The sequence below is a fragment of the Grampus griseus genome (genome assembly GCF_964374135.1).
Source record: "Grampus griseus genome assembly, chromosome: 15".
NCBI lineage: Eukaryota > Metazoa > Chordata > Mammalia > Artiodactyla > Delphinidae > Grampus > Grampus griseus.
Genome location: NC_139009.1, coordinates 84254803 through 84389573, shown reverse-complemented (window position 1 = coordinate 84389573; position 134771 = coordinate 84254803). Strand labels below are relative to the sequence as shown.

General features: G+C 42.9%; 2 protein-coding genes across 2 annotated transcripts; one reads left to right on the top strand and one right to left on the bottom strand.

The window, feature by feature from the left end:
• The first annotated feature begins 8275 nt into the window (after nt 1-8275).
• MFSD9 (major facilitator superfamily domain containing 9) lies at nt 8276-14134 on the top strand. The gene is made up of 4 exons (XM_082672795.1): nt 8276-8430; nt 12616-12703; nt 13313-13356; nt 13976-14134. Exons 1-4 carry the CDS (start codon nt 8290-8292, stop codon nt 14099-14101), a joined length of 399 nt encoding a protein of 132 aa, XP_082528921.1. The 5' UTR covers nt 8276-8289; the 3' UTR covers nt 14102-14134.
• Nucleotides 14135-16692: 2558 nt separating this feature from the next.
• Nucleotides 16693-103844, bottom strand: SLC9A2 (solute carrier family 9 member A2; the record flags this gene model as incomplete). Its single annotated transcript, XM_082672672.1, has 12 exons — nt 16693-19182; nt 20208-20298; nt 21763-21894; nt 24128-24224; nt 28236-28397; nt 35522-35592; nt 36304-36393; nt 44600-44802; nt 45246-45463; nt 62264-62514; nt 69746-70209; nt 103526-103844. The coding sequence occupies 12 exons, from the start codon at nt 103842-103844 to the stop codon at nt 18812-18814; spliced, it is 2469 nt and encodes an 822-aa protein (XP_082528798.1). The 3' UTR covers nt 16693-18811.
• Nucleotides 103845-134771: the final 30927 nt, after the last annotated feature.

Genomic DNA, 134771 nt, shown 5'->3' with positions numbered 1-134771 from the left:
TATATTCCATATACCAGAAGCCTGTGAATGAAAAGGTTCCCCTCTCTGGTCTCCTGGCTGTCAAAGTGCTTTGCATGAATCTTGCACACATGACTTGAGTCTTAATCTAGAGAAAGACACTTTTATTTATCCTTGGCTCTGGGGATGTTGCCTTCCCCTTAAATACCTTTGCCACTGGGTCTTTCTTTATTTGTAAAGATGAAGATGGACTTTTACATTTCCATTCCTAAGACTTTTCCAAGAAGGGATTTGTGAAAAGCTCAAATGAGCCCCAGGTCTGTGAGCCAGCACAGGTCGACCCCAAAGGAAAGACAATCCAATTCATGAGAGAGTGTGGGAGGCAGGGAGAGACACACCCGGGTGACCTTAGTGCCCCCTGAGGGTCTCGTCGGGGGAAAGTAGCTGGTGTTGCATTGGTGTGAAATTACAGTCAGAATGCAGGCAGAGGGTCTGATGGCTGCAGGTGCTACAGACTTCCCTTCATGTCCCGCTCAGCCAAGTCCCTTAAGTTCTATTTAATTTAATTACACGTGTGGTAAGGGGTGAAGGGAGGACTTATCAGCATACTCAAATAGCACAAAAGCTAAGTAATAAAAAAGACAACAGCGACAAAATAATAACACCCAGCACTCACTTTGTCCTGAGCATTAGTCTAAGAGCTTTGGGCTTATTAAGCCATTTACCCTCCACAATAACCCACTGTGATAAGTGCTGTGGTTTCCCCCATTTCATCATCGAGAAAATCAAGGCAACTCTGAATCTCTCTATGGCAGAGTTCGTTATTGCGGACTGATTTGTTACTCTTCCCCAAATTCATCTGTTGAATCCCTGGCCACCACTGTGACTACATATGAATCAGGACCCATGAGGAGGTAATTCCGGTTAAATGAGGTTGTAAGGGTGAGGCCTTAACGTGTCACCCCAGAACACGGAGATAAAGTCAAGAGTTAGATGCTCTAGGCAGATCTCAGTTCAGCATCAGTTGTCAAAGAAATACTACAATGTGGAAAAAGCAATAAGGCTTCCATTTCCATCTTGGAGTTTATAGAGAACTGGGAAGAGCATTCTGCCACCTTCTCCGCAAGTAAAAGGTGAGACTAACTTCAAATGCATGACTTTTCTTGAACCCATGGGAGAATCAAGGTCTCAGGTAAACAGTCAACCAACTTGTGTTTCTGAGGAAAACTTGTCTTTCTTCTGTGGGAAGAAAAGGGACCCAAGCTTTGGGGAAATGCAGAATGGCAAGCATGTAAGTTCCTAAGAATATTCAGCTAAAAAGTTCTAATGATTTGCATTTCTCTAATAATTAGTGATGTTGAGCATCTTCTCATGTGCCTTTTGGCCATCTGTCTGTCTTCCTTGGTGAAATGTCTATTTAGGTCTTCCGCCCATTTTTTAACTGGATTGCTTGTTTTTTTGATATTGAGCTCCATGAGCTGTTTGTATATTTTGGAGATTAATCCTTTGTCTGTTGTTTCATTTGCAAATATTTTCTCCCATTCTGAGGGTTGTCTTTTTGTCTTGTTTATGGTTTCCTTTGCTGTGCAAAGGCTTTTAAGAGTAATTAAGTCCCATTTTGGAATATTACTCAGCCATAAAAAGAAACAAAATTGAGTTATTTGTAGTGAGGTGGAGGGACCTAGAGTCTGTCATACAGAGTGAAGTAAGTCAGAAAGAGAAAAACAAATACCGTACGCTAACGCATATAAATGGAATCTAAAAAAAAAAAAATGGTACTGATGTACCTAGTCGCAGGGCAGGAATAAAGAGCCAGACACAGAGAATGGACTTGAGGACATGGGGTGGGAAGGTGAAGCTGGGGCAAAGTGACAGTAGCATCGACATATATACACTACCGAATGTACAATAGTTGGCTGGTGGGAAGCAGCTGCATAGCACAGGGAGATCGGCTCGGTGCTTTGTGACCACCTAGAGGGGTGGGATAGGGAGGGTGGGAGGGAGGCTCAAGAGGGAGAGGATATGTGTATGCATATAGCTGATTCACTTTGTTGTACAACAGAAACTAACACGGTATTGTGAAGCAGTTGTTCTCCAATAAAGATCTATTTTTTAAAAAAAAAGGTCTAATGAATCAACACAGGCCAAGTGTGGTCAGCATGAAGACCCTGCAGGTCCCAATAAAGGAGGATCTGATGAGCTTACTTTTTCTCAACAATCCTTGAGATCCTTTCCCATCTCGGTATTGGCTGGGAGAGCAGAAAAGCAAGCACTGCCAAACCACTGACCTCCCTCCCCTATGGAACAAAAGCCTTAATCTGCATGGGGAAGAGCAACAAAACTGTCACATTAGGGCACTGGTGGAAACCCTCTGTAGCTGAGTGAGACAAGAGGTTAATAAAACAAGAAAGAAAGGGATAGAGAGAGAAAGAAAGGAAGGAAAGAAGGGAGGAAGGAGAAACTTTCTCCCCCTGTAGCTGAGTAAGACAAGAGGTTAATAAAACAAGAAAGGGATAGAGAGAGAAAGAAAGGAAGGAAAGAAGGGAGGAAGGAGGAACTTTCTCCCCCTGAGAGAGAAGCAGGACTATGCACAGAGCATGCAGAATTGTACAGAAACTACTCTGTATGAATCCATAATGGTGGATACAGATCCTGATACATTTGTCCAAACCCATAGAACATGTAACACCGCGAACAGCGCGAGTGAACCCTTAAGTAAACGATGGACTCTGGGGGATATAACTACCAGTCAGTGTAGGTTCACTGACTATAAGAAAAATACCACTGTGGTGCAGGACGCTGACAATCAGGGAGGCTGGGTTTGTGTGTGTGGATACAGAGGATATATGGGAACTCTCTGTATTTTATGCTCCATTTTTCTGTGAACCTAAAACTGTTCTAAATAATAAAGTCTACTAAAAAGAAAACAACCAAAAAAAAACCTCTGTCCCTAAGAGAGGAGCTGGAATATGTGATGCCAGGCCCAGCACTACAGCTGAAAGAGGGATGGGAGCATTTGTGAAGGCTGCACCCCCAAGACTCAGGTTCGCAGGGCCCGTCTAAGACAGAGCCTGGCTGAGACACAGTTATCGGAGAATGCTCCCCTCCCCTGCCGGCCACCAACATGCCAACATGGGTCAAGTACAAAAAACACTGGAATATACCTAGAACTGTAACAGAAATTTGGCACTGCAGGCATTAGGTACTGGATAATTCTGTTGTGGAGGGTGGGGTGCTGCCCTATGAGTTGTAGGCTATTCATCAGTATCTCTAGTCTCTATTCACTAGACGCCAGTAGCACACCCCAAATTCAAAGATGTCCCAGGCAGCGCCAAATGTCCCCAGGAGGCAAAATCACCGTAGTTGAGAAACACTGCACTAGAGAAAGGTCAAGAGTATGGTGTCTGGAGGGCAACCACAGCAACAACAAACTACAGTCTCAGACCACTCTCGACCAGATTAACACACACCCTCACACTGAAGGACTGGCAGGAGGAAAAGTGTGTGTATATATATGTACTAGTATAATTTCACTATTACTGTCCTATACAACATGCCAAGCTTTCAACAAAATATTACAGGAACGTGAAAAGCAAGAAAAACCAGTCTGAGTTCTACTTCCAGAATGACAGTCAGGGCAGTTCCACGGATCCATTCCCCAGTGAAACTAGTATAACTCGTGAAATCTATTTAAAACATCTGACCATTTAAAGTCTAAGAAAATTGTCCTAAAAGCAAAGAGCAAATGAAGAAACATTTATTCAAAAAAATCTACTTAAATTTTGACAAGAACAGCAAGAGTCCTTGACATTTTAGCCATGGCCCACTCGCTCCTTATCTCGCAAAATTTACAAAAAATAGTAATTCACAATAGACTACAGGCCTAAATGTAAGAGCTAAAACCATATAACTCTTAGTAGAAAACACGGGTATAAATATTCATGACCATTAATTAGGCAATGATTTCTTATATGTCACAGCAAAAGCACAAGCAATACAAAAATTAGATAAACTGGACATTATCAAAATAAACTTTTGTTCATTAATGGACACTATCAAGTAGGTGAAAAAATAACCCTCAGACTGGGAGAAATATTTGCAAAGTATATATATCTGATAAAGGACTCATATCTAGAATATATAAAGAACTCTTACAACTCGATAATAAAAAGACAAACAACCAGTTTAGAGATGGGCAAAGTGTCTAAACAGACATTTCTTCAAAGAAGATATGCAAATGACCCATAAGCACATGAAAAGATGCTCAATATTATCGCCCATCAGGGAAATGTAAATCCACAATCATTAGATAACAAGTGTTGATGAGGATGTAGAGAAATTAGAACACTCATATATTGCCGGTAGAAAACAGTTTGACAGTTCCTCCACGTTTAAACGTAAAGTTACCAAATGACCTAGAAGCTCCACTGTGAGAGAAATGAAAACACGTATCTCCACAAAAACTTGTACACAAATGTTCACAGCAGCATTATTCATAATATCCAAAAATTGGAACCAACAACCCAAACGTCCATCAACTAATGAAGGAATAAATAATATGTGGTATAACCATACAATGAATGTTATTTAGCATCCATACTACCATATGGATGAACTAGGAAATCATTATACTAAGAGGAAAAAAAGTCACAAAGGAACACATATTATATAATTCCATGCATTCTGAAATATCCAGAATAAGCAAATATAGAGTCAGAAAGTACATTAGTGGTTACCTAAGCTTTGGAGGGCTGGGGGTTTGGAGGGTTATGCTTAAGATGTGCAGGTTTTCTTTTTGGAGCAATTAAGATATTTGAAAATTGATTTTTATGATGGTCGCACAATTCTGTAAATATTTTAAAAGTTACTGAATTACACATGTTAAATAGGTTGATTGTGTAGTATGTGAATTATATCTCAGTAATGTTGTTTCAAAAAAAAGAAAGAAAAAACACAGTCTGAAGAGACAAAGCAATCGTCATAACCAAACCCAGATATGACACAGATGTTGAAATTATCACACAATGAAATTAAAATAATTATGATAAATATGTTAAAGATTATGTTAGGAAAGGTAGACAATATTTAAGACCAGATAGGCATCTTCAGCAGAGATGTAAACTGTAAGAAAAAATCAAATGCAAATTCTAGATATCAAAACACAATAACAGAGATGGTGATTGTCTTTGACAATTTCATCAGCAGACTAAACACAGACAAGGGAAGAATCAGTGAACTTGAAGACAGATCAATAGAAATTATCCCAGCTGAAATATGAAAAGAAAAAAAGAGTGAAAGAAAAAACTAAACAGAACACATCATTCAAGGTCTAATGGGTAATAGCATTAGGTCATGCTACTGCATCACTGGAGTCCCGGAAGTACAAGGCAGAAAATGGGGCAGAGAAATATCTGAAGAAATATGGCTGAAAATGTTCCTAAATGAGAAACACAGCAAATAACAGATCAAAGAAACTCAGACAGTATAAAGCAGGATTAATACCAAAATAGAAAAAGCACACAAGTAGGCCTATCATATTCAAACTGCTGAATATCAAAGAAAAAGATAAAATCTTAGAGGCACCAAGAGGGAAAAAGCAAATTACCTACAGAAGAACACAGCAGACGTATCATCAGATAATATACAAGGATGAAAACAATAGAGTGAAATCTTTTAAGGACTGAATGAAGAAAAAACCCACATCTCACTCTAGAATTCTATACCCTTTAAAAGTAAAGGAAAAAACAAGCCTAGTCATACAATAAAAACAGGGGGAATTCATTGCCAGCACATAAGATAAGAAATGTTAAAAGAAGTTCTTCAGGAAGAAGGAATGTGATATAGATCAGAAAGTTGGTTCTAAACAAAGAAAGTAAAATTGCTCTCCTTCTAGTTTCCTACAGTGGAATCCTGGATTATTGATTTTAGATCTTTTTTCTAACATATGCATTCAACGCTATAAATTTCCAAGGGCCACATTTGTTGCATCTGCCAAGTTTGATAAGTTGTATTTTCACTTTCATTTGGTTGAAAATATTTTTTTAAATTTATCTTGAGAGTGTATCTTTGACTATGCGTTATTTAGAACTGTGCTGTTAATCTCCAGATATTTCTGAGTGTTTCAGCTACTTTTCTGTTATCTTGTTTAACTCCATTGGGATCTAGTTCTAGTACATTTTTTCGTAGATTCCTTAGTGTTTTCTACATAGATGACCATGTGGTTTATGAATAGGGACAATTTTATATCTTTCTGTCAAATACAGATGTCTTTTATATCTTGTGCTTGCCTACTGCATTCAGCTGGGAAACTGATGAAACTCACTGGGAAGCCACCAGAGGGGTGCCTATGGAAATGGCCAGAAGTTACTTGCTAGGGCACCTGGGAGGTTCCCCTGGAAAGCAGCTGGGATGCCCACTGAACTTGCCGCCTGTATGGGTGCCACTGAACCTTGCTGGGGGCTAAGGAACACTAAGTGTCTCACATTCTCCTGGCTACCACACACAGCACACTAGTCTGGAAGAGAAGCTCCTTCCCCATGCAGTGTCCCTCAGCACGGTCTATTGCCAGAGTTTAACATCATGCCACCTAGCAAAGGAGATATGTTTACAAGGTCCAGCTCCAGGGTCACACAGCAGGGCAATAAGGCGTGTATTTGGAGCTAAGAGGAATAAACTGAAAACTGGCAGGGTCCATTCTTCGGTACTCAGCTTCCAAATGCACCCTTCTGTTCACATTTCAATTTTCATAAAACAACTCTATTTTTCCACCTAACACAAGAAAAAAAGTCTCAACGGTCGTTGCACCCATTCTGGCTCTATACATTACTCAATTACTCCTCAAATTCAGTCAGTCTTACTACATTTTCTGTTACCTAAAGACTAAATTGTAAAGTTAGGCTCCAACTGCTTGTATGTAAAATTACACTTGGAAGAAGACAGAAGAAGATTAGCATACGCGAACAACCACATGTATAACAGAGAGAAAATATGCAAAGCTTCTACAAGTCCTCACTTCTGTACTGGGCCCGGGCCCAAGGTCCTAGCTGATATCTATGGCTTCCTTCTTTTGCTACCTATTTCTTTTTTTTTGCCAAGGTTCTTTATCTAAAGGAGAAAACTTTTCTAGAGATTTCAGAAACAGTAGTAATGTTAATGACCTAATTCAAATTGACAACAGCATGACAATTAACATATAAAATTTCATATCTATAAATGAAGCTTGAAACTAAGTGTCCCTTAATCAACTTATTCCTGGAAACAGCTATTATAGGAATAACAAGAGACACTGATTCCAAAACTGAAATTTTTTTTCTTTGATTTTTCTTTTTTTTTTCCTACTTATTTCTTCCTTCACTTGCCCTCAGCCTAAACATAAGCTGGTCAGGGGTCTTTACTCCATGTAAGGATGAAACTCTTCCTTCGCGAGTTCAGGAACTGATTTTCCAGAGTTCTATCTGCTTTTGTTTCTATGTTTCTGGAATTTTCCACATAAAGTCCTTCCTCACTCCACTGTACATCACCCAATTTCTCCTCGCTAACCAGGCTCCATCACTCCAGCTAGGAGAGGTACCCCTTTTGCTTCCTAACGGGTTGGTAGCATCTGGAGGCCCAAACGTCCATATGACGGCCTCCTCTCCTCTCAGGAGCACCTTTGTTACGCCCCTGGTGGAAGCCCTGCCCTCTTGCGATGGAAAACCTCAACTTGCCTAAAGGACAGAGGCTCCAACTTGCCTAAAGGACAGCGAATGTTCCAGATGTGAGTTCCCGTCGCGGGCCCCAGAGAAAGCGCTCGCGGCTTTTGTAGAATCCTCACAACTCCAGGAGGCTGGTCCACACTATGTCCTCCTGTGTTTCAAGGGGGCAAACCGAAACCGGGAGGGGCCAAAGGAACTTTCTCCAGGTCAGTCACAGCCAACTAGAGCCCTAGGTCTGCGCATCTTCCCACCGAAGCCGGCGCTACCACCTCGGCCCACCCCTACCACTCCTCAGGTGAAGCTCATTATCTCAATTACCTCCAGCCCTCCAATAGCATGGGCGGCGGGCTCTCTATCCCCAGGATACGCAGAGCTTCATCATCACCGTCATAAAACCAGCGCGTCGTGCACACACGTCCACTCCCCGGGCGGGACGCGAACCAGCGGGAACCCGTGCAGACTTCCCCCGCCGCGCCGGCTTAGGAAGCACAGCCCAAGAAGGCCCGCCCGCGGCGTTCAGCTCTGCGCAGGCGCAGCCGCTCGCTTCCGCCTAGGGGCGGGGCCAGCGCCGCGGGCCTGTCAGGTGAGCTCAGCCCCCAGCGCTTGTGAGCCTACGGAACGCTGGGGCTGAGGCGGCATGGCTCCGGACCGGGGCCTGGCCTCGGCGACACCGTGGCCGCGGGAGAAGCCCAGGACAGGGACCCAGGCGGGGGCTCCCGGCCCCGGTACCGTCGGAGCCCGCCGCTTCCTGCTTTGTCTCTACCTGGTGGGATTCCTGGTGAGTGCGTGCGGGGCTGGGCGCGAAGTGCCGGCTGCGTCCGCGACCTGGAACCCGATCAAGGGTGCTTTTCCTTGCAGCGGTCTGCCTGGTGATGCCTCCCTACCTCTCAGTCCCGCTCTTGCCGCGTAACCCCCTTACCTCTGCACCTGACCACAAATGAGGCCTGCCCTTCGCGCCTGCACTGGGTCCAGTTCGCGCCCCCCAACCGCAGCCCCGCCGTTTAAGACGCTCCAGCACCAGCTTCAGGTGTGACTCGGTGACCGAGTCGCGCTCGAGGGTGACCCTGGGTGTTAGATCCTGTGGCAGGTGCATCACCTGCAGCCTGGACAGCAGGGGCGCTCGGGGCAAGCTTGGGGAAGCCCAGCCGTGCAGTAGCTAAGGGAGCGGTAGGAACACGCAGGTCCTTCTTACCAGGCCAGCTGGGGAAGTTCTGTTGGTCACCCCGCTTGGGCAGAATTAGGTACATTTTCCTTAGGGTTCCTGGTAGACTGGAATGCTTAAAAATGCAAATCACAGTGAATTATACACATCTGCCTTTCGACAAACTTTATATATTGCACAAGGCAGGTTCGGTTTTGTTACGACTTGTGTGCGCGTCCTGGTTTAATAAGGACAATTATTAACTTCCCATGTAGAATGGGAAGATTAGAAAACTGAGTGTATGGTAGGGTAAGCCATCCAGCCAGCTGGCCCTCCATTTATTCATGGAATTTATGAAAACCTGTTACGGGGTAGGGGTTATGGAGCTCCAGGCACTGTAATATACATTCCCAACCGGGAAGACCCTGCAGTATTACTAACTGAGCTTGTGTTGGTAATTCCTGTGCCATTATATGCGGGAACCCTACATCTGCCTCTTCACCCCTCTTTCCCCAAGTCTAGGCCTGGTTCAGTTGCCCTGGTTGTGAGCTAATCCGGGTTAGGGCAGCCTTGGGACAAGGACCCAGGAGGATTTCCTCTTTGCTGGGCCTGGGACTTCATCTTGAAGACAAAAGGAGCTGGTCAGTTTTAAGTGTCAATGGGAGGAGGCTGCCTTCTGAGGCCTTGAAGATGGTCCCCAAGGGCACTGGGTCCTGGCAAAGAGGAATTACTGTTTGCTGCCCAGATGCAGGTGAAGATCACGACTCCCCAGTCTGATGCCTGACTCGAGTTAGGATGCTGAGCTGTGCTTAGCTAGGAGAGGAGTGGGGAGACAGCCTCCTTCCCCATCCTCAGTGCAAGGTGTTCAACAGTCTGTAAAGTTTAATGTTGAGCTAGTAGTTGTTAAGACAACGATGAAAGCATGTTCATCAAATCCCTTAGACACAGAACCATGAGACACCCAGGGAGGGCAGCGTTTGCACCAGGCTCTCTGTCTCCAGTTACCGTGGCAGACCCCACCCCAGGCTCAGTGCTTGGGTTCAGAGCCTGGCTCTCCTTCTGATCCCATTTCTTTAATCTTAGTTCAGTCTCAGGATGTGGTGCCTCTTCAGCCTTCCAATCCAGTCACCCAGAATTCAGAACCGTCCCCTGTGGGTGGTTCTTCAAATTTGGAAAGGGAGTTCTGTGTCATCCATGCTCTGGTAGGGGATGGGGACCACCCTAACTCAGATGGTACTGGAATCTGGCTCTGCCGGATGAAAAGGACCCTTACCTGGAAAGTCCAGACCAGGGTTCAGAGAGTTTTGGAGACCAACATGACGAGAAGGCAAAATAGTTTGAGATTTTTAAAATAAATTTGCAGATCATTCACTATGACCTTCCGATACAGATTTAAATATTCCAAGCTTCTCGTATGTTGGCTACATGCTGTGCACATGGCACAGCCTAATCTAGCAAGCCTGATGGAAAGTTTTAATAATTTTAATAATTAGAAAGAAGCATTAGGTCTCTAATATCTTAAGGAGAAAATGTAAGATTTCCCAGAGTTAAAAGAGAATAGGGAATTTTTTAATGGAAAACGTTGTAAACAATTAAAATACATGCCACTTTGGGTATCCTTGAAGAATCTAAAGGCTCTTTGTTAGCTAACATCTAAGGAATGTTATACATAATTTAGTTGTTATTTTTAATATACCTAGGGATGTAAAGACCCCTAAGACTTTTAGGAAGATGGTTTCCAATTGGAAGAGGAAAGGAATAAGATGAAAGCATTTGCCAAAATGTTTTGTTTTTAGCTCTTATCTGTGTTTCCAGGTTTTAATTTGTTCAGGAAGGAAGACTAAGATGACCCTCTAGGTACTTTTTGATTAGCATCCTAAGATGATGCTAAGATCTATGATTGCGGTCCTTTCTTTCCTCCAGATACCCGGAGAGATTTAGATTCCATTTAATCAGCTTTAGTCAGGTGATAATTCTTTTTTTAAAAAAAAGATAATCCACTAATCAAGAAATATTTGGGTTCCTACCCTGAAAAGGGTCCTAAAACTTTAGAATGTGTTCATCAGATATCACTGAGAGAGGTAGATGTTCCCCGAGAAGGGTTTAAGTGGTCCCCTCTCACCTGATTTCTTATAAATGGTTATAAGCACATGACCAGTTGCCAGATTTGAAGTGCACTCAAAAGAGGGTGGTTTTGAAGAAGCTATGGCTTCAGAAGAAGGGAGAAGCTGCCTTTTATAGTCATGGAGAAGTCAATTTTAAAACAGAACTTCCTGAGAGGAAAGAGCTAGCAGCCGGCTAGAGAAAGATAATATTTTTCAGGCTAAGTGTTAAAGTAAGTCTGTTATGAGTTGCCGTTTTCATATTTACCTCCTATAGATTTCAGCCTGACTGCTTACAGCTTCCCCTCCCCTTCTTATTTAGAATAATCGTTTGAAATAAATGACAAGTGGTACTGGGAATTTTTTTGGGAAAAAGAATCTTGTTGGACAATTGAGTTTCCTTTTCTGAAAAAGCCAGAAAATTCAACAGCTAGCTGATGTATTTTGAGTCTTATAAATCATCAGCAGGCTGATGGGGCAAAGCTGATAGTAAAGCCCAGAAGAAATTGGCTCAGAAACAGAGGAAATTTTAAGTAGTCTTAAAATTGAAATAATGAGCCATGGTTCTGGTATTATAAACGTGTCAGCTATTTAAGGTCACTGGATATTAAGTATATGGCCATCTAAAGCTGTAACCATGGAAAAGGGCCCCTAAGAAGCGTATTTGGAAGTTCGTGTTTCTATGTTAGGTTAATGTACAGCCACCAAGAGAAGGAAGCAAAGGATTAATTGTGGAAGAAAAAAGATATTTCTATTTAACCAGGATTCCAGGAAAAGGAATTTGGGTTGAATATAAAGAAAACTCTCTGTGTGTGTGCAAGATGTGTTTTTCCTCTCCTGAACCAGTTGTAGCAGGTAACCAAGTGACAGAGGAAGGAAAACAAAACTTAAAGGAAAAAATGTCTTTCTACTAACTCAAGAGTATTAGCCCAAACGATCAGTACTTACCCCAGAATTGAAGGAAAGAGGACACGTTTCCACTTCTGCTGTGTCAGACCTTCCTCAGCCATCATGTCTCTTAATGTTCATCCCGTTTCTACCACGCAGGTACTGTTATCCCCATTTTTTACAGATGGCAGCACCGACACTGGTAACATGAAATAACTTTCCAAGGGCACATGCTTAGTAAGTGATGGAGCTGGAATTGAAAACCTCTGACCCCAGGGCCCATGCACCTTCTGTGCCTTAGTGAAGAACGGCAGGCCACCCCCTAGTACACCAGCCTTCTCTCTCCTTTCTGCTGTACTGAGACTTTCCCTTCAGGTCTTACCTCGTCAGGCTATAGACGGCACATGGGTCTCCTTCCTTGACTCCGGGAGGAATGTCACATTATTTAACAGGTGCTGCTTTGCTCAGAAATACGCATTACCCCTCCCTCTTGGCTCATTTCATTACCTCCATTTTTTAAATTGGAGGAATGCATGTAGTACACGCTCCTTGAATATTAAGGATCAGTGACAAAGAAGCTAAAGTTAAAATGGATTCTCAGGGCGATCCAGGCATTTACAGGTGGCAGCTCTTGTTACACATTGTATTTGGATTCCTTGATTCCTTGAATTTGATGAGTATAGCTTACTGTAGAATACAATTTTGAGTTCTTGTTTGCTCAAAATTTTAGATGCTGTGGGGTTTTTTAAATCAGTTTATAATTAGGATCACCACTTTAAAGACACCCAGGCCTCAGTTTCCAATTTGCGTTAATGAGCGTTTTGTTGCTTAGGAGTTGTTTGGTGTTAGCACGGTCGTCCCTTTACTGAGCCTTCGTGTCAAGTCTTTTGGAGCGAGTCCAGCAGTTGCTGGAATAGTAGGTGAGCAATCCTGCCCATTTTCAGGGCACTGATTTTCAACCCCCCTGAACTGAGTACCTGAAAACACATCAGTCTTTTAGCTAAGTAATATCCAACTGTGAACTGAAAAGGGGATAAAATGAATTTCAGACTATTTCAGAGTACAACCCTGGAGCAAATGTAGTTCATCTTTTCCTAGACTACGTATGTTCAGAGAGGTTTCCAGGTATAGCATCACCCCCATGCCCCACACCGCCTGTGACGTCACAGGTACTTACTGAGCCTCTCCGGGGAGCTGGTTAGGCATGGACTCCTGCCTGCGGGAACCTGTAGCCTAATGTTATAGTCATGGAGAAGTCATGACTCCTCGCCTCATGCAGGGTGAGAAGGACTCTCTCAAGGTCCCTAAGGGTGACCTTTGCCTCTAGTCTCTCTCCTGCTTTCCCTCCATTTTATTCTGAAGGCCTTTTACTAAAAATTATATTAATTTACTCTTCCATCTGAAAAATTATTATGGGGTAATTTACTTTTTAAAAATGGTCTTTTTTTCCCTAATGTTTTTCTGTTAATTTCATCCATTTTTGTGATGGGTCTAGCTGATTTTATAGATATCACTTATGTTTTTTACAGGCTCCTCCTGCGGCGTTTTGCAGTTCTTTTCCAGCACATTGGTGGTAAGTCCTCTTCCACCTGGCAACACATGTTGAAAGTATAACCCTACGCCTCTGAGGCCACCCATCATGGCTGTAGTAAAATAGGGGGTTGAGGTTTACCAAAAAGGAAGTGTGCAGATGGTGAGGACTGGCAGTGCCCTTATTTCAAGAAGGATCCCTCGGTCATCTCTCTCCCTCAGTTGACCTCTGAGAAGACATAGGCCTGAAGAGATTGCGTGGCTGGATCTGAAAGGACTCGCTGAGTCAGAATGAGAGCCTGCTTTTTAAATTGTAACATGTTTTTCCCATGATTCCCTACCAAATTTGTACTAGGAGAAAAGAATGTCAACAGAAGTTATTACCAGTTTTGTTTGTTTCAATTAATTGACAGTCATCAAATCCATTCAGATCTTAGGATTCTATTTGAAGTTGGGCCTTTTTGAACTACATGGCTTATCAATTATAAAACTTAAGTGTATAGACGGAGGAGCCACTAGGAGTGGTGGGTTGTACACCGACCGCAGGGGGTAGAAAGATCCAGAGCTGACCTCGCCACTGCCACTTCTCACCACGCAGTAGTTTGCAGTTCAGAACCTGTCACTGATGCGCCCCTTCTTTCCTGCTCCTGTGTGCCCTCCAGTGCACCATGCTGGTCCTGAGGCCTCGGCGTCCAGTCATTCGTGCAGTACAAACAGAATGGTCAGTTTTGTCCCAGGGATTGATCAGCTGTGACCTTGGTCTAAATAGCTGGTCTCACAGTGAGTGAACACCATGTACATACAACACTATGTTCCCGAAGAGTGGCTCATGTGTAAAATATATTTTATTATTTGTTTTTGTTAATGAATTTATTTGTTTATTTTTGGCTGTGTTGGGTGTTCGTTGCTGCGCACGGGCTCTCTCTGGTTGCGGCGAGCGGGGGCTACTCTTCGTTGCAGTGCGCGGGCTTCTCATTGCAGTGGCTTCTCTTGTTGTGGAGCACGGGCTGTAGGTGCGTGGGCATCCGTAGTTGCGGCACATAGGCTCAGTAGTAGTGGCTCATGGGCTCTAGAGCGCAGGCTCAGTAGTTGTGGCGCACGGGCTTAGTTTCTCCACCGCATGTGGGATCTTCCCAGACCAGGGCTCGAACCCGTGTCCCCTGCCTTGGCAGGCAGATTCTCAACCACTGCGCCAGCAGGGAAGGCCCTGAAACTACTTTAATACTCTTAAAAATTCTTCTTTCACAAATTCCAGCTCTCATGACCCCATTTAGTACAAATGAGAATGGTTTTGATGTATAAATATAAAAGTTGGAATTTCTGGGGCTTTCCTAGTTTCATGTGATGTATGATTTTCTCCATAGTGACTAATTAAACATTTCCATGTAACTTAATATTTTAAACTTCTGTACGACATTTCACAGAAACCAGGAGAAGCACTCCTTTGTCAGCGTACACACATACAATTTGTTTGGCAGATACTGTAACTGGAGGCCTCATTTAAATTAGAAATTTAAATAGAAAAAAAGCCTCGTTTAAATTAGAAATTCAGTTACCACTAGTACTTATGACTCAGCAGGACCCAATGAAATAAAAAAGGGGAAAAACATTTGAATATTTAATTCAAAGTATTCCGTTACAGAAGTGAAAATCAGAAAAGTCACCACCAGTATGTCCAGCATTAAAGTCAGCTGGGCATCTCACGGAGGGACTTTCTCCACCCTACAATACGAGGACGACGGGTCCCCATAAAACCTCTGTGACAGACTGAGAGGTCCCGAGCCCTCCAAAAGAATCAATAGGCCATGCGGGTTGAAACGTGACCGTCCATTTACAGCAGCTAGGTTAACTCTGCACACAGAAAAACCCATTCCCTGACCAGACCGGTATGAGAACTACCCACAGTTTACTGACTGTTCTTAGAGGTAGTCAAGTAGAATTTTATTTGAAAAAGAATTGTAGAAAACTAGAAATATAAACGGGATTGGAAAATGACGTGCCAGCAGAACACTGAAAACACTCGACAACTAACTAACCATTTGGGTATTTGGCCACCATCTGCTGACCGACCGTCTGAGGGTGTCAGCCACGTGGGGAGTGAATGACATTGGGAAAAATTCCAGAGGGAGCTGTCATTTCTTGTCATTTATCGTGGACGAGAGCTATGGTCCCTGCCAGGCAGCAGTTACCAGCTGGGGCTCTCACTTGCCTTGCAGGTAGGTTGAAGAAAGGACCTGGTTAAAATGTGGGATATAAAGTACCAGCAAGCTGGGACTTCCCTGGCGGTCCTGTGGTTAAGACTTTGCCTTCCAACGCAGAGGGTGCGGGTTCAATCCCTGGTCAGGGAGCTAAGATCCCACATGCCTTGCCACCAAAAAACCAAAATATAAAACAGAAGCAATATTGTAAGAAATTCAATAAAGACTGAAAAAAATTGGTTCACATAAAAAAAAAAACAGAAAAACCCCAGCAAACTACCCATTTTGCTCTAAGAGTGGAGAAAAAAAAACGAACCAGAAAATCCCAGATCACCAGACAGTTCTGATTCATGAGCCTGGCTTATTCAAGCTGACGGAGGGAATCAATATTCAGTGTTCAGGCCTCAACAGATAATGTCACAGCTACATCAACTGCACAAAGAAACCCTTCAATCACCCTTGAAAGAGTAAAGTATGCACTTGGAACTAATAAAATATTAGTTCTCATACTTGTTTGTGAAATGCCAGTTTTAACATAAACATGATTTGGGCAATGCAACAGATGCAAAATGTGCTGAGACATGTAATAAGTAACTGCTTCTCGCTTCTTATATAAAGAAACATGCCGCCCCCCGCCACCAGGTAAAACGGTACACCCCGACTCCAAAACTTAGCAAAAGCCGAAGGGAGTTTCACCCTGAATATTTGGGGGCATATACAGCAAACACATGTTTCTAAAAAGTGTCAGACTTTGGGGCCAACTTCTAATCGTCTGCTAACTGACAGAACTGCTCCCAATAACCAGCCTTAGCATCACATATAAAGAAATAAGCCCTGACTTTGTAAATAGTTCAAATCAATTTTTTTGACAACAAATATGAAAGACCCATCAAAATTCCACAATCACAGTGGAACTCTGGCCGGATCAAGTGTTGTTTGAAACAAGGGAATTATTTACAAGGGCAGGGAGGTTTCTGTACTGCAGAAATTTAGATTGTTGTGACATTTAGCTAAAGGGTTTCAACTCCATACCCTCTCCTCCTGTAGTGTCTAGAAATTAATAATTTCATAAAAAGAAGTTACAGAGAAAATACTAAAGTCAAATTTCTTTTTCATCGATTTTATCATTCCACAGATAAGGAAAAATTTAAACTGATAATAAAGATAAAATGACATAAGTGTTCCTTTTTAGAAATTTACACAATGTCATCCAAGTGTTTTACCTGACTTTTAATTGGTGAAAGCTGAATTTGGTCTACGTGCTTAACAAGAAGTATCATCATAAACATTTCCATGTTTTTCTCCTTCCGTTCCAGAACGTTAGACTCCTTCTAATATTTATTAATCTAGGACACCAAGAAAAATCAGGAAATTCATTTTTAAGATAATTTTACATCTCAGCTTCCTTTTCAGATTTCATAAACTGTAACTTAGTCTTCAAACTCTCAAAAATATACATCACATCTCTTGGTGAAGCATAGTCCTATAATGAAAATTCTAAATTAAAAGTCAGTTTTAATTTATTTCCAGCAGATGAAATACATATATATTTTTTATATATAAATATTTCCATTTAAAATTAAGAATTTTGGCACAGGGTCCTAAACTTGCAGTTTTCAAATTACGTCTACACTGCTTTCCACTGATCAACCTGGGAGAGTTTGGGAAACAAATCGTGCACTTTTTGAACTTGTACCTTGTGTGTTTACCCTTCCCTCTGTCTCATGCCCAACAATCTAGCAGTATACCAAGATTTTAGAACATGAGAAAAAAAGGTAGAAGATTTACTTCACATTGGTGGAGGAAGAAGGAAGGGATAAGATTTACGGCTGAGGATTTCTAAGTACCGGATCTTTTTGTTTAATTTATTCATCTTTTTCCAGCAATTGTAGGTGGTCGCTTGTCTCCTTTGCTGTATCTCCAATGTGAACCCAAGGGACTACATGAGTGGCTTCATCTCATATCTAAACCCAGAAATTTTGAGTCTTGTTCTAGTCAAGTTTTAAAGAGGGGGTTTTTCTGGGAAGAGTGACAGGCCATTAAAATCTATCGTCTGAGAGATTCCAATATTAATCTTTAATGATTATGTTCCACTTCTTGTCTTTCTGCTGTACTTTTAAAAAGTACTCAGATGAGTAGAATTCGTTTTTAGATGAAGAATTGGAGCTACTACTTTCTTGAGGGGGGAGAGGTAAGAAATTACAGACTAGTGCAAAAAAAAGAGAACTCCCACATTCTCCAAAGTGCTTCCTGCATAAAATTCAAAACCTGAATTCTCACCAATTGGTTAAACATTGGAATATTGTTTATCCCTACTTTTATCTTTGTCTGCTTGGAGCCTCTGTCCTGGATTCAAAGTTCTAGAATGTGCTACAGAAAAGGTCTAAAGCAGGTGGCTGCAGGTGGGCGTGACAGGGGGTCTCCTGCATCCTCCTCCCAGTATTGCACAAGAGAAAACCCGGCAACCAGCTGTGCAGGCGCTGCCCTGTCATCTCCACAGCCACCACGTGAGGCCAGACTTTGTCACAAGCTGGCTCTGAGTCTGGCATAAGCTGGTGTCACCCACGCAGCCCTTCTCTTTGTACCATTTAAACACGACGGGGAGATGGAATCTAGATGTCACCCAAAACACGCGGTAGAACGAGGAACAAATTGAAAACCAGCTGACTCTCATCATTTCATAGGCGCTACAGTCTGGGAGCCAGGCCACGAGGTTCTGCCTAGATGCTCTGGCTGTTGCCATCCTCAGGGGTCTCTGCTCCGTGCCGTGCTCTTCCTTAACCAACTGGCGTCAGCTCAGGATCAGGAAACACCTCCACCCTGAGCTGATGCCCCCCATCCTCTAGGAGCTGCCCTGGATGCCATGGAAAGGTGTTCTGAGTATTTTCAGTGCCGTTCACTGAAAAACTAATTGCAGATATACATATTTTTTCATAAATAAAATCTGAGGCATATATGTATATATTAAAACTTTCACCAACAAGGGTGTGTTAAAAATTTCAAGTTCTGTCCTTCAAGTTCAATAAAGGCACACGTGGCTTTTTTTTCTTCAGGCTTGCACAGAATACAACTGCTAGCAACAGGTCCTATGAGACATGTTATGGGGCTTTTGTTTCTTTGATTTTCTGCTGCTTGGGATAAGCATTTGCCCCATGGATCAAAGGCATGGCTCTACCGCCCAAGGACAGTATTTAGGTGCATAGAGGGTTGGAAGTGGATTCCCTTGCTGTGTCAGGCTGCTGGGTAACCAGCCACAGCTGGGCAGGGCCGGTCCCCCCAGGTCTGATTTGGCCATTTCCATTAAGGCTTCTCAATCCCGAATCGACCTTTCCGGTTTCCAGGTTCTGATGCCCTTCGGACCAGCCTAGGTGGCGCCTTGGGTTGGATGCCTTCGTTCATGTGGTCGCCCCGCATGGAGCTAAAGTGGCCTTTGGAGAGGAGGGGCTGGCAGAGCACGCCTGGGGCCTGGGGGCCCCCCTCTTTGCTGTGGGCAGCTGGGGAGCTGCAGGGCTGCGCTTGCCTGGAATCAGCATCTGCCTCGTTCTTCCATTCCATTTTATAGGCCTGGGGGGCTTTCTTTGAGAACTGTTCTGGCAAGAAGCGCCTGGCTCGGGGCTGCAGGTTGAGGACGGTGGTCCCGACGTCTGGGTCTGAGTCACTGCTGTTGCCACCTGCCAGAGAGCAAAAGAAGGACAGCGTGGGCGGGCCTTTTAGGGAGAAGGTGTTACAGGCGACTGGCCAATACATTTGTGGGTCTGGCACCTGCTGTGCCCTCCCTGGGGCTCTGGGGGTCGGGCAGGGAGGCCAGAGGGCTCACCCCGACTCCAGCTGAGTCCTGGGCGCGTGCATAAGTCCCATGAGCACGCATGTCCACAAGTGTGTACTCTTGCTAATTCTGAAGAGCTTCCCATGTGCCAGCCACTGTCCTAAGCGCTTTTAAATGCATTAACCTACTGAATCCTCATAACCACCCACTTTACATATGAAGTAACCGAGGTTCAAAAGATATTAGTAAGTGGTGGAGCTGGATGTCAAACTGAGACCACCTGGCGGCAGCTGTGCGCTCACCTGCCCCGTCAGAACGGCCCCAGGGGGCTCAGTTCAGTGTCTGGCTCACGGTAAACAGATCAGTAATTAGCTGCTATTATGAAGACTCTTGTCTTGATCTAGGATGTACAATCTCATGCACAGCTTTATTTCCTTTATATTTTCATAAAATGGTCAGAACACCAATATGGCTTGCAATCTACATAAAGATTACCATCGAATGAAGAGATGTTAGCCGTCATGTCAAAGCTTTAATAATTACAGCCAGAAGTCAATTATATAGTTGCCTTTATGAAAATATATTAAAATTATTATGAACATTTAAAGTTAGAAATGTTGTAAGAGTAACAGAATTAAATTTAAACCTTTGAAGACTGACAGCTTTCTATTTACCTGTTCATCAGCCACACACAGTGACATCTGCTTTTGCTACATCGAATAGAATCAAATAACTGATTGAATTACGTATAACGTGCACAGAACGCCATTCCAAAAGAATGCAACACTAATAAAAGGTCACCAAATTATTATTATAGATTTGCAAACGACTGAACTCATTCATTGTCCTTAAAAGAGAAGGAAAAATGTTCTATTTTATAAACACTAATAAATAAGTTTAAAGTCTTTTTGCTCCAGCTGTATTCAATACCTGCATTAGAAATATTCTTTTTCTTTTGTAGCTTTTCTGGAAGCTTTGTATTTTTTGGTAAGGATAAATATCGGGAGGTTGAGGTGGAAACCTGTAAAAAAAAATAGAAAACCTTGTTTAGATGACACACATGTCATTTATTGTATGTTACGGGCTTAGAATTCTATGTCAAACCTAACCTTGGTGTTAAAAATTAAAATGTTAGCTCTAGATTCCGAAACTACTGGGTGAGGAGCTGTAGGGATGGGGAATAAATTTCCAAGTAATAGTCATTTTATTTAAAATAGGTAAAACCTCTCCTAAAATATCATGGAAATCAGTACTACTAAGGAAAACAGAAATGAAGTGGGACCCTTAGGAACAAGGTATGAAAACCACCGGCTTTTCTTAAAGAAAAGCTACAGAAACACCCACTTATAAAAGCATTGCTAAAAAAGACTTAGAACCTACATGGATAGGGAGGAAGATACATGAAAAATGTAGCATGTTTAAGTTGTATTTACTTTCACAAATCTTGAAAATGACAGAACAGAAAGTATTACTATAGCCAACGTGCTGGCACTTGTGGCATCCAAAGCCACAGTCTCTAGTTTCTTTAACTTTTAATCGATGCTGCCACATTTCACATGTAAAAAAAAATAATATTGTGCACACATAACCGTTTTGGTCTCTGACAGCTCAGTATAGAACATTATTGAGAATGAGATGCACTGCCTGCTATGTCCGATCAATCAATCAGAATATCCTTTTAAAGTGGCTTCCTTATCTATGGCAATGCCCTGGGCCAAGTCGAATGCTGAGCACACAGCATCTGAAACTCCCCTGACATGCGCACGTGCACACACACACACACGGCCTCCTAGAAGTTTCCACACATGCACGCACGGCAGCCCCCCTTCAGGCTGCACCCTCTCCCTGGAAAGGTCAAGACTCCAAATGAAGCCTGGCCCTTCCATTCAGTTTAAAACTGTACCCTGACAGGGATATCAGCTCCGTGCTTTGTGACCACCTGGAGGGGTGGGATAGGGAGGGTGGGAGGGGAGGGTGGGAGGGTGGGAGGGAGGGAGACGCAAGAGGGAAGAGATATGGGAACATATATATATGTATAACTGATTCACTTTGTTATAGAGCAGAAACTAACACACCATTGTAAAGCAATTATACCCCAATAAAGATGTTAAAAAAAAGAAAAAACTGTACCCTGTATGACCCTTCTCCATCCTCCCAATCTCCTTCCTCAGCCCTTTTAGGTTTATTTTGTCCACAGCACTTACTGCGTCTAACATAACAGATACTTTTCTTATTCTGTCCATTCCCGGTGGCCTTCTCCCCCACTAGAATGTGAATTCCACCAGGGAAAAGAGCTCTGTCATTTTGTTCACCAACGTATTCCAAGTGCCTAGACAGTGTCTGGAAGGTGATAGGTGTCCGAGCAACGTCTGGAAAGACGTGATGATGAGCTCCATCCCAGGATTCCTGTGAATCAGCCCCCCAGGGCCATCCTGGCTTTGCTGTTGGGAGCCTTCTGCGTCCCAGAGCCACAAAGCCCCCTTACCCTGTGCTCCCGATTCAAGCTGCTGTCCTTCCGAACGCTCTCCCGAAGGCTGTGCCTTCGACGGATCAGGATCTCCTTGGCTTGCCTCTCACTCGTGTCTGCAGTCAGATTGTGTCGATTGTAGGACAAAGTCTGAAATGAAAACACAAGCAACGTATTACAAAAATGATGATCACTGCCCGGAAATTCCAAAACTTTACTCCATTTCTTTGGCTTCGTACCTCTGATAGGTACTTAACAATGAATGTGCAGAGGGGAAAAACAAGAAGTATAGAAGTTAACATTCTTTCAAATTTTGAACGAATTCATGTTCTACCAAATCTCAATTTAAGGGTAACAGTGGTAGTAATTTCAAGTTGTTTGTAGAGATATATGATATGTCGGTGTCACAGAAACCCTTAGAACTGTGCTGGGCACAGAGAAGTGCTCAATTGATATTACCTACTGTTATTGGCTATGATGAAGATGGTGATGGTGGTGGTCTTGTCTAAATGTGTCAGAGCAGGAGCTGTACTTTATTCGTTTGTATCCTCTGCAGGGAATACAGTGCTTTGTTCTACTCATAGATATAGTCAATACATATATCCACACATGTATTCAATAACTATGTATTTGATTCAACCAAATAAAATCCTCTACTTAAGAAAAAAGAATTCATGTTCTAATAAGAGTCGGTGAATACTTTTTTTTCATTGAAAAGTGTGATCTTTATAAATGAGAAAATGATCGCATTCATCAAGCACCTTCGACTACCTTGAAGTACCCTGTCTATATTTACCCATCAGTAGTGGCTGGGGAAAAACACAAGTCAACTCATACCTTCCCTATTGAATAGTAATTGCTAGTACAGAAACCAACCACTTTGGGCCACTTGGTGGCGCCATGACCCTCTATTAAGTCAAGAACATTTCTTCTTTTCAAGTTGAGAAAAGCTGCTGGCTCCCTCAGTAATGATCATGTCCTGGTATTTGAAGCCATACAATTTATAAACGAGGGCTGTCCAGGGCATAATATTTTTAGTTTTACAAGCTCTAGAGAAATCCACTTCCTAAAATAAGTTGTATTTAGTAATTAAATTCATTTTCTGATAGAAATAATGTGTACTTCTTGGGAATACCCTTATCCCCAGAACTATATCAGACCTAGCAGAGATAAACAGAAGTAATGCAGAACAGCACTCAATTCCTGCCTTGAGGAACTGGCTATCTTAGTTGGGCATTGAAAGCTAACAAAATAATAACTAAATCACAAAAGGAGGTACTAGAACTGCGTGGCATGTAGGAGCTTTAAGTGCTATTATCCCATTCAAAGACAGGTCTGGGAACAACATAGAGGGCGTTGGGGAAACCTTAAAAATTGGAGAATATGGATGGACTGACAGGAAGAAGTGGGACATTCCAAGTGGAGACACAGGGGAGAGCAACACAGTCAAAGGAATGAATTCAGACCTGTCCTCCGTGGGTGTCTGGGTGGCTGAGGGAGAGGTAGAAAGGGGAACTTAAAAATAGATCCCAAAGGCTGAAAGAATAGTTAGTTTAGCCTGAAAGCCACGACTGCTTTGTCTCATTTTAAATAGGGGGATGCTGCGTTAAGAGGGGCTTGAGGAAAAGAATGGAGCAGCCGTAATGTCGGATGGAACGGGCTGGTCTGTGGGGAGGCCAGCTAAGAAGCCACGGAAATGACCCTGATGTGAGTGACTGGGACCCCTGACAACTGCTGTGTCCCTGTGCCACTTCACCTCACTGTGCCTCAGTTTCTTTATCTGTAAAATGGAGACAATAATAACACCACTTGTTAGAGGATTAAAAGAGGTAATACACGCGATGCAGAGAAATTGGGCTCAGCAAACTGTATGCACTGTTAACTGTATTATTAGCAAACTATGGGAACGAGGTGTTAAAAATGGAAATGGTTTGAAGGAAGTGACTCAGAAGATACAAGAAAGGAAGAAACGATCGCACTTTATGAACAACAAAGAAGGTTAAATACATTTTTAAAAGGCTTCTTCTAAGCAATAAAGCTATTTCATTAAAAAAAATTTTAAAGAACAATCAATTGCTTTCCTCACCATTAGATAACACACTTTTTTTTTTTTTTTTTTTTTTTAATCTCCAATCCTTTGGTAGCAGAACTCCCAGCTCCCTGGGTCTCCAGCCTAGAGCCTTGACCAAGATGTCTGGGAGGAGGGCAGTACCCTAAAAGGACAGACCCTGGGGTGGGTCTGAGGGAAGGAAGTGTCTGGTGTGGGACCTGCTGAGGGTGCATGACGGTGGGACAACAGCCACTGTAACTGGACAGCATCTAATCTGAAGGCATATTTTTAGCCAAAGGCAAATACATATTTTGCTAAGTAAATTATTCTTACTCGCTGACGGATCTGATAGAGATTTCTTGATAATATTTCTCGAATTTCATCCATTTCACCAGGTGTGAGCTTCCTTATTTTTTCTTCACGACAGTCACTGTGAAAGTTTAGAAAAAAATATTTTACTATGCAATATGTATCAAATTCATCAATTTTCTTTCTTAGAGATATAATATCATCATTTAAGAAGAAGAATCTTGGGACTTCCCTGGTGGCACAGTGGTTCAGAATCTGCCTGCCAATGCAGGGGACACAGGTTCGAGCCCTGGTCCAGGAAGATCCCATGTGCCGCAGAGAAACTAAGCCCATTGGCCACAACTACTGAGCCTGAGTTCTAGAGCTCACAAGCCATAACTGCTGAGCCCATGTGCCTAGAGCCCGTGCTGTGCAACAAGAGAAGCCACCGCAATGAGAAGCCCGTACACCACAACGAAGAGTAGCCCCTGCTCGCTGCAACTAGAGAAAGCCCACGCGCAGCAACGAAGACCCAACGCAGCCAAAAATAAAATATTAATTAATTAATTTTTTTAAAAAAGACGAAGGATCTTAAAGAATAACACTTAGGAATTATTCAATATTTTTAAATAATTCAAAAATCTAAAATATTGATTTCAGTGTCAAAATCATTCATACAAGTTTAATCATGCACAAGTTTTTTCAGGGTCTATTCATGCAATTATTTAAGGAGGAAAGACCAGAGTAGCTTGCAATACTATCACTTTATTATTTCTAATACTCCATTAATTAATATAGGATTTTTTTCCCCAACAAAAACTTTAGCTGCATTTTGCTATTATGGTCTATTCTTTTAAATACCTCCTTAGAAACATTTACAAAGACACCATTTATAATATGTATGTACATACAATTGATCCTCATTATTCAGGGATTCCGTATCTGCAAGCTCAACTACTTGCTAAAATTTATAAACACATTATCAGTACTCATCGCACTGTCCTAGTCATTCACAGACATGTGCAAAGTGGAGAAAAACTTGAGTCGCTGGGCATGCACGTTCCCAAATGAGGTGAAACTCATCTGCCCCCTTGTCTCAGCTCTCATGCTGTAAAAAAAAATGTCCTTTTCACAGCCTATTTAGTGCCATGTTTTTCACATTTTTGTGCTTTTTATGGGTGATCTTGCTGTTCTAAATGGTCCCCAAGCATAGCTCTGAAGTGCTGTCTAGTGTTCCTAAGCGCAGGAAGTTCCCAAGTTTTAACTCTACTTTTTCTGAAGGATATTTTAGCAGGATATGGAGCTCTAAGTTCAGTTACACTTTTTCAGAATTTTTGAAGCTACCAATGGTGTCCACTGGTTTTGCTGAAAAATCGGTTGCCAGGTTTTCTTTCTCTTTTGAAGAAAATAAGTCTCTTTTTCCCTCTGAGTATGTTTAAGAGGTTCTCTTTGTATTTTTTTACTTTTAGTGGTTTTACTAGCAGGTATCTCATTTGGTTCTCTCCCTATCTAATCTGCTTGGGGTTGTCACAGTTCATATCCTTTATCTATTTGGGGAAGTTCTCAGTCATTATCTCTTAAAATATTGCTTCTACCAATTTCTCTCTCATCTCTTTCTGGAACTTTTCACTATATATATATATGAAATTATCCCATATATTTCTTTTTCATCTTTTCTTCATGCTGGTTATTTCCTTCTGTCCTATCTTCCAATTAATCACTTCTCTCTTCAGCTGTGTCTAATCTGTTTTTCTACCTACCAAATGAGATCCTAAATTTAGTTACTTTATTTTTAGCTCAGATATTCCACTTAGATATTTTTTGTTTATATAGTCTCCATGAGGATGCCAAAAGTGTCAATGCCATTTTCTTTCCTTAAACATGTTATTGTTTCTATTTTAAAGTCACTGTCTGATAAATCAATTATCTGAATCCCCTTTGTGCCTATTATTACTCTATGTTTTGTTGATCTTTTCCTCAATATTTTCAGTCACATTTCCTTGTCTACTCATATGCTTGGTTATTTTGGATTGAGTGCTAGACATTATATATAAAAAAAATCATGAAGATAGTTTAACGCTCTTTACAATAGTATTTCCTCCAGAGAAGATTTAAATGTACTTCCCTTGAGCAGCTGAGATAGAGGCAATCTCAGTCTCTGATGATTTAAACAATCACGAATTGAGATAATTCTAGGCTGGACTTCTTTCCTTTGAGGGTTAAGGTGTAGGATTTTGAAGGAAAACCTAGAGCTGAGTACATACAAATTCTCCTCCTTCTTCGTAGGTTCTGAATTCCCATTTTATTCTCTAAGACCAATTAGTCTGTCAAAACCTCTGTTTTAGCTTTTTAGAGTCTCAGATACATTCTCTGTATTCCAGAGAGAAAATGGCAACAAATACCAGTTCTATCCTCTTGAACTTCCCACTTTTTTGACTCTTGACCAAGAAATTCCTCACTGTAAGGGTACTCTCCAGCTTTCAAGCAGATATTTAAAATATACTTTGGACGAAACATACTTTGTCCTTTTACCTCTAGTTTTCTCAGAAGGTAGTTGGTCTGGCCCTCGGTTCATTATTGCCAGAAATATGACTCCCTATTGCCTTCCTTTTTTGCTTCTATCTTCCTCTAAAGAAAACATTTCAGGAGAGGTGGAATGGTCAATATGGCAATCATTTACCCAGCTATGTAGCTATCCATTAATTTTGTTACCTACTTTCCCTAACCCTAAACGTTTGCCTTTACTGGCTTCTACCACTGGCTTCAAAATGAACTGTGAACAGAGGTAAAAGTGAGATTTCCTTCTTCTATGACCACAAAGGCAATGGCTCCCTTTTGAGAAGCTGGATAGTTGAATTATTGCTTGCTGCAAGCACAAAAGGAACAGTGCATAAGAAAGATCGTAAATTGTAAAGCTAGAGTAAACTGTAGGATCAAGTCTAGCCCCATTTTCTACTTGAAGAAACTCAGCATCAGGGAAACAGATGGACCAGCTTAAGGTCACACAGTGAGTAACTTGCAGAGCTGGGACTATAAAGCAGTCATTCTGCTCAAGCACCACCATTTCCAATTCAGAATAACGCCTTTATGTCTGAGCCATCCTGACCACTACCTTCTTTTTATTCTGGGTTGTGTAAACTACCACAGTTTTTATAGGGGACTATAGTCCTAGTAAAAATCACAGTTTATAAGGTCGGGTGTGATTTGGAGCTTCCTCTCTCATTTCAACCGTCCCATAGATAGCATTTTGATTTAGGTGACATTTAGCTTAAAGGAGCTTCATTCAGGCTCATCGGTGAAAGAAGAAATCAGCGGAACCCGTAATCTGTCATTTTTGTGTAGAGGAGGAATGATGCTTACATGATAAACTCGTTTGCTAATCTGCTAACAGTATTTACTGTCCTGCTATGGATTTGCTGTAAGAGTCTGCTGTAAGACTTTTAAGTCTCTACATTCTGGGTCTTCATTTCCTCATTTTTAAAATTAGGGAGACAGACTAGGTCAATGCATCTCAATCCTGGATGCATATTAGAAACTTCCATACGCTTATTATATACTTATAAATAAACCTATACCTGGGCCTCAACCCCAGAGATCCTGATTGTATCGGTCTGGGCGGGGGTGGGGGCAGGCATACGTATTGTTTAAATGCTCCTACAGTTTTTCTAATGTACAGCCTGGGTTGAGAACCACTGCACGAGATGATCACTGATGATCTTTCCAAGACTTAAACTATGACTCTGCAAATAATCCATGAGGAAATAGCTTTGTAATTACATGCATATTTATAATTGCAAATTATAACACACCTTAAAATATTCCATTTCAAAATGCTTGCTAAAGAGGCTTTACTTTCAGAACACACTGAATTGCCCAAAGCAAATATCATAAAGGCATAATCATCCTAAACATGACAAAGTACTTTCTGACTGGTCCACTCTGCAATAACACAACATGGTGTGATGTGACATGACAGAACATAACATAATGGACACACTTCCAGGCTTTCACGTTTTAACCAGGATCTTGTGCTGCTGTGAGGTCTTAAGGAATCATGTTAGGAAATAAGTCAAATTTGCTGTTATTACCGGTTTCACAAAACTATAAAGACATACTTAGTAATACTAACTTTCATTTGCAAAACAGGACTTACTTCAGAGATGCAAAAGAAGGGACAGTACTTATCATTCCCGTCTCTGCCATCTCAATGGCATGTTTTATTTCAAGCTTTTTATATAAAGACACAATGCTTGACTTGGGTTGGTTCTCCCGAATCAAAAGCCTTCGCAGGTACTTGTCATCAAACTTCTTAAACCTAGAAATAAAGAAAAGCAAAGCTTTGATTAATTAACGTGCCACAGATTAAGAAGAAAAACCTGGTTTTACCAATAAAATCATTTCCACTACTCCCAGGGGAGAAATTTAATAGCAGTGTTTAGTTAGTCTGATCATTATATTTATTTTTATATGTGCATACCTGAATATATATGGATATGTAGAGCACATATTAGTATATTTCTGTATATAGCCACAACATACATGTATCTAATATTCACTAATTATAGATTAAAATGCAGATATTTCTACATTTCCTATGTCTCTGCTTCCCCCTTCAGCAAAATTATTCAAAAATGTTGTTAATACTCCCTTTCTCCAATTGCTCTCCTCTGATTCTCTCTTGAACATTCACAGATCAGGCTTTTGCCTCTAACTGTCCATTGAAGCTACTCATACTGAGGTCATCAGTGACCCCCACGAAATAAACCCAATGGTCAACTGCTAGTCCTTCCTGACCTGTCCTGCTTAAAACAGTATCTTCCAGGACACCACACTCCCCTGGGTTCCCTCCTACTGCTTTCACAGCCTCTTGTGTTGGTTCTTTTCCTTTCTCTCCTCTTATGTCGGAGTGGGTGCAGTCCTGGTCCCCTTCTCCACCTCCACTCACTCTCCTGTCTTGTCCAGCCTCGTGGATTTTTTTTTTTTTTTTTTTTTTTTTGCGGTACGTGGGCCTCTCACTGTCATGGCCTCTCCCATTGCGGAGCACAGGCTCCGGACGCGCAGGCTCAGCGGCCATGGCTCACGGGCCCAGCCGCTCCGCGGCATGTGGGATCTTCCCGGACTGGGGCACGAACCCGCGTCCCCTGCATCGGCAGGCGGACTGTCAACCACTGCGCCACCAGGGAAGCCCCCTCGTGGATTTTAATAGCATCTCTATACCCAAAATTCCCAAATTTGTGTCTGCAACTCCAGCCTCTCTCCCAAACCCCAGAAATGAGTGTCCAGCTCCCTGCTCAGCGTCTCCACTTGGACATCTCATAGGCGTCTCAAACCTGGCGTGCTCAGAAGGATCTTCTCCCAAGTCCTCCCCATCTCAGCTAGTGACAACTCCACCAGGTAAAAAACCCTGATGTCACCTTTGATTCTCCTGCTTCTCCCCTATTCCATGTTATGGCCTGAACTGTGTCCCCTTAAAAATTCATATGTTACAGTCCTAGTTCCCAGGACCTCAGAATGTGACTGTATTTCGATTAAGTTAAAATGAGGTCATTAGTGGGCCCGAATCTAATGTGACTGGTGTGTGTATTATAAGAGGAAATTCGAACACAGACACGTACAGGGGTAAGACCATGTGAAGAAGCAGTAAAAAGAAAGACACTACAAGTCCAGGAAGGAGACCTGGAGCAGAGCCTTCCCTCACAGCCTTAGAAGGAACCAAATCTACTGACACTTTGCTCTTGGACGTCTAGCCCACAGAACTATGAGAAAATAAATTTCTACTTAAACCACCACCGTGTGGTACTTTGTCATAAGCAGCTCTAGCAAAGTAATACCCCACATCCATTCTATCAACAATTTCTGTTGGTTCCACCATTAAAATACACACAACAATCGAACCATTTCTCACCATTTCTCCTGCCATCACCCTGGTCCCAGCATTATCATCTCTCAATGGGTTCCTGCAACAGGGACCCAGTTGGTCTCCGTGCTTCCACCACCGTGCTCCTATGGTCTATTCTCAACACAAGCCAGAGTGATCCTGTTAAAATGTAAGTCAAACCACGCAACTCCTGACTTGAGTAAAAGTACAATGACCTGGAGGCCCTGCACCATTTGGACCTGCCCCTCTCAGCGCTGTGCTGCTCTAACTCAGGTCCAGCCTCTCTGAGGTCATTCCTGTCCTGGAAATGTGCCAGCTCTGCTACTGCCTCCAGGCCCCTATACTTACTATTCCTTCTACTAAGAACACTCTTCCCCGCACACTTGCAGGGCTCGTTCACAGACCTTCTTTAAGTCTTTCCTTGAAAGTCGTTTTCTCAAAAGAGCCTTTCCTATCCATCCCATTAGAATTGCATTCCCAGAACTCCCTATTCTACTTCCCAGACATATTTTTCTCCATAGCACTCATCACTTTCTAACAGGCTATATAATGTACTCATTTATTTTATTTTCTGTCTCCTAGCACTAGAGTGATCCATATGGGCAGTTTTTTGTTTTGTTTGTTTGTTTTCCTGTCTCACCAGTGCCTAGAACAGTGCCAGGTGCACCGTAAGCACGTGCCTACGTGGATCATCTGGTCCCAATTCCTCCCTGGATCCACACCCTGTAACATATCAAGTTACTTGGCAATGTCCTTCCACCGTGGCCGAGGTGCCCTGCTCTGTCCAGCTTCCTGCCACTGAGCTGAATAACGTCACCTGCTTTGGTCAATGGGCTATTAGCAGACACAATGATGAGACCAGAGGCTATTAATGGGCTTGTTCATTGAAGCTCACTTCTTGTGCTGCCACATCGCCATGAGAAGGATGTGTACGTAGAGTGACTCCTTAGCCGCAGGACAAAGGTGGATGTCGCACGAAGCAGAATTAAGTCACCCCACCTACACCAGAAAAGGCCAGCCGGGATCAGCTGATGACTGGCCAACCCTCTGAAGCAGGAGCAAGACCAGGCCAGATCAGCCAAGCCCAGCCCAGATCAACTGACTCTCAGCCTCCTGACTCAAGTACTTTAATAACAAGTGACTGTTCCTTTGAGCAGCTGAGTATTGGGTTGGTTTGTTACATAACTGTTATGCCAATATTCAAGTGAATCAGCATGCAGTTAAGTATCTGTTGAGAAAAAAATTAATGTATCAGAGTGATCCCCATAAGCCCAAAGAGGTTTACAGGCACACCTGTGCTATGAAAGGAAGCAATGTTAACCCACATCCTTGGTGCTAGCCCTTTGTTCCAAATACCGGAGGGCTAAGAATAATTACAGATTCATCCTGAAAGGGCTTTGCTACTGACTGGCCACTGCATGAAACACTGGGTCTACTTTTTTCTAAGTTTATTTTGAATCTCATGTGAAGCTCATTGAACCAGGACACCTGGCAACAACACAACATCTTTTTAAACTTTTATTATTATTATTATCATTAGTATTATTGTTTTAGCTTTTCACTAGAGATCCACAAAAGGAAGAATAAACATTAAAGACAATGACATCTGATCTATGTAGTGTAGGAATTGTGCACTTTTTTTTTTAATTTACTTATTTAATTTATTTATCCTTGGCTGCCTTGGGTCTTCGTTGCTGTGCACGGGCTTTTCTCTAGTTGCGGCGAGCGGGGTCTACTCTTCACTGTGGTGCGCGGGCTTCTCATTGTGGTGGCTTCTCTTGTTGCGGAGTCTGGGCTCTAAGCGCACAGGCTTCAGTAGTTGTGGCTCGCGGGCTCTAGAGCGCGGGCTCGGTAGTCGTGGCGCGTGGGCTTCGTTGCTCCGCGGCATGTGGGATCTTCCCAGACCAGAGCTCGAACCCGTGTCCTCTGCATTGGCAGGCGGATTCTTAACCAGTGCGCCACCAGGGAAGCCCCTACACTTTCTTCCTTTGCTTCATTTCCATACCTTTCATGTGTGCCAAGCTACACACAGGTGACTTATTTCATTATCATTAGACAACTTTTGCCAAATGTGAGAAACTTCCCTACTGCATGACCCTTTCATTTCGTTCTCAAAGGATCAAATGACTCAAGAATTCTCTGGCAGGACCATTAAAAATCCACAATAGGGCTTCCCTGATGGAGCAGTGGTTGAGAGTCCGCCTGCCAATGCAGGGGACACGGGTTCGAGCCCTGGTCTCGGAAGATCCCACATGCCGCGGAGCAACTGGGCCCATGAGCCACAACTACTGAGCCTGCGCATCTGGAGCCTGTGCTCCGCAACAGGAGAGGCCGCGACAGTGAGAGGCCTGCGCACCGTGATGAAGAGTGGCCCCTGCTCGCCGCAACCAGAGAAAGCCCTCGCACAGAAACCAGGACCCAATGCAGCCAAATAAATAAATAAAATGAATTTATTTTTTTTAAAAAATCCACAATAAAAGGATTTCAGAGGAAAGGGAAAGATACCCAACACACCTAAATCAATCACTTGTTTTTTATGCCATTTTTAGTAACATCAACAGTTACGTACAGACCAGAAATGAGATCTGAGAACTGATTTTAAAAATGGCCTGTACCAGCACCAAATCCCTCCATAGTAACTTCTCTTCTCTACTTGCCACATACAGTGTGATTGACAATCCAGGAAATTATTTGAAATTTACCTCGAAAACTTCATGCATGGAAATATGGAAGGGTCTATAAAATTATTGAATAAAGTACATACACTGCAGAGAAAAATGTTAGGCATGTAACAATATTACCTTTCAGACATTTAGTATTGGGTTGGCCAAAAGGTTCGTTTGGGTATTTCCATATGGAAAAACACAAACTTTTTGGCCAACCCAGTATTCATAGTCCAATTAGCCTGGTGCCTATAGGTGTCTGCCTGGAACAGACTTACATACAAAGTGTCTCTGCCGGGAACACAGGATGGAGCCGGACTTTCTCTGACATTCAGTCCTTCACCTGAGTCCCAGACCAAACCACACGATCACAGCATTCACCTCTTCCATCACCTACCACTGCCCCAGGGCCTGGGGACCTGATTCTTACACCACGTCTCGGTTTCCCCCTGTAGAGGTAGAAGGAGTGGGATAAATCCTTAGTCCAATCTTCCCTCAGGAAAAGAACAAACTGTTCTGGGTTACCATGCTCACTTACCACTTCAGGAAAGGACTGACAGGATGCGAGAGAAAGAAAAGCAGTTGGGTTGAAAGGGAGACGGAAGATGGATAAAGGCTTGTCTGTGAAAACAACGGAGAACAAGAGGCAGAAAAGCCTGTATCACAGGCTTGGCGGAGACAAGGAAGGTCCCAGGGACGTAAAACAGGGTAACATTGAAAGTTATGAGGCAGAGAGCTAGGGTTCTCTGCTCTACCTCCTGCCTCCCAGAAAGTGAATACTGCCCAAGATAAACGGCCTTTTGTTTCATACTTTTACAATGGAGAATTTAGTTTGCTTTATTTTATTACCATGTGCCCCCATCTGGCTAACTGGGTACTCTGTCCATACATACAAAATATTTTTCCTTCAGTTATGAAGTCAGGCTAGATCCAAGGGGCCTTTCTACATTAGTAAACAATGTGGTCAGGCTTGTAAAGGTTGTGCCATCACTTATAGTCTCTGCAACTCATTACTTACCAATGTCTCACACACACACACACACACACACACACACACACACACACACACACACACACCTGTTTCCTGTGTGACTGTTTTGTTGCCTTTATTATATTGCAAAATTTTAAAGGCTCAAGTCTATGGCTTGCACTTTTCATGTGCTCCAGTATCATGTCAGAACATGTGAGCAAACAGTAAGCCCTCAAAAATGCACTTATGTTTAATTACATGAATTGGTAGGTTGGTCAACTTCAGCAGTGGGGAAGATCTGTTAGCAAGTTAGAAAAGAAAAAACAAGAGGGTGATAAGGACCACCAGGTACCCTTTGGAGCCTGTCCATCTCTCTTCAGGCACCAGCTGAAATGCACGCCTTCAGAAGGCTTTCCCAGCCAGTGATGTGCCGGTGAATGTTAACAAATTACTTTCTGAGAAAAAAAAAGAGGCCCTGATCTGTAGCATTTGTCAGTCACCTGGCACACTCTCACCATGGCTGATTCAAGCCACCAAGGCAGATGGCACTGAACTTAGATCAGGGAGGAGATACATACAGTCAGCTCCCACCAGCCCATGCGAGCTGGCTCCTCCGGCATCCCACTGGCCCTAACCCTGCTGTCTGAATCCATCCTTACTTCTTGATCCCATAAGTCTGTATTTCAGAATATATTAAAGTGTGCACCTAATTCTGCCTAGCCTGTCTACCTCTTGTATTTCAACTATGAGATCCTTGAAGAGAGGCACTGAATCTTAATTATCATACATATATACACATATGTAAATAGAGAGAGAGAGAGAAACACATCTATGTAACTGTACATAATCTTCCAGAGAAGTGCAGCTTTAAAAATATTTGTCATTTTGGCAAGTCTATGTATCTCCTCAGGTGCTCTGGAGTTCTGCATTTGACAAAGCCCTTCAACATATATGGGAGAGCAAATAGTAATGAAGCCCCCAGTTTTTAACCAAACAGACTGCATTCCTCAGCCGCCCATATAATTAGTCCGGGTCATACAAGGCCAGGCCATGCGATTCAACTGGAAGAATTGTGTGGAATTTCTTCTGATAACTTTGGTTAGGAGGAAGCTAGTACATATTCTTTGTCTCTTCATTGACTTTATTCCTGGAAAGTGTACACAATGGCTAATGCTGCAGCAGCCGTTTTGGTTTAAGAGGCAACCTTGAAAATGGAGGTTCTTGGTGGAATCAACTAGATGGAAGGGTTCTGGAACCCTGAGTAATCTGTGGAGTGTAGCTCATCTATTAAAGGTACACTGCTGGGCTTCCCTGGTGGCGCAGTGGTGGAGAGTCCGCCTGCCGATGCAGGGGACGCGGGTTCGTGCCCCGGTCCGGGAAGATCCCGTATGCCGCGGAGCGGCTGGGCCCGTGAGCCATGGCCGCTGAGCCTGCGCGTCCGGAGCCTGTGCTCCGCAACGGGAGAGGCCACGACAGTGAGAGGCCCGCGTACCGCAAAAAAAAAAAAGGTACATTGCCTATCTGATATTTACATAAGAGAGAAATAAGCTTCTATCTTGTTAAAGCTACTATTGTTCCAGGTCTCTATTACAGCTAAACTTTACCTTAAAGGACATACTATGGCACAACAGGAAAGATTTGAAACTCTGAAAAATAACACAAGTCAATATGCCCTGCTTCCTGTGGAGCCTTACTTGCTCCCTGTACTGTCCCAGGCACTTACAAATTGGTTGAACCATGTTTTTAGTTTTTCCACCACCTCAAGGCCATACCATTTTTCTTTTTAATATACAGACCATGGCTTGCACTGAGTAAGTGTTTAATAAATATTTGTTGAATTGATTTTCCTGTTCAAAAAAAAAAAAAATGTCCTGCTTCCAGACTGATTCAGAGCCACGTAATAAAATAATGGCAAAAGGCCTTCTTACTTGTCTCTCCAAAAGTTGTGACCCCAGTGTCCACAAACATCTTCAATCCCGGTCTTCACGTGATCAAAAAACTAAAACAGAAAAAGCAGGCTGATTAATTTTACCTCAAATCAGTCATTTCCATTTCTATTCATAAAAATTAGGAATTTCTATTTACAGAAATTCTAATTCTTATTTCTACTTATAGTTGTAAATATTTTATCTATAGAAAGTCTAATTATAGAAATTTCTCTTAATATCAAGCTTAAACTTCAAGGACCCTGACAGTTTTTGCTTTTTGTTTATTTGAATAAACAATAAAACAACAATTCATCTTCGAACAAGTTGATGAGATGTTTGTCATATCAATCTTAGGCAATTCATAGATTATTTTTCTTATCATGTATATGTATGGCTGAGTCGCTTTGCTGTGCACCTGAAACTATCACAACGTTAATCGCACATACTACAATATAAAATAAAAAGTTAAAAACAAATAAAACAGCCTGTTCATAATTTTGGAAAATATGAAATATGGTAATAATTTTCCAGTAGAAACATTTCAGGTTGAAGGAAGTGATACTCCTGTATTCCTGAAGGAGTATAGCCTCCTTGGGGCTGTGTTCATTCTACCCCCAATTCACGCCCTTCTCCATCCACCCTCTACCCTACCCCACCCCCCTCACCCTCTGCCAGTTACCTCTTCAGGAAATGAGCAACATGGTGTCAAGCAGTCTGACTTAATCCAATAATTTTCCCTTTGACCATTTAAATTGTTACACTATGGTTACATTAACACCTACCCGACAATGGATTTCCTCACTGACAGCTTGCTGTTTCTTATTGGACCTCTTAACATCAAGGAACTCCACCAGCGGTCGGATAGTTATTCCCTGCACAGAAAAACAAGGAGGAGAAGGGAAACTTCTTGTCAAATTCAAGAATAACTTCTATTCTCCTAAACTTTGATAACTGACAAAAGATACCCTGCCCCCAAGACTTAACACAGCATATGTAACATTTTGTTACTTTTCTTCTTCCTCTCTAACAGCTGGCATATTTTCAGAGGGCCATGTCCCCAAACCTGCTACTAGAAGCAAAACAGTGGACAGAATGCAAGGAATTGAAAACGTAATTGTATGTAATTCTAAGAAATAGAAAAAGAGAGTAATTCTAAAAAATAATAAAGTATTATCCAGTTCAGAGGAATCACCTACTTGTATTATTCATAGAAAACATCTCAATGATTCATTCACTAATCTATTAAACAATTTTAATTGAGCGTTCAGGGCGTACATGTCGGCGGCTCGGGCATTTGGGACACAGGGATGGACAGTTAAGGACCTCAGCTTAAGGACTTCATAGTCTTATGAGGAGAAGGATATGCACAAAACCAGTTACAAAGTAGGCACAGGAGGAATGAGAGAGATACACAGGGAATGGGTCAAGGAAGGCTCTGCAGAAAGGGAACCCTGGATCAGAGTCTTACAAGTTGTTGGAAGCAGAACCTAGCAGAGACCTAACAGGAGCATAGGACCAGCCGTGAGAAAGGACCAGTGTGGGTTTGGGCATGTTCACAGGGCACTTGGGAAATGGAGAGAAACATAAGCTATTTAGTAAGCCAGGAAGAGAAAAAAATCCTTAATATAATAAAAAATATCTGCCAGAAATCTCTAGTGAACATCTGACTTAATAATGAAACATTAAAAGCATTTCCGTTAGAAGTAGGAAAAACACAAGGATACTCCCGACCTGCTGTTCCACAATGCTTGTCCTGGTCAATGAAATAGGAAGAGACAGAGGGGAAAGCATAGATACTGAAAATAGAGTGACAAGGGTTTTGTTGCTCAAGAATGACCTAGTTTTTGTCCTAAAAAATCGACAACAATCTTTTTTCATTTAAAAGTAACAAGAAAGTTTAGTAAAGTGACTAAACATAAAAAGAACATACACAAATCCATCCCATATACTAATTTAAAAAAAAAAACAGAATAAACACCTACAAAATAGCAAGGAAACACACATGTATAGTGAGAGATAGAACGGGAGAGAATATATTTAATACTAGTTTATACTACTATATTATATATTATACTATATGGATACTATATATATATATACACACACACATACTTTCATACTCTCTACAGAAGTACATAATACAGTATATAATCCTATCATGAAATGCACAGAAAGCCTTTACAAAGAGAACTGTAAAATGTAATTAAAGGATATTAAAAAGATTTCAGTTTGAAAAACCACACAAAGTTCCTTGCTGGGATTAGTTAACAGTATTATGATGGTAATTTTACCTCAATCTATGTGCAATACAATTTCGATAACATATTCCAAAGGATTTTTAAGAAACGTGAATATTTAGAAGTTGAGAAAATGTTCAAAATTAATCTGGAAGAGTAAATGGAACCAGAAAAATTTAGAGAAAGGAGAACGATGGGGAACTAACAGATCCCAAAACAAACTATCGCTATTATGTTTAAAATTATGTGATACGGGCACTAAAACAGGCCAAGGGAGGAGGGGGTGACAATGCGGGGTCCAGGAAGATCCCCGAGTCTCTTGCCTGGCTGGCCGATGGCTGCCACCGCTCGGCAGCAAGAATTCATGACCAGGAGGGATTACTGGACTTACGGGGAGGGGTGGATATGTTGAGAGATGCTCCCTGACACGACTGGTTCCTCGCTCACCTCTCTGCATGTCTTTAAGTCTTTAAGAATGTTTCTGGTAACGTAAACTGTGACACACACACATTTTGTAAAGGAGGTCATTAATTTTGTTCCATCAGTCCAGCTTTGGGCGTTTTTCAGCTTCACTTTCACTTTCTAAAACATGAATGATTTTGAGCAAGTTTGGCGTGACGCACCTTGTGTTCTACTTGTAGTTCAGTCTGCCACTTTGAAATAACATAGGAGGTAATAACCATTTTCCAATCAACACATATTCTGTCATTTTTAACTTATGTAAATGAAAATAGGTGTCAACATGTGGTTTACAGGGATGGGTGATTTCACTTTCAGATTCCATGAAGCCTCTAGGTTAATAATAGCTCCAGGAAAAAAAAACCCAACAAAGTCAGTGCTATTTATAAAATGACACAATGTGTTCTGAGGATACTAAGTGTTGTTTCACATGCTTTTCTCTACCAGATATTCATTCAGTTAATAATAAGCGAGTGCCTTATATTTGTAAATATAGGACATAAAGGTAAAGATTGGACACGGGGCCTGCCCCAGTCACTAAGCTGATTTCTTCCACTAGACGGATAACCTAGAATAAATAAAACAAAACTGATCTACTACAGGAAGCAAGTGTGGCTCAGCGCCCAGGTCAAGTCAAGTTTCTAAAACTACAACATAATTAAGTTTATAATTAATAAAAGTATGGATGAGATGCAATGACACTTCTCATTTAAAAATACATATTTGTACAGATGAACCTATTTGCTGGGCAGGAACAGAGACACAGACATAGAGAATGGACGTGTAGACACGGTGGGGCGGGAGGGAAGGAGGGGCGGGATGAATTGGGAGATTAGGATTGACAATATATACACTATCATGTGTACAATAACTAGCTAGTGGGAACCTGCTGTACGGCACAGGGAGCTCAGCTCGGTGCTCTGTGATGACCTAGGTGGGTGGGATGGGGGGAGGGAGGTCCAAGAGGGAGGGGTATATGTATACATATAGCTGATTCACTTCATCGTACAGCAGAAACTAACACAACACTGTAAAGCCACCATACTCTGATAAAAAATTAATTAAATTAAACCCCAAAAAGAAGTATTTGTTTAAACAGTGTCTTTTTAATAGTCCCCATTCTCTCTTAGAATTATTTGCAGTTGTCATGCTGTGCTCAAATGGAATTATTTGATAGGTTCTGCCTTACTTTCTCTCCCTCTCTTTGTTCGTTCCTTCCTCAATCCATCTATTTTGGAGGGAGGGGACATGGCATCTGAATGTCATATTAAGTTCCCCAAGCTGGATGTTATATTCTAAGAGCCTGGGTCTCTGGTTGGGGGACACAGTAAAAAAAAAAAAAAAAAAAGGAATACCTTTGAAAATGCACCTTATTTTACCACGTTGCAGAATTCCTCATTTTGGTCACCTGGGGAGCAGCCTGACAAGGCTTAGAAAAACAGCTTGTTACCATCCATGTGGGTGAAAAAATAAAGAAACCCCTTCGTTTTCCATCAAACCAATGAAAAACGTATTTGCAAAGCACAGGTTAAATTTTCACCCATTCATGTGGCTTTAGCGCAATAAACACAACACCCCAGAGTCAGGCCTGGCAGAGGGGAACTGCTACACAGCAGCCCGGGGAGAATGGCAGCGAGGTAAGCTTTATTTTTTCCCTCCGCCATCCATCTCTGCTTTCTGCCCACCCTCACCCTTCTGCTCCCAGTAAAGTGAGAAAGTAAAAGGCACTGCTGCCTGATTGAAGAGGGAGCATCTCTGGGTCTGTTCTTTTGGAAGAAAACGATTTCTTTCGTTTTTGTTTTTTCGCAATTAAATTTTGCAAAAAACAAAGCGGGGGTGAGGGCAGGGGGTGGGGAACGCCTTTATATTTCTTTGCTGATTTAACAGGCAGGCAATTTCCAGAAAGACTTGAAGAAACTGTTTTCATTCATTAAAAAATATTACTGTCATGGCTATGCTATCCCATATAAGGCTTTTTCACATTCCAAACTTGACCACAGAGATCGTAAATCTGGTTGTACACACAGTGTTTATTTTAGAATGGGGTAAATGGGATGAGAACCATAAAAGTATTCAAGGAGGAGCTTGCTAACTTGCAAGTGGGGTGAAATGCAGACTCGTCAGCTTCGGACAATGACTTAACAGCAGATTACAACACTAATCCAATGATGGAGGCAAAAAGAGACTCCGCCCTTGGAATTCCAGTCAACCGTGCTCCTTGATGGACTTCTCCTTAACTGCTCAATGAATTTCCAGAACTGTGACGATCTGCCCTATAATTACAGGGACTAACTGAATAATAATTATTGGGCTCTGAAATACATTGAAAGGAATTAAGTTTTTCTTTCTCCTATTATCATTTTACTTCATGTTATAATGCAAACAGAGCAAATCATCAGGTTAAAACCTTGCATCAGGTATCGTGTTTACATACATATTTCCTCTCTACTGCCTGGGAGGGAGGTACCACGATTCAGACCTTAGAGCAAAGCAAACTGAGGCTCACAGATCCTATGAAGAGCTGGGCCAGAACACTAGCCCAGAACGGCCTACTCCAATGTCTGTGCTTTCTACTGCTGGATTCTACCCTGCCTCAATCTTGAATATCATTTTAAAACAAGAGAGACAGCTTATATTTTCTATATCATTACCAATCTTATTTATATGAAAACGAACGTACACGTCCAAGGAATCAGAATCGTTTACTCATTCACTATTCTCCAAGCAAGACTGTTTTCCGGGAAGATTTTAATGGCTTCATCAAGAGGCTACTTTCTCTAATTATCAACGTGATTCAAGGAACGTTAAAATTCTTATTATAAATCTTAGTATCAAACAATAAGCCACGCGTCACAGGAAATTCTGCTTTAGAAGATGGTGCTAACTCTAGAGTATCAGGCTGGAAGTATTAAAATACTTCCTACAAGAAATACTAAAATAAGAGGGAAAGGCATTTTAATGTTTAATGATAGGTCCATCAACATAAAAGTTGTCATTTGGAGAAGAATGCATCGGTATTCATCAGAAGGCAAAATTGTATGCATGGATGATAATTAGTTGTTTCTACTATGTTTGGAACCCACTAAGTCTCTCCTCCCAGGCTCCTTTCCCTGAGTCCCCTAAAAATGGATGTATTCTGGAAAAAAGAACCTTTCTGAAGGCAGCGTGTGTGTATTTGTGTGTTTGTGCACGTGTGTGTTCATCGTCTCCTAAAGACCAGTGGGGGATAGGAAATGGGAGGGAAAGGGGTCAGGTCAAGGACCCAAGTGATAGCCGTTAGTCTCCAGTCTTTGCACAGAGAGAGGGGATGGGGCAGACCACAGCGAAGGGAAGGGAACAGGAGGTGTGGGACCACACAATTCCTCTTCCTATGGGCGTCACAGTGCGTGTCGCAGGGTCATCCTTAAACCTAATCAGAGCAGAAGACTGTCCACGGGGCATGCTTGCAGATGCCGAATATGGACCCCCCCCCCAAAATCTCCATCACTGAAGGGTTTACTTGCTACGTTTACAATACCAAACAGAGCCAACACAACTATCTTGTTTGTTGCCACTACTGTTGTTAATCTGTCACATTAAAAACTTTCTTAATCAATGTTAACTGTTGATATACACAGCGCTCATCCAAAGTGGGTGTGTAGTCCTTTAATGTGGGGACTCAAAACTTCACTTAGACCTTATGCCTGAGGTACGATTCCAAAAAGCCAAAATACGAAGAGTGTAAAAATGACACCTTATATTGACCACCTGTACGCATACGTTCAATGAACAACAGTATACATTTATTGTACTATTTTTCTTTTTCCTATGTGATGTTTGTTCTGAATGCGGAAGTGCAATGTTATGTCTGTCGAATCTAATAACTAAACCACCTGAGCTTGCCTTTTGCGTGTCCTCTCTGGAATCACATCTCTTTATTCAGTCTTTTTTTATCTCACATTACGAGGCAGAGACCCATGGGGTTGGGGGTACGGGGCTGGTTTTACACTACGGATATTTGTGTAGACATAACGGCCGACAGATTCATCTCCAAACGACCTGGTTCTTAGGTGCTCTAGACTGCCATGGTCCTCTTTTTGTATTTGATGCTCAGACGTGACACCTTGATTTCTGAGAGCCTGGAGAAGAGTCCAGAGCATTGACTCAGGCTGGGCAGGGCTTTCTGTGGGGGTTAGGGCAGGGCAGCTAGCTTGGGAAGAGCCCGAGAGTGACTCCCAGGCCTGACTTGTCCCCCTCAAGCACTCTGCCCCAGGCTGCTCCTGAGACATTAAACGGCTCAAGGCAAAATAGATTCACTTTCTTTTTCGAATTCTTTCCCAGTTGGGTTTTTACATAATATTGAGCAGAGTTTGGAAAACAACTTGTGTCGTTAACGCGGGGCATTTGTTATACTAACCTCTTTACACTTAATGTATGTTTGAAAAGTTTCCTTAATAAAGTTTCTAAAATGTCAAAAAAATAAAAAAAGAAGAAGAAAAACAGGCAAATGAGCAAAAGCACATTAGTGGTTGGCAGGGGCTGGGCGAAGGGAAGGGAGGAGCGTGACTGCCTAACGGGTATGGGATTTCCATTTGGGGTTATGAAAAAGTTCTGGAGTTAGACAGTCATGAGGGTTGCTCAACACTGTAAATGTATTTAATGTCAATGAACTGTACCCTTTAAAACTGTTACAGTGGTAAGTTTTATGTTATGTGTATTTTACCACAATTAAAAAAAAACTGGGTTAAAAAAATAAAGAATATTTGTATGTGTAGCACTGAATCACTTTGCTGCACACCCGAAACTAACACAACGTTGTTCATCAACTCTACTCCAATATAAAATGAAAAGTTAAAAATATGGATTCCCTTCACAACGCTGCCTCAGACGTGTGAGACTAGCTAATTGGACGCTTGTTCCAAGGTTCCTGCAAACACACAGTGAAAAGATGAAAGCAGGGAGTCTGCTTCTCCTCTCCACCCCTGGGGCGCCGTCTCCCTGCGTTGAGAAAAATCAAACCAACCTGGGATGTCTGAACCAAACTAGTATGTGTTCCTCTAACTGGAACTATCCCTAACCTTAACCGGGTAATACTGTCTTCTCTCTCGGCGGGGCGGGGGGGCGGTCAGCAGAGCTCCCCGCAGTTCTGAGCTTGCCTCTGGAGTCGGGGTCCCGGGCTCACCCCCAGCCTCCATCATTCACCAGCCTCTGCCCCTTCTTACCATCTTGCCTGATCACTGCTCTGGGTTCCACACTGCCTTTCCCACTCATATCCTTTCCTCTTAACAGCCTCTTCTCACAGCGGCCAGGGGCTCCTTTTACCACGTAAAACACGTCACGCTTCTTCCCCAAACTTGGATGCTTCCGTTTCACCTGAACAGGAGCCAACGTGCTGACACTGGCCCGACTGCCCCCGCTGCCCCACATGACCTAGGACTCCGGACTCTCCCTCACCTCCTCTCTCCTAAACCACACTGCCCTCCAGCGGCCACGTGGGCTACGTGCACACCACCTCCAGACCTTTGTCTTTAGTCCCATTTGCCTGGAATGTTCTTCAGCCCAGCTAATCCTTTTCCCCCCTGCAAACCTTTACTCAAGTATGTTTTTCACCATTGCCTTCCACGACTAATCCATTCCATTCACCCTCACCAGGCCTGAGCCCTACAGCTTCCTGCTGTCCGGGTCTCTCACCCTCTAACAGACTCTAACTCCCTCACTTACTCTGTTTACTTTCACTGGAATGGAAGCTTTGCGGGGTCGGGGATATTTCTGGGTTTTGCTCACTCTTGGACCCTAAGCACCGAGAGCACTGTCTGGCTCGCAGAGGAGCCCCAGACGTAATTTCTAGATGACTGTCCGCAGAACAGAATCTCCTAAGGGCCGGATAATTAACTTAAAGGAGCTGATGAACTTGCAAAGTCAGGATCTTGACCCAGACCCACACCCTCCTACCACAGCTGTCCACCTCCCCATATTAAACGTGTAGTCACCCCTCCCATCGTTTCCAGGGACGCACAGCTCAGCAGTGAACCCATGTCAAAGAGCTGCTGGGAGGTCATCGCACAACCAGCATTTAATGAGCACACTTACTAGGTCAGAGAGGAAGACAAATGCCGAGGATTAGCAAGTGCAGCTCATAAATTTCCAGGAGGGAGCTCAGCTCACACAGCTGAGTTTCCTTAAATAGCAATTCTTCTGTGTCAGCCAAGTGACCAAATTGGACTCCCTCAGGCCCCTGCACACCCCAGTGACGTGAGGAAACACCATTTTCCCTCATGTCCTAACTACCTAAGCCTCAAGGCACCTTGGCATCATGTAAAAGGAGTTCACGATGGTCACCTGAGTGACCTTGTTTCCTCCTGATAAAGCGAGAGACTTTGCCGGGAGACCGAGCTCCACTCACCAGGATGAAGACAGTGAAGAATATGACCACTATTGCCGCCGTGATGAACAGCTTTTTCCGGGGAAACACGGCAGCAGGAAGGAGAAACACCAGTGCGAAACAGATGGCCCCGCGGAGCCCACCGTAGGCAATGATGAACTGGTCCTTGAAGGTCAGAGGAATCGTCCGGAACCAGTTAATGGCCTGGGTCAGGACAAAGACACCTGAGAAGAAAAACAAAACCAAAGGAAACAGACTGTGTGAGGCCAGGACACAGGAACGTGAAGGCACATTTTCTAGGCTTCTGTTTCAGGGTAAAGTATTTCCAAACAGGTCCCTTTCCTACCATCCTGCCCGCATTCCTCCTCCTGCCTCGCATCACTGGGCTCTTGGAATCAGAGACGCCAAGAGAGGTTAATTCCACTTAAAGGAAACGCATGAAAATACTCTGGGGAGGAAAGAGTATGTCAGGATGAGGGGAGAGGAGAAACAGGAGAAGGGAGAGGCCGTGGAGAGCGAGGGGGTAGAGGAAGGAGATAAGAAAGACAAGAGCTCAAGACGAAGAAAAGAAGTAGCAGCAGCGGCCACAAAGGGGAGGGGCAGGAGGAAGGGCCCATCTCTCCACGCGCGACCCCCAGCGCTCACGCAGGGGACACGTGCTCATTACCCAGCGCCCTCCAGATCAGGCAGAAGGCCAGGGTGAAGCAGACGAAGGCCCAGTTCCACTCATGGTTCCTCCCCACGGTGGACACGCCCATGAAGATGAAGATCAGGGTCTCGCTGACGCTGCTCAGCATCTTCATGAAATACTTGATGGTCGTGTAGGATTTCTGAGACACGTTTTCTTCCACGTACTTATTCATGGTCATTGCGCAAGCTATGATTCTACAAGAAGAGAGGCAGCCTCAATTTAAACAGGGCAAGGGTCCTACTAATCAGAACATGAGTCAGCACTTAGCGAACTGGTGACTCCACCCTTCCACCCGTGACTACAGCACCATTGACTGAGTTTGGTAAGTGAATGTGATTTGCATCCTTGGAAACCCTACTGTCTCTAGAGGTCTTCATCGATACCCATGGCTCCAAGTGCCCGGCTCTACACAGCTTTCTAGCCTGGGGATGTGGACTTTGGCATCGTCAGCTATACTGCCAGTATCACAAATATAGATAAACGAGTCCATAATAAATTCAAAACCCATTATCTTCCTATAAAGCCAGTTCCATCTCCTCTATTCCTCTAGGGCCCCAAATGCTAAGCTATTGCTTAAAATTCTAAGCTTGAAATTATGGTCACATTGGAATTCTCTCTGCATCTCCTTGCTGCCCCCCTCACCATCTTACTGGTCACCAATTGTTTTCTAACCCTCATCCTGGATCTCTTGGACCCACCCACTCTTTTTTACCCCGATGCCTTAGTTCCGGGTCTCATTTCTACTTATCTACGATATCCACTTCTGGGAAATTCAAAACGTATTCACAGGCTCTGAAAATTCCTAGTGGAAAGAAACGGTTTTGCTTGTTTTCCCAGCACTTCCAAAACTCTGGGACCACAGAGGTCTTCATGTCCCTTTCCCTTGACATCTATCTTTTTTTAACTTTTATTTTATATTGGAACATAGTTGATTAACAATGTTGTGTTAGTTTCAGGTGTACAGAAAAGTGATTCAGTTATACATATATATGTATCTATTCTTTTTCAAATTCTCTTCCCATTTAGGTTGTTACAGAATATTGAGCAGAGTTCCCTGTGCTATACAGTAGGTCCTTGTTGGTTATCTATTTTAAATATAGTAGTGTGTGAGCTTCCCTGGTGGTGCAGTGGTTAAGAATCCGCCTGCCAATGCAGGGGACACGGGTTCGAGCCCTGGTCCAGGAAGATCCCACATGCCGCGGAGCAGCTAAGCCCATGCACCACAACTACTGAGCCTGCGCTTTAAAGCCTGCAAGCCGCAACTACTGAGCCCATGTGCCACAACTACTGAAGCCCGTGCGCCTAGAGCCCATGCTCCACAACAGGAGAAGCCACCACAATGAGAAGCCCACATACCACAACGAAGAGTAGAGCCCACTCGCTGCAACTAGAGAAAAGCCCGCAAGCAGCAACGAAGACCCAACGCAGCCAAGAATAAATAAATAAATCTATAAAAAAATAAATAAATATAGTAGTATGTACATGTCAATCCCAAACTCCCTAACTATCCCTTCCCCCACCTTTCCCCGCTGCTAGCCATAAGTTCCTTCTCTGAGTCTGTTTCTGTTTTGTAAATAAATTCATTTGTATCATTTTTTTTCAGATTCTGCATATAAGCGATATCGTACGATAGTTGTCCTTTTCTGTCTGACTTCACTCAGTATGATAATCTCTAGGTCCATTCATGTTGCTGCAGATGGCATTATTTCATTCTTTTTGATGGCTGGGTAATATTCCATTGTCTATATGTACCACATCTATTATAATACCACACCTCTGCACAGTCTGGGGAAGGAAGGGCTCAGGATGCAGCCCAGACTCCTAGGCTGGGTGCCCGAAGCCCTTCACACTCTCCCCTCAGTGACAATTCCAGGTGCCCCGACCCCCGGCCCTCTCTCCATTGAGCACCCAGCACATGCTCAATGGTCTGTCATTTCCCAAAGGGGCCCTGCTCTGTGCTGTCTTCTTGGCTGGAATGTACCCCTGGCCAACTCAAAGGCCACCTACAGGGGGAAATTTAGTATGAGCTGGGTGATAGCTCATACCAGCCTCCATCTAAGGAGACACAGTTACTAGAAATTACCAAAAAGGCATCATTATCCAAGGGTGCTGGAGAATAAAACAGGACAGAATCTGAGTGAGCTGCCCGCCTTCCACTGAGCGATAACTGCGCCACGAGCTAATCGCTGGTCATGACCTTCTCAGAGCTCTAGAGCCGCAATGACCCTACGAGCTTTCCCCCAACCCCCTTCAACCACTGCACTTAGTCTCCCTTACCCTGAGATGTCTGATGTTTTACCAAAATCTTCCTACTCTAAGCATAAGGATAAGTACAAGAATGAAAATCTAAGGGCCTTCTGAGTTGAGACCTGGACAGGTGACCACGAATATATCTCATTGCAAGGAACCGACCTGTTCCTTCCATAGAAAACACGTATATCTATTCTGTGCCGCCTATGAAAACAAAACAAAGACCCCCCCCCCACAACCCAAGGACCATGCATTTGGCCTCAATGTCCCTGCCCACAGAATGAGCAGGCGTTTCTTTCAGATGGATATGAGTGAGGAATGCGTAATTCCTGTGGCTCCCCAAACAAAGAGAACCTTATTAAATGGGCCAGTAAAATGCAGCAGCACCAACACACAGCAAAGCCTGCGAAGAGCTGAGGGCTTATCCAATGAGTCCACGTCTACAGAGCCTCCGCTCTGCCAGGGGCGGTGCAAACGCTCTGCATGAGTTATGTCAGCAAACCTCCTTACAGGCCTCTGAGGCAAGTTCTGTCATGGCTCCCATTTTACGGATGAGAGAACAAAGGCAGACAGAGGTCCAGCGACTCAAGGTCACACAACTAATTGATGGTGGTGCCAGGATTTTAACCCAGGCAGTCTGACTCAAAGCCAGAGCTGTTAGGGACCTAACTCTCGCTCTTTTTTTTTTTTTTTTTTGCAGTAGGCGGGCCTCTCACTGTTGTGGCCTCTCCCGTTGCGGAGCACAGGCTCCGGATGCGCAGGCTTAGCGGCCATGGCTCACGGGCCCAGCCGCTCCGCGGCATGTGGGATCCTCCCGGACCGGGGCTCGATTATCCCCGATGAAAGTGAGGTCCTCCTCCCCTGCCACGGCCGTGTGCATCCGTTCCCAATCACAAGCTCTTTCACTGGTTTCCTATGGCTGTGGTATTAGCAAATACTTAGTGGCTTAACAATAACACAGGTTTATCACCTTACACTTCCAGAGGTCATAAGTCCAAAACCATTTCATTCTCTTCTTGATCTGGGGCTAATGTCAAGGTGCCGACAGGACTGTGTTACTTCAGGAGGCTCTAGGGGAGAATCAGTTCCTTGCCTTTTCTACTTTCTGGAGGCTGCTCACATCCCGTGGCTCGTGGCCCTGTCATGCTGACCTCTGCCTGCCTGGTCCCATCTCCTCTGACTCTGACCCTCCTGCCTTCCTCTCATAAGGACCCTTGTGATTTCATCCAGCCCACCCGATAATCCACTGTTCTCTCCCCATCTCAAGACCCTAACTTGATCACATTGGCGAAGTCCCCTCTGCCGTGCAGGGTAACATATCCCCAGGTTCTGGGGACTCAGACCTTTGGGGGCCATCCCTCAGCCAGCCACAGTGTTGTTGGCACTCACCTCCCTTGTGTGGTGGCCACGACCAAGGGCACATCCCCCGTGGGCCTGGTGACCGAAGCTAGCGGGAGCTCTGTCACACTGGCCTGACATGAAAGCCTGGACCCTCCCCCAGTACAGCGGGCAGTAGACACTGTGGACCAGAGTGGCAGGTGGCATCACTGCCAGCCACCACCTGAATACAAACCACTCGTTAACGGCATTTCTGAACATTTTCATCTTGCATATTTTGGCTCAATTCTTTTTTAATCAGACTTTAAAAAGTAAAAGTTGCCCAATACTAAGTAATGAGGGCAAAAGCCAGAAGAATCTGAATCATACTATGTTTTACGAAGAAAAGACACATACACAGCAGCACACACTAATGAACCTTTCTTAAATGTTGCCAAGTTGAAAGTCTGTAACAGAACCAATGAGGGCCATCATTCTTTCTTGAATTCTCTTATCCCATGCAAAAGATGTTCTAAAATGATTTGACTATTAGGCATTTAAACTTAAGGACAAATATGGAGAATGACAAACACCAAAGTACGTACCACCCAGCTTTTTCCAATCACGTTTACTTTTAACAATAAAGCATCAGCTATAGAGTTGAAACCCCTACATTTCTCATACCACCTCTATTTCCCTCTGTCCCTCTTGGATTTGGATTTTTTGTTTATCGTTCAAAAAGTGATCGTTAAAGGGCTAAAGAAACTTGCTTTTGCGTATGTGCTAATTATTTCCCCCTGAGATCACGTTCACATCATTCACTGGGAAAGATATAAACCATACAGGCAAAACGTAATCTTCAGCCCATTAAATGAGAGATTAAACAAAAACTTCTATTCAGAAATTATTGAAAACTATAGCTTTGATGTAGGAATAAAAAAATACATGAATTATACATGACTGTTCACGGGATCATTTTCCATTGCTTTGTATCCTTAACATGACACCAGAGTGATACTCCTGTCTGCCAGACACCTCCCTGTAACTCAACACCACCTCTGAACAGCACAGGTGCGATCCTCCGGGGGAAAAACACCCTCAGCAGGTACCAGAGGCCCCAGAGCCCGGCAATGCCCTGTTCAGGAAATGCGGGTGTCTATGACGTGGATGCACAGAACAGGCTGGGGACGAATGTTTCAAAGGTCGCGTTCTGGTCCGTCATGTACAGCTCAGTGCACACAGCCCCTCAAGCAGAGGCCAGGAGGTGTTTCATTGCAAAGAGGGGTCTTTTCTGCTGTAGGATGCTCTAACCTCCATCAAAGCACCTCACCTTCAGTAACATCCTATGTACACAAAACTACAAATGAGTTAGTCTCCCTTCAATTAGGGAGGCACACACAATACTACAGTCTCCCTGGAAGACAGACTGCCCCTTTCCTGGATCATCACCTATAGCTGATAGTATTAACCATCACCATAAGTTTGACTCTCCTTCATTTTTCTAAAAGAATTATGAGACGCTTCTAGAGCTGGGGAATGGTGCAGACTGGAGCCTTACTGGGTCTGGAGCTCGTGGCCAGGAGTGCCTTGGGTAGGAGGTCACGTCATAGCAAATCCCAGTAGCACTGAAGCACGTACAGAGAGGGAAGATTTCTTTCTCCACCAAAGAGAACTCATGAAACTTTCACACCTGAAGCCCACAGCCTCTCTCCCTCATTCTGAACATCAGCGTGATACTATCCACACCAAAATAATAACCAAAATAACTCGTGACATTTTAGAAAACTCTAGATGAATTTCTTAATCCTAGAGCTCCTTCAAACATAAAACGACTGGCCTTCAGTATTCCCAGTCTGACCTTACTTTTAACAGCTCACGTCATTGAATCATCTTTCTCCCCGCTTTCCATGTAGGTCTCTCTGTCCTAATCTTCCAATTTAGTTCATATGATCAGGAATAACAACTGGACATCAACCAATATCTTCTTAGCATCTACTCTGGGTCAAGTTCTGGGCTGGGATCTAGGAAGACGGAAGCAAATAAGAGGCAACTTCTACTCCCAAGAGTTCGTGGTCTAAGAGGAGAAAGAGTCATGGAAAGGTAATTGTAACACAGCATGGCAAGCGCCAGAAACGGAGAAGGGGAAGGATGCTTTGGGAGCACAGGAAAGGAAGTCATTGCTCCTGCCACAAAAGAGGGGACATTTGAGCAGAATCTTCATGGGTGAGAGCTCCCCGAGCAGGAAGAAGAGGTAAATGATCCAGAAAAAGAAGAGGGCACATTCAGAGCCATGAACAGGTTGGTATATCCAGGGACCTGAAGAACTGACTCTGCTGCAGGGGGGAGAGAGGAGGAGAAGGTTAACAGGTGAGGACACGGAAGTTAGGGGCCAGGTAATGACATGTGACATAACTCTTACGTGTTATGCTTAGGAGTCGATTGTATAGGCTGGTGGGGAAAATGAGAGATTATATCTTCCACCAAGTAATTAATGTTTATCTCCCCAAACCAACTGGAAGCTTCATGGGGGGAAAAGTGTCATCAGTGCTTATGACAGTGCCTGGCACCTCATTAATGTGTTTTGAATCGATGATGACATGGATCTAGGGATGGATTACTCATCGGAACGGTGGTGTGTCGTGGACAGGTTTGCATTCTAGAAAGAGAACTCTGAAGGACATGTGGAGGACAGATCTGGAGGGGAAAGACCTAGAGCTTGGAGTCAATTTGTTTCCCGCAGTGGTTTTTCGTTTGGTTTTCAAAATCCATCGCAGCACCTGGCCCGTATAACCTCCCAGAAAAGGTCTATGTTTGGACAGGTGTTAGGTTCCATTCCGTGGGCCCACGTGGAGGTAAGGTTCATATAGAATGCACTGGGGCCCTCTGCTTTGTTATTATCTTGCCTCACATGGTGGTTTAACATAAATGTAGGGTGATTATCACCAATTTAGAGACAGAGAAGCTAAAGCACTATAATTAGCGGTTTTTACATTCACCGGCAATTGAGGTTTTCTTCATCACTGTATCACTCTCAATGCAGCATACAAAAAATTCAGGCCAGCTAATACTGTCTCAACGGTCTTCCGGGGGGAAACAGACTTTCTATGCAGATAATATGTCACTGGACTATCTTCTGAACAGAAAATTCCAACTAACACTTTTTTCTATAGTACTCCACGACTCCACCCCGGCAGCCAATGAATCGATGTTCACGTCTATGATGTTCACTTCCTCTCCACCAGAACCCACACTCTGAGAGAGCAGGGGCTACCCTTCTTCCACAGGTAGCATGGCTCCCTGCATGCAGCGGTACCAAGCGTATGTTCGCCTGATGCTGGCTGAGTCTAGCTTAACGGAGATCCACAGCCCTTCACTAGGCAGTCGGCATCTGTAGGACCAAAGGGAACGGCACCCATAAAGATGGCGGGCAGTGAAGGCAGAGTTCTGGTTGTGAAGATAAAACATACACATACCTTGTCTGTGTTCCCTTACCTATGGTGTAGCCATGACTCGGTTCATTCCGTTGATAAATACTAGTACTTTAGTTTTTTTGAAGAGTGGTCAATTCTCTAATTTTGATTCCCACGTTAGACCTGTTCTGTAATCTGAACTGTGAAGAATTAGAACTGAGCCGACAGAAAGAATGTTGCAAAATTCTTTCATGCCTACTCCATGCCTGTGCGTGATCTTAAAAAGTATGGATTCAGTTGCAGGAAAATACAGCCCAAATAACAGTTGCACATTCCCCATAAAGACTTTGCCAAACATAAAAGCATACTCTACCAATCAGTGCCAAGCATTAGCAAAGATGAAGAACAATTAAAAAGCTTTCTCTGTATTGATTAAAGCCAGGTCTGTGGTGACTCAGGGTACACTGTATGTTCTCAGAATAAAGTACTCACTCATGTGAGGTAAATTAATTATTCCAGGGCACGAATTTACTATACAATGGGTTGCCTCTTCCAGGAAACCTGACAACCAAGAGAAAGTGAGTTTGACATATGAGAAAATTTTTTATAAATTCTTTTTCAAAGAAATATCCAACCACCAAAACTGAACAACCTCTCTTAAAATACCAAAATGAAATAAATTCAAATAAGTACAGATGCTTGATTATTCATGCAGTCTTGCCCATTTCATGGATTTTCCACATCTCGTGTTTTTTTCTACTTTAGATACTTTCAATTCAACTACTGTTTGTAGCTCGTTTCCTGCCTCCTAAAGCAAGCATGGTTTTGTGGAAAGAACACATAAGAGATCACAGCTCAGGGTCAAAAGTGTGATGAAACACAAGGCATCAAGGGACCCGCGGCATCCACTGACTCTAGTTGGGGACTGTTGACAAAGGCATGAGAGGCAGGAAGACTGGACCAAGACCTTGTTGATGGAATTAAAGTTTTCCAGCTGGGGCTTCCCTGGTGGCGCAGTGGTTGAGAGTCCGCCTGCCAGTGCAGGGGACGTGGGTTCGTGCCCCGGTCCGGGAGCATCCCACGTGCCGCGGAGCGGCTGGACGGTGGGGCCCGTGAGCCATGGCCGCTGAGCCTGCGCGTCCAGAGCCTGTGCTCCGCAATGGGAGAGGCCACAGTGAGAGGCCCACGTACCGCAAAAAAAAAAAAAAAAAAAAAAAAAAACCAGAAAAGGGAATTATTCTTGGAAATTATACCGTATTTACATTTCTGTTTATAATCCTATTTTTCACCTTGGCCTACATATAACTAGAAAACAACTTTAGCCTTATTATTGCTTAGCCTTCAGAGTCTGAAAGACGAACATACCACTTTAAATTGTAAGCTCTAGACCAAGAGCAATGTAGTGATGACTTGATCATCAAATCACTTTCTACAGTATGCTTGAAACACAGGCCAGCAGTAATATAATCATTTTCAGATAAAGACAAAGACCAGTCAAGAAACAGTCAGAAAAGCAAAGTGATGGCAGAATCAAACAGCAAAAACAAATGGTGAGCTCTACGGAGCAAAGCTAACAGAGGCACGATACAAGCCATATATGTAATCTTCAAGTTCCTAATAGTCATGGTTAAAAAATGTAAAAAGATGCTGGTGAAGGCAACTTTCATAATATGTTTACTTAATGCAACAGATCGAATACACTGTCATCTCAACATGCAAGCCATACAAAAAACATTAATGAGATATTCTACAATCTCTTCCTACTAAATCTTAAAAATCTGATGTCTATTTTACACTTAGAACACACCTCAAGTTAGACTGGCCACACTTTAAGCGCTCAAAAGCCACATGTAGCACATGACCACAAGAGTGGGCTACACTCAGGAAAACAAAAAAAGTGGCCGTCCACCGGTTTTGTTCCTCCTTCAAAAAACCAAGCAAATACTGGAGTTTACCAGCTGAATCTATTTCATTAAAAGTTTAAACCATCAAAATAAATGAAAATAAGTTCCCGAATCATTTACACTAATCTGGGTAAATACTGTGTGATCTCACGTATCTGGTATCTAAAAAACGCAAAGTCACAGAAACAGAGAGTCAACTGGTGGTTGCCAGGGGCTTGCAGGGGTTGTACGGGAACAGGTAACAGTGGTCACAGGCTACAGACTTCCAATTATAAGATGAATAAGTTCTGGGATCTAAGGGGCAGCATGGTGACTGGAAAATCCTGGATGTGATGGTACATTCGATAGTACAGGCAGTTAACAATACTGTATTGTGTACGTGAAAGTTCTCACCACACACACACAAAGAAGGGTAGCTACGTGAGGTGATGAACGTGTCAGCTAACTTTATGGCGGTGATCCTTTTGCAATATACATATATTATCTAATCATCACGTTTTTACACCTTAAACTTACACAATGAGGTGTGTCAATCACATCTCAATAAAGCTAGGGGAAAAAAAAGGGTTATAATTGCAAATTCCTTCCTGACTTTTCTAGTTTTGCCCTGCAGGTGAGGCAAAATTATACAAAAGAAAACAAAAGATAGGTGAGTCACCATTAAAAATATAATACAGTTTTGTTTGTTTCTTTTTCACGTTTTTCCTGAATGTGTCCAGAAAATTAAGGGAGATACGATTTGTCTTTTTTCTATTGTTTAACTAATTTCCTGCCTCAGTTTACTATCTTCCTCCCTTACCCACTGCCCCCGTGCCATTTAGTGTTTGAGGTGGTCATATAAGGGATTTTTTAAAATATTTTATTTTGGCAGTTTTGAAATCCATACTGTTCTTCCACTTTTATAGGTTTGTTATTTTACAATTTGATTTAACTTAAATAGAACTGAATTGGTCACTGTAAAAACTCATCCTTTTTGTTTTTGTTTTTGTTGTTTTGCTGCACCACACAGCACGCGGGGTGCAGGATCTTAGTTCCCTGACCAGGGATCGAACCTGGGCCCCCTGCAGTGGAAGCGCAGAGTCTTAACCACCAGATCACCAGGGAAGTCCCCATATAAGATTTTAAAGCGGTCAGTTCTGACCAGTGAGAGCTATCGGTGAAGGCATACAGCATCATCAAAAACAAAACTTTTATTTGCCAAGATAATATAAGGTACAAAGAGACGGTGAACAGAGCACGAGACCCAGAGCCATAGATGGAAGCCTGCGTTATGGTCCCCTCTCTCCTTTCCCTCCAAACTCTACCTCCCTGCTGTTCTACGTGATGTGCAGGCATGCACAGCCACCCCCCAGCACCTGGACTTAGCCCTGGCCTAAAGCATCGTCTCTACCTGTCCTGCTCCAAGAGCCCCAGCTGGCCTGCAGTGAAGCCAACAGCTACTCTGCACGCAGGCTGCAGGATTAAGCCAACTCTTATGCAACTGACTCAGTCTTTAATAGCCATTTCTTCTAAAAGAAAATTTTTTTTTGTTTCAGGGGAAGATGTGGGTGTTAGGTTAGGGGTGAATTTGAAGTTTAAAGCTCCAACTAGAAATAAGATGATGTGGCCTGCTCTCTCTCTGTTTGTTTCAGGCTTTAAGACTAATTCGATTTACATGGAGGCCAGGCCAGAGACTAGGTGATGACTGATGACTTGTGTGCAGACTAGCATTTATCCAGGTTGTGTTATCCAGATTGCTTTGTTAAAGTTCCAGGTCACCTTCTCACATGGAGCAAAACACCCAGTAAACATGAGAAAAGCCTAGGGAAAATTAATTAAAGACACCTGTCTTACGCTCAAAATAAACAAATGATCAAACATGCTTTGGATCATGTTTTATGAATGTCTTGAAATGTCACGTGCTCTTTTCTTTCCCCCCATATTTTGAGAAGACCGGTAAACGTGAACTAGTCATCGTGGCCTGTAGGGCTCTGGTTTTGTACGACTGTATCTTGAAGAGATGGTCTTCTAACTGCTACACCTGGTGGGCAAACCAGGAGCAACCAGAAGAAGAAGCTACAAGATGGCCAGCAAAAGCATGCTTTCTTATTGTTCTCAAAGTTTTCAACAGATGACAATCACCAATTCCTACACAGGAAGACAGGAAAGAAAGGGGACATGATCTTCACAGCCTCAGCAGTGACCGCTTCCGAACAGAGAGCGCAGCCCTGCTCCTTTATCCCTGAGCCCGGCATTCTGGAAATTCCTGTGAAAGTCTCATTTTTAAAATGTCATTGAAAGGTGCTTGTCTTTATTTTTTTTATTTTTTTTACATCTTTATTGGAGTATAATTGCTTTACAATGGTGTGCCAGTTTCTGCTTTATAACAAAGTGAATCAGTTATACATATATATATGTTCCCATATCTCTTCCCTCTTGCATCTCCCTCCCTCCCACCCTCCCTATCCCACCCCTCTAGGCGGTCACAAACCACCTAGCTGATCTCCCTGTGCTATGCGGCTGCTTCCCACTAGCTATCTATTTTACGTTTGGTAGTGTATATATGTCCATGCCACTCTATCACTTTGTCACAGCTTACCCTCCCCCTTCCCATGTCCTCAAGTCCATTCTCTACGTCTGTGTCTTTATTCCTATCCTGCCCCTAGGCTCATCAGAACCTTTTTGGTTTTTAGATTACATATATATGTGTTAGCATACAGTATTTGTTTTTCTCTTTCTGACTTACTTCACTCTGTATGGCAGACTCTAGGTCTATCCACCTCATTACAAATAGCTCAATTTCGTTTCTTTTTATGGCTGAGTAATATTCCATTATAGACATTTTTCCGAAGAAGATATACAGACTGCCAACAAACACATGAAAGGATGCTCAACATCATTAATCATTAGAGAAATGCAAATCAAAACTACAATGCGATATCATCTCACACCAGTCAGAATGGCCATCATCAAAAAATCTAGAAACAATAAATGCTGGAGAAGGTGTGGAGAAAAGGGAACCCTCTTGCACTGCTGGTGGGAATGTGAATTGGTACAGCCACTATGGGAACAGTATGGAGGTTCCTTAAAAAACTACAAATAGAACTACCATATGACCCAGCAATCCCACTACTGGGCATATACCCTGAGAAAACCATAATTCAAAAAGAGTCATGTTCCAAAATGTTCATTGCAGTTCTATTTACAATAGCCCGGTGCTTGTTTTTATTGTTAGAGTGGATACTGGGACATATCCTGGACGGGCCTGTTAACTGGAGACCCAGGGCTCAGGCCTCACCCTATAGCCATGGTTTTTGCCCACCAGGGCGTCACTTTGCTCATTCATAAGATGGAACTGGTAATTACCATTTCCTACTTTCTTTGCAATAATGCTGCTAGAATAATTGAAACAGCAAATCGAAAATATTTTAAGTGTCCTCTAGAGAAGAAAGACTAAGGAATTATCAACCCATGAAAACAGAACTAAAGAATATTGGGTGCCTGCTGTCCTATCAGGAGGACGTGGCCATTTTTTTTTAATTCGTAGAGCACAGCAAAGAGAAATCAGTATTTCCTGGCAGGCTGCCGGCTGCTGTGAGGACCAAGCATCTCCCTCTTCAGGACGGTGGGTTTTCAGCATCCCATGCCTGGATCCCAGGGCAATGTACCAGGTGAGGACCAGAAAGGTGCCTGATGCCCACAAGAGGGAACAGAGTCCCAGCTCAGTTCATGTCGGTGTGGATCTGAACTTAGGAATCCCTTAGGCGTCTGTTAGTGTCCTTGGGTAAGGGGGATGATGGGAATCATTTTTGTTTTATCCCTGCGTAGTTTTCTGAACATAAAGTTCAAAACACGTGAGCCAAGACACAAATTTCTAAAATCAGTGCTATGAGTCCCCTCTCCAACCCCAACTATAGAGCTGTGATACTCGAAGGGTCCAATGCTATTGAGGCGTGAGGGGTCTTGTTTGAGAGACTAGAGACTTTCCCTTAACTTTAGCTCTAGAGCTGTGGAAACGCACTCTGACGCATGCACACGCACACACACACATGCACACGTACACACTTTCCCTACTACAACAACTTATCCCAGTATAGAAATGAGCAGAAAGATATTAGAAAATTAGAAAACAGGAACTTTCATCTACCCCCTAGTGTTTGAAGCTAAAACTCTCCTGAACACACAGGAACACGTGGACACAAATAATTCCTTAACGTTAAATTAAGAATTGAACTATTAGGAGAGGCCACAAAGGGGAAAGAAAACCTAAGACTGTCCAGAAGCCAGCTCTCCAAACAGCTTCTAAGACAAAGAACGAGAAGACAGGTGGAACTCCACCTCCTATTAATTTACTTGTTGTCAGTGAAGATCATATCAGATCACAAGTTCATGACAAAAAACCAACAGCAGTGACAGCAGGCTTTGTGGATGCCAGGATACACTGCTTCCAACATCTTTCCTAAGAAATCAAAATGCTGGAATCCTGCCCAGTGCTTTCCTACCTACAACTAACACAACACTGTAAAGCAACTATACTCCAATAAATTTTTTTTAATTTACATAGAGTAAAATTCACTTTTCTTTGGTATAGAGTTCTGTGAAGTGAGATAAATGCATACAGTTGTAGAACCTTCACTACAATCAAGATATAGAACAGTTTTATCACTCCCACAAATTCTCTCATTCTGCCCCCTCCTAGTCAACCCTTCTCTTCATGTCCATCCTCTGGAAATCACTTATCTGTTTTGTCTCTATAGTTCTGCCATTCTCAAAATATCTTATAACTGGAATCACACTGAATTTATCCTTCGGAATCTGAGTTCTCTCACTGAGCAATATATATCTGAGATTTATCCATGTTGTTGCATATGTTAATAGTTCATTACTTTTTATTGCTGAGTGGGATTCCATTGTACACATGTACCATAATTAATTTATTCATTCACCAGATGAAAGACATCTGAGTTGTTTCTAGGTTTCGGTGATTATGAATAAAGCTGCTGTAAACTTTCACACACACACACAAGAACAAGACACTGCATTTTGAACCCAGACCCATCTTCTGCTCTACAGAAAGATGTTTCTTTTACTTCAGACTTTTGTATCAACTACCTGCTCATTACATGATCTCATTCTAAGACAGGCTGCCCAAGAGTCCACCCAGGACAAAGTTGAAGCACAGGGGCATCGGAAAGGCATTAAGAAGAGGAAGGAAGAAGGCGAGAGGGATGGAGAAGTGGGAGAGAGGGGAGGACAAACCCTGGGAGGACCAGGTTTCACGCTCCACACTCTTACAAATTCAGAGAGACGTGCTGCAACCCTTCTCTCAGCTCCCCAGCTGTCTGACCCCTCTGCCGACTTCCCTTTCCCTGTGGCTCCCATTTCTCTTAAACAAAAAGGGGCTCTTCCGTTCGCCTGCCGATGCAGGGGACGTGGGTTCGTGCCCCAGTCCGGGAAGATCCCACATGCCGCGGAGCGGCTGGGCCCGTGAGCCATGGCCGCTGAGCCTGCGCGTCCGGAGCCTGTGCTCCGCAATGGGAGAGGCCACAGCAGGGAGAGGCCCGCGTACCGCAAAAACAAACAAACAAAAAGAGACTCTTCTGAGCATGCTCAGAAGTCACGTGCCTTCACTCCCATTAACCTTAACACCTGCTTTTAAACGGTAAAAGAAGATGCCATCAGCGTGAAGTACGATAGGAATTTCTACACTCGGTACAAGTTAAATGCGGAAGAATGACGAGTTCTATAAAAGAGGTGTCCGTGGATGTGCAATGTTAATTACATCAGGACACCGATGCCCGGGACCGACATCCTCCAGCAAGGACAGTGAATACAGCGTGGAAGCGCACACAGTGCACTTTCCAAAGGGCGGACATGCACGTCTGTGATGTACCCCATACAGAGACAACACACACGGTCAGGTTTTGAAGACCACGCTAATCACCCCACCCTAGGAAACAAGGGTGTGACTTCTGAGAACAAACGCACTTCGACGCAAATCTGTCCCTTCGTTCGCTCTCACAGCATTAACAGGGGTACATGGTAAAATGCAAAAGTGTTTAAATCTCCTGGAATATTTCATGTAATTGTTAACATAATTTTAGTGCACTCACTGTGTGCTATGGCAGTATTCGTGTCAATGCAATAAGGGACTTTTCTGTGCACTAAGCTGTACGGTAAATGTTTACTTTGAAGTTGTGGACAAAAGTGAGGTTTTTCATCTGCCAACAAACCACAGTAGAGAACTAGCCGTGCAGTTTCCCAGGAATACGTGGCCCCATTTTTCCCTGACGTCCTAATTCCCAGAGCAAGGAAAGCCCTGATCCCGTCTTTGCAGGAGGTCGGGGACGTGAGGCATCACGAGCTCTGTGGACTCTGGGCCCCCCCAGACATTTCTAAGCAGAGACATCCCAGCACGCCAACCCCATCCAACACTTCACCTGTCCTCCCCACACTCTGGACAAGCATATTTAGATAACTCTGTGAGGGTTCTAGAACTTTTACATATGCACTCGGTTGAAATATATTCAAGGTTCTTACACCAACCATTGCTACAATACTGCTGGGAAACTAGACACAAAGTCCCTGCCCTGTAATCTTTGCAGAGACCTTGTCACCAGCTGATCGGACACTTTCAATGACACCAGTCAAAGAACAGTGAGGAAACTGGAGGTCATACAAAAATGATATGAATAGCCACCAGGAAGGCACTGCACGTTTCATTACTGGGTCAGACTGGATTAATACAGTGCTTTATTTAGGTTCCCTGGGATACAGAAAACCACACAACCTTCTAACACATGGCTTTCACTACAGTGGGTTCCAGTCTCCTCGTGCAGGGAGACAAACCTCATCTGCTGCTGCTATGAAAGTGGTGGTGCGGGGCAAAAGCAAAGCAATCCTTAATCAAAGCGTCACCTAAATCAGGGCGCAAGAGAAAACTTCAGGAAGAACTAGACCTACATTTACAACACAAAACTCTAAATAGCGAAGCAGGCCCCAGCAGGAGAGCTTAACATGTATTAAGCTGTAAATAAATATTTGTCAAAATTAAAACTTTTTTTTTTTTTTTTTGGCCACAAGGCTTGAGGGATCTTAGTTCCCTGACCAGGGATCGAACCCAGGCCCCCAACAGTGGAAGTGTGGAGTCTTAGCCACCGGACTGCTAGGGAATTCCCCCAAATTAAAACTTTGAAAGGCATTCCATTAGTAAGCATTTCTCACTGGCCCTATACAAGGTGTGACCATAATATGACAGGCTTATTCTTGGAAGCTGTAGAAACATCCACACCCAACAAGTACCCTCCTTCAAAGTGACCCTCCAACGGCTAAAACTGGATCCAAACGCTACCGGCCACTCGTACAACCTTTTGAGAACATCCTTCCAAATCAGTTAGTGAACGATACACAACTGTGTCGTTAATAAATAATTTCTTGCTTTATCCACTTCTTCCTTTATAACCATACCTCTTTCTTTAAGAAGCTGAACTCAAAGTACACGACGGCGTGCCTTATTCACTGAATTTTGCTTTGAATGATGTAAAGCTATGATCTCACATCAAATCTATCATACAGAGCGAAGGTTCTCTACTACTAACATTGTTCAAAGGAACTGACATAAGCAATTCCAGAATTCCAGACGAAGTTTGGGGGATACAGCCTGGGTGGAGTTAGTGGACCTGAGCAACACTGAATGGGCATCAGACTCAGAGAATTCTTGGTGCCTGGCCATCCACCCCAGCACTTTATTGTCTTATTTCATGAGATCCAAGAGGTCACTTTTAAGGCTTCCATTTTAGCACCAGATCACTTGCCTACACTTTTTTTTTTTTTTTGGCCGCATGCGGGATCTTAGTTCCCGGACCAGGCATCGAACCCGGGCCCCCTGCAGTGGAAGCGCGGAGTCTCAACCACTGGACCGCCAGGGAAGTTCCGCTTTAGGATACATCTAGCTGATCCATACTTTCATTTTTTTGAAACAAAGAGTAACGAAAATCTACTTTTAATTTTTCTTAAAAGAATTCAAGAACATCTCCTCTTTTACATAACGTATTCAACTTTCACATCACAGCTTAGGATACATGAATTCCACGAAATGCCACCAAGTGCTTTTAACAAGGAGTTCGATACTTACGCCATGATGCCCGACAGGTGGAACATCTCGGCTGTGATGTAGGACAAGTAGCTGTACAGGAAGACGAAGAGCGGTTCGATCACGCGGATGTTGTGTGTGAAGCGAGTGGTAAACGCCGCGATGAAGCCCAGGAAGACGCCGATCAGCACGCCGCCGATCCCCACGATGAAGAAGTTGGCGATTCCGGCAAACACGTCGATGGTCTCGATGGTCTTCATCTGACAGAAGGACTTGAACAGGTTGTACAAGACCTGTGGGAGAGGCAGAGGGCACGTCAGGACCCCCCAACTTCCCCGACATCCTCACGGCCCCAGAAATCTTCCTGCCTCCTAACAAGGGCGTGTCTTCTGTGCCCCAAAGTGGACGATCAGTGGAAGTGACTGGGCATCTCTTTTTTTTTTTTTTTTTTGCGGTACGCGGGCCTCTCACTGTTGTGGCCTCTCCCGTTGCGGAGCACAGGCTCCGGATGCGCAGGCTCAGCGGCCATGGCTCACGGGCCCAGCCGCTCCGCGGCATGTGGGATCTTCCCGGACTGGGGCATGAACCCATGTCCCCTGCATCGGCAGGCGGACTCAACCACTGCGCCACCAGGGAAGCCCGTCTTTATCTCACATTTTAACAGTGCATTTAATAGCTGCAAACAAAAAGCACTGATGAAAGTGTGTCATCAAGAAAACTATTTCTAGACGTGAGAGAGAGGAAACTTCAAAGTTATTTACGTGGCCTACTGCTAAAACATCACTTTTCGGATCCTAAAGGATTATTTTAAACGGCTTGGTTGCCCTTCAACATACCCTGCTTGCGTTGCCGATGCTTGGGAAGGAGTATGTCACAGAGAAAGCTTGTCGGTGCTGGCTGTGAATTTAGGAACACTTCAAGGCCCCTGTTGTGGGGTTGCACCATGGAAGGGACCCACCCATCCATACAGGTCCCCTCCCTGAAGACATCCTCCTCCCAGGTCACTGAGGTCCTTGCCCCGCCCACACATGCACCTCTGGTGAAACACAAGACCTGATGGGGTTTTCTTCAAGCCAAGAGACAGCAACCAGTGTGTGTGTGTGTGTGTGTGTGTGTGTGTGTGTGTGTGTGTGTGTGTGTGTGTGTGTGTGTGTGTGTGTCTACTATAACTTCATGCACATGTGTCCTTCTAAAATGACGAGACTACACTGTTGCTTGGTTTCTGAAAAATTTACACAGTCTTTTACATAGTTTAATTAAGTCTTCAAAAATGTCAGGCATTCACACCTGCCGGGCAGGATGCTTTCAAACATGTTTCCAAGGACCACTGAGCAAATGGCATGGGAAGTGATGCCTTCCTCCGGAGTAATTTTTTCACGAAGCCAGCAAGTGAAATATAGTCAGGCACATGCCCTGCTTCTTGTGATATTTGCAGAGGGAATCTCCAGGGAAGCCGGCTAATGGGACACTGGGATGAACACCTTTGGAGTACAGGCCGTGCTACACCCTCCTTGGGATTCTGAGAAACTCAAAATTAAACCCATCCGTCCACGGGCACAGAAAACGTCAGAGGCGATACCAGGATCCAGGTCTCCTACGTCTGGGTCAGTTCTTCAATTTTAACCATGAGAATGAATCAGACACTCTGCTAACCAGAGTGTGTCCCGGCAAAAGCCATTTCATCCTTTTCTACTTCACTAACAGTCCTCTATAGCCTACACATTACAGGTTTCGGGGAACTTTTTCCTCTTTTCTACTGGATCATAAACTCCTTGTAATTAAGGATTTCGCCTTACTATGATTTACTTCTTCCATGTTGCCTAGTAGATGACGATAAATGTCTGTTGGTTTTGACAAAAAACAAAAAAAAAACAGTGGATTATTACTTAGAAAGCAGTGGGCTTTTCCCTTCTCTTGATTGTTGGTGTAACAGTTGAGAGCATTTGGTATTGGACCTCCAAGAAATGACTTGAGTTTAAGAGAAGAAAAAAAGCAACTCACAAGCCTGAGGACTTAAATATCCTGAAGGGTCATCATTTGCCAAAAAAGAACTGGCTTCAGGTCGTGCTGCTTCCTCGCATCCAGAGACTGCTGCACACGTCAGATTTCATCCACATCAACACGCCATGATCACTTCCTGAGAGCGGATCGGACATGTTCTATATTTACCCCTTGCCTCTAAAGAGCCCAGGCCAAAAGGTGACGGTCACCCGTCACCTGCTGCCCAGGGAGAGGGACAGATTTTCCAGCCTCCAGCCCTGCACAGATAGCCTCCCCGGGCGACTCGGGCTCTGGGTTCCGACCCCCGGTTTCCACTTGCCTGCCTCCCGCCCGCACCAGTTGAGTGCCCCCTGCAGCTACTACAAGACTCACTTTCCTTTATTCCATTCCTCACTCCCAAGTTGAAAATCGTTGGCTGCCTGACTTAGGGAAGAAGGCTCAGTACACCTGATGCATTTTTTTAATGCTTTGTGACACCCTGCGGTCTAGGACAGGGTCTCACCACGGCTCTACAAAGCACACCGTATGTATTCAGCCCTGTCCCCGGCTTCTCTTGATAGAAACCCAGCCCCTAAACCGAGGGAAACTCTATCTGTCTTCCATGGCGCCGCTCAAGTCGCTGTTCCTCTCCGGCCTTCCTGGATCCCTACGGCGCCTGAGTTGTCCTTCCCTCTGCCCCTCCTGCAACACAGATGATGCCCCAAACCATCCGGCATTTGGGGACGCGCCATCCTGTGTCGCTGCTGTTGCCTCTTGAATGCCAACCTCATTTCCTCCGAGGAATTAGAAATTCCCTGTGCACAGAACCCACGTCTTCTCCTCTTTCTGTCTCAGCTCCCCTCCCTACCCCATCTAGACACTGATGAGGCCCCCAAAGGAGGCTCAGGCACTCATTCCAAAGGAACAACGGGAATACACCGTCATCTTTCCCAAGCTGTTTTCCAGGCAGCCCCAGCCATGGCGTCTCTCCAATGTACATTCTGTGTTTAATATCCCTTTAGGCTTTGCAAAGAGGAAAGCTGAGTCACTGGCTTTTCACTTTCAGTGCATTGTCAGAAGCTCCAGTTTCATCATTCCACTTCCTCGGATGCTGGGGCCACCTTACGAGAAACTAGCTTAGGTAGAGACGTTACCTTGACAACCAGAAAGCTTTCCATAACCTCCCACCCGTTGTACACTGAACCTGATACCTAGGGATGGGCACAAGATAAAATTCTTTTAGTTACAACCAGCCATAACCCCACAGTTAGTTCATGCCAGTTACATCCTTTAATTTTACCACAAGGGAATCTATATAGAAAGGTGCTTTTGAAGTTATAATTTATATGTAGTATATGTATATGTATTATGTATGTGGCTACAATTATGTCTCTAGTTGGTCTGTGCAAAGTTGACCTCAACGTGACAACTGTATCTTTAGCAAACCGAAAAGCCAGGGGTGACTGTTTGCTGGATTCCATCAATATAACAGGCTAATGTGACAGCTGAGTACTTTCAAGTGTTTCTATTCATTATTATTTTTTAAAAAAATACTTGTGTATATTAAAATTAGATATGATCTGTTTTGAACTTTGATTTAAAATGTGCAACAGTGCAGTGAAATCATGTACTGCAAGGATGCAAACAATACAGGGTTTTTGTTCAGCATAGCTCTGTTCCAGAAAAAGTTTTCAGGTCACTTTTCCTGATATGAAACACAAAGGATAATCATTTCTGCATAAGTAATTTTAAATCTGTTCTGCTATTTGCAAAAGCCAAATTAAGTACCAAGTGGTCCCTCTTTACCCTCCAGCTTCCTGAGTTAAATTCCACTGCACGGCACATAATGTCTGGGCCATTAGTGTGTATCCCTAGCTTCTGACTTAAGAGCCAGCTCTCCTTAACCAACTCTAGTTAGGGTAGACTGAGGAAACTCTTTAAGTGTTCTTGGAAAATGTGTCAGAATATTCAGTGGTTGCCTTCACACCTTCTAGAAATTACCATGTAAGCCTAACTCATTCGATCATGGACCACAATGGAAACAGCAGTACTTCTCAGATAGCTGAGAACCTGAACAATCTTTACCCAACAGGGGAAAGTTTGAAAGGTTTTCTTAAAATATTTCCTATAAGGGAAAGCACAAAAATCCCATTTAAAAATCTTAGCTTTTTCTTTTTTGACTGTCATTTCTCCAGTTAATTCCAATCTAGCCCCAGACCACAGAACAAAGAGTTTGACTTCAATTTATATTATATATTATCAATTTCCCTTTGCTTTGAGACATTTTTATGGCAGATTTTCTCCCTTTCAAATCTTCTAAGCTCACTACTGAACTTCCCAGTTAATTGCCTGACCTACAATTCTGCTCATCCTCCAGCCTATGTTTTTTGTTTGTTTGTTTGTTTTTTTGCGGTACGCGGGCCTCTAACTGTTGTGGCCTCTCCCGTTGCGGAGCACAGGCTCCAGACGCACAGGCTCAGCGGCCATGGCTCACGGGCCCAGCCGCTCCGCGGCATGTGGGATCTTCCCAGACCGGGGCACGAACCCGTGTCCCCTGCATCGGCAGGCGGACTCCCAACCACTGTGCCACCAGGGAAGCCCCAGCCTATGTTTTTAACCTGACTTCTCTCTGTTTAATCTCTACCCTTCTAGTTGCAGCATTTAGTAACTCAGCCTTCTCCATGTATGCAGCAGGGTCTATGTTTTTCATACCTTTCCCTAACCCATGAGTTCCTTAAACCCTCCTAGAGATAAGACTAGATGAATGAATCAAAGAATCTTCTGTAAAACATCTCTACCTCTATTCTTTGAGAACACCTGACTAGGAGACAAAAATTATAATTTTTTATACCATTTTCTAATTGTTCCTAACACCTGGGCAGTTCAGCCCACTATCCAGCCAGTCTGGTGAAGGAAATATCTGGTGGGTTATTCTTCAGTGTTAGGTGGGCAAACCCCCCAAGCATGCCCTGATATCTGTGGGAGGTGGCTTTAAGGGTCCACACGGCTTTTGGCCCAGGGTAAAGAACCTACCCACGAAGCCTCTTCCATTTGAAACCACTAGAGTCCTTCTGACTCACAGGCTTTGGCCTGGAAACAAGGGCTCCACATCTGAAGAGCAGCCATGCCCTTTCTCCGTCCTTGGCCCATTTCCTGCCGTGGAATGGCTGGCCCTCAACCTGGCTCACTGCCCTCTCTGGGTCAGCCCTCCATCTCGACCGTAAAACCACATCTGATGGCTTCGAGCCTCTGGACAGGAAGCACAGGATGTGCCTCTGGAAGGCACGCTTTAAAGGGTAGTTTAGCCAGATCGTTTGCTGAGATCTGATTCTTGACACGCTCAAAGAATGGACCACCGAGGCGACTGAATGAGAAATCTCAGAAGAGAAGGGAAAGCAGTGCAAACACACAGCAGGTCCTTCTGAAACTGACCTGATGTTGCTACCTTGCCCTAGGAGGAATGCAGCAGGGTGCTATTATTTCTTTGTAATGTTTCCTATACCCTAAATAGACCCAAGATTCCCACATTGAAATTCCCACAGTCTCCCTAGAACCAAGGTAAAAATGTACATATCAAACATTAGTCACAATGGAAAACTTCATGCCTCCGGAAAAGAGAATGAGTTTATAAAACATCTTCATTGTTATGGCAGTTTCCCAGTTAAAATTTAATACTGGTGAGTTAATGACTAAGTACCGTTAATGAATAATGGAATAAATGAAGTGGATTTTGTTACTTGAGTGAGGTAACTGCACTGTCTCAAAATAGCCCTTAGCTATACTAAAAAATGGCATTTCCTTATCAGTAAATTATTTTTATGTAATAATATCCACATGGAGTTAACGAACATCCTTAAAGGTGATATTTTATTCAGGTCAGGGGTCTGAATACAGGCTAACAGAGAATAATGTTGGTTTCTACGTTAACTCGTTTTTTGTGTGTCACATTATTGTAACGTTTAACTGAATTATTAAAAGGATATTCTAAGCTTGTTTCTGAAGCTGATCACAGTAATCTATCTTTGGATGAGGATGAGATGCCCCATGACCTACACACAGGACATTACACATACTGGAAAAGACATCATTCAAAGAACCTTCTCGGGGACTTGCCCTGGTGGTCCAGTGGTTAAGAATCCACCTTCCAGTGCAGGGGACGTACGTTCGATCCCTGGTGGGGGAATTAAGATCCCACATGCTGTGGGGCAACTAAGCCCGTGGGCCACAACTACTGAGCCCGCACGCTCTGAAGCCTGCGAGCCACAACAGAGAGAAGCCCGCAGGCTGCAACGAAGATCCTGCGTGCCGCAACTAAGACACGGCACAGCCAAATAAATAAATTTTTCAAAAATGAAAATTAAAAAAAGTGACAAATTACAAAAAGAATCCTCTCTCCAACTTCGAAGGAAGGACCCTCATCAGGCATTCTTTAAGTAACACATACACACTAAAACTGAAGCGAATTGACTCTTTTTTTTCTTGAAGTCTATGTTAACTTTTAAATGAATCAGGAATACCATTTTAATAATAGGAACTAACTAACAGAGGGGATAATATAAACTACTTAAGTTACTTAAATACACTTTACTTCCCATTTCCTTCAATTTTCTTATTTGCAAAATGGGAAGAATACCTATTTCATAGGCTGTTATGAAACTCCGAGCACAAGGTATGCATTCGCTACCATTCCTATCACCATCACTACTACAGAATCCCGGCTAACCTAAAAACAGCAACACCAGTGCCCGCCGACTGGTTAACCAGCCCAAGGTCACCTGAGTGTCCTTGGCTGGTGGAGAAGGTCTGGACAGCCATGTGGGTGCGGGGAGAGGCTTCTCCCTGAGCTCAGGAAGCAGTTCAATCCTCCTAATGTTAAGCTCATGACAGCCTCTGACTCTAATTATGCGGCAATTAGTGAGAATTAAAAATAATTTGCATTTTCTGAATAAATACCCATTTATGGGGAAATGGTGAGGACCCAGAGTCTGCTGGCTGAGCAAGAAGAGGAAGTGAGTTGTGTGACGAAAAATCTGCCTCCGATCTGGAAATAAAAAATACACCCTCCCAGAGGGAGAACAGCACTCAGTGGGCGTGATCCTTTCACCTGTACTATACACGCCACACCCTGAGGGCAGCACTTCCCACAAAGAACGCTGGGACCTTGAGTCCTTTGAATTCGGATCAAAAACCATCACTGTTGAAGCCATCACAGTGAGAAACCCCCAGGGGTACACAGGTCACAGTCACTGTGATGCTTCTCTGGCAGCAGCAAAGCTGTACAAGCAGGGACCAGCCACGTAGCTGGCAGGATCCAGGCAAAATGAAGTGAGGGGCCCTTTGCAGAATCACAGATAAATAAAAAATAATAAATTGACTGAGAATTTTAAGACAGCGAGAACAGAGCCTTGAACCAAGTGAGGGGCCCTTCCCAGCACAGGGCCGGGGACCGCTCAGCTGCCTGATCTGCAGACAGGGTCTCCCCTCGGCGGCCGGTGGGTGGCGGCCCCGGCCCGGCGGAGCGATGTCGTGTGAACCGTCACTCACCACTGTCACGGCGTCGTTCAGCAGGGACTCCCCAAAGACCAGGATGTAGAGCTGCTCGTTGACGTGGATATTCTCGAAGACAGCGAGCACGGCCACGGGGTCCACAGCCGAGATTAGGCTGCCGAAGAGCAGATTCTGGAGCAAAGTGATGTCACTCAGGCCGAAGGCTTCGATCTGGCAGATCCCAAACAGAGACACCCCGATGCCAATGGAATTCCAAAGCGTCCCGACCACGGCGTACCAGAAGATGGTGCCGATGTTCTCAAAGAACGGGCGGGTGGGCATGAAATAGCCCGCGTCCAGCACGATGGGGGGGAGGAGGTACAGGAAAAACACATCGGTCTTCATGGCCGGGGGGGATTTCTCATCCACTCCGAAAATAATCCCACCCAGCAGAAGTCCAACCATGATGAGAAGGCAGCTCTCAGGCACTATGGTGGGTAATTTGTGATACAGATGGAAGCCTATGAAAGAAAAAATAAATAAAGACGAAATTTGGGTTACGTGAGAATTACGGAAAAGGCAAACTGGTTCTCTCCGACAGAACCAATAGGTCCTGTTTCAAAATCTCCCAAGGTCAACGTAATTGGCTATACAGGGGCTTTAGATATTATGATGCAAAAGTCAGATGATCCCCTTAACACTATTCACAAAGCACATTCAGGTACACATTTCAATTTAAATCAGAAGTGGAATACTATAGGAACACGATACCTAAACAGCACAGCTTTCATCTAAATGCCTATTTTCTTAAAGAAGACAACGCAATTTTACATTTGAAGCAACCTTGTGATTCCCAACACATTTTCAGATGTCCCAAACCATTTCATCCTCATAAAAACCCTAAGGAGTAAGGCAAGGAGGCATTTTCACCCCTTTTTTTATTTAAGTGGAAACTGAGGCTCAAAAAGATACGGGGTCGTGCCAACGTGGCCACATCACAGGCCAGGTTCTGGATCACCGCTGTCTCCTCTGGTATTGAGAAGAGTGTGTAACTTGCTGGATATCAATATTTCTAATTTCAGATTCCTTCATTTGGAACGCTGAATACGTTTAATTTTCAGATGTCTGCTCCTTCGGAGACAACCAAATCAACATCAAAGGTCCATCAGATAACTACCGAAAAGTGGGGCATATAAACACGCCATGATCTCCAATGTCATAGAGTTTCTAATCAAGGCAGGAACAGATGTGTTTACGACTTACTCTAGTATAAGGCATCATATGGTAAAGCCCCAGTCAATCACTAAGGGAACAGAGAAGAGGAAATCTGCTGAGAATGGCATGCATGAGGCAGCATCTTGCATTAATCACATAGAGAAGGCAGGAAGAGGCTCCTAAGAAGTGAAGGAATGGAAGAAAACACCTTTTCCTAATTCATGGTGGAGCCCAGTGTGGCTTTAATGCAGACACCATGTTAGGGGACGGCCCGTAGCAGGGGAACGGGAGGGAAATGCGGGTGGTACCAGCATGTGGGCAACACAGGAAGCAACTTCACACACGGAGGTCACTTGGCAGGGCTTACGTGAGGCCAGCCCTTATTGGCAAGGCAACAGCGGGCCATCCTGAAGGCATTTCATACCTTTTAGAATTAAAGCAGCAAATGGAAATTATCTGAATTATAGGAAGACGGTATTAAAATGACAGAGTAAGTCCTTAGAAACTTACAATCACCGCAGGTTTAACAAGTAAACCCTTAGAAGCCTACAAACCATACTGAAGTCATAGCATGAAATATGTGTGCCCCCCCAAAATGTAACCATAATTTGAAGAAATTTTAAGTTTCTTTAAGAATTAATTTCTAAGTAATAAAGCGAACCTCTTTATATTGGGTATTCAACTCATCCCTCCAGCTTGGATTATTTTCTTACTCATGTTACAGCAGACTCCAATCATCATTGGGGAATAAACGCATTCAGCTGATGCAGCCACGCCAGACCCCTGACCCTCTGGCCTGTTGACCTCTCTGTGTTAAACAAAGAAGTTAAAAAAATATGTCCACAGGGCTTCCCTGGTGGCGCAGTGGTTGAGAGTCCGCCTGCCGATGCAGGGGACGCGGGTTCGTGCCCCGGTCCGGGAAGATCCCACATGCCGCGGAGCGGCTGGGCCCGTGAGCCATGGCCGCTGAGCCTGCGCGTCCGGAGCCTGTGCTCCGCAGCGGGAGAGGCCACAGCAGTGAGAGGCCCGCGTACCGCAAGAAAAAAAATATGTCCACTGAAAAGCACATCTTTGCAACCCCTCCGCAGGCTGATTCCTGCTTCTATACCAACTTACCCTGTAAGATAAGGATGTCCTGGTACAGCCTCCCCGGCCCCCTGGGGTCCAGTGCAATCTGTTCCTTGGTGGAATGCAGAGCACAAAGGGCCAATCTGAGGGCGCGCTGTGTGCCCTGGGCCATAACAGCTGCCCCCTGGCTTGGAATCCAGCTCCCCGCCTCCCTGCGTGTGGCCTCGGAGGCGTTCCCACCAGGCCCAGGCCAGGTGTGCTCAGCTGTGAAATGGGGACACACACACCTTTCCCATAAAGAGTGGTAACAGTAACTAACCACTGGCCTGCAATGTCACGTATGCCCGGACATTTTGTTTTCTGTCTCTCTTCTACTTGAAAAAGCAAGAGAAAACGGTTCTCAAGAAATGCCCAGAAGCAAGGAACAGGATCTCTGCAGACCAACTGGAAACTGGAAAAAGCCTGCTTTGGTGGGCTCCTGCTTCCTCTTCTGCCTTTTTCTTTCCTGTTCTGCCACCCAGCCTTGGTACCCTGTGCTCTCACACGGGGGTGCCGTCCTTCACTGTGTTGAAAGGAGATCCTTACTCCTAAGAACGGAGCGTGGGAGACCAGGTAGGTGGGAGAAAGGAAGAAACCCTGCCTGCTTAAATGCATCACGGGGAGGGACCAACGGCCGCCGTGCTTGCCACGTGACTGATACTGACCAGGATCCCAGGTGAGCGGGAAACCAGGATGGAGGGCTAAAGGAGGCCTGGAGGAAGGGGAGGGAGCAGGGAAAATCCCGTGGTCGCCAAAATCAGAGAAGAACGGCAACAGGCCAAGCGCACTTGTTTAAGAAAACAGGTGTTTATATTTAGAAAAGGCTGTTCGCCTTTCTTTTCCGAATGCTTAGGCCATTCGGCACCGCTCTGCGTGACCCTTGCTTGAAATAGGACAGCAGTTACTGAATCTGCCCAGTTGTTCCACAGGCAAGAAGGGATGAGATGAAGCGTAGTCACAAGAGATCTGAGTCCGGTGCTTTCTGGGGAACATAATCAGAGACGCTGAATTTTATAACCCTCCCTCCTGGCAAAAACGGTTCCGTGCGGAAGTGTCTATTCTTGCACCAACCGCAGGAGTCAAACCTCCTAGCAAAGCAGTTAGGCAAAACAAAACAAAATAAAGGCTTCTTAAATTTCACTGTTCACAGAATAAAACAAATAAATCAGCATTTACACATGTGCATATATTTATGGCTCCCCTGGCCACAGCCAAGTATTTCTTGAAGAGAAAATGAACTTGAATAGACCAGGGTCATTATCCTACCTAATAGTATTGACAAATACATCAGTTATCGGGAGAAAACTTTTTGATGATTTTTACAGGGCTGAACATGAGCTACTGAAGGTACAATCTACTATTTAGTCCAGGGGTCAGTTAACTTCTTTTCTGTAAAGGGCCTGATAGTAAATGCTTTCAGCTTGCAGGCCATACTTCGCTATTATAGTACAAAAGTAGCCAGAGTTAATATCTAAATGCATCGGTGTGGGTGTATTCCAATCAAAGTTTATTTATGGGCATTGAAACTAGAGTACAATTTTATATGTCACCAAATATCATTCTTGTTTTGATTTTGTTTAACCATTTAAAAATGTCAAAGCCATTCTTGACCCACAGACCATACAGAACCATGCTGGGGGCCCTCTCTGGCCCCTGGGCTGTGGTTTACTACCCTGGTTCAGTTTGGACCTTGTATTTCCTGCTAACTTCTATTTAGACTGTCTGGGGCATTGTACTTGTGTCATTCACTTTTTATTTCTGGAACGTAAAAGTCTGTGAGGATGGATGCTTTAAAATTTATTTTATTTTAATTGCAACAGAAATTCACTTCGTGGGAAAGGGAACAGAATTAGGATCTCATACCAAATACATAGTCGAGTGGCTCTATCTTCATTTCTCTTTGCATATAAGTGTTGGAATGAACTGAACTTAAAAACTAAAGATCTAGGTATAACTGAGTGCAATGCAATTAATTCACTATAGTTTCTCATTACACATAAAATAATCCATGTGTTAAATTCTGGAAAGAAAGCAAAGTGAACAATAACACAGGAAGCTTCCAGACAGTAGGATCTATAAAAGAGCAACAATGTAAAAATCTGCATCAGAGAAAACCACCCCTCCACCATCACCAACAACAACAACAAAATACAAAATGTTTCCCAAAAAATACAGTTCTGATTAACCAGCAGCACGACAGCAAGGGCAATGGAAACCTGCACAGGTAAGAAGAGAGAAACACCTTCAGTTGAGAAACTCCTCACTGGAGGTGAATACAGACACACATGTTCTAACTCATGCTCCATGTTTTAAGAGAGCCTAAAAAAATAATGATATTTATTAGATCCACAAATGTTTGCCAAGCCCGTGTTAAGTAGGGAACAAGTACCCCTGGGGACAAGGTCAGTGAGGGCAGCCATTGTGGCTGTGAGACCCAGAACTAGCTTCCCCGGCTGGTGCTTCTTGAAGCAACTCTGGGAAACTGTGGATTTAAATTAAAGAATATTCAGAAAGTTATGCCTATTTGGTTGGAGAACAAAAGGTAAATATTTATGGAATACATTAAACTTGTTTTTAAGAGAAATAAACAAGTGTGTTCAAGTCTAAAAATGCTGACTTTATGTATCCCAATTCACATAGTAATCAAATATACAGAGGCCACAACAGTGAGAGGCCCACGTACTGCAAAAAAAAAAAAAAAAAAATTGAATTGCAACATGCAATTGACAGAGGCAGAGAGAAAATAGTAAGAAATACCGCTCTGATCAGATACATAAAAACAAACTATCACTGCATGATAACTCTAGTCAACAAAGACCAAGTAAGAAAATTTAACTCTAAAAATAAGTAGAATCAAATTGAGTAAATAAATAATACAAGCAACTAATAAAAAGCTAAGCAAATAAATACATAAAAAGAATAGAAGTCAGTAAATAGAGCAGAATTAACTGCTCTATGTCAGTAACATTAACCTGTGAATATGGATTTCTCACAACACTTAGTCACATGCTGGGATTGAAACATACATCTAATTTCTCTCCATCAAAAAGTAGCACAACTGTGAAGATAGAGGTCTTAAAAATGCTCCACTTATTAGATCTGCAAAGGACTTATAATAATAGATTAATTGAAAAATATGAAATTATAAAGGAAACATGAAAATTTTGTTGGGATTATCCCAAAGCAGAACTTAGATGGTATTTAATTTTTCCAAATGACTTGACCACTTACAAAAAAGAGAAAACCAATACGTGTTTAGTCTTTCCATGAAGAACCTGAGAAGGAACAAGCAGAGTTAAACCCTTAAGAGGGTATTTGTTGAGTACCTTCCCTGTATAAGACTCTGAGGGGCCCAAAGATGGATCACAAATGGGCCATGTCTTCAGTGAGCTTATATTGGCACATAAGATAAGACTGTAAGTAATTATAGTACAAGATAGAAAGTGATACATGCTATAAAAGAAGAGGTATAATAAGTACCAGGGAAGTAAGGAGAGGAGGGAAATTAATTCAGATGAGGAAATTCAAGAAGGAACTGGAACAGGTGGCATTGAGATAGCTGGATGTGGATATTTCCATTCGGAGGGGATGAAGCACAAGGAAGACAGCAGGAAAGGCTGGGCATCCTGAGCACAGGGTGGCAGGGCTGGCCTGAACATGAAGCGTATAGGGCAGGTCAACGGAGAGGGGCCATCAAACAGGCAGCAGCCACACTGTAGAAGGCCTGGAGAGCTGATCCTTCAAAACCCGCCTTTGTTCTGTGGGCAAGGGGAGGGGGAGCCAGTGAGGGTGTCTCAAACCATCCTTGTCTTCCACACATGGAGCGGACAAGCTCTTCCCAAGAAACCAGAGACCAGACTTTGGAAATGAGAGGGTCAAGGCCATCCAGTTAGAGTTTTAAACCAGATGTATGTGATTAACCATCGGTAGAAATAAATAAAAAGTTGATGCAAACATGCGACTGAAAAGTGTAAGAACAGCCCAAACTCCAAAGGGATCTATACATGATCTCATAAAGTCCTGTCTGTAAGGAGAGCCACTCAGCACAAGGAGGGGTTAATGACAGAATCCTACTATCTAGCAATGAAAAAAAGAAAAAACCAGTTACATATAACAAAAGAAAAAACTACATTGCAGCATTATATATGACAGGGAAAAAGCAAGCAATAAAAAGTATCCAACTCATTCAATCTTTTTTTTCATACAATAGACATTTATGGAGACCCCACTATGCGCTGGGTACCATATCAAAGCACTAGGGATGTAGTGGTGAATAAAAGGAAGTTTTTTTCACTGGAAGGCTTCAGTGATGGGCAATAAAATATATAAATCAAACAATAAATACACAGTTGACAGGTGCTGATGAACACTACAAAGAAAGGCAGAGAAGGGTGAGAGTATCCAGGAGGGCAGGACGGGGTAGAATCTGACATCAGTGTGGGCAGGGAAAGCCTCTTTGATGGATGACATCTGAACAAAACCCTACATGAAGTGAGGGTGTGGGACATGGTGGAGGAACTTTCTAAAACAGAGAGGAACAAGGGCCCCGAGTTGGGAGCACCCTGAGCGAGGTGGCTACTGCGGCTGGAGCACGGGAAGTAAGGAGAACATGGTAGGAAATGATGAAAGAGAGGCAGCAAAATGCTAGAGCGTGCCAAGCCTGTCACCACGGGAAAGACTCTGGACATTCTCTGAGACCAACAGGGGGCCACCAAAGGTTTCTGAACAGAGGAGTGTCATGATCAGATTTGGGGTTTTACAGGGTCATTCTGGCTGCTGTGGAAGAAGAGAAGCAGGAAGACTAGTCAAGAATCTTCCAGCAACATGGGAAAGAGATGATGGTGGCTTTCATGAACGTGGTGGGGAGAGTGAGGAGAGGTTGGATGCTGGATATATTTTGAGAGTTGCTCCAACAGAATGTGTTGCTGGCCTGGATGAGGGATGTGAGTGTGATACTGTGATATAATAATAATAAAAAAAAGCTATTTTGTTCTTCATCCCCAGCTCCTGGACAGAGCTCCTAAAACCTTGCTAACTCCCTCAGTGATAAAGGTGCTAAGAGCCTCTTTTGTTCTACTATTTGGTCTTTGCCTTCAAGTCTCAACACAGAGTTCTTAACTTCCTTGGAATTTTCTGGGTGATAGGAGCATCTTTTGCTGTAATCTTGGTAGGCTCCTGGATACGTTACCAGAAGGACCAACTCTGAGTAGAAGCTTGGAATGTTCAGCTCCACCCCTCCCCCACCACTGGCAGTGGCCTTACTAATCGATCTGGCCCATGTGATGGAGCCTCAATAAAAGCCCCTCAACTACGGGGTTCAGAGAGCTCCTGGGTTGATGAACAAATCTACCCACTGGGAAGATGGTACATGCCAACTGCACAGGGACAGAAGCTCCTGAACTCAAGACCCTTCCAGACCTTACTCCATGTATCTCTCTATCTAGCTGTTCATCCGTATCCTTTCTTATACAATAACCCAGTCAACATAACGGTTTCCCTGAGTTCTGTGAGCTGTGCTAGCAACTTATTGAGCCCATGGAAGGCATCGTGAGAACCCCAGTTTATAGTCAGCCAGTAAGGAGCACAGGTGACCACCTGGGACTCACAGATGGCAGCAGCAATGGGGGCGGTGTTGTGAGACTGAGCCCGGGATGAGTGGGATCTGATGCCAAGTCCAGGGGGATAATATCAGAACTGAACTGAACTGCAGGACACCCAGCTACAGTCCACAGAGGATGGAGAACTACGTGGTGTGGAAAACCCACGCACGTTTTGGTGGCCAGAAGCCTTCTGTGAGTGAAGAGAGAAAAACAGGGAGTGTGTTTTCTTTCGGTGAGACAGCTGCATCAAAGGTGAATCCAAAGCTTTCGGCTCAAACATCTGGGTACAGAGTGGGGTTATTTACTGAGATGAGAACAGGGAGAGAGGAGATTTCAGGGGAGAAAAATTGAGATTGCAAATGCCAATCAGAATCTCCTTGGAAGACACCCAAGGGAGCTTAACAAGTTGACAGCAAGATCTAGCTAGAAGAAATGGCAGACGATTTCTATAGAACATCATAGATGAGCAATGAGCTGCTACTTCTTTTTTTTAAAAAAAACGTTGTAAATGCTCTTTATTAGTTTTCAACTTTCAGTATCAGCTTAGAGATGAAAGACGTTAACTATGGTTACAGGCCAGAATGTAAATCTTACCAACCTTGAAAATATAAAAATAAAGGTATATCTGGTCAAAACTGGATGGAAGAGAGAAAGTTCTTAATATACTCATTTTTGAAAATGGGAACTGAGAGATATCGGCTAAAACTGATACAGCAACAAAAAACTCATCAGGAAATTAAAAGCACTTACCTCTGAAAAGCAGGTCTAAGCTTAAGGAACTGGCGGAACTGTTATTTGTTATAAGCTCTTTAGGATAACTTAAAAATTTTTTTAATACCATACATATACTACTTTCATTAAAAACAATAAAAAACAATACTCAATGTTATTTTAATTGAATAACACCCCACTGTCAAAAATACTGCCCTGTGTTCTTATTAAGCCCATAATGGACAACGGGGTGAAACAGCAAGTCCAAATAATGTCAAACAGTGGTACAACAATGGGGAAAGAAAGCGTAATTTAATCAGAGGTATCAGAGGTCATAAATAAAGAGAAATCACACACACACATAAATACACACACCCGTACACACACGTTTCTTTTTTGCTTCTACAGCTGTAGAAAATTCCATATAGATCAAAGACTTTAAAATTTTAAAAATCTATGAAAACAAGAAAAATCCTATGCTGCAATCATCTCACTTACAAAGAAGTGATATATTATAATCAGTGGCCAAAAAGTAAAGAATTTTAAGATAAAAGCCAGGTATGCCTGAATTCACCTTTGTAAAGTCTGCCAAAAAAAAAGTAAGAAAATGAAGATTAAAAAAACAAAAATCCAACTGTTGCTTCTGGGAAGATGGAGTATGTATTCTTCTCTATTCCTCCCACTTAGGACACTTAAAAAGCCTAGGTATCATGTACAAAACAAGCACAAGGAGACTCTGAAAGATGGAGAGACGAAGGAGGACGGCTAGGGACCTCGAGATCTGAAGAACAATACAGCAGGGAGTTCCCTGTGCTTCCTTTTTGCCTCCAATATCCCAGACTTGGAGCTGAAGAAGCCAGCGACCTGGAAATGCCCATGGGTGCTGAGAACAAGAGCCCCAACAAAGCCCACTCCATCCAGACAACGGACCAGGAAAGAGGCAGCCTCACAACACGTAATACTTCTCGATAATAACTGCTCTATTCCAGCCAAACCCACAGAGCAAAGACCGAGCAGAGATTCTAGATCCCGCCCTTCCTAGACTGTAAGGAACACCCCAGCCTCCCTACTAGGGTGTGTCAGAAAGGAAAAAGTAGGGCGGTGGGACTTTTTCCACCACCGGGTAGAAATGAGCACCCCCTCCCCCACAGTGCCTGTGAACACTACGTGGGGGACCTGGAATTTGCATTGATGAGGTACCCCACATCCTCCTCACTGAAGTGGACCAGAGGTGGCCTGGTGGCAAGTCAGGACATCCTCTTCCACCGGATGGTAATGAGGACACCACTCCCCTGGCTGTCAGTGGAGGCCACCAGGAGAGCAGCAAGGAGGCACTCCTACCCCATCTCAGCCAAGGTGTCAGTGCAGACCTAGTAAGGACCAGGGACGGCCATCGCCATATAGCAGTAACGAGCAGACCCTCGGTGGGCAAGGGAGACAAAGTGGAGAACTTGAAAATCTATCCCACTGTAAGTAATGATATGGCAGCTCTTCCCACCACCCCCCCAGAGTGGTATCATAAGAAGTCACCTAAAACAGAAGGTATAAATAAGACCCATGGTCTCATAACATAATACCCCAAATGTCCATGTTCCAATAGAAAACCACTCATCCTACCAGGAATCAAGAAGATGTCAAACTGAATGATAAAAACACAATAGATATCACCATCATGATGACAGAGATGTTAGATTTATCTAACAGAAATTTTAACACTGCCATGATAAAAATGTTTCATGAGCAATTACCAGCATACTTGAAACAAATAAAAAAATAGGAAGCCTGAGCAAAGAAATTTAAAACCTGAGTAAAGAAACAGAAGCTACAAAGAAAAACCCTATGGAAGTTTTAGGACTGAAGAATACAACAACTGAAATTAAAAATTCAATTGTAGGACTTCCCTGGTGGCGCGGTGGTTAAGAATCCACCGGCCAATGCAGGGAACACGGGTTCAAGCCCTGGTCCGGAAAGATCCCACGTGCCATGGAGCAACTAAGCCCATGCACCACAACTACTGAGCTGGTTCTCTAGAGCCTGCAAGTCACAACTACTGAGCCCGCACATCACAACTACTGAAGCCCGTGCGCCTAGAGCCCGTGCTCTGTGACAAGAGAAGCCACCACAATGAGAAGCCCATGCACCACAATGAAGAGTAGCCCCTGCTCACTGCAACTAGAGAAAGCCTGTGCACAGCAATGAAGATCCAACACAGCCAAAAATAAATAAATAAATTTATTTTTTAAAAAATTCAATTGTATTGGCTCAACAGCAGAATATTAGTAAACTGGAAGTATGAATTAGTAAACAGGAAAGAATTACTAAATTAGAAGACAGAATGGTAGAAATTAACCAATCTGAATGACAGAGACAAAACAGGCTTAGAACGTGAGGGACCTGTAAAATTATAGTGAAAGATCTAACATTCATGTCATCAGAGTCCCAGAAAGAGAAAAGAAAGAGGGTGGGGCTGGAAAAGTACTCAAGAAATAATGGCTCAAAACTTCCAAAATTTTGCAAAAAAATATAAACCTACAGAATGAAGAATATGAATGAGCCCCAAAAAGGATAAGTGCAAAGAAATCCACATCAAGACGAGCTATACTCAAACTTTTGAAAATACAGAAAAAGAAAAAAATCTTGATAGCAGATAGAGAAAGGACACCTTATCTATAGACGAGAAAATAGAATTTTAGCAGATTTCTCTTCGACAATCATGGGGGCTATAAGGAAGTGGCACAACATTGTTCACACGCAGGAAAAAAAAGAACTGCCAACCCAGAATTCTATACCCAGCAAAAACAGCCTTCAGTAATGAAGAAGAAATCAAAACATTCTCATTTGAAGGAAAACTAAGAAAATTTGTTGCCAGCAGACCTGCCCCAAAATAATGGCTAAAGGAAATTCTCAGTATGGAAAGCAATGGAATCTTGGAACAGGAGGAATTAAGAAAAAAAGTAAAAATACAAGAAATTCAATACATTTTCTTTCTTCCCTTGAATTTTCTAAATTAAGCTTGGCCACTGAAGCCAAAATTACAACGCTGTTTGATGTGGTTCTCAATGTACATAGAGAAAATGTTTTTAAGACGACCATATTATAAGTGGGAGAAGGTAAAAAAACATAAAGGGAGGAAAGGTTTCTTTACTTCCCTCACACTGGTAAATGACCACATGAGTAAACTGCCATTAGTTACATATATATATATATATGTAACTAGCACATGAGGGTATATATATATATGTATACACACACACACATACATATACACATACTGATGATGTAATACTTGGAGGAAACACTAAAAACTGCTATACAAAGAGATACCCTCAAAAACACTACTGATAAATGAAAATGGAGTTCTGAAAAGTGTTCAAGTAACCCACAGGAAAAGAAAACAGAGAAATGAAAAACAGGGAGAAAACAGAAAACAAAAGAAAAAGTGGCAGATTTAAACCCGAACACCGCAAACACACCAATAGTTACAAAAAATGTAAAGTGTCTAAATGCATCAATTAAAAGACAGCTGTTAGTAGAATGGATTACAAAGCATGACCCAACTATATGTTGTCTAAAAAAATGTCACCTCTATACAATGATATAGGCAGGTTGAAAATTAAAGAATGGAAAAAGTCACATCATTAAAATATTAATCAAAAGAAAGTGTGATTGGCTATATTAATATCCAATAAAGTAAGCTTCAGAGCAAAGAAAATTACCAGAGACAGGGAGGGACCTTAAATAATTATAAAAGGGCAAATCCACCAAGAAAATATGGCAAGCCCAAATGTGTATGTGCCAAATAACAGAACTATAAAGTATATGAAAAAAAACCTGATAGAATTGAAAGGAGAAATAGGCAAATACATAATTACAGTTAAAAACTTCAACACCTCCTCTCTCAATAATTGGTAAAATAAATAAGTAGATCAGCAACGAACAGGATCTAACTCTATAGAAGACTCCAACCAACAACAGCAGAATACACATTCTTTCCAAGAAGCCACAGACTATATACCAAGATAGAACATTTCCTCGGCCATAAAAACAAATCTCAACAAAGTTCAAAGAACTGAAATCATACAGAGTACATTCTCTGATCTCAACGGAGTCAAACTGGAAATCAGTTCACATACAGAAAACAGGAAAATCTCTCAACTTCTAGATAATCTATGGGTCTTCACACCCACTAGGATGGCTGTAATCAAAAAGACAGATAATAACGAATGTTTTTGTGGATGTGGAGAAATCGGAACCCTCATGGGCTGGTGAGAATATGAAGCGTGCAGCCATTTTGGAAAACAGTCTGGCAGCTCCTCAAAAAGTTAAAGACGTATCACTTGACCTAGGAAATTCACTATTAGGTATATATCCTAAAGAAATGAAAACCTGGCCACATAAAAACCTGTACACAGACATCCATAGCAGCATTATTCATAATAGCCAAAAGGCGAAAACAACCCAAACACCCATCAACTGACAAATGGATAAACAAAATGTGGTAAAACCGTACAATGGAAGCTGATTTGGCCATAAAAAGGCTGGCATACTGTCACATGCTACCTCAAGGATGAACCTGAAAATGTGCTAAGTGAAAGACAGAGTCACAACAAAACCACATACTGTATGATTCCATTTATAGGAAATGTTCAGAATAGGCAAATCTACAGAGACAAGGTAGATCAGGGACTTCCTAGGGCTGGGGCAGGATGGGGAAATGGCCCAGGCATAGCTAAAATATACGGAATTTCTTTTGGGAGTGGTGAAAATATTCTAAATTTGATTGTAGTGATGGTTGCACATCTGTGAATATACTGAGGACCATCAGGTTGTACATTTTAAATGGGTGAAATACATGCTATGTAAATTACATCTCCATCATACTATTCAAAAAAATCCATGGGTCAAAGAGGAAGTCTCAAGGGAAATCAACAAATTGAACCGGATGAAAATGAAAATGCAACATAGCAAAAGGTGGGACACAGCTAAAATAGCACTGAGAGAGAAATGGATAGCACTCATGCATTCATTAGACAAGAGGAAAAGTCTCACATCAATAATCTAATCTTCCACTTCAGGAACCTAGAAAAACAAACCCAAAAGAATCCGAAAGAAGGAAACTAAAGATAAGAGCAGATATCAGTGAAATCGAAAACAGAAAAATAGAAAAAAAAGAAATCAGTGGCATAAAAAGCTGGATCTTCTCAAAGGGTGATAAAATCGACAAACCTCCAGAAAGACTACCAAGATAAGAGAAGACAAAAATTGTCAACATTGGGAATTTAAAAGGGTACCACTACAGAGCGGGCGGACATCAAAAGGATGGCAAAGGAATACTATGGACAACTCTACACACGCATATGACACCTTAGATGAAATGGACCAATTCCCCAAAAAACACAAACAACCACAACTCACCCAAAATGAAGGAGATCAGCTGAACAGCCCTGTAAAATAAATTGAATTTGTAACTTAAAACTATCAAAAGAAAAAAAAATCTCCTGGCTCAGATGGTTTCACTAGTGAATTCTACAAAACAACACCAATTCTACAGGATCTCTTCCAAAAAACAGAGGAGGAAAGATTTCCCAATTCATCTTATGAAGCCAGTACTACCCTGATATCAAAACCAAAGACAGGACAAAAAGGAAAGCCAGAGACCAATATCCTTTATGAGTATTGCAAATACTGTATTTTATTTATTTATTTATTTGCAGTACGCGGGCCTCTCAGTGTTGCGGCCTCTCCCATTGCGGAGCACAGGCTACGGACGCGCAGGCTCAGCGGTCATGGCTCACGGGCCCAGCTGCTCCGCGGCATGTGGGATCTTCCCGGACCGAGGCACGAACCCATGTCCCCTGCATCAGCAGGCAGACTCTCAACCACTGCGCCACCAGGGAAGCCCCGCAAACACTGTATTTTAAAATAAGAAATATGTTTTTGGTCTTTGACCCTCAGTTCCTGGCACAGAGCTCCTAAAACCCTTGGTATTTCCTAAGTGTCTTTTGTTATGTTAATGAGGTCACTTTGGGAAAGTCCCTGGGGCCCCTTATCTTGTCTGCCCCATGGGGGAGGGGCTCCTTAAAGAAACAAAGTTTCACCTGAGAAATGAAGAGGAATAGGAATTGTCCAAGCCAAGAGGGGTGGAAGGGTCTCCCACGGCAGCGGGAACAGCACATGCAAAACTCTCTGGAGTGGACATGACTGTGGTCCATAGGAGGTGCTGCCAGAAACCCAAGAGAGAGGGTGAGAATGACCAGTCCTGGCCTTGTCGTCCACAGCCTGGATTTACCCCCGAACTAGTGGGAAGTAGTAACACCCGACATGGTCAAGGATATGAAGAAACAGGTACACTTTTCAATCAAGACATTGACGAAGTGTTTTGAGAGGACAGTGTTGGCCCACGGGGCTCTCTGCCCTCAGTGACACTGTGCCACAGTCTTGAGAAGAGCTTTCTTGCACTAGAGCACTTGACCCTGCCTTTGACCTGGCTCTTTTCCGGGGATCTTACTCCACATCTACGGAGAGACACACAGGGAAAAGGGATGAGCTGCATGTGTTCTCTGTGGAGGTTCCGATTCCTGAAAGCTAAAAACTGTGTGCCTCACCTTTTATCATAGTCCCTCGCTTTCCTACTTCCAACTTTTCTAGCTGTCTTCTTTAATCTCTAAGTTTGTTCTTTTGTTTCCCAATGGAATGCATAGCCAACTGGTTTATATCTGATTACACTAAAGGTTTATGCTTTTATCACTGCTCGCAATTTGCACCTTTGTCTCGATTTTGATAAGGTTGTAAGAACTACACTATAAAAGTAAAATATTCACTTTAACCAAACACAAAAGAACAAATATTGCATGATTCTACTTCTGTCAAATACCTAAAGCAGTCAAATTCACGGAGATAGAAAGCAGAGTAGAGGTTACCTGGGATTGGCAGGAGGGGCGTGGGGACTTACTGTTTAATGGGCAGAGTTTCTGCTTGAGCAGATGCAAAAGTTCTGGAAATTGATAGTGGTGATGGTTGCACAACACTGTGAATGTACTTAATATTGCTGAATTGTACACTTAAAATGGTCAGTTTTATGTTATATATATTTTACTGCCATGGAAAAAAATCTTCACTTTCATTTTTCACTTTCCTACTCATTTTTATTAAATAATTATGGCAAAGTAAAATGAAATATTGACAGAACTGCATAAGCACTGCTACACAAATAAGCATGAAGAGATGATGTTGCTAAAATTGATGTCTGCTGATAGGCACTGTCGCCATGCATATCACCCCAAATATTAACTGGTCAGCTGATCCCCAGCCTCTGAACTGGGCCTTTGAAAGGCAACTCTAGGAGCAGTGATATAAAATGTGCAAAGTCTGAGCTGTTCAAAAATAAGAAGCAAAAAAGAATTTTTCTGCAATTCAAAGGGTAAAAAAAGTAATTTTTACAAAAATGATGACAGTAAGACGTCAGAAAAAGGGAAATGGGTGAGGAAATTATAACATATTAACATGATATAACAATCTACTGCTGCACGTATGTTTATTATATCAATATTTCCATGGGTTTATTCAAAATAATGGTCAGTGAACAAGGGCACAAGAAGAGTTACAATATTGTTTTAATTATATCTAAAAACTGTTAAATTCACTTATTTTATTCATCGAAATATTTTAAAGGAAAGTGCTTACATGGGACCTAAGAATCTACTGAGACTCTAAGACTAGATATTCTTTTTTTTTTTAATTTTATTGCTGTATAGTTAATTTACAATGTTGTGTTAATTACTGCTGTATAGCAAAGTGATTCAGTTATACATATACACATTCTTTTTCATATTCTTTTCCTTTACGGTTTATCACAGGATATTGAATATAGTTCCCTGTGCTACAGGGATCTTGTTTACCCATCCCATATATAATAGTTTGCATCTGCTAACCCCAAACTCCCACTCCATCCCTCCCCCTCCCCCTCCCCCTCCCCCTCAGCAACCACAAGTCTGTCCTCTATGTCCGTGAGTCTGTTTCTGTTTTCACAGTTATGTTCATTTGTGTCGTATTTTAGATTCCACATGTAAGTGACAGATATTCTTATTTAAACTGACAAAACAAGGAAGTTTTCTCAAGGGTAAGTGACACTTTCACTTAGGGTACGAATAACTATCAGGGTGACATTTGATTTACCCACAGAATTTACCTTTCACAGATGATGAAGCTGCTGTGTGATTCAACTGAACATCAGAGGCAACGTGAGAAGGACCCGCCAGCCTCCTAACAGCCATCCCAGCGCTGTTTCCACACCTGGGATCCTTATTCAAGGTGTAAAACGTGAAAGCCTCTCACTTAGATATTCCATAACAGCCTTCGCATTTTTATCAACGGTAAGAGTATGTCACCATTTGTATTTACTTATTTCTCTTTTCGTAACATGATCCCACTCTGAGAATGGCACTTATTTTGATTACTATTAAGTGGACTATGTAACAAATTCCAAGTGATCCTGAGTGTGTAAGTGTCCCAAACAACAGACTCTGCCGCCTTCAGTATAACCAGGTATAAATCCGAGAAGCAAAATTTCAAATAACATGAAAATGTCCGGACCAGAGGACTTCCCTGGCGGCGCAGTGGTTGGGAGTCCGCCTGCCGATGCAGGGGACACGGGTTCGTGCCCCGGTCCGGGAAGATCCCACATGCCGCGGAGCAGCTGGGCCCGTGAGCCACGGCCACTGAGCCTGCGCGTCCGGAGCCTGTGCTCCGCAGCGGGAGAGGCCACAACAGTGAGAGGCCCGCATACCGCAAAAAAAAAAAAAAAAAAAAAAAAAGTCTGGACCAGAGGTAGCAAACTGGCAGGCCACAGGCCGTCATGGCCAGCAGGCCTGTTTTGTTGTGTTTATCTGGTGTTTTTAAATATTGAGCTAATATATGGAAACAGAGTTTGCACATACAAATTCTCTTGTCTGGTTTATCTTGAAAAAATCAGCAGATTGGGCCCTCTGTCCCCCGCTCCATATCAATGTGTGCAGGGGGGCAACCAGCTTTAGCCAAGACAAGGGTTGGTCCTCCAGCTCTCCTGCCTGCTTCCCCGACCCTGGCCCCGCTACAAGCATCTCACGGGACCTGCTCACGCACCACTAGGCCCACTCCGTGTGCTACCTGTCTAGACCTCAAGTCCAAAAGCCAATCTTCAGATGCTACTAAGACTGTAGTGGAGACTGGGGAACCTTCCATTCTATTTCTCCTCACTAGTCTTTTTAGACTCCTGACTTCAAGTCTCAGCTGTGCCAATGAGATCCCAGCTCAGGAACTGAGATTCCCTGAATTAAACATGTGGCTTCCCATCTCTTAAGCAAGTGAGTGAGGGGCCAGAGGCCTCCCTGTCCCTGCTGGGCTGGTTTCTGCCAATGGGCTGAGTTCTCTGACACGTGCCGGCCAGCGCATGGAGGTGGTGACGTTCACTTCTGCAGGCGGACGTAACATCTGAGGGTACACTGCCACTGGCCTGGGAGTTTCCTGTCCACCGGAGGCAGGTCAGATCCTGATCCAATCCTGGAGCCAGGGCTGGGCACGGATTTGACTCACGCCCTGGTCTCATCACCACCTGCACTAAACCCATCCTTCAATCTCAGACTCATCATTTCTATTCCTGGGACATCAGTCAGATGAGATCAATTCCCAGTATTATATATTCCTCTGTATAAGAAGTTGGGCGCAAAGAATTAGCCTGTATCTAACGAGCAGGAAAAGTATTTTTGCTGAGTAGACCCTGCAAACATCCATAGCTAGAAATTTCATATTTAGTTTTTAACTGGCAGCCTCATGACAGACTTAAAAGTCGTGTGTGTGCGTGTGCCTGTGTGGCGGTGTGCATAACACACGCAGACAAGGACACACACACACACACACACACACGGAGGGGGGAGACTATATCTCTCTGGATTTCAAGAAAAGTCACAAATCGAAAAAATAACAAGCTCTCCCTTCAAATGCCAGAGTTCTTTGGTCCCACCCATGGAGGTGTTTGGGAGGAACCAGGCTCTGAGTAGGACTAGGGTGGCTGGGAAGATGCTCCTGGCACTGGATCCCTCGGTCCACGGGGTCCTGGGGCCCAGCAGACAGGCCCAGGGGCCTCCCAGGCTTCTGCTGCCCCGATCAATCCGGGGCAGGCCAGTCACGAGCAAAGTTCTCCTGGCTGTTAAAGAGGCTGAACCAGGGCAGCGAGCCCAGTGAACACGTGGCAAGATAAACAACCCATTGATACAGCCCCCCACCTTGTGCCTCACGGAATTTCTAGAACCCTCCGATATCTCTTTAAAATCTATCCCAGTGGAAGGACAAGGACAGGCCCCATTCACTAGCGGGCTATGTCCGTGGTCCACAAGGTCGCTATTTGTCCAGGGATTTTCCAAGAGATTGACATGCAAGAGACGGGCTGGCTAGTCAGCATCAATGTAAGTATACGTATGATAATTATTTTGCATAACGATCTTGTAAAAAGCAAATCAATCTCTTCCTTTCCAAGATAAGAAACTGTGCTTGAAGTCTGAGGGACACCAGTGAAGAAACAGTAAATAAGTAAACAAACGCACTGTACTCTTCTGTAATCGTATTTCTCACGTCTTCCTTAGAGGTATTCATGGTTTTGAATTTTCTATTCAGTTGTTTACCACTAGCTGGCTTTCAAAAAACCAAAACCAGTTATGTACTTTACCGCCTTGGCTACTTCCTGCCAAACAGACCATCTTGGATTACTCGGGTAACGGGTCATACTCTCCTTCCTGAAGCCACAGGAGCAAGGGGACAGGGGGATGGGTTCCCAGGATGTTCAGTTCTTGCTATCAGCACACTCAGATTCTAGGGCAGCCAACAGAGGAACGACGTGAGGTTTGTATCGTATCAATTTTGCAAAATGTTCCGTGAGCACAGTGCAGCCGAGGTGGGATACACATCCCACACCATCCAGACAGACAGCCTGGCAAAACTCACCCCCGAAGCTCACCAAGGCAGCAACTCTGCCTCAGGAAATAACAATGACCCTGGACAGCTGTCAAAGTATTTCTGCATATATGACACCTGGGCGTGAAAGACGTGCCTCCCAACACATATCTCATCTGGAGGAGTAAAGTGATCTGGGGGAGTTTCTCACACAGCCAGGTGGGAAACAAGATCCTTGCTGGAAAAATGCTGAGCGCCGGCCCTGGCCACGCTGAGTATTCTTATTTAGAAAAGTCTCCAGCTTGTGTTTCACGTAAGTTGCAGCTCAGAACTGTCGCAGAACTTGTTCTGCATCCATCCGGACTGCAGGTTTAGATTGTACGACTATGAAGCAAATCCTGCAGCCCTCAGCATCCTTAATTTTACTGGGTTTCATCTCCTTGTGGCTCTAGACAGCCCCCCCTTTTTTTTTCTTCATTTTCCATTTTAGTGACAGAAGGGGTTTGACCAAGAAAGGATTAGGTTTGGAAGAGATCGTTCAGAGGGTAAAAACTTTCCAGCGTATAGGCATTGTTTAGGGGGAATTACAGAATCCAGGGAGTAGTCAAGTTCTGGTGACTGTTTCAGAACAGACCCTTTGCAGAGCCTGCTGGCAGACGGGGGCGGGGAGGGAGGGAGGGAGGAAGCTCTGAGCTGGGGAGTGGTGATAAAACTGTAACCTAGATTCAAAATTCTCCATGCAGGGCAACAGTTGAAAGCAATTTTTCTTTTATTGCCCCGGGTTAGATGTTAAATCCTGGGATTTGTCATTCAGCCCATGCGTTGGTAAATGAGTTATGGCAATTTGGGTTTTGCTGTTTGCCCTCTGTCATCGTGAAGTTGTACGAGGCTATCCAGGGAGCCTACCCCATCCACCCAACCACCTTGTGCCAGAGTTTTATTTTCTGTTTGGTTTTCAGTCCTTGAAGAGCCTGCCTTACAAACAAATTGACCACTTGCTTAAAATAAGCAGATCAAAGTATAGGAAAAGAACCCACAATTGCCGGTAATTGCTACCTGATTTTATTTTTCAATCAAGTGGTTGCTTGCACTCAACTCTAGTCAGCAGTGATTTACATGGTGGGGACCTATGGGCATACTGGGGCCCCGGGCTAAACTAAGAATGCGCCCTATTTGGCAAATTGACACTCTTTTCCAAACGTCCTAGAATCATAACATTTTTGTCCACTTTGCTTCCTCTCTGGCTTCTGATCACCAGCTCCGTGGTCTTCATACACCCACGTGTCGTACCATTTGCCTTTCACTGCAAAGACCACCAGGGTTTCAAGGAACATCAGAATGTATGAATCTTAAGGATCGTTATGTAGATTCTTAACGGCTCCACCTTCATCAGACTTAGTATTGCTTCATCAAGATAATAGTCAAACTTACTAACGCACTTAGTGGAAAAACGGAGGACCGGAGTCCTGCCAATGATGCACATCTGTCCAAAGATTTAGGATCAGTAAGTAACAACCCCCCTGATGTCACGTGACTTCAAAACACAAAATTGAAAACAGGAAGACCAAATGAAAAGAAAACAACATACAAAACAAACAAACAAAAATCACTGCAGAGAGTAAAGTCGTTAAATACATACATCAGCTATCGAATCAACCAATGCCTTTGGCAAAACCATTAGCACTTAAAAGCCGGGTTAAGGATGAGGTAAAGTAAAATAAAGACTCCTGTGAGAAGTAACACTGATGCTAGATGTCAGACAACTGAAAATATAACACAGTATTGAGAATGTAGACGTGGTAGTTTTACCACCCAGCGTTCCAAGCTCCAGGGAGGAAGACAAACACAAAAGATACAACGTATCAATCCCGGAAACCTCTACAGGAGGAGGGAGGGACAGAGTGGATAATAAACAAACAACCACATGTCAGATAGTGATAAAAGCTCTACAGAAACCCGGCTGGGACTACAGGGCACAGAGAGACTGGGGCTGGAGCTGTTGCAGGCTGGCATATGTATTTTCTAATTCCCCTAAAAATGTGAGCTCAAGCTAGAGGCGGCATCTTCCTGGCCTTCCAGACAGTTCACCAGAGAAGGCACAAAGAATGATGCACATTCTCCTAAGGAAACCAGCTGACACCAACAGTGTATCACTCCCAACCCTGCAGAAGGGAAACTTCCATCAGATAGGAAAGGGGGGGCTGCGATTTCTCATCATCCCTCCTCTTCACCATTCCAGTGTTTTGTTAAAGAAAATGTACAGTCAGCCAACATGTAATTCTGCTTTAGGATACTGGTGATAGAGAGAGTCGGTGGACAGTTTTAAAATAGCAATAATGACTTTGGGTAGCATTTGTTTTAAAACTCTTTCCCATCCAGATTCCTAAAGGAGCCCCGTTTGTACACAAAGGGACTTGGAAATCTACTGAAAAGCGCATTTCCCCTGCCTGTGTGTGAGTGGACATGTCTGGGGACCCCAATGACACTGAGTAGACTCAGCAGCTCGGGGGTGTCAGGATGAGGGTCTGGAAGAGAGGCTGCCCCTGCAGAGAAGGGCTCACCTGACTCTGAGTCTTCTGTTTCAAGACAGGAACCTGGGATAAAACGAAGCATTTTCTTTTCCATTGCAAATTAGCTTACAAAAGCAGAATGATGATTTTTAAATGTGTGCAACATCAGAAACTGAAATATGTATGATTTAGAGAGAAACCTTTGCGTAACAGCAGGAGACAGGAGCACCTAGACAATCTGACGACTTGCTACAGAACCACTGGACAGGAGAGACTTTGGGGGGCATAATGCTCTGAGGCTTTGGAGGAGGAAGCAGGACATCTGTTCTCATGCAAGGGCTAACCAAATCTCCAAGGCTGTAAGGCAGCAAGTTTTCTAAGTGGATTAACTGTATCCTCCCAACAGCCCTATCAGGAAGCGACTGGCATTATCCTACAGATGAAATAACTGAGGTCATAGAGGTTTATTATCTCACCCCCGGATCCACAGCTAGTAAGTGGGTGAGCTCAGATTTTTGGGCAACAGAGCCTAAGTCACCACTCCAAGCATGTGCAATAAACGCAGATGCATGATAAGGGACAGAGTGAATTACCATACAAGTTAGTATATTTCAGAGGGAAAGGGCACAGTACTAAGATATGTGCTAGGACAAGAAATGTAAACCATGAACACCATGGACAAACCAGGATGGATGGTAACCTTCGCTACCACCTGATTTAAGTGAGATGAAACAAAAAGTATCTTTAAACATTATCTAGTTATTTATTTACACAATGATTGTTTATTGAGTACCTACTACGTGCCAGGCACTGTTCTAGACAGTGGGTCAAACAGATAAATTCCCTTCCTTCATGGAGCTTACGTCCTAAAGTGTGCATATGTGTCTATGTGCACGTGAGTGTGTGTGTGCACAGTTCATTAAGTGTGTATGCATGTGCAACAGTGAAACAGATTTAACATCTTTTCTCCTGTAAATCTGTTGAAATAGAACTTTGTCCTATTAAAATGTACATGGTAGCTCAAGTTATAATGGGTTGAACCTCTAACCTATGAATCCTCAATATGCTAAAAACATATTTCAAAAGCGTTAGAATTCTACCTTCCCTAAGTTAGGGAGGTGGAGAGGCCAGACCAAGATTCAGGCATTCTAGATGCACGTTCTAGCTCTGATACTACTTAGGTTACTTTGCCTTCTTGTAGCGTTTTCTGTCCTACGCGGTGCACAGTCACCGTGAGATCACACTCACCTTAACTTTGCAGCTTGCTTTCACATGTTATTTCAGTTGGTCCACACAATGACCCTACGAAGCGGGCAGGACGTTATTTTTGTCCCACTTTACAATGAAAATCTGAGACGGTCCAAACGACGTAATACGGCTCCAGCAGGAAACTGAAGCGCAGGCCCCCGGGTCCAGGTTAAGGGCGAGCGAGACGAGGCACATCGAGGCGCTCTGGAGACCACGGACGGAGGTCTAGAACTTCATATTCGTCTCCCCGGAAGGCGGGGTGACAGGGTGAGGCACAGCGGAGTGACCGAGTACACCTGCCGCGGACCCACCCCTTCCACTTAACAGCGGCGACACCTAGGCTCTCTGAACCTGTTTCCTCACCTAATTTTTAAAACTGGAGGTCCTAATGGTGCCTGCCTCCCGGAGTTGCTGTGAGGATTAAATAAGATAATGGGTGTAACGCGCGTGACCCAAACACCTGGCGTGGAGTAAGGCTCCACCCTTGTCTGCTATTGTTATTCTACGAAAGAAGCCACCATAGAGGGATCACCCAGCCTCACCCATCTCCACCCTGCATGCCACAGTAGAAGACTGTGCTGGGGCGCATTGCACCGCTCAGGTTTCCCAGCCCTTGCATCACAGGAAACAAGCTCAGGAATCGGGAGCAGCAGAAACGGCAGTGGCAGAGTCACAGAAATATGGCAACGGGGTGTTTCACGGCCCTGTGCCTCCGTAAGGGGCATCCAACGGTGAACAAAACCTTTAGGCTGCCTTAGAGGAGTTCCTCCAATGCAGGGTGGGCGTGTGTACTCTTTCATTTTCAGTTGAGATTGCTAAACGTAATGGTGAATTTGATTTTTCTGTCTTTCAACACGTGAGCCTTTGTATGCCAACACTGCGGAACGACATGAAATTCACCTTTAAAATACGACTTTGTCCTTGCTGGTTATCCATTTCATATATAGTAGTGTGTATCTGTTAACCCCAAACTCCTAATTTATCCCTCCCCCGATTTCCCCTTTGGTAACCATAAGTTTGTTTTCTATGTCTGTGAGTCTGCTTATGTTTCGTATATAAGTTCATTTGTATCATTTGTTTTTAGAGTCCACATATAAGCAATATCATATGGTATTTGCCTTTGTCCAGTTTACTTCACTTAGTATGATCATCTCTAGGTCCATCCATGTTGCTCCAAATGGCATTATTTCATTCTTTTTCATGGCTGGGTAATATTCCATTGTGTGTGTGTGTGTGTGTGTGTGTGTGTGTGTGTGTGTGAGAGATATACACATATATACATATACATATACACGCATATATATGTATATATATGAAGGAAGAGGGGAGGGGGAGTGGTATATATATATATCACATATTCTTTATCCATCCCTCTGTTGATGGACATTTAGGTTTCTTCCATGTCTTGGTTATTGTAAATAGTGCTGCAATGAACACTGGGGTACGTGTATATTTTTGAATTACAGTTTTCTCCGGATGTATGCCCAGGAGTGGGATTGCAGGATGATATGGTAGCTCTATATTTAGTTTTTTAAGGAACCTCCACAGTGGCTACACCAACTGTATAGCACAGAGAATTATACTCAAGATTTTATAATAAGCTATAAGGGAAAAGAATCTGAAGAAAGATATATATATATACACACACACACATATATATGTATGTGAATAACTGAGTCACTTTCCTGTACACCTGGAACTAACGCAACACTGGAAATCAACTCGACTCCAGTCGAAAAATTAAATTAAAAGAAATTAAAACATATGATTTTGTCACAACCACAAAGAAGGCCTTCAGAGAGATTCCTGTGCCCTCCCCTGGAACTACTGAAGAGGGAGAGGAATACACACATCTTCAAACAGGAGTAAACTATAAAAGTCAAGATGAAGAAAGCCCTTGGACAGTATGAACAATGTGCAGGATTGTTGCAGGAAGTACGTCAATTATGATTCATTACATTTAAGAGATGTAACTGCAAGAGAGTAACTATAACTGTGCGTGTCTCATTTAGCATGACAAGACACCATTGTTCACGCAACACTTTAATGTAATGAACACATGTTTCTCTTGGCCTAAGTTTCTTTTGCTATAGAAGTAAAATCTTAGTTGTAAATGTTTTCCTTCCCTACAGAGTATCTCATATTATCCCCATGGAAATATTAAACAGATGACACAGATACAGATCCCTACTTCTACTAATTAAATGCAAGAACCAAGTAGGGAAGACTTGCCAGGATCACAACACAAAGCTGATGGCAGAAGTGGAGCTGAACAGGGTCTTCCTACTTCTAATCTGGAGATATCTTTTCCAAAATGTAGGTCCAACACTTCTTCAACTGCTGAGCTATTGCTCTTCTATCCAAGTATGGAAATATAGCAGATAAAACAAAGGCAGAATAATCAAATCCTTCATACTGAAAAACTAGGAAAGTGCATACTATTTTCACCTTACATTAAAGAGAACCCATTATGATAGTCCATAAGCAGGACATATCCATGGACTTTAACTATTACATAGAAAGCACTTTTTTTAAAAGTACCATGTAAAATGTCACTGAGTAATCCAACAATGTGGACACAGAGCCTCCTCTCACTACAAACATATAATATTGATATCTAGCCACACTCAAAATAAAGGAAAATGTGTAGGAAGCCAGGAATAAGGACAGAAATCAAAACGAGAGATGTCAGTAGGATTTCAAGCCACAGTGAACCAGGGGGACTCCAGACAAAATACCTGCCCTGTGTGCTAGGGTCTGGCGTTTGAATACCTACATGAGGACAAGAAACGTGACTTCACACCAGTAAGGGAAGGACTCACGTATAAATTCCTGAGTTCCAAGAGCTACTCTGTCCTAAATAGAAAAATAAATAGTAAAAGTTGCCTATAGTCAGGAAAAATGGTAGGAAACATGTCAACTTTTTATGGCCTTGGGCAGAGGGAAAATTCAGCTGTGAGGTATAAAATTCAAGGTCTACCCCACCTTATAAGATATATATAAGATCTGTTTACCGAGAGTCATTCAGGAAAACCAAATTCTTGAGTCATAAAGGAAAGTCAAACTGAGAACCAAGCTAAAATCAAGCTAACACTAAAAACCAATCTCTGAAACCCTGGGTCCCAGCAAGAACACGCAAAACCAATTTGTAAGAACCTTTCGCAACATGAGGAAAACAGACCACTACCAAGTAAACATCCCAGAAAACATCTCAGAATTTAAGTTATGCACCAACAATCATACACCTGCAAAATATGTAGGAAAACGTACCTGGGATGTGAGCCAAGGCAGTCTGGCCTGGCTCCTGCTAAAGCAGGTAATCATATTAAAACTGAAGTGTAACCACAAAAGGAATAGAAACAATGTATGATAATGTATAAAAAAATGAAGGAAAAATTTGACTAAGCCAAAACATGGCAAGAAAAGAAAACTGAAGACACCAAGGAAAAGCACAGTAAACAGAGAGCAAAGTCCAAACATATCAGTACGCACGATATATGTAATTATATGTCTCCTTAAACTACAGATATTTGAAAATTTAAATTAAAGATACAAAATCAGCTACAAGTGGTTTAATAAGCTACAGTTAAAGGAAAATTATCCAGTTGATTTGATAGTTATGGTAAGGGAAAAGATATGTCTGGAAAATATAGATGTGAAAAACATAGATACAGAAAAAAATACATTTGCAGAATGAAGTTTATTTTGAACAACAGTAGGAATATAACAAAAAATAGACTCTGAGCCAGAAGAAAATTATTTAAAATAGAGAAGTTAATACGTAACTTAAAAAGTAAAGGAAGAATTCACTCAGAAGATATAACAATATTGAGCTAGTATGTACCTAATAACATAGCGTCAAAATACTGCTATAGAAAGCAAAAAATGAGAAAATTACAACAGCAACTGACATCACAGTCTTAGAGGTTGATTTTAATGTACCCCAGAACCTAAAATATAAAGTAGCCCCAAAATTAGTAACGCTATTAAAAAGTTGAACACCGTAATTTGAAATTTCATCTAGTCCTCTGTGGGTATGTATATATGTGTGTCTGTATATGTACACAATCTTTCAAGCAAGCCTTGACATGTATTTTTAAATGGCCACCTATTAAGTCACAGAGGATATCTCCATCAGTATCAAAAATCAATCAGGTCTATATAACCAAAATGGACTAACATATGAATAAAATGAAAAATAACCACACATCTCTATGTGTTTATTAATGAACTACTACAATTCTAAATAACTACCGGGCTACAATAAAAAAAAATCTCAAGAAAATTTAAAAATACTGAAAACTGAACAGTGAAAACTCTTTATATCAAATCTATGCAATGCAACTAAAATAGGATCAGAAGGATATACTTCTAGCCTTAAATACATATATTGCCATTCCTCTAAGTTGTACCCATTTGGGTCATGAGAATTCATATGTAAGAAGAGTTTCATTTCATCTCATAAAGCATTTATTTGACTTCATAAAGACCAAATTGGATTTTATAGACTTTAAATTGGTGGCTGATACATCACGCAGTCATCTTTTCAGTTTTATCACTAATATGTTGTGTTAAGTTCTCCTCAGAATACAGACGGTTGCATCATCTCCCTGAATTCTTTAGTCTTTGCCATGTTGTTTATTGTTATTATTATAATTTGCAATAAAGATAAATTTACATAACTTAGAGTATCATGAATACGTTTTGTTTGTAACATAGTCAAGTGTCAGTTTTTCATTGCTTTGAATTTAATGAGAACAAGTAGTCATATTTTGAAAAAATGTATTAAGGGAAAATGGCTTATTAGAAGTTATAACAACTAAAGTAAACTACTGAAATAACTTTGTCCATTTTAATAAGACTAATGTCATTTAGCCATGCCAACTGTGGAGCTTATGAGTTCATAAAAATATTTATCATTGAAAATACTGAAAGCAATGTTAAATATGTTTTCAACTGTAAGTGTTTTTTCAGGGATTAATTACCCTTGTAAGGTGGGGGTCAACATATTGGAAAGCAAGTAAATTCAATAATTAATGAGCTAAGCTTGCAATTCAACAATTTTTTAAAAAAATAACAAAATACAGGCTTCCCTGGTGGCGCAGTGGTTGAGAGTCCGCCTGCCGATGCAGGGGACACGGGTTCATGCCCTGGTCCAGGAAGATCCCACATGCCGCGGAGCGGCTGGGCCCGTGAGCCATGGCCGTTGAGCCTGCGCGTCCGGAGCCTGTGCCCACAACGGGAGAGGCCACAACAGTGAGAGGCCCGCGTACCGCAAAAAGAATAAAAATAAAAAAATTTAAAAATACACCCAAATAAAGTAGGAGTAACTAAATAATAAAGTTCAGAAATTGATAAATTAGAAGCCAACCAGAATCTAATTCTTTGAAAAAGAAGCCAACCAGAAAAATTCATAAACTTCTATGAATTTTGATCAAAGTAAAGAAAGATAAAAATAACAATATTAGGAATAATAAAGTAGAACTTAAATAGAAACAAAGTGGAGATTTTTTAAATCATAAAAATTAAATTTCTTCCCATAAATTTAAAAACACAAATGAAATAATGTCTTTCTAGAAAAATAAAAATACAGATTCCAAAACTGACCTAAGAGGACATAGATAAGCCAAACAGAACTATAAACTTTAAAGCAATTAAATCATTGGTGAAAATCTACCCATATACAAACCATCCAATTCACTTGGTTTTATAGTGAGTTTTTAAAACCCTACAAGGAACAAATAAGTTTACACAAAAGGTTCTTTGCATACCTCTTTAGGGCTTCAAGCTATAGGAAAGAATTCTGTAAAAAATAAAGCATCTTATCAATGATAAATATTATTCTCATTCTTAAAGTTGATACAAAGACTAATATTTTGGGTAGATAATCACCTGCTATTATTTTAAAAGGTACCAAAATATGTCTTTGGTAGAGTGCAGTGATAATTCTAGAAGGCGCCTGAAACAGTCTTTAGAAAGAGACCCACTGAAGTCATCCTTTGGACAGAAAACAGGAAATGTATGGTTGGCCCAATAGGAAGAGTTGGAGGTTTTGAGGCAGTAAGAAATTAGAAGTCTTCTTTGAGCTCTATTAGGAACAAACACAGGCCATCAGGAGGACCTGGCTTTAGACGTATGTTCAAAGCGAGATGTGGTTCAAATAATACGTGAAGACCATGAGCTTCATCCACTGACCAACCAGCCAGTAAATATGCTTCAGGAAAACAAAATATGACGAAAAGAAACAGATCAAAGGCAAGGATAGGTTTTTCCAGAGATCAGGATCTCAGTAACCAGGTGGATATTAACCAAAGAAAGTCTGGTTTCTATTTTAAATTCAGCAGAGTCTGGAGCCCAGAGGACCAAATTGCTTTGTCTTTCCCTTAAAATAATAACACAAGTTATTTAATTTCAAGACAACAGGACGAAGAGAAGTGGAAAATGCTGCATCCTAAGCCCAAGTTCAAGGGTAAAGGAAGTGAAAAGGGCAGGTGAGAGCTGACACCTGGAAGAGGCAAACAGGCCAGCTTCCCAAGACTGCAAGATAAATGAGGGAGTGTCTGGGGGAACCACTGAGGACACAGAAGGGGGCTTTGTTACTTTCAACAGCAGGGGGACCCACTGCTTTGTCCCAGCACCCTGAACAGAGGTAGAATGCATGCCCAAGTTTACCCAGTTTAGGACAAATCCCACTGACCCACGTCATGGGCAAGGAAATCAGAGGACACAATCTTAGAACACTCTAGGAAAATTTTCTCTTCTTCATTCTTTGGCTACCTATTATTCCAAGCTGTAGAACTCCATCCCTGTATACAGGATTTACCAAGCAAAGTGAGCATTTATAACTTAAAAAAATCAACAGTTCAGGGCTTCCCTGGTGGCGCAGTGGTTGAGAGTCCGCCTGCTGATGCAGGGGACACGGGTTCGTGCCCCGGTCCGGGAAGATCCCACGTGCCGCGGAGCGGCTGGGCCCGTGAGCCATGGCCGCTGAGCCTGCGCGTCCGGAGCCTGTGCTCCGCAACGGGAGAGGCCACAACAGTGAGAGGCCCGCGTACCGCAAAAAAAAAAAAAAAAAAAAAAAAAAAATCAACAGTTCATTCGAAATATAAACATTCAAAATGAAAGAACAATAAGAGTTCACATGCATGAGGATCTAAGTGAAAAACAAATTGGGAGACGTTTCTTGCCAAAATTTTTTTTAAAAAACTTTTCAAAGGAGGGCTGAATTTGCTATGTTCTTCTATTTATTTAACCTACTTCACACACACATACACAACATCACCATCGTCATCATTTTAGGAAACTTTCTTCTCTACAGAACTTTCTTTTTGACCAAACAAATTAGAAAGTCGATTACCCCTGATAATCAAGTAAAACAATGAAAAGCTGAATCATTCAATACACTGCCAAAAATGCATATTCTCACTTCTGACTGTAGTTATTTCTAAGTTTATATTGTGCAGCAATCTCGAAAACGATTCTGAATTCACCCTCGGGCATGATTTCAACCTCCTACAAATGCTATCAGGAGCCTCCGTTGCGGGCAATCTGTGATCCCCGTTCAGCTTAATCACTAGCAACGTTTCTCCATGTTCCCTGGGGCAGGTAAGCTCAGGTCCATTAGGTACACAGCATAAAAGTACCCCAAATAGAAACCATGGCATTTTGCATGTGTTAACACTCCTGTTACCCCATAGCCTCACATCCCCCTGCACTGCTCAATTCATCACCCTACCCAAACGTGAGCCAATTAAGTCATATGAGTCCTGCCAAAGCAACAGTTTTTCCAGTGCAAGAGTTAAAATGGAATTTAATGGCCAGACCACAGTTTAATGGGCTGTAAAAGTGCCCTTGGTACCAGCACAGTCTTCTCCAAAGCCAAAGAGAAAGTTGAGGGCCTAGGGGAGGTAGAGGGGGGATTCCTGGGCATTTCCCAGCTCCTCTAGGAACAGCGCAGCAGCAGGAGGACAGGGCTGGATTATATCAAGGCAGCACCTAGAAAAGACCCTCAAGCACTAACTTTTGGTACTAGAAGCCTACACTTATTTCTCTGAGAACCGTAGCCTTCACCCCACCACAGCGGTCTCCACTCCACTCAGACCGTTCTGGCTGGGAGATACGAACGTCTGTCTGTTTCCATCTTGGCACCACCTCAGGTGCAGGGAGGAAAGAGGAAACAGTAGTCAGAGAAGCTCCACTTTTGGTACAGGCAAAGAGACAGGCAGGACAGCAAATGCCAGGGAACAGAAACACATCTGGATGAGAAAACTGCCCACAGGCAGAGGAATACACCTAGGAGCTCACACAAGCAAGAACGCCTTCTAATAAAATACCATACAATTAACACGATAACGTCACGTAAGACGAACAGATTGTGATGGAAAAAAGCAAGTGTAAAAAGGCAATGCTCAGAATAAGAACGCTTGGAAAAGGCAGAGCCTAAAACAGAAGCAGGAAAATGCAAGAGGCAGCCCAGTCCAGGGGAAAAGGAACCGCAGTGCCAGAAAACTGGTGGAGTAAGCCCTGCTACTCTTCCACCACTCCTGATGGTGACAATATTCAGCGCTCACTGCAGGCCCAGCACTGTCCTAAGAAGGGTATACAGATCTCTTCTCATTTAACCCTGACACCAAACAAGCCTCCAGGGTAGACAGGAAGATGAGACATCGGGCAGAGCTGGCTGGAATTCTGGCTCACCATCAGGCAGCAAGGTAACTTCCCCAGCTCTCAGTTTCCTCCTATCTGAAACGCGGTCATCATACCTGTCCCGGGTGGTTGTGAAAATTAGAGATAATGAACTTAAGTGGCTACTAGCGGCTGTTATTAGTGTGATTGATCAGATTAAAATAATCAGGAGTGAGGAACAGAAGAAAGAGCTATAATTGAATAGAAATGGCAGCAGAGAAGTAGTCATGGAAACAGGGCATGAAAGCACCCCTTTGGTGACAGAGGCTCAGAGAGAGAAAGAGTAGACAGCGCCTGCGCTTTGTGCGTCCGTGGGCAACTCGGGCAAACTCTCTGAGTTTCAGTTTCCACCTCTACCGAGTGGGTATTAATATCTGCCCTTCCTACTTGGCAGGGCTGCTGTGAGGACCGCATGAGATAGCACCTGCGTTTACTATGACAGGCAATGAGTTTATGCAAATGTGCATAATAGACAGGGACATCCTTTCCCCCTTATTCCATTTCCCAGGTGAAATTAAAACACTCAACTAGTAGAGCCATGTCAAAACCAGGCAATTACCGGCTGCAAAGCCTTTAAATAGCACATGTCTCCTTTGGTCACCATGAACAGAAGCTAGTTAACTTAATCTGACATCGAAGGTTTGTTTCGGGCTTACCTCCTGCACCCTGCACTTTCTATAAACCATCCCTGCTTTGCGCTTCCCTCTCAATTTAGGCCTTTGCTTATTCCTCTCTGGAATGTTGTTCCGTTTCATCTCCAATTGACCACCTTCTGCTCATCCTTGAAAACCTAGTTTAAAGGCATCCTCGGCATGAGGAAGTGCTTCCCTTCTCCCTACACTATGTATCACCTTTTCTGAATGTCTTATCCCACCCAGCACTTCCCTGGATTACGAGTGCTGTGGCGTATGCCATCTCTCCCACCAATCTCTAGGCTTGGGGGTGCAGCAATGTTTCTTTTCATCCTTTATGGAGACCTTAGAGCATGGGACCTCTCAAGGAGCAGACGTATAAAACAGACGCAATAATGCATAAATTCTGTCGACCTGATCACTTTTTGAAATCATTACAACAACAGTAGTTGCCGTATTTTAAATTAAAAAGTATTTAAAATATAAAGGACAAGCTCCACTCCTAACACAAGTTTATGTGGGGTGAAAATAAATGAAGATGAGAAGATCCATTCGGAGGCTCCTGCTTTCCAAAGGAGACTAAAATGTAGTTTGGAAACGTGGGTTAATTACGTTCAAACATGCATCTGGCTTCACTGGCCTCAGTCACCACGAAAATGCTTCCTGGAGAGTGACAGCCTCAGCCCAGAGGAAGGGAGGAGACAGGGCGTCCCCGTCGTGCTGCAGGCACTCAGGTGTCCCTGGTCCCCTTCCAGGCACCTCACTAGTCAGGTGCACGGCAGCGTCTGCGTCCCTGCCAAGGCACGTCTCTCTCCCAAGCATCCAGGGCTTCCACCGTTCTAGCCTGGGTGCTGCTGCCGCCCCTCTCCCAGTAGGTGAGACCCATGAACTTCAGCCCACTGCCCTCCTTCCTCAGTAAAGAGGTCTCAGCCTCAGCAGAGGGCTCTCACACTCGGCGTTCCAGGCAGAGCAAGCCGCAAATCGCTAAATTTGTACGGGTTAAAACTCCGGGGCTATTTCCAGGCCAAGGTCCACTCAAGAGCCAAAGCATGAAACTGCCCCTCCCAGGGTCCCTTTCATTGAAGCTGCTCTGTCGTCCCTGCCCTGGTCCACGGGGAGGCGGCCACGACCCAGAGGTCAACTCGCCGATCCGGGCACCCTCCCGGCCTTGGTCCCCGCCGCACCCCGCGGGTCCAGCTCGCTCACCGATCTTGGCCAGGGAGGCCAGCAGGATCCACAGGGTGATCTCGAAGGGGATCTGCACGTGGGGGTAATCCAGGGTGAACACGGGCAGTCGGCTCTCCTCGAACGGCGTCGTGCCCGGAGCCACCACGCTCGCGGGGCTGGGCGGGCTGGAGCTGGTGCCCATGACCCGCGGCGCGTCCAGCAGGGTCTCGGCCAGGGCGCCCGCCGGTCCCGCCACCTGCAGGAGCAACAGCAGCAGCAGCAGCAGCAGCAGCAGCAGCAGCGGCTGAGGCGGCGGCGGCGGCGTCCGCCGGCTCCGCCGGGTACCCGCCGGCTCCATGGGCTCGGCTCCCCCCGCTGCCGTCGTCCCCGAGCTCGGCCCTCGGCGCGCTCAGCGCATCGCCCCGGAGCGGGCAGGGCCGCCCGCCGGGCCCGGCACGGAGCGGGCAGCGAGAGCCGCCGCCGCGGGGCCGGAGGTCTGCAGCGCACCGGCCGGGTCCCCGCCGCGAGCGGGCGCGGCGCCTGGTCCCCGGGGGCGCACGGGACGCGAGGCCACGGCGCGGAGCCTCGGCGCCCTCAGCCGCCCTCCGCCGCCAGCCGCCGGCCCATGTCCCGTCCGCCGCCCGCCGCGGCCCGCGGGCGGGGGCGGGGCGGGGCGGGCGCGGCGCCGGGGCCGCGGGGCGGGAGGACGGGCCCGGGGCGGGCGCGCGACGCACCGGCCGAGCCCTTGGGCGACGCGGGGCCCGGAGCCGCGGGGGCGGCTGCCGCGCTCGCAGGGGCCCCACGACGCGCGCCGAAACCCGCCAGCCTCGGAGCCTGCGAGCTCTGGGCGGAGGGGCCGCGCGGTGGCCGGAGCTGTCCCCGCCCCGGAGGCCGCGGCGGGAGTCCATCCAGGGAAGGGGCCGTCGCGACCCAGGCGGCGCGCGCAGGGGACCCGGGGCGCGGAGCCGGGAGGAGACGCCGGCCCAGCCCGCGCCCCGCAGAGCTCCGTGCCCCGTAGGGAAGGTTCAGAAAAGCCTCCTGTCGTTCCCCTTCCTGGGCTTAATCAGGTCGCGCACAGGGCACGCTCTCGGGGCGCTGAAGCTCCCCGTGCAGAACTCCGGTTCCCACGCTCCCATCGAAGCCCTTTCTTTTCCACCGTGTACGGGTGTCACTCATCGGGCCCCTGTCGCTTCCACTTTTCTCCTCCCCGCCCCCGTCACGAAAAAGAAAAACATCCTCTCTGTTTTCAGGCTTCGAGGTGTCCATGTCCGCGAGCAGCAGAACCACCATTATTTCGTGGAAAGCCCGTGATTTGCCGAGCTCAGATTGACCGGCTCCACTAATTACAGGACGGTCTGAGGGCAGGGCAGGGGAGGGGAGGAAACGTGGTGCTTCTTCTGCACCCGAAAGAGCCTCATCCGCCAGCGCAGCCCGTCCTCCTGGTTCGCACAAGGCGTCTTAGACCTGCCTGCAATCTGCTGTCCCAGCATCTTTATCACCAGGAACTGAAGGGACCCTAAAAGCTGACCAGTTGTCACTCAACTAACTGAAACCATTTTCCCTTCGATATTTAGGAAATAAAATCCTTCTCTTTTCTCATTTTTTAAAATGTGTCCAAACATGGCTCCTGCTATTACACACCCTGCAGTTCAACATTCAAAGCAGATTTTCTTTTCAAAGTTCTAACACAGGGAATCCGTGAAATGTCAGCAGAAGGTACAAGAAAAAATAATAATAATAATTAGTAATCCTCCACCTAAACAGAACCATATAAGGAACAGCCATCTTTGGACCTTGAAAGTAATGCAGAGACAAGTCCAGAATAAAAATGGGAGGATTCTAGGAGCTGGCACAGACACTTCACGTAATACTTTATAAAGCATAACTGTTTCAAAAGCGCAACAGAACAGAATGTAAGGATGTTCTATCCTCTTAAAAAAAAAAAAAAAACATGGCGCCATGCAAAAATCTGCCTCCTCTTCTCTATTGGAAACTTTCTGCTGGAAATTTGTATTAAAGGTGAGAGTCACATTCCTCATAAGGAAGGAGCAGCAAATGACAACTGCTTTAAAAAAAAATGTGCATCTCTACATGGGAAGCTCTATGCAAGGTGTTTTGCTTGTATTTTTCTTGTTGTTGTTGTTGTTAATCATAAAAGCCAAAGAGATAGACATTCTTGTACCCATTATATAAGTGAAGAATTATAGATGCAGAAAGGTTTGAAAACCATCAGAAAAGCAAACAGACTTACCCAAGTTTACAGATCAAATAATGGTCCAAAAGGAATTCAAGCCCAGGCCTGTCCATGTAACACTCCTTCCATCCCACCCTCCACCCTGTGACTATTTACCCCAAAACAGCAGGTCAGTTTCTCAGGTGCTTTCAAATAGAATAGTGGAGAAAATTTTAGGAATTATCCACAAAAGCCATAGCAGAATAAAGCCTTATTTCCAGTAAGTGACTCAGGCCAGTTCTACACATCGAGTGAAATAATGGTAGGACAAGGGCACATTCAGACAATAATTTCTAGAAGTTTGGGTCACATAATACTTTTAAGAATAATTGTGCCTCAGAACCAGGAAGATGAATGACAAATCGACGTTTCTGGGACCTTCCTGCCCATGGTAGCTGTAGTGACTACAGACTCCAGTATCACTTTAACTTTATGAATCTAGGCTAGTGCAGTTAAAGGTTATCAACCTTTTCTTACACTTGGAAAAATGCTCTTTTATTTATTCTTATCCGTGGAAGATGAACAACTTGGTTTAAAAAACACTTTTTTCATTTCTCCCCTAAAGCAAATAAGAAAGAGTTAAATTGCACCCGCTTGCTGACAAGGACTTGGCTGAGACGTTTCTTCAAAGGGCCCCATGACTGAAAGATCCCGTCTCTACTAAGTTAAAATCGTTAGTGGCTTCCTAAGTGGCAGTGACCCCCCTGCACCACTGCGTGGCGCCAGCACCCTCTCCGCGGGTCAGCGGCCCCCAGAGCGTCCAGCCCTGTGTGTGAGCTTGATCAGGAGACCAGGAGACAGGGAAAGCCTCCATTGTCGGGTACTAGTATAATAGTCAGGAGAGTACCTAGCGGTAGTGAGAACTGATATTCCACACTATTTATTCTTTACAGATTTTTATAATATTCATACCTTAACTCCCCCTTCTTTGAAATCTGCATTGCACAACCACGAACCCTTGGTTTCATAATAATATTTCAATTCAAAAATCTTTGCCTGTAAAAAGTTGACGCTTGTAGTACTGTTGATTTTTTTGGGGTTATATTTGAGGTCTTAAAGTCTGAACTAGCTTCCTTTTTTTTTTTTTTTAAGACTTAGTCCTCAGCAAAAAGCTGGAGCCCTCTTCTTAGAGAGCAGCCCTATCGAGGAGCATGCAGTGGTATTTTATTGGTTTTTATTGGTGGTTTTTATTGCTGTTCGTGGAATTAAATGCTTTTCTCTCTTTCGTTTTAGCCAGAGGTATTTGTTTCATTTCAGCAGAGAAATGTTTTACTATCTGAAAAGCTACTTTCTGCAAATTCAAGGTTATAAATGAGTGGTACTTTTGACATCAAAATCTCCTAGTCTATTTAAGATGAGATTCTGTTTTCAGATATTCAACCAGGAAGTTTTTCAGAGGCTCAGTTTTCCTTCACAAAATGAGAGACTTGGAATAGGAAACTTTCTTTCCTTATAAAAGACTTTACAGATCTAAAATTTGAATCCAACACATCTGTGTGAAGAGGACACACACCTAAATCCTTCCTCACCCTCCTCAAGCACCTTGGTGTCACCTGTGGGAGGAGAGATGCCCTATCCTTTAAGCTTTGCCACGTTGTGTCTGAACTCTGATGTGCAACGCAGCCAGAAAGCAAAAAGACAACCCATAGGACCGTCTGAGTAGTATCCCACTGTTCCACCTAAGGCACACTCATTCATCAATTCAACATATATTTGTAGAGTCCCTGCAGTTGCTGGGCACCTGCAACTAAAAGTCTCTTGGTACCTTTGGAAGCCCAGTAAGTAAGAGCGCTTCAGAGGATTATGGGGGAGGAAACATAATTTTCCCTCTACCCTTCTGAGTGTTTAGCTGAGACCCCTAAAGGTTAACAAGGGAAAAACAAACAGAAGTTTATTAACATGTGTATCTCATGTATACATGAGAGATATCCAGGGAGAAATGATCTCTCTCCAGGGTGAGATTCAGGATGAAACACCATCTTTGTAGGGAAAGGGAAGTGCGGATGCAGCCTTTTAGAGGAGAATAAATTATTTTTAGGAAAAATGAATGGGCCCTTAGAAGAAGAGATGGGAGATATGACAGTTGGTGACACAGTTTGTCTGATGTCAACTTCTAGTCTCCTCTCCTGTGACCAATCTTTCCTGGTTGAGGAAATGGCCAAGGAGAAGATTTATGACAGTTGATTTCCTTTCAGAGGATCTGTCCTTGGGCAGCGAAGGGAAGTTCAGAGAAAGCCTCCCCCTGCACTGGCTGTTTTTCAAGTGACTGCAGCTCAAAATCATCAATATACCAAGGTGGCAGATTTGGGGGCGGCATATTCTGCTACCCTTCGGGATCATGGCAAAGATGTTTCTAGAAACAGGAGTTGGAGATGAGGAATATCTTTGCAAATGTATATTTTGATTAGTGTTCTAGAATTTAATCAATGTCTACCATAGTGGAAACAGACAGAGATATGACCAAACCCAAACCTGGATAAAAAGGAGCAGAGTTTAAAACACTGATCTTCATCTAAGCATCTCTGTCCACTTCCCATTCCCTTGAATCATGAGTAATTCCTTAAAGCTTTCTGAGTTTCCATTTATCTGTCCAAAGGTCACTGTTAAAAAGCATTCGTGTGAGGGCTTCCCTGGTGGCGCAGTGGTTGAGAGTCCACCTGCCGATGCAGGGAACACGGGTTCGTGCCCCGGTCCGGGAAGATCCCACATGCCGCGGAGCGGCTGGGCCCGTGAGCCAGGGCCGTTGAGCCTGCGCGTCCGGAGCCTGTGCTCCGCAACGGGAGAGGCCACAACAGTGAGAGGCTCGCATACCGCAAAAAAAAAAAAAAAAAAAAAAAGAGGAGGAATAGAGAGTGGAATTCTTACAGTTTGAATTTATTTATTTCTGAATTTATTTTAATATATACTTTGGTTTATGAGAGAAGGGCTACAAAAGGTTAATGTAAATAATTTTTGAAATTTGTTCATTCAATATTCATATTCATTCAACACATGATTATTCAACTGAATTTTTTAAGACTTTGCAATAGCTGCTTATAATCGCACAGCAGAAAGTGTTTTCATTAATGGAACTCATTTTCTCATGGGTTAGTATAAATCTTACATGGTAACTCAAGCTCAAAGAAACTTCTGGCTGTAAAAGCAAATATCAAGTAAGTTTTACTCCCTAAAACTACTTATAAATGCATGTTTTATGATATGCATTTAATATATTCAAGTTCTTCTAGGTTAGAATACAGGTTTAATTTTATGAAAAATACTACAGTAGCTTTGATAAGTATAATTTAGTTTGCTGTATTAGAAATAATGATGATAATATGATGATATGAATGATAATATTACCCTCTTATTGTATTTTAAAATTATATGTCCAATAAAATAAACAGGCTATAAACATTCAAAGAGGATTCCTTTATAAGAGGCAATATGGCATCTTCAACGTAAATCACTCAAATATGCCCAACCACTGGCCCTAGGAATGAAATTTCACATCATACAGTGAGGCTCTCTGAGAATTCTATTGAGGAAGTAAAGTGACCCTTCTGTGAATATTCCCTTTTCTGGAATAATCGAGCAAATATTAGACTTATTAGTGCATATTATTGTTACGGTCCCTTTGATGATTCAACTTAAATTTTATACTTATACTTATTATATTTTTGTCTTGAATTGTTCTTTATAAGTGTGAATATCTTTCTTATCCTAGAATTAGTTGAGAAAAAAAGGATACACAGGTACAGATGAATGAATGGTAAGGAAGACATGGTAGTTATCATGAAGGTGCACGATACTTACGTGCATCCTTAGGTGGGCACATTTCTGCAGCTTCCCAGGTCTCAATTTCTGTATTTCTTCATTTATGAAATTGAAGTAATAATGTCTACTGTAGAGAGCTGCTGTCAGGATTGACTGTGAAAATGTATGTACAAGCACCTGGCCCAGATCTGCAAAGAGTACACACTAAATGAATATGGCTGTCTATCCTACATGGCCCCTGGAGGTCCCTGCCAGCCCCAAGATTCTCTGTGTCACATGATGCAATGCCTAGTGACCATCCATACTGGTCAATAACACTTGGGTCCTCTATGAATCCCAGAAAATCATAAGAATATATTTTCAGACTAGGTCTCATTTCACTTACTCAGGGGATGCCGGTCTGCACTGGTAGAAATATACCTCCTTCACAAGTGTGACTAGGAAATGTAATTCTTTGCCTTTATGGATCCAAGGGACTTAGATTGTCAATGGTTCAAAATTAACTTGTAATTTATTTCTATTTTTTTAAATTATGTAAGCACTATGGAAACAATCAGATGGAAATAAAAATAATGAAGGTGGAGGGTATAATTGGCCAAAGCGCCAGTCTTTATCATGTACTCAACCCACCATTTGCCTTTGAGTCTGTAGGTACACTGTACATCAAGAATGGCTAAACCCTATTGGCTATACAAATAAAAAATTAACTTTAGTTCTACTAGACTTCATTTCAGGTCTATTTAGGTTTAAATTCAGGCTTTGAGTTCTAGATTAAATTCATGTTTATTTGGATTCATGTCCAACTACTTGAAAACTCTGACCTAGTTACTAATCTAAGGAGTTAATGGTTCAATTATCCGGGAACCCTGTGTAGTCCCTGACGTTAAAGGCTATCAGAAAGGACTTCCAACAACTATTTGTTAAGAATATATGAGCTATAGCCATCAGGGGGGCCGCCAGTGAAGAGTTACACTGGGCCTGGAACCCTGTTTTCCCAGATGTTCATGCTTTGTTGATTACATCACAGGCAGGGACCAGATAATCCAGGCTTATAAACTAGCACCCAATGAATCACTGAAGCCGAAAGGGCTCAGAATCCTTTTCATCAGCACTTACAGAGGAGTGTGACAGTCTCCACAATACGAAACAGTAGAAGAAACAAGGAAGCAAAATGTCCATAAACCAGTTCTAAGGAATAGCGTGTTCAACGCCTCTCCTCTCATAAATTAATCTCCAAGCAACTGAAAAAGAAGAAGCTGAAAAAAAATAAGAGCTGGGTCTTCCTCTTACGGGGGAGCACTTACACACGTGCACACACACAAACGAACAATCTTTTCCATTCCAACACTTGCATTTACAGGCAAAGAGAATGAATAAGGTCCTAAAAGATGCACTGACTTAATCCAAGATCAGCGCCACATCCCAGTAGGAAATTCTGACCTCCTGACTCGGTAGCTTGGTCTCTTGCCATTCAGTTTAATAATCCTTATAGTTGATGGTCCAAGAAGGTTAATGAACCTTAAACATTTCCAGGAATCTATCTGGAATTGGCTGGAAAATGTTCCACTTGAATATGAATAGAGCATAATCATGGAAGTTGTACAGACAACGAGATTCCACACTACTAGATTATCATTTTGAAATATTATATGTTTATCAAGGAAAATGAGATTTAGGAAGAAAGAATTAGCTAAGAGTTTATCAGAGTAAGTAAGATTTAGGAGAAGAGAAACGCAAATGATTTTCTGATTCCCCAGTATGCAGAATAGCCTAGTCCATCCTCCTGACCTATAGAAAAGAAAGAATTGTAGAAAGTTCTTGTTAATTTTCCATGAAAATACAGCTCACTCAGGAGTTGAAACCAAATCAAGCTAAACTCAAGAAACTTTATACGGCAACACATACACACACACACACACACACACACACACACACACACACACCCCTAGCTCGGTGGTGGCCTGGATTCTCAGCAGGAAAGTCAAGCAGGGCTTTACTGACACCAGCACCTGCTGCCTTTCGTGCCCTATTTTCTAGACGCTCACAACTTTGCCTGCCTCTCTTAGGGAAACAGCTGCAGAGAGGAGCCTTTGGTGACTAAGCAGAACAGTTCCCATGTGGTAAAGCTTGGGACAAAGGTCAGCTGTGATAAGAATCCCATAGCTGTGGATGAGGAAGAAACAAAATTAGAAAAGAAATCTCAACCCAGTTTTCCCCGCACTCTGTACTTACCCACTTCATGATGTCCTTACTATTTTTCAAACTTCCAGTCTATTGACAAGTGGAAAAAATTTTAATTATCTGGACGAATGAAGTAAAAGAAAAAAATGGTTATGCCAATTAACACACTTCCCCCCCCAAAAAATTACCTGTATAATTAGTTCTCTTTTCCATGTAGTTTTTCTGATGAAGAACTGATCTCCAATATAACCCCAACAAAGGCAGTCACTCCCCATTCCTCTATGACTCTCTCATTCTGTGTATGGTCCATATTATGAATTGCATTTAAATGCATATCACACACTCTTAAATTTATTTATTTTTTAAATCACTTCTGTATGTTTATGTGTTTTGTCTTTCCCTTTGTATTTTCACAAAATAGGGTAGGGAAACTAAAATTATCCCTTAGGGTGGGCAGGGACTGTGCCCTGTGCTTTTCACACTTTTTTTTTTTTTGCGGTACGTGGACCTCTCACTGCTGTGGCCTCTCCCGTTGCAGAGCACAGGCTCCGGACGCGCAGGCTCAGTGGCCATGGCTCACGGGCCCAGCCGCTCCGCGGCATGTGAGATCTTCCTGGACCGGGGCACGAACCCGTGTCCCCTGAATCAGCAGGCGGACTCTCAACCACTGCGCCACCAGGGAAGCCCTTTTCACACGTTTTACTCATGGTTTGCCTGTACATTGCTCCCCCATCCTCCCCCTTCTCCTTTTCCTCTTCCTTCTACCTCGCTTTCCTTTCACACATACACATACGCTATATATACATACTTACATACTTCAGTTTGAAGCCATGTATAGAGAATTAAATGATTTCCTCTGATGACAATATGTTAATATCCAGCTTGCTCTATCTATCTATCTATTTATCTATCTATCTACCTATGTATCCATCCATCTATCTATCCATCTATCTATGTAACTATGTATCTATCTATCTCCACCCCCATAACTTTTCCACATCTAAACAAGGAAGCATGCTTCCTTTTCTTCATAATCCAGTCTAAATCTAACCTTTTCCAGGGTTTTACTATATTTCAGCTGGTCAGAGAGTGATCTATGATTACTCTCAGCTTCTTCATTTCATTAATATCATTTGCTATGGTCTCAGAGAGAAGGTCTCTAGAATTCAGGCTTGTAAAATGACCAGGAAAACCTGGAAATTAAACTTCAAGGAAAAAAAGAAAAGAATATGTCCATTAACCTAAAAATAGTGGTTAGGCCGTATTCACAAGAACAAACTATTTGGCTTACGTTTGAGTCCTTTTTAACAAACGGTGTGGCTCGCGGCCTGAGTCATAGATTATGAACACAACCAAAATATATGGGATATTTGGCTCACCCACCTTGTGTATATTCAACTCAAGGTAAGAGTTAGTTTACTTTTGAAAAATATGCCTACCGTGCAATCCAGTTCTTAGTATTTAAGAACCAGTTATAAACCTGTTCTTAAGACCAGTTGTTTAATTCACAGACATCAAACAAAGCTGTAAAACCAGTTCCTCTATTAGGCTGTAACAAGAAGACAACAACCTATTTCTATCAATCTTTTTATTAGATTATGTAGTTGTCTCTGTAAATAGACCTATATTCTCCTACTAGTACCTGCAGTCTACCTTTTGTAATTGTTGTATATATTGTTCCCATTTAAGCAGCCCATGACTTAATCACAAGACGCTTCACCACAATTTCTGAATGTAATGGCATCCTCATGTTTTCCACCAACATCTCAGTGTGTTTCTATCCTGAGATGTGTTTATACTCCTGGAAATGGGAAAATACTTCATCAGGCATGGTTGTACTTTGGTCTGAAAGCCTGTGGTTGAAATGATGCCTATTTAAAGGTATATTTCCTAGTTAGATGTATTAACATGTAAAATGTTGATCCATGTAAAGTTTTTCAAAAATTTTGAAAGTATCGTGGTAAATTAGCATATTACTATATAGGCTTCGTCCCGAGGTATTTGGACATAGAGAATAAGAAAAACTAACAAATTCATCGTGTCCACTGAAGTCACCTGAAAAGAAATATAAGAATATCAACAAGAGATTGAACAAGTACGCATGCATTATTGTGGGAAAACCCATTTTTATTTCTTTACCATTGACTAAACAGTTGATTATTTTTGAGAAGCATCAAAAGTAACTAAACTTCTGAATTTTTCAATCAATTCTAAGAAAATCTTTACAAAAATAAGAAGTTAGTTTTTTGTTTTTTTTTTTTTTTAATTTTGCGGTAAGCGGGCCTCTCACTGTTGTGGCCTCTCCCGTTGCAGAGCACAGGCTCCGGACGCGCAGGCTCAGCGGCCATGGCTCACGGGCCCAGCCGCTCCGCGGCATGTGGGATCTTCCCAGACCGGGGCACGAACCCGCGTCCCCTGCATCAGCAGGCGGACTCTCAACCACTGCGCCACCAGGGAAGCCCAAGAAGTTAGTTTTGAGCAAATCCAACATCCTCAAATCCTGTGCTGCACTGTCCTACCGGCAGGCACTGCACTTGGCAAACTCCTACCTGGATTAAGCCAGACATCTGGCTTCTCTGTACGTACATGCAAACACCAGTGGAAAACATCACAGGTATTAAGGTCTGGGACATGATCAGTTCACAATCTCCCACCACTCCTGGACCCTTCATGTTGCCAGGACAACAGCTAGGTTTTCTTACCCAATTTGTAGTGTTTATTCTTTTCAAACCTGCTCTACTTTTCTCAAGAATAGTAATTCACCTCCTCCCCTCACCACTCTGCCCTCCTTTAAAAAGAAGATAGAGAAAGCATAAGCAAGAACTCTCTCACCTACACCAGATTAACCATCTATTTGCTTTCATACCCGTATTCTTCTCTTTCCCTACTGATGGGGGCCTCAATGCCTACCTAAATTTTGTTCTTCAAATCTCATTCTCTTGGGTCTTGTCAGGAAGTTATTATCCTGGTGTTTCCCTGACATTTGGCTAGTTAGTCCCTCCCTCTGTACAAGCAGGGGTCCCCTCTTCCTCCACAGCTTTCCTTCTGTGGCTTTGGAGGCACATTCCTAGCCCCCCACTGGCAAGATCCCCTCATCTACCTGCCCCTTATTTATTGAGCTGTTGAACAACATCCTTCATCCTTCCGTCCTCTTATTCTTGTATTTTCCACGAACGTTTTCCCCTTCTCCCCTGGTGTTCAAATCTGCCAGTACTTGTGATATGTGAATCGACCACCAGCCCTAAATTCTCTACGGAACTCAAATTCACATTTACTGTGGGACAATGCCTCCAGGGTATCTCACAGTTGTTAAAGATAAGAAAACAGCCCCAAATGGAGTCACTTATCTAAGTCCCAAGTCACCAAAACCAGACTTAACTTAATTACAGTTTCAGCTCTCCCAGAAATGGAATCTTAAACCAGTCAATCAGGAATCACCTCACCAGCACGAGGGAGGTCATCTGCCTGATAGACCCTTGCTATCTCTTAAAGGAAAGTAATCTTGCCATAACCAATCCGTTTTTGTTTTTGTTTTCGTTTTGCCTTCAACAGTGTAACTTCCTTGTTCCTGCTCCCTTCCGCGGATGCAAGTCTTTCATTTTGTAGCTCCTCAGAGCTCCTTTCTCTCTGTTGGATGGCATGCTGCCTAATTCGAATCAATTTTTGCTCAAATGAACCCTTAAAATATTTAATATGCCTCAGTTTATCTTTTAACACAGGTAACAATATTTTTAGAATAAAATTTATTATCATTTCTTCCCAGCCGTCCAATGTGACCCTAATCTTTTGTTTCATTAAACGCAAAACCATGTGTTGATGGCTCAAGTAATTTTGGCATTCTACTTGACTTCTCACTCCCCCTTAATCCTGCACAGAATCAAACTCCACCACTTCTCAGTGTGACTCCAAGTATCACTGCAATCCTTTCATATCCCTGCATCCCTGTTACATCCACCTGCTTGTTCCACCATCACCTCTAGCCTACATATTGCAATAGCCTCCCGGCCTCCTGGCTTTCCACGTCTGAGATCTACTCTCCCTTCTGTGGCCATGGAGATCTTTCCACTCAACGACTATGCTACATCCAACTAATTTAACTTGTAAGTCATCCTGTCCTCCATCACCTTTGCACATGCTAACACATTCCCCTCTACCTTTGCCTTTTTAACTCACACTTATTGGCTAGGCTTTAGCTAAGATGTCATTTTCTTTGTAAAAAATTCCTTCACACTGTGAGTCTGGGTAAACCGCCCTTCCAGTGAGCTCCTGTAGCATCCTACTGAATTGAAACTTCCTACTTAGTTGTCTGTATCCACTTCTGAATTTCAGAAAGCTTGCCTGTCTTGTTCACTGTTGTGGTTCTAGAACCTGGCATACAGCGCCTGGCATGGAGGGAATGTTCCAAATAATTCTTAAATAAATTCATGAATTCATAGATAAGCAAATCATTTTAGGACTGGCTGAAGACTAAATGGAAATAAGTTGGGGTGAGGGAAGAAAATCATTCACTCAGTAAAGTGATGCATGAGGACAAAATAGTCTATAAATTATTTTTAATGTCTATGTTCTATCATAAATTCTTAAAATGCATTATAAACATATGACTTTTACTTGTTTATGATAGATTCCATTTATTCTCATTCTCCATTCCTCTCAGTATCGGTGTCATTTGTCACATAATTTTGCACAGGTCTCTAACTGTGGGTGGGGCACATTTCCCTACCTCTGGACTTTGGTTTCAACACTAACATGAGCTTTGGTCAGTAGATTGATGTGAAGATGATGCTGTGTCCTTCTGCGTCTAAGACTCAAGCGGCCTTGAGTGTTTCTGCTGGTCCTTTTGTGCCTCGGCCTCAGCCAGGAGAATACGGCTGTGCAGACCCACTGATTCCAGAAGAGAATAAGAGACCCATGGAGCAGAGGTCCCCCAGCCAGGATGCTTCAGCTAACCCCAGCCTAGCTCAGCTGACCTCAGCTGACTTGGACCCACTGTTGCTCTATAAAGGCTTATGGATTTAAGCCACTGAGTTTTGGGGTAGTTTTTTTAACACCCAATTCTTGCAGCAGTAACTTCCTGATATGTCTGTCACTTGAATGTTTGGGTACAGTTATTCCAGAGAATGGTTATGATATATACTTGCCGTTGTTCATTAAAAAATAATGAAGTTGTAGAAAAAATATTTACAATACATATGTCCGTTAAAGAGTTAAATCCAGAATATATCAAGAATTTCCTGGTTAGGACTCCACGCTTCCACTGCAGGGGGCACAGGTTCGATCCCTGGTCGGGGAACTAAGATCCCACAAGCCGTGAGGCATGGCCAAAATTAAAAAAAAAAGAGAGAGAGAGAGAGAGAAGAGAAAAAGAACTCAGAGCAAGCAAAAATAAAAAGACAAACAATATAAAATGGCAAAAACAAAACAAAACACAAAAAACACAAAACCCACCTCATGCTGGGAGGAACATTTCACAAAAGAAGGAATACAAATGGCCAATCAGCACATGAAAAGGTGCTCATTAGCCACCAGGGAAATGCAAATCAAAACCACAATGAGATACTACTTCACACACACTAGTGCAGCTATTACCCCAAAACCGGACAACCTGACAAAACAAATGTTGGGGAGTCTGTGAAAAACTGGAACACTCATTTATTGCTGGTAGGAGTACAGAAATGCCTGACCACACTGGAGAGCTCCTTTGCCATTTCTCATAAAGATAAACTTACCCCATGACCCAAAACTTTCACTCCTAGGTATTACTCAACAGAAGTAAAGACTATCTGTCCACAAAAAGACTTAGAGAAGAATGCTTATTGCAGCCTTATTCATAATTACCTTAATCTGGAAACAGCCCACACGTCCATTAACAGATGAATGGATAAGCAAATTGTATACTCCTAGTGGAATGCTTCTCAGTAAAAAGAAATGAACCCCTGACACACATAACAATTTGGATCAATTTCAAAAACACTATATGAAGCAAAAAAAAAAAAACAAACAAACCCATAAATAGTACGATTCAATTTATGTAAGTTCAATATAGGCAAAATGAATTTATGTGATAGAAATTAAAGTAGTGGTTTTTCTCTTGGTGGGGAGGGGCACAGAACTGACTAGAAAAGGGCTTGAGAGGATTTTCTGGGGTTTTGGAAATGTTTTCTATCTTTGGTGGGTGGTGGTTAAATGGGTGTATACAATTGACAAAACTCTTTAGACTCGATATTTAAGTTCTATGATTTATTGTATTTAAATTATATACCTACATCAATAAAGCTTGTCCTGGCCAAAGAGGGTAGGGAAAATATACAGATAGATGGGAAAGAGAGAGAGACAGAGACAGAGAAACGCACACAGTCACACAGGGAGAAAGAAAGAAATCATCGAAATTCAAAACTACACTTCAAGGTGATAGTTACCATAAGTTGAACCATAAGATAAGGGAAGGTGCTCTCCCTGCACAAAATTTCATAACGAAAAGAAACAGTACTTTTTACAGAGTACACGTGGTATTTGTGAAATGAGCGAATGCTTCAAATGGTCCTGAGGGAGCCACGGCGTGATCTTCCAAAGACCTATTGCCTCAAGAAGAAAAACAACAACACGTAGAACACAATTTTGTCTCAACAAGACGTAACTGTACAAGGTAGCACGAGGCAGGGAGAGGCTTGAGGTCGACAGACACGTCTCTGCCTGGCAGAGCACAGGTAGAACTCTCAGGACTTCAAGTTTCCTCGAATTGAATGGCTTCTCCAGGGCTCTGCACCTGACCAGACACCAGACCCTGAGCTGCTGCATCTTCTTACTGGGCATTTTTATCTGGTGCAAACTTGGCTCTGCTTGTTAGTGTAAGGAAGGAAAAAAAGACTTTTCCCCCTGCCCTTCTACGTTCTCCAGCTGGGGCCTGAAAATTAGACTGACAAAAGGCAGATTAACCAGAGAACAACAGAGTTTATTAACACGCGCAGCACACATACCTGCGGAAGAAACTCAGTGATGAGTAACTCAGAGGTGGTTAGAACTTGGACCCATGCAGGATCTTAACAAAGAGAAATAAAGGTGTAGGGAAGGGATAAGACAAAAGAAAATGGTTTTCAGGTTTCTAGGGGCTGCAAACTGTAGGAAGGTAAATATGTAGGAGAAACTAATGGGCGATAAGGCATCTGAGCGAGGTTGGCTGGTAAGGTCCATATCGGTGCCTGCTTGCTATCTTCTTTACGGCCACAAAGCTTCCCCGGGAGAGGGACTGATGGCAGTCCTCATTCTCAGAAGTTGCTGCTTTTATTCAGATAACAGAAGCTCTGGGACAGCTTCTTTCTGTATCTGTTGATTCTCTTTTGCCGCCAGCTCAAAATAATCCATATGCAAAGGGGCATATCTGGGGATGGTACCTTCTGATGCTCTACGCTAGCCAATAATGAAATGAAATGAAACTACTTCTATTAGGGCCAAGTCCTTATTTTTACTAATCTTTGAACCCAGAGATCCACAAACTTTAGTTCTCATCACTCTGTTCCATGTTCTAAATCCTGAACACTTGTGTGTGTGTGTATGCACGCGTGTGTATGCACGCGTGTGTGTGCACGCACATCTGCCCCAGTTTATACTATGGTGTAATAGTTTTGTTTAAAATGCCCCAATCCTTAATGAGAGTTGATATCACTGCCCTCTAGATGGGTTCGCCCTGATTATTCTTCCTTTATTATTTACACTTTCTTTGCTTAACACCATAGATGAATTTCTGAGGAAATTGTGTATAAATCATTCGTCAAATCATTTTCATGCACTGGAAAGACTCTATTTAAAGGACTTGCTATTTAGAGAAATATTATACAGAACCTCTATATAATTGTGGCAGTGTCCCTGGTTACAAAAGAAGGAATATGTTCAGTTTCTCACAGAGGAAGTGAATGCATTGGGAAGGTATCTGGGGCTCAGAACAGTAACAGCGTATGTTCCAAACCAGATAACGTCCACAGAGCACTGTGTGGCAAGAACGACAACCAAAGTCATGTGCAGGCACAGGACACGCACACAGACAGCAGCGGCCACTAGAGTGACTGTGGCTTCATCCAGCGCCCTCGCCCTTGGGTCATTCTCTCCGGCATCAGAGGCCACCGGAAGGTCCGACTGTCCAAGGGACTGTCCCCTACCTGGGACCCCCTGCTTTGATGAGTGGGGAGTAGGGATGATTTGGACTCCACACGTTCCAGAGATTTGGACTCCATCCCCTAAGCCAAAGGTACAGGAAATCACAGTCCTCCAGAGAGTGACACTTTAGTGACTGCGACGTGTGAAAAAGGACTGGCGAAGAGGGCGGGGTGCTGAGCGGGCCCAAAATGGACAAACGTCAACTACAACTTCATCCACAGCTGATGAACTTCAAGTCCACTCAATATGGAGGTGTAATTTCTTTTAGCTATTAAGACTAAAAGACACGTAAGATTATCCATAGTGGGCTTCCCTGGTGGCGCAGTGGTTGAGAGCCCGCCTGCCGATGCAGGGGACGCGGGTTCGTGCCCCGGTCCGGGAAGATCCGGAGTGCCGCGGAGCGGCTGGGCCCGTGAGCCATGGCCGCTGAGCCTGTGCATCCGGAGCCCGTGCTCCGCAACGGGAGAGGCCACAACACCCATAGTGAGTTACTAAGAGCGCTGGAAAGTAGTGTCTTATTCTGTGAGTTGGCATGTAAATGGATTTAATCTATTTCGAGGATGCGTGGCAATGTCTAACACATTTAAAACTGTGTTATCTCTTTGAATCACAGTTGACTTTGTAAGGCTTCGCCTACAGCTCTCCTAACACATACCTGCAAAATGGACTTACAAGGGTGATCTTGGCAACATTGTTGATACAGCAGAAGACAGAGGAAGCAATTTAAATTGTGTTCATCAAGAGAAACATTGTCAGGCAAAAGATGGGACCTCCAAACAATGAAACAATATACAGCTTTTAAAAACTTGGTAGATATGGAAAGATCTCCGAAGAACCTCTTGTGTTAAAAAAAGCAAGTTGTAAGACATCACGTATACTATGGACACGTGTTAGAGTAAATATATTAAAGACAAAAGAGTGGATAAAAGAAAGGCATATATAACATCTATGCTTGTATACATACGTGGACATTTTCTTAAAGGATCCACGAGAAACTCTCAGTCGCTTTTGCTTCTGGATAGTGAACAATAGGTCTGGAGCAGGAAAGAAACCTTTCATTGTAAATGCTATTTAGTGTTTTTAAAACACATATTGTAATACTTTTTCAATTAACTTTAAAAAATAAAAGGGATTTTACATTGCATATGTTTGTAAGCTGAATACCCACCATTTATCTTTTACTGAAGGAAATACCTGCAGTAATTGGTAAAAGAATAGTCAAATTCTTTAAGCAAAGCTAGATTGTTGCAAAATCCATAATAACCATAAGTACTTCATATTACATATATAAATTAAAATTTATAACCTATATAATGTTTATTGACAGGAAACTCCACGTTGGAGTTTCCTGTCCAAAACTGGGACTCAGAGAAGTTAAGTGATTGGAACATCAGAACCAGCGAAAGTGGGTCAAGAATTTTCATGGGCTTTGCAGATTCCTAATCAGACTGTTAATCCCCTTTTTGTCCCAAGACAGGACTGATCTGAGAGAGCAAATTTATTTTCTCCCAAAGATCAATACAAACTCAATATTCCCTCAATATTGATGAACTGATGTTCACATAGCTTCGTAAAGAAACCTGCCAGTAATCCACCTGAAAGAATTGACCCCTTCATGGACCAGTGTCTCAACAGATTAATAAACGTCAAGAAATTTTATACTCAAAATTTTGTTTTGTGAATTCAATAAAATTCTGGATTCTCAAATCAGTGATTCATTTTGAATTCTAAAGTACTGAGAGTACATTTTGTTATTACATATACAAAGTTTTAGAAGGCAGATTTAAAACTATATTTAAGCATATTTAGTGAGTTGAATGTGAAGAAAGAGAAAATTCAATCCCCCATCTTGATTATGTGTTTAAGTAGTTACATTGAGAACAAGCAATGCTTGAATTTTTTCAGACTCAAATTAATAGAATAAGTTATCGAATGAATCAAGGAGCTACATTGATCCTTCTTGATAACAGCAACTAACCATGATAGGGGCAATCTATCTAGAAAAAAAAGGGGAGGAGCTCAAATGGCTTTGATGACAGCATATTCTTCCTAAGCATCTACATTTAGTTTTAAAATGTGGTACTAAATAGTTTAATAGTGTTTAGAAATATTTTTGAGCTTTATTTTACATGTAGCCAGTTCTAATGCATTCAAAGTTAAAAATACTTTAAAAACTTGTGCAATGTCATTTTTGTCAAATGCCTTTTTGTTAGCAATTCATGCTTTAAAATACATCTGGAACATCTTACTAGGTTCTCGCGCTCCATTATGTAAGTTCCCATGCTCCACTAGATTGATCGGAAGCTCTATTTTAAGAAATTAATCTACATTGGTGTCCAATCATTTGATATGGTACCAGAAACAGAAAAAATAAACAAGCGAAAACACTGGTATTCCACAAACTGTAGGCTAGCAGTAATGACCTGCCCATATAGTAGATTTATGTGCATTTTAAAATAAAACCTCTTCTAATTCTCAACTACCCCAAAAAGTGCTTTCCTATCAGGTGTTTTAATTTCTGAATTTGTATGAATATTGTTCCCCTGGATACTCAAGATCACTAAGCTATAGCACTGACCTTCCTGCTGCCAATTCCTGCAAGCTGTTTTATATTTTGATCAATACTGTAAACGTGCACAGACCTAGGGATTTGCATTTCTATATGAGGCCTTTATCCAGGGTTGCCAGATTTCACAAATAATATACTGGGTGCCAGCTAAATTTGTATCACAGTTAAACAATGAATAATTGTTTTGTGAGAGTATGTCTCGATTGTTTATCTGGAATTCAAGTTAAACTGGGCCCTGAGGAGTAATTTAAGGAAAAGTCCTATGAAACTTTGTATTAATATATTGTTGTGGACATCGTTTATTCTACTGTGTAGCTTCTTTTTCACAGAGACCAAACATAAGGTTTTTGTTTGTTTGTTTGTTTGTGTTTTTTTTTTTTCTCCTGGTCTTAATGTCAGGAAGCCTTGGTTGTCTTCTGTGAAACTATTTGTTTTTATTTTAGAAGGTCTGCACAGGAGCCCTTGATCAGTCTACTGTTTTCACCCTGGCTGCTGGAAGTCTTAGAGCCACATTTGTGGCCCATACAAGTGTAAGAGCACGTGGGTACCATGTTTATGCATAGTTTTAGCTTCTTTTCTGGCTCCATTTTCTGACCCCATCTTGAGTTTCCTTTCTTCTGTTGCTTCTACTTTGTTATTGTTATTTTCTCAGTTTTTGTATCATTTTTAGCACTCTTCAAAAGTCGTGGGGACAGGGTGTGTGAAGAAAAATAAACTAAACCTGCAGTCTTATTACAAAAATAGTTTGACAATTTGACATGGAATTCTTTATTTTGAATTGCATCTAAAATGGTTTTGTGACTAAAGATTTACTGAATAGCTATGAGGAGGTTGACAACCTTGGTCCATTTTGAAGGTGGTCCCACAGCTGAAGCCCCAAAGTTGGCCATGGAGTAAAGATCCAGTGTGTTTCCATTCTCCATTCAGGAAATAAAATGTTTGAATTTTTCACCCGGTGTTTTGTAGACTCTTTCCTTCATTACCACCTCTAAAATCATCATTTTGTTCAAATAACATTTGTATTAATATCACGTTTCCAGCCAAATAAATACCTGACCTCCTGTTTCTTTCTTTAACCTCTAAGTTATCAGTATGCAGATAAGCCATTTTATACCTCCTTGTTGATGGGGAAACAGGATGGCTGTCCATATGGGATGCTTTGTGTGTAGTCCCATCTGAAAGTCGAGTTAATTGGGCAGAAAATTAAGGGATTCAGTCAGTGCAAAGGTTAAAATTGGAGCACTTAGTTTAGAGCCAGAGTCCAAGTTAACTCTTGGCTGACTGATCTCCCACAGCAAAGTGTTTATAATTTGCATTCCCGTTTTTACTTCTTTCACTGGCTTAAAGTAAAAGTAAAAGTCTTACATTTAATTTCTTTTAAAATATTTATATATATGGAATGTAAAAAAAAAAAAAGGTGCTGATGAACCTAGTGGCGGGGCAGGAATAAAGACATAGACACAGAGAATGGACTTGAGGACAGGGCGGCAGAGGGAGGGGAAGCTGGGGCGAAGTGAGAGTAGCATCAACATATATACACTGCCGAATGTAAAATAGCTAGTGGGAAGCAGCTGCATAACACAGGGAGATCAGCTCGGTGCTTTGTGACCACCTAGAGGGGTGGGTAGGGAGGGTGGGAGGGAGATGCAAGAGGGAGGGGATATGGGGATATATGTATGCATATGGCTGATTCACTTTGTTTGTACAACAGAAACTAACACAGTATTGTGAAGCAACTATATACACCAATAAAAATGTATTAAAAATAAATAAATAGGGCTTCCCTGGTGGAGCAGTGGTTGAGAGTCCGCCTGCCGATTCAGGGGACACGGGTTCGTGCCCCAGTCCGGGAAGATCCCACATGCATCGGAGCGGCTGGGCCCGTGCGCCACGGCCGCTGAGCCTGCGCGTCCGGAGCCTGTGCTCCGCAACGGGAGAGGCCACGACAGTGACAGGCCCGTGTACCACAAAAAATAAATAAATAAATAATATTTATTTATTTTATTGAAGTATAGTTGATTTATAATGTGCTAATTTCTGCCTTACAGCAAAGTGATTCAGTTATACACATATATACATTCTTTTTCATATTCTTTTCCACTATGGTTTATCACAGGATAGTGAATATAGATCCCTGTGCTATGCAGTAGGACCTTGTGGTTTATCCATTCTATATATAATAGTCTGTATCTGCTAATCCCAAACTCCCAATCCATTCCTGCCTCACCCCTCCCCGCCTTGGCAACCACAAGTCTGTCCTCTATGTCTGTGAGTCTGTTTCTGTTTCGTAGATAAGTTCATTTGTGTCGTATTTCAGATTCCACATATAAGTGATATCATGTTTGTCCTCTTTCTGACTTACTTCACTTAGTATGGTAATCTCTAGGTCCATCTATGTTGCTGCAAATGGCATTATTTCATTTCTTTTTATGGCTGAGTAATTTTCCAGTGTATATATGTACCACATCATCTTTATCCATTCATCTGTCAATGGACATTTAGGTTGTTTCCATGTCTTGGTTTGTATTGAATTTCTTAAATGGCTTATAAAAGCTATCACCTTGACCCTGTCATGGGAGACTGTCTCTTTCATTTCCATTTTCTCTTGGTTGACATCAAGTAATAGGAATATGTGGGAAGTTAGGGGGAGTCGGAGATGTGGAATTGGATGCATGGCTCCACGCATCAGTACACAACGAGAACAAATAAAAATTAAAAGAAGAGTTTTCTAAAACTACTCTAAAGCACCGTGACTTTTAAAAAATGTGGCATGGAGTTTTTAATCTTCCTTAACTAGAATACCTTGGGTAGCTCATAAAAAACCAACACATGGTATGAAATATTTAATTCTTTAAATGATGAAAAACTAGCAAAATCATTTAAAAGAGTGAAGTTAAGCTCGTGCCTCTGGAACGTGGCCACGGAGAGACAGGATCAGACAAGCTGTTAAGAAAAATGCTGGGCTGGGCTGCAGAGCACAGTGCCAGTCTCCCCTTTTGCCTTAAGCTCCTTCAACTCTGATAGCATTTCCGTCTGAGATTGGAAATAGCTCACATTTCAACCTCAGTTTGACTCCTTTCTGGAGTTTCTCTCACTGCACTTTCTGGTTTCATCAAGAGAGGTCACTGTGGCACTACTACTAATAACAGTCTCTTCAGCTCCCAAAACAATAGAAAAGTGCAGTCAGTCAGTCAACAACCAGGTATTGGATGGAATCAGGCACTATGGCCAGGCAGTAGGGGTAAAGAGGTGGGTAAAGGATGTGGTCTGGATCGCATGGGTATGTCGAGAAGGAGGAAAAGAGGATACAGTTAAACAGGCTAAACCTGTGAATTTGGACCAGATCACTGGCAAAAGCACAAATAACCTCTTTGCCTTTGGTAGGCACTGTGTTTAACAGCTTTATGTAACATCTCAAACAGGAAGGACTACTTTTTAAAAGACTTGATTAAGTCGCATCATTTTAATCCTGTCTATATTTCAAAATACCTTGGAGGCATTTCTTCAAAACAAGCAAGTAAACAGACCAAATAATCCTCATGAATCTCTTCCTTTGAGAAATAAACTCATATGTTATTATCCATCTTTTATGAATGGAGGTCCCTACATCGGGGAACAGTCAACCCATATCCGTTATCCATGCCCCACGTCCCCCCCGCCCCAGAGTGCTGAGGGGTTCTCAACCTTGGTTGAGGGTCCTTTAGAAATCCCCAGGCCAGTTACATCAGAACCATGAGGGTGAGGTTGGGGGTATTAGTATCTTTTACAGCCCCCGGGAGAGTCCAGTGCACAGCCAGGGTGGACAGCTTCTGCCCAAGGATGGCTTCAGCTGTGGTCATCAAATTGTGTTGTCATCCAACACTGAAAATGAGATTTTATAAATGATTTAAGAAAAAGCCCACTTCACAAAAATGGAGGAAATGGTGGGATTGTGAGCCAGTACACTTTCGAAGGCTGCCAACCGCTCTCTGGGTTACGTGAAATGAGATTTACGTCAGTAGAGTAGAAGCTGTGTTTTCTGTGTGGTTAAGTACTTTCGCCTGGTTAAATAAGCAAACAAATGTGGGGTAGGGAAAAGAGGGAAAGGAGCGATTTTGACTGGCTTTGTGTCACTAGACAAGAGGGTTCCCTTTCCCTTCGTTTGGTCTCAAACAGAAACTGGGCCTCCTGCCTCTGCCCCTGCTCTGTAATTGATTACAGAGACCTTTCTACCCAGCATATTCACTAGTTCTCATCCCAATAGGGAAAGGTACACAACTTTATTTTTACTTCTTCCTTAAGTGAAATGACTACTCTTTTCATTAACGTGAGCTCTAAGCTATGTGAACGCAAAGTGCATGAAGAGAATTGGTTTTAGTTAAAAAAGTTGTGTGAAAATGTAGTTTATTGATATCTGTGGAGATTATTTTTAATGCATAAAAATTGCTAAAATATTTTCCACTACATTATGGACAAAGTATAGGAAAGTAAAGAAGAGTGTAAGTCGATTGAAAATTGTTCAACTTCGTTTATAGTAGAAGACCTCAAATGAAAGCAATAATGAAGTTACAGTATGAAATTATTTAAAAAATTATAGTGTGTAGTACTGGTAAAGATGTAAATGGAACTGGTATATCTGTCCATTGCTGGAGACCACATAAAGTGGTAGAAAACATTTGAAAAATAATTTGAAAATACTTTTTTAAGAGCTTTAAACATTCATATCCTAAGTAATAACAACCAAGTAATATTAATATAATACATGATATATGTAATATTATGTTTAAACACTATGAAAGAAAACTAAATGTTTAAAAATTACAGAACCAAATGTAAATGCAGAGGAAACCCACAAAAACAGTACCTTTTCTTAAAATTAAAATCAGAAAATAGAACAAGAGTATACATTTATTTAAATATTCACAAATAAAAATATTTGGAAAATAAATCAATATAAATATCTAACAATACATTATGTAAGTAATTATAAGTCTGCATGCAAGGTATTATTGATATGCTGAATATGTTAAAGCCATTAGTTTCATAATTTAAAAATTACCTGGGAAGCAACATAAAAAAGGGTCATGCCATTCACATATACGATCATGAATGAGTCCACTCCAAGCTCAAGGTACAAAGATGCGTTGCTTAAGATCTGGATAAGGATGAGAAAAATCAAGTGGCATGTGCTCTTTGCTATAACAGAGGGGATCATTATTACAGGACTTGAGATGGAGAGACAATCATTTACATTGAAAATCGAAAGCCTTAGTAAGGCTTTAGAATGAAGAAGGGAGCATCTGAAATAAAACTGAAAAGGACAGTACCAGCAAGCAGATATTTGGGTAAAGTAGGTTACCCATCTATAGTATGCCGATCAAACAGAGGGAGAAATACACGAATGCAGAAGGCATGGTGGGGAAGGGAAAATAAATCATTGTGTTGAGAAAAACATTCATACCTTCTTACCCAGTCATTCACTCATTCATTCAATCAGCCAACGTCTATTGAGAAGCTACTTAGACCAGACACTTCCTGGTGTACGTTATAGTGGTGAGGAAGACACCATCCCTGCATTCCGGGGGCACGTATTCCAAAGCATAAGACAGAAAAGAAGTGTTAGATTAATAGAAGTGCAACACACTGGTATTGGGTGGCTATGCTTCCGAAGAGTTATTATTAGATTTGCTGACAATAATAAACTTATGAATTGGAAATTCTGTGTCAGGCCTCTGTCGTTTGGCAAAAGGGTAACAATGTAGAAATCAACACTCAAACTAAAATTGCACTCTTGTAAGTAAATTTCCAACCAGAGGGTAAGGACCAGCAGGAAGAGGGGATTACAACATTTTTTATTTTTTGCGGTATGCGGGCCTCTCACTGCTGTGGCCTCTCCCGTTGCGGAGCACAGGCTCCGGACACGCAGGCTCAGCGGCCATGGTTCACGGGCCCAGCCGCTCCGCGGCATGTGGGATCTTCCCGGACCGGGGCACGAACCCGTGTCCCCTGCATCGGCAGGCGCACTCTCCACCACTGCGCCACCAGGGAAGCCCTTACAACATTTTTGAATGTGCGTGTAAGCCAGTAGTCTTTCACTCGTGAGACTTTCTCCCCCTCCCATTTCTGTCCTTTAGGATTCTACCTGGGTTTTGAGATCTAGGATAAAATCCCACCTCTTCCTTATTTAAGAAAAGCCATTTCGTTTAGTGAAGAAATAGTTTCTTGGTACTTATTCTATGTTGGACATCCTCTTAGGCCCTGGGGACACAGTCAAGAAAGTCTTGCTCTCTGTCCACGAAGAGCATGGGGTCTCGTGGAGGAGACCAAGGATGGGGTGATCAGCGCAGATGGGAGTGCACTCCAAAATCAAATGGGGGAATCAGGGCCAGATTCCTGAGGGAGGTGTGATTTAAGCAGGGTTTTGAAGAGTTAGTAAGAGTTAGTCAAGTTAAGAGAAGGTGTGGAACGGTAGCAAATATTAAATAAGGAAGGATACAGTGACAATAAAGATCTTATTGTTTATGAAGCTCTATACTGGATGTCATACATTTTATGTGCATTCATCAAATGTTAGAATAACCTTATGAAGTAGGTATGACTACTGTCAACATCATTTCTATGTTATAGACGAAGATACTGAGGCGCAAAGCTATGAAGAAGTGTGCCTCCAGATCCTGATTTTTATCACTGAGACTAAGTAGATGATTCTACCTCTCACAGTGCTGGGTCCTTCTCCCCAGCTACAACGCATGCTATTAGCTGTGCCATGCCTGGTTATTTTCTGTTCATGAATGTGTTTGATCTCCCATCTATGCTGGATGTTCCAGAGAGCTGCACACCACGCTTCCTGTTATAAGATTGACATTTACTTTACAGGAGCGCTGAGGCTTCATTCCACCTGTTCGTTGAAGAAGAAATGTCTGTTTTCAGTAAACCAGGGATTTTTTTTTTTTAAGTAAAGAAAAAAGAAATCCTCTTGGGAGAGATGATACAGGTCTCTCTCGAATGTTAGAGAAGAGTCTGAACATACTTAATTTTCCTTAAGTATTTCGTCATGTTTGCAACATGCATAAATGTCTCCAGAATGTTCTTAAAATCTTGTACATGATTTATTTGCTGATAATAAGTTGTCTATATTTAATCCATCATTTGTCGGGTAATACATTTATCCTCCTAAAACTATCTTTCTCAAACTGCGATAGGACGTTTTCTTTAGGAGTCAAGACCAGGTGGTATTGCTTTTACCCATATGTTTTTTCAGTGATTCTGAAGTAAGAGGCTAGCACTCCGCCGTCCCCATGGTACCAACTGGTTCTGCCCTTCTGAGTCTGGGGTCTTACTGGGGAATTTTCGACTTTCCAGATGAACAGGTGCTAACCTATTTATTCTGCTTCATATGAAAACTTCTGTACCATTTTAGTCTTATAAGGTCCAGGCCCAGGGATTCGATACATGGTGCACGGAGCTTGGTCACCGAGGGCAATGGGCAGAGCAGGCAAGTGGAGAAGGAAGGGCTGTGGGACTCCCACACACAGCGAAGGCCAGGAAAAAGGGTGGGCTCCATGGCCTGCAGGTTAATGACACGCTCTGATTTGCCCAAGGGACGACACTGTGTGTATTTCTCAAAATGCAGATGCCTGGGCCCCAGCACAGACCTAATGAGTCATTTCAGGGGAGATGGGAGGGAGAGTGTGCAGATACCTGTGCTTTGAACACATTCCCCAGGTGACTCTCATGCACAATAAAGTCTGAGAATCATTAAGATAAAATGTTGGTATGACAAGCGTTATTTTTACATGTAATTACCCTTGTTCTTAAGAAAATATTTCCTGTGTCCAAAGTCCAGAAAATAACCTTTAAACTTTCAACTTGTCCAATTGGCTCTATTGAAAGACCTCCCCACAAAAAAAGGCAGTTTAAATTGTGTGGCAAAACAATTTCATTTTCTTTTCTTTTCATATTCTTTTCAACTAAGCTTAAAGAGACTCATAAGTGCTTTCTAGTTTTTATTGCAATAAATTGGGTTTAAAGTGGTTACTTCAAGTCAATTCAGTTCAAATGATCTGATTCAGATCACTGCTTTGGTTTGCATTTGTACACAGATCTGAGCATATCACATTTCTTTTTAAGAAGCTGTTTTTAGAGTGAGAAGGAAGTCTCTCTTTCCCTCGAAAACCCCTTTCAACCATTTTTTTTTTTTTTTTTTTTTTTTTTTTTTTTTAGCCACGCCACGTGGCACACAGGATCTTAGTTCCCTGACCAGGGATCGGACCTGTGCCCCCTGAATTGGGAACGTGGAGTCTTAACCACTGGACTGCCAGGGATGTACCTGTTCTCAACCACTTTGATGCCTGAAATTCATTTTTCTCAAGCGAGGCTCAAATGCTAGGGCTCTGAGACATCTAACACACCAAAATGGAAGGTGCACATTCAGAGCCTTCCCTAGAAGGGAATATTTAGATAAAGTGAAGGGGGCAGGGTGAAGCCCAGAGGAGGGAAGGACCTGCACAGAAACAACGGGCTGGACGGCTTTAGACAAAATCGCCCCCTTTATTTTCCCGGGGGCCAGCCCTGCTGGTTTCCACTTCTTTCCCCCAAAGGGAAGGGACCAGCCATTTGAAGGTGATGTCTGGGACTACCAGAAGCACAGCTACCGGAGCTAAAGGAACCACTAACTCCAAGTCTGGCCCCTGGTCTGAAAGGAACAGAGGAAAGATTGTTTCCCTTTACCCAGATAATAGATCAAACTGGGGAGAACTGATTAATCCTTGAAAGCCTTTCAGCCAGACTATATTTGCCATACACAAAAAGAAAGGCATTCTCTTTTAGCTCCTCTGGGCCTTCTCCCCAAGCTGAACTAATTAAGGGTCACTTCAGGATCTTCGGAGTTTTCTTTGGTGGCTTCAGAGGGGAAAGATAGGAGGTGGCTTTGAACAAACAGGAACCTCACCCATAAAGCCAATCTCAAGTTTCAACCTCAGTTCTTTTGCCAGCGAAAGCATCCACGTAGAGAAGGGAGTGGGCCATTATGCAGGGAATTCACCCTCAGGGAAAGACGAAACCCCGACAAGCACGGAATAACAAAAGGTAATCTCAGAAACACACTCGAAACCTTAATCCCTTATCATAGAAGATACCGAGACCAAACACTGGGTCCCTCTGGTGGAAGAGTACAGCACGTACTTAGGCATACGCGTTGGTGTTCTCCAAACTAAAACTCAGAGGTCATCTGGAGTCTCTTGAAAACTTTCCAGTGTTTCCTAAAGCCTCCTCTGGTTCTCTTCAGCTTAGAGCCTGGCAGTGCTGAGCACAATTATAATTCAAGTTCTTTGTAACAAGTGAAATTTAAAAAGATTAAAGGAAAAGAAAATATTTTACCCCTTGCCATCCTTTCCCACTCCCTGAAACGGCCAGCATAATGGGGAGCTTTCTCATTTTATCCAGATGTTCTTACATCTGGAACATCATGTTTCTCACTGCAGGAAAACAGATTTCGCTCTCACACTTTTTATAGGCTACGTAACAGTCCATAGAACAGAAGTACCAAGTATTTCAGACTTATCTTTTTGAGGGACACTCAGGTTACTTTCTGTTTTATTTTGTTGTTCTGCTAATTTCTTTTAACCCCAGAAAAATATTTTTTAAAATACACACACACAACAATAATTATTGGTAAGGAGTAGGGTTTAGGGTAGGGGTTAGGGTAGGGGTTAGGGTTAGGGTTAGGGTTAGGGTAGGGGTTAGGGTTAGGGTTAGGGTACAGGTTAGGTGACCCCTGGTAAGTCTTCGCGGTCTTGGGATGTGTCACCGGGTTCTGTCCTCAGCTCCACACAGCCATCCTTAAGCCTGAAGGCATTTTCTAGGAGGATCTGCAGAGCAGCCGAATGGAAAGCCAAACAGGCAGAAAGCATTGCAAGAGATTAGTTCATATTAAATATGTGGGCTTTGGTGCCCTGCAGGGCAGTATTGTACATGCAAAAGCTATTTGGAGGTTTACTTTGCTTTTCAAAAGTTGATAATAAATTTACTAAAGTTACACATTTCAAATTCAAACAGTTATTTCTCTAAACATTTAAGGTTGCCCTTCATCTGACGAATCAAACTTACAATTATTGAGAAACTTCAATCCTCTTTTTTTTTTAAACCCATTAGATTTTTTTTTTAAATTTTATTTATTTTTGGCTGCGTTGGGTCTTCGTTGCTGCGCGCGGGCTTTCTCTAGTTGTGGCGAGCGGGGGCTACTCTTCATTGCGGTGCGCGGGCTTCTCACTGCAGTGTCTTCTCTTGTTGTAGAGCACTGGCTCTAGGCGCACGGGGTTCAGTAGTTGCGGCACGTGGGCTCAGTAGTTGTGGCTTGCGGACTCTAGAGCGCAGTCTCAGTAGTTGTGGTGCATGGGCTTAGTTGCTCCGCGGCATGTGGGATCTTTCCGGACCGGGGCTCGAACCCATGTCCCCTAGCATTGGCAGGCGGATTCTTAACCACTGAGCCACCAGGGAAATCTGAGAAACTTCAATCCTTTTAAACTTTCCATTGCTATTTGTAGTCTTGCTAAGATGCCTATTTAAAAATCATGGGACTGTTTCAAGTGCTCAAGTATTCATTTTATATTGGAATTTAAGGCCAATCTGTTGTCTCTATCAATTCAAAATCTCAAACCATGCAAATATATAGTCACAAACATGCACAGTTTCCTTAATTCAAGATATCAATATCACAGATTAGATCTCACAAATATTTTCTATATTTAGTGTTAAGCTTTCCCACCATTGAAAGGTATTAATCCATTAAGGAAAAAATTATGGCATTTCACACAATTTGGGGGTCACTTTCTTATACAATTTTAGGGGGTGCCTTCTCAACTTGGCGAGTTTCTTAATGACCAGAGATGTCATTCAGGACATGACCAATCCTTGTCCCTGATGCTAATGGATTATACCTGACCCTACATGTGGTGGCTGGGTCCATGAATCCAATATTCAAAGGAAGCAATCAGATAGTCCCAGACTTACAATTAATTATATAAGGACTAACTATTTGGGAAAGAGCCTCAGAAGTTGCACCATAATGCAAAGTTTTAATTGGATCTGAAGATACATAATACTTTTTCATTTAACCCTGAAGCTCTTTAGACCTGATGGAATCTCCATTTTTTTTTCAAATACTTCCTCTCTCTTACTGATATCAAATAATACCTGCTTGAATTTTGACTCTCCTCTCATGACTCGTTTGAATACTTGATCACAGTTTTCACAGTTGTTCTGTTAACATTGAGATCAAGTTGAGAGCAGCGTTGAGAGCCTGGCTGGAGAGCTATTTCAGGCTCATTCACTGGAACATATGTGGACAACAGACTAGAGGGCTCCTTTGCTAAGAGATGAACAAATTTTCCATGCCATTTTTTTTTTGAAGTATAGTTGATTTACAATGTTGTGTTAGTTTCAGGTGTACAGCAAAGTGATTCAGTTCTACATAAACAGTAAGTCCCCCACATACGAAACTTCAAATTGTGAACTTTCAAAGATGTGAATGACCTACTACTACTCAGACATCATTGGATTGATTTTTCAAGAGGGTAGATAGACTTGAATCCAGCAAGGAACCAGAACCTGTGCCATCAGCGTCGGGCGTGAGTGAAATGGCAGCTTGCCCTCCGTCTCCTGTTGCTGACAATCCTTCAGCTCTACCATCTCCCACCTCCTCTCCCTCCTTCCATCAGTAGCTCTTCTTGCCTGTTCCGTCGATGCCAGCCCCTGGATGAAAAGTACTATTGTACTTTTCAAGGCACTGTACTGTGAGATTAAAAATGTTTTCTTTATTTTTTGTGTTTGTTTTTTATGTATTATTTGTGTGAAAAGTATTATAAACCTATATAGTACAGTACTATATATCCAATTGTGTTAGTTGGGTACCTAGGCTAACTTTGCTGGAATTACGAATAAATTGGACTTACGGACGCGCTCTCGGAATGGAACATGTTAGTATGTAAGGGACTTACTGTATGTTTGTGTGTGTGTGTGTGTGTGTGTGTATTCTTTTTCAGATTCTTTTCCGTTATAGGATCCAGGTACAGACCCACACATACATACATAGTGATTTTTGATTTATCTATTCAAGTTCAGGTAGGTCAAAGTGGAATCTGTATGGCTGGACTTAAAAATTTAAAGCTACAGACTTTCGGTAGCTGCACCCAAACTGCAAGCACTGGAGATTTGTAGGTGTGAAAATGTTTTAGTGACAAGCAACTGTGTCTTTACATGTAATGGATGGAAGATAGGGAGGCAAGAAAAGCCAAGGTTTTCTGAGTTTGTTCAACAGAGGATGCCTTCCCTAGCTTAGTATACCACAACTTTCACTGGAAGAGGTTCTATAATTCTCCTGGAGAAAAGGGGTCAATTGCATTCTAGTTTAGATTAAA

Bases quoted from the DNA above. Each gene is read 5' to 3' on its own strand.
- MFSD9 (XM_082672795.1), top strand. From the start codon at position 8,290: ATGGCTCCGGACCGGGGCCTGGCCTCGGCGACACCGTGGCCGCGGGAG. The intron at 12,704-13,312 runs GTGAGCAATCCT...TGTTTTTTACAG, and splicing joins AGCAGTTGCTGGAATAGTAG to GCTCCTCCTGCGGCGTTTTG. The intron at 13,357-13,975 runs GTAAGTCCTCTT...TGTGCCCTCCAG, and splicing joins TCTTTTCCAGCACATTGGTG to TGCACCATGCTGGTCCTGAG.